The 118,916-nt window shown below is 33.8% G+C and overlaps 18 protein-coding genes and 2 non-coding genes across 36 annotated transcripts; 7 read left to right on the forward strand and 13 right to left on the reverse strand.

Moving 5' to 3' along the window:
• Positions 1-4,676: 4,676 nt before the first annotated feature.
• LOC103852015 lies at positions 4,677-8,675 on the reverse strand. Its single transcript, XM_009128895.3, has 3 exons — positions 6,915-8,675; positions 6,100-6,836; positions 4,677-6,032 (listed from the first exon to the last, which is right to left on the reverse strand). Exons 1-3 carry the CDS (start codon positions 6,993-6,995, stop codon positions 5,702-5,704), a joined length of 1,149 nt encoding a protein of 382 aa, XP_009127143.2. The 5' UTR covers positions 6,996-8,675; the 3' UTR covers positions 4,677-5,701.
• A 217-nt stretch (positions 8,676-8,892) lies between these two features.
• On the reverse strand, positions 8,893-12,692 carry LOC103852016. Its single transcript, XM_009128896.3, has 3 exons — positions 12,130-12,692; positions 11,291-12,033; positions 8,893-11,201 (listed from the first exon to the last, which is right to left on the reverse strand). Exons 1-3 carry the CDS (start codon positions 12,163-12,165, stop codon positions 10,859-10,861), a joined length of 1,122 nt encoding a protein of 373 aa, XP_009127144.1. The 5' UTR covers positions 12,166-12,692; the 3' UTR covers positions 8,893-10,858.
• Positions 12,693-21,129: 8,437 nt separating this feature from the next.
• Positions 21,130-22,611, forward strand: LOC103852018 (NDR1/HIN1-like protein 26). The gene has a single exon (XM_009128898.2). It carries the CDS (start codon positions 21,820-21,822, stop codon positions 22,459-22,461), a length of 642 nt encoding a protein of 213 aa, XP_009127146.1. The 5' UTR covers positions 21,130-21,819; the 3' UTR covers positions 22,462-22,611.
• LOC103852017 (RNA-binding protein 38) lies at positions 22,352-24,032 on the reverse strand. The gene is made up of 4 exons (XM_009128897.3): positions 23,694-24,032; positions 23,475-23,607; positions 23,366-23,393; positions 22,352-23,217 (listed from the first exon to the last, which is right to left on the reverse strand). Exons 1-4 carry the CDS (start codon positions 23,853-23,855, stop codon positions 23,139-23,141), a joined length of 402 nt encoding a protein of 133 aa, XP_009127145.1. The 5' UTR covers positions 23,856-24,032; the 3' UTR covers positions 22,352-23,138.
• Positions 24,033-24,352: 320 nt separating this feature from the next.
• LOC103852019 (growth-regulating factor 7) lies at positions 24,353-30,066 on the reverse strand. Its single transcript, XM_009128899.3, has 2 exons — positions 25,472-30,066; positions 24,353-25,385 (listed from the first exon to the last, which is right to left on the reverse strand). The coding sequence occupies exons 1-2, from the start codon at positions 25,596-25,598 to the stop codon at positions 24,469-24,471; spliced, it is 1,044 nt and encodes a 347-aa protein (XP_009127147.1). The 5' UTR covers positions 25,599-30,066; the 3' UTR covers positions 24,353-24,468.
• A 235-nt stretch (positions 30,067-30,301) lies between these two features.
• On the reverse strand, positions 30,302-31,087 carry LOC103852021. The gene is made up of 2 exons (XM_009128901.3): positions 30,852-31,087; positions 30,302-30,604 (listed from the first exon to the last, which is right to left on the reverse strand). Exons 1-2 carry the CDS (start codon positions 30,972-30,974, stop codon positions 30,506-30,508), a joined length of 222 nt encoding a protein of 73 aa, XP_009127149.1. The 5' UTR covers positions 30,975-31,087; the 3' UTR covers positions 30,302-30,505.
• Positions 31,088-31,319: 232 nt separating this feature from the next.
• Positions 31,320-39,912, forward strand: LOC103852022 (putative FBD-associated F-box protein At5g53635). 2 transcript variants are annotated; one of them, XM_009128902.2, is made up of 4 exons: positions 31,320-32,142; positions 32,441-33,422; positions 33,553-33,693; positions 33,800-39,912. In XM_009128902.2, exons 2-4 carry the CDS (start codon positions 32,469-32,471, stop codon positions 34,079-34,081), a joined length of 1,377 nt encoding a protein of 458 aa, XP_009127150.1. In that variant the 5' UTR covers positions 31,320-32,142; positions 32,441-32,468; the 3' UTR covers positions 34,082-39,912. The 2 variants fall into 2 exon arrangements, with proteins under 2 accessions (XP_009127150.1, XP_033140815.1); XM_033284924.1 differs by having other exon boundaries at positions 31,320-33,422.
• A 2,560-nt stretch (positions 39,913-42,472) lies between these two features.
• Positions 42,473-43,945, reverse strand: LOC103852023 (auxin-responsive protein SAUR32). Its single transcript, XM_009128903.3, has one exon. The coding sequence runs from the start codon at positions 43,072-43,074 to the stop codon at positions 42,688-42,690; it is 387 nt and encodes a 128-aa protein (XP_009127151.1). The 5' UTR covers positions 43,075-43,945; the 3' UTR covers positions 42,473-42,687.
• A 5,125-nt stretch (positions 43,946-49,070) lies between these two features.
• On the reverse strand, positions 49,071-51,019 carry LOC103852255 (peptidyl-prolyl cis-trans isomerase). The gene is made up of 4 exons (XM_009129171.1): positions 50,827-51,019; positions 49,446-49,585; positions 49,203-49,398; positions 49,071-49,138 (listed from the first exon to the last, which is right to left on the reverse strand). The coding sequence occupies exons 1-4, from the start codon at positions 51,017-51,019 to the stop codon at positions 49,071-49,073; spliced, it is 597 nt and encodes a 198-aa protein (XP_009127419.1).
• Positions 51,020-58,086: 7,067 nt separating this feature from the next.
• Positions 58,087-60,641, forward strand: LOC103852024 (GTPase-activating protein GYP7). Of its 5 annotated transcripts, none has more exons than XM_033284921.1 (5): positions 58,087-58,590; positions 58,731-58,863; positions 58,943-58,992; positions 59,074-59,112; positions 59,192-60,641. In XM_033284921.1, exons 1-5 carry the CDS (start codon positions 58,403-58,405, stop codon positions 60,315-60,317), a joined length of 1,536 nt encoding a protein of 511 aa, XP_033140812.1. In that variant the 5' UTR covers positions 58,087-58,402; the 3' UTR covers positions 60,318-60,641. The 5 variants fall into 5 exon arrangements, with proteins under 5 accessions (XP_033140812.1, XP_033140811.1, XP_033140810.1 ...); XM_033284920.1 differs by having other exon boundaries at positions 58,088-58,590; positions 58,725-58,863; XM_033284919.1 differs by having other exon boundaries at positions 58,089-58,590; positions 58,728-58,863; positions 59,059-59,112.
• A 295-nt stretch (positions 60,642-60,936) lies between these two features.
• LOC103852025 (cytochrome b5) lies at positions 60,937-62,267 on the reverse strand. Its single transcript, XM_009128907.3, has 4 exons — positions 62,029-62,267; positions 61,809-61,907; positions 61,534-61,600; positions 60,937-61,450 (listed from the first exon to the last, which is right to left on the reverse strand). Exons 2-4 carry the CDS (start codon positions 61,893-61,895, stop codon positions 61,200-61,202), a joined length of 405 nt encoding a protein of 134 aa, XP_009127155.1. The 5' UTR covers positions 61,896-61,907; positions 62,029-62,267; the 3' UTR covers positions 60,937-61,199.
• A 490-nt stretch (positions 62,268-62,757) lies between these two features.
• Positions 62,758-65,164, forward strand: LOC103852026 (vacuolar protein sorting-associated protein 26A). 4 transcript variants are annotated; one of them, XM_009128908.3, is made up of 12 exons: positions 62,758-62,883; positions 63,127-63,162; positions 63,244-63,318; positions 63,403-63,477; positions 63,545-63,617; positions 63,705-63,749; positions 63,842-63,953; positions 64,032-64,098; positions 64,196-64,240; positions 64,364-64,419; positions 64,509-64,684; positions 64,767-65,164. In XM_009128908.3, exons 2-12 carry the CDS (start codon positions 63,160-63,162, stop codon positions 64,946-64,948), a joined length of 909 nt encoding a protein of 302 aa, XP_009127156.1. In that variant the 5' UTR covers positions 62,758-62,883; positions 63,127-63,159; the 3' UTR covers positions 64,949-65,164. The 4 variants fall into 4 exon arrangements, with proteins under 4 accessions (XP_009127156.1, XP_009127157.1, XP_033140826.1 ...); XM_009128909.3 differs by having other exon boundaries at positions 62,792-62,883; positions 63,058-63,162; XM_033284935.1 differs by having other exon boundaries at positions 62,814-62,883; positions 63,010-63,162.
• On the reverse strand, positions 65,142-71,341 carry LOC103852027 (oligopeptide transporter 8). 2 transcript variants are annotated; one of them, XM_009128911.3, is made up of 6 exons: positions 68,403-71,341; positions 67,716-68,252; positions 67,519-67,616; positions 66,611-67,442; positions 66,357-66,539; positions 65,142-65,914 (listed from the first exon to the last, which is right to left on the reverse strand). In XM_009128911.3, the coding sequence occupies exons 2-6, from the start codon at positions 68,208-68,210 to the stop codon at positions 65,300-65,302; spliced, it is 2,223 nt and encodes a 740-aa protein (XP_009127159.1). In that variant the 5' UTR covers positions 68,211-68,252; positions 68,403-71,341; the 3' UTR covers positions 65,142-65,299. The 2 variants fall into 2 exon arrangements, with proteins under 2 accessions (XP_009127159.1, XP_033140808.1); XM_033284917.1 differs by having other exon boundaries at positions 67,716-71,341.
• Positions 71,342-71,509: 168 nt separating this feature from the next.
• Positions 71,510-86,212, forward strand: LOC103852028 (WD repeat-containing protein 44). Of its 4 annotated transcripts, XM_033284787.1 has the most exons (7): positions 77,529-77,562; positions 77,785-82,583; positions 82,964-83,969; positions 84,039-84,129; positions 84,214-84,503; positions 84,598-84,691; positions 84,767-86,212. In XM_033284787.1, the coding sequence occupies exons 3-7, from the start codon at positions 83,037-83,039 to the stop codon at positions 85,258-85,260; spliced, it is 1,902 nt and encodes a 633-aa protein (XP_033140678.1). In that variant the 5' UTR covers positions 77,529-77,562; positions 77,785-82,583; positions 82,964-83,036; the 3' UTR covers positions 85,261-86,212. The 4 variants fall into 4 exon arrangements, with proteins under 4 accessions (XP_033140679.1, XP_009127162.1, XP_009127163.1 ...); XM_033284788.1 differs by having other exon boundaries at positions 71,510-82,583; positions 82,672-83,969; XM_009128914.3 differs by having other exon boundaries at positions 71,510-82,583.
• On the forward strand, positions 74,141-74,247 carry LOC117132201. Its single transcript, XR_004455761.1, has one exon. It is a non-coding gene; the product is annotated as a U6 spliceosomal RNA (small nuclear RNA).
• Positions 86,213-86,567: 355 nt separating the features above from the next.
• Positions 86,568-86,638, forward strand: TRNAG-CCC. Its single transcript has one exon. It is a non-coding gene; the product is annotated as a tRNA-Gly (tRNA).
• A 496-nt stretch (positions 86,639-87,134) lies between these two features.
• Positions 87,135-88,276, reverse strand: LOC103852029. The gene is made up of 3 exons (XM_009128916.3): positions 88,028-88,276; positions 87,617-87,675; positions 87,135-87,511 (listed from the first exon to the last, which is right to left on the reverse strand). Exons 1-3 carry the CDS (start codon positions 88,092-88,094, stop codon positions 87,383-87,385), a joined length of 255 nt encoding a protein of 84 aa, XP_009127164.1. The 5' UTR covers positions 88,095-88,276; the 3' UTR covers positions 87,135-87,382.
• A 5,470-nt stretch (positions 88,277-93,746) lies between these two features.
• Positions 93,747-95,971, reverse strand: LOC103852030 (acyl-CoA-binding domain-containing protein 1). Its single transcript, XM_009128917.3, has 6 exons — positions 95,363-95,971; positions 94,874-94,976; positions 94,648-94,751; positions 94,399-94,490; positions 94,211-94,308; positions 93,747-94,139 (listed from the first exon to the last, which is right to left on the reverse strand). Exons 1-6 carry the CDS (start codon positions 95,812-95,814, stop codon positions 93,963-93,965), a joined length of 1,026 nt encoding a protein of 341 aa, XP_009127165.2. The 5' UTR covers positions 95,815-95,971; the 3' UTR covers positions 93,747-93,962.
• A 4,697-nt stretch (positions 95,972-100,668) lies between these two features.
• Positions 100,669-102,923, reverse strand: LOC103852031 (zinc finger protein CONSTANS-LIKE 10). 5 transcript variants are annotated; one of them, XM_009128918.3, is made up of 4 exons: positions 102,603-102,923; positions 101,367-101,873; positions 101,143-101,274; positions 100,669-101,053 (listed from the first exon to the last, which is right to left on the reverse strand). In XM_009128918.3, the coding sequence occupies exons 1-4, from the start codon at positions 102,780-102,782 to the stop codon at positions 100,976-100,978; spliced, it is 897 nt and encodes a 298-aa protein (XP_009127166.1). In that variant the 5' UTR covers positions 102,783-102,923; the 3' UTR covers positions 100,669-100,975. The 5 variants fall into 5 exon arrangements, with proteins under 5 accessions (XP_009127166.1, XP_009127167.1, XP_009127169.1 ...); XM_009128919.3 differs by lacking the exon at positions 102,603-102,923 and adding an exon at positions 102,034-102,449; XM_009128921.3 differs by lacking the exon at positions 102,603-102,923 and adding an exon at positions 101,964-102,265.
• Positions 102,924-115,299: 12,376 nt separating this feature from the next.
• On the reverse strand, positions 115,300-116,809 carry LOC103852033 (protein BOBBER 1). Its single transcript, XM_009128923.3, has 6 exons — positions 116,436-116,809; positions 116,183-116,355; positions 116,060-116,108; positions 115,813-115,979; positions 115,638-115,721; positions 115,300-115,546 (listed from the first exon to the last, which is right to left on the reverse strand). The coding sequence occupies exons 1-6, from the start codon at positions 116,758-116,760 to the stop codon at positions 115,508-115,510; spliced, it is 837 nt and encodes a 278-aa protein (XP_009127171.1). The 5' UTR covers positions 116,761-116,809; the 3' UTR covers positions 115,300-115,507.
• Positions 116,810-118,916: the final 2,107 nt, after the last annotated feature.

Here is a 118,916-nt window from a genome sequence, read left to right on the forward strand (position 1 = left end):
AAACAAGACAAGTGTTTCCACAAGCAACTGCATATAGAGCAGACAAAGCTCTTGAGCTTGTCCACGGTGACCTGTGTGGACCAATATCTCCGAGTACAGCATCTGGAATCAGGTATGTCTTTGTACTCATCGACGACCATACTCGTTACATGTGGACAATATTCTTGAAGGAGAAGAGTGATGTGTTTGATAAATTCAAAATCTTCCGAGTAATGGTGGAACAAGACACAGGACACAAGATACACACGTTCAGAACTGATAGAGGAGGAGAATTTGTCTCAACTGAGTTTAACGCATACTGTGAACAAACAGGAATAAGAAGGCATCTCACAGCCCCATACACACCGCAACAAAACGGGGTGGTAGAGAGATGCAATAGAACGATGATGGAGATGACCAGAAGCGTATTGAAACATATGCGAGTTCCTAACTACCTATGGGGAGAGGCAGTGAGACACACGACATATCTTCTGAACAGAGTTGCAACCAGAGTACTCAAGGAAAGAACGCCATACGAAGCGCTACGAGGAAGAAAATCGAACCTCAGTCACATTCGAATTTTTGGCTGTATAGGCTATGCAAAGACAGTAAAACCTCACCTGAAGAAGCTCGAAGACAGGTCTCGAATACTAGTCCATCTAGGGACAGAACCAGGGTCAAAGGCCTATCGAATGCTTGACCCTCAAGATCAAAAGATTATGGTGAGTAGGGACGTCGTCTTTGATGAAACAAAAGGGTGGAATTGGAGTCAAAACCAAACAAATCAACACGAAGCTGGAAGTTTCAGTATAGCTGTTGGAAATTATGGAAACCGTGGGATACACGGCACTGGTGAAAGCGAAGCTGAGATTGATGAAGAGACTGTCGGGAATGAAGAAGCAGAGCACCATGACATCATAAAAACCACCACGATCTCTGATGAAACCGAGGATGATGAGGAAGAGACGGAGACTGAGACCACAATGAGACGATCACAGCGTCAGATCACCAAACCAAGGTACCTTGATGACTATGTGCTATATCTTGCAGAGGAAGAAGGAGAAATACTGCTCATGGTTCTAAACGATGAACCAAGGAATTTCAGTGAAGCGAAAGGATCAAAGGATTGGACTCTAGCTTGTGAGGACGAGATGTGTTCAATCATTGAGAATGGCACTTGGACACTCGCAGATCTGCCTCATGGAGCAAAGGCAATTGGCTTGAAGTGGATTTTTAAACTCAAGCGAAACTCAGATGGAAGTGTTAAGAAACATAAAGCTCGACTGGTCGCTAAAGGGTATGTACAACAACATGGAATAGACTTTGACGAGGTCTTTGCCCCTGTGGCACGTATAGAAACAATCCGACTTCTCTGTAATCTAGCAGCTTCAAATGGATGGATCATTCACCATCTCGACGTTAAGACGGCATTCTTGCACGGAGAGTTAAAGGAGACTGTCTATGTAAGTCAACCGGAGGGTTTCGAGGTTAAAGGTTCTGAGAGCAAGGTTTATAGATTAAACAAAGCTTTATATGGGTTAAGACAAGCTCCACGTGCGTGGAACAACAAGCTTAATGCGATCCTAAACGAGCTTAAGTTTTGCAAGTGTTCGAAAGAGCCTTCAGTCTACAGGAAGAAAGTAAAAGACAAGCTTCTCATTGTTGCGGTTTATGTTGATGACCTGTTTGTGACAGGATCGAATATTGAGCTCATCTTTGAGTTCAAGAGGGAGATGGCAACGAAATTTGAATTGAGTGATCTTGGAGAGCTGACTTATTATCTCGGAATAGAGGTCACTCAGCATAAAGAAGGAATTACCTTGAGTCAGAGAGGCTATGCGATGAAGATTCTTGAGGATGCAGGCATGAAAGATTGCAATCCAGTTCAGACACCAATGGACTCGGGTTCTAAGCTGTCGAAGTCTGAAACAGAGAAATCTATTGATGCAACAGATTACAGAAAGAAAGTTGGCTGCCTGCGTTACTTACTTCACACCCGCTCCGACCTATCCTATTGTGTTGGTGTGTTGTCTAGATATATGCAGGACCCTAAGGAATCACACGGAGTGGCGATGAAGCAATGCTTGCGTTACTTGCAGGGTACGACTTCCTACGGCCTAATCTTCAGAAGCACTTCCTCGAAGGAACCAACAAAGCTCGTAGGCTTCAGCGACAGCAGCCACAATGTGGATCCAGATGATGGTAAGAGCACTACAGGTCACGTCTTCTACCTTGGTGAAAGCCTAATCACGTGGTGCTCTCAAAAACAAGAGACTGTGGCCTTATCGTCTTGCGAGGCAGAGTTCATGGCTGGAACAGAGGCTGCGAGACAGGCAATATGGCTCAAGGACTTGCTTGAGGAGATACACGGAGCTGAGAGTGAGAGGGTCATCGTACGAATAGATAACCAGTCGGCCATTGCTCTTACGAGGAACCCTGTTTTCCATGGCCGCAGTAAACACATACACACTAGGTATCATTTCATCAGAGAGTGTGTTGAGAAAGGATTGATAGAGGTTGAACATGTACCTGGAACTGAGCAGCGAGCGGATATATTAACCAAACCTTTGGGGCGCATCAAGTTCAGGGAAATGAGAGACCTCATTGGAGTGTATGATTTGTCAAAGATGGAGTTCAAGCTTAAGGGGGAGATTGTTGGATTAAGCTTGAAGACAAAAGAAGCTTAGAGATAAACATGAGACCTAATCCTATTGTGATATGGAATTAGAATATATTTAGGAGTTATCTAAATGTATTGTTTAATAGGATTAGGACATAATAAACTCTATATAAAGAGATGTCAAAGTTGTGGCATAATACATAGAGTTTAGGGATTGAGAACTTGAGTTTTGAGATATTTTTTCAGGTTATAATAAGAGAGTCATTCTTGTTTGCGTCCTTGAATTCTATAGACGTTCTTGAAGAAACGCAACAATGCAGATGCTCTATGTTACTATAATGGTACAACTATTATAAAACATAAAAATATAGAAAGTCCACAAATCAAAGCTGACTCCAAAATCGTGAAATCTGGTTGAGAAAAATCCGAAAACTTCAATATGATACTCTAATAACTCTTTCCCTGCAAAGATATTGAACATCAGGTGGAATGTAACACAAGAGTTATGAAGCTGGAATTAGAAAGTGATATCTTGGATGTAAGTCTGCTAAACCATGCACTTCCTGCAACACCGGGATCTTGCTGGTCCAAAAGTTTTCCCAGCAAACCCAATCACCAATCTTGATAGAATTGATGGGATTGTACATGTAGAGGAAGATGATTACCGATCGCCTCTCAATGGTTTGAGTTTCTTTCAAAATCATATTTTATATAATTTTAGGGTGCATTTTCTCATTGAATTGATTCATTTGCTAATCAACAAAAATTGACGATTAAAAGGTTTTAATAAAACAAAATTCTACAACTGGAATGTGATAAATTTGTGTGAAGTGCATCATTCCATCCAGTTTTATTTTATGGGTGTCAAAATATATGTAAAGTTATCAAAATTATAATTACTCACTTATGAGAAAATAGTAATAAAATATATAAATGAACATATTGGAGTCTTGAATCTAGTTTAATGTATGTCAAACCTATAAACTTTAACCAAAACAACTAGAGTAACTCCTTGTCTTAGACTTACAGATTTAATTTTTATAATTTTACATGTGTCGAATGACACCCCTATCTTCAATGTAGGTCCGGCTCTGATTCCATAGAATTCCATTAAATTTTACTAGTTACAATAACAAAAAGAATTTTGTCAAAAAAGAACAAAAGAACTTATCTATTATCCCTTTAGAATCATTTTATGGATTATTGTCTACTTAGAATTAATATTAATGTTAATTCCATTTTAACTCTCTAATTATACAATATTTATATTTTAAATAAACTAATTAGAAACAGATTTTATTATTAATTTTTATTACTAAAAGAGCGCTTCAATCATCATCTCTCTCCGTGCTTCTCCACCAAACCTACTCATCAACCTTCGAATCGACAGTCTCATCAGATCACCAATGCGAAACCCATGAGGAGACGATCATTCGTCTCTGCATCAGCCACCGTTTCCGCCCCTCAACGTGAAACAGATCCAAAGAAACATGTCGTAATCACCAAGTTGATCTTTCTTTGATACCAAGTTGATGCTTATTGCGAGAAACTGCTTTACGGTTAGAGTGGAATCGATTCGATGCGTCCAAATTTCCCACTTGATTCGGTGGCCAGATCCATGGGTTTAGCTCCGAAGGTTACATCAATGATAAGAATGAACGTAAGTGCTAATCTTGGTGGTGATAAGCTTAAAACGGTTCTATATCAGATTGATGAAGTTCAAAACCTTATGATTTATTTGAAGATTATTGAGTATACAGGTTTAATCTTTAAACACCTTTAATCTTTAAACATGAACTTGATTTCTCTCTGATGGATTTAACACATTACTTGTGGTGGGTGTTGTTGTAGATTGATAAGCTTAAAGCTGGAGTACTAGTTGGACTGGTATATTTCGTATTCTATGTCCATTAGATGATTGTGTTTTCTGCTGATTGCAAATTCTAAATCACCATAGATGATAAATTACGTTTAGACCATTTTTAAACTTATTATTCCAAACATCTTTTGAATCCAAAAATAATTTTTTTACATGCACATACGTGTTTACATCACTTTTTATTTTTTTTTCCTTTATTTTTTTTGCATTGTAAAAATATTGATATGATTTTTTATATATAAGAAGGGTAGTAAAGATCTAAAATGACAAAATTTGATTTTGTTCTAAGGAGACAGTATAGTTTAGTTGTTCATTTCCTATAAAAAATTAAAACAATCATACATATTCGAAAAGTCTTTTGTAAAATCCCCCCCCCTGTTCCACATTATAAACGAATGAATAAAATGAATGAAATTCACTATCCCATTACTATTTTCAAAAATTGTATCATATTTCATTCAATATTCTATTTATTATTCCATAATAAATATTCCTTATTCAGCATATTTTGTTTATTCAGCATATTCCTTTTTGGATGATCAGTTGCAGCAAAAAAAAATTGTTTTTTTTATTTCTTCTAATTTGAGCATTTTAGAGATTAAATTGTTTATCTCCTAAATTTGTTATTTCTGAAGAACCTGATAAACGTATGTTAAAAAAAAGTTGGTGAACAGTAAAAATTTATTAGTTCCACTTAGATTTTTTATGTAAGCCAAAAACATGTTAAATATAAAAGATGGCGTGGTACTCGTAATATGAGTTTGTAACTCCTCCAACTTTTGTCTTTTCATGTCGTTTGAACTTTGAGGTAAATGAACAAAACATGTTTTCTTGTTTATAAAACCTTAAAGAACCGGTACGGCATTGGCCAAGTTTTATTTTTATTTTTGAAAACATATTTTTATTATAAACTATATATACTATCTCGTCGGTTACAAGAAAAATATAAATAATATCTCAGAGTGGATATTCTAAAAATGTATCACTTTACCTAACCTAATTTAAAAATCTTCCGATTAATGCCAGAATGTGGACCGATAATTTGTTACAGTCTACTTCGTTAACCACTTGACGTAGTATACGCCAAGTCCAAAAGGTTACCATTAAACTATCACAATCTTATCAAACATCGAAAAAGGGTGTACAAAAAAATGAAGGAAAATGATAGAATATATGAAGGAAAATGATAGAATATATGAAGAGAAAAAACTATCACAATCTTATCAAACATGAGGATTAGATAAGATGGGTAAGAGACAAAGAGGCGAATTGAGAGGCATATATGAAGGAAAATGATAGAATATTCCCGAACCGATATCGTAAACACCAAGGCCATATCCTATGTAATATATTGAGTTAGGGTTAAGTCCATGATACTTGCTTGCCTCCACACAAAACGTTTCATTAGTACCAAAAAATATGCAGAGATCTCCAATGTCTTTAGTGTATCTAGCAGTAATTTCTCCATCTTTCACTTTTTTATCTAGCAGAAACACCATGAATCGCTTGGTTTTCTTGAATATAATCCCGTTGTTGTCATATGTCTCCACATACCTGCACGAAATGTTGTTAGTTATTGTCTTTAATTAGTTAATTTAGTTATTCAAGTTATAAGTAGTACCGTCTCACTATGAAACATTTGCCACAAGGCGCCTCAACCATGTGCTCACTCTTGCAACACAAAGCCAACATCTCCCACTCGGATTGTGGCATCTTTGGCAAATTTCTCAAGTTCAAAATCGTATACCTTCTCTCCATGTTGACATCAAAAGAAAGCAAGTAACTTGCTCCTATTATAACAAGGAACAACATTTGGTTTCTTGGGGAATAAATGACGTCACATAAGTTTACATGGGATCCTTCAATATCCATTTGTGTCCATTGTGAGACCCGATCAGGCCTACAGTAATAGAGGTTACTGCCTAAGAACTTGACGAACACTACATAACCATCATCTTGGTCAGGAGGAGAAGATATAGAGACATTTACGATTGCAGTGGATCGAAGACGCAAAGGATCAGAAAGTGAAGGCAGAGCAATGACTCTAGAAAATGCTAGATTGAACACGTTGCTTAGATAGACAGTTCCATCATGTTTGCTCATAAAAGCTGTCCAGCCACGTGAGCTTCCAATTACTCGTGACCCTTCATACAACAACTTTGGAAATGTCTTGTGTGTAACTTCGATGATCTCTTCCTTTCTCAGATCAAGTAACTTGAAGTTCATAACAATTTTTTCCGCTTCTGAAGAAGACTCTCCTACTTTGTCACCTTCAAGTATCATATAAGGGGTTTGCTTCTGTGGAGATGAAGCGAAGACGAAGCGAGCCTTGTGATCTTCTTCTCCTTCTTCATCAACCTGAAATTAGAGAATTATCACAAGGAAACATAGCAAAACACTTTGGATTCTGTTGATAGTGACTAGTAAAAAGCTTACAAAGAGTTCTACGAATTGATTGAAAAGAAGAGACATTGTTGTCCAAGAAGCAACTCCAAACTCTTCCAGGTTCCAACTCATTGTGATCTTCACATATATATATATATATATATATATATATCAAATAATAGCAAAAGATCTACAGAAAACTTAAATAGTGAAAAAAATCTTTAAAAACAAGTATGTACCGAGAAAGAAGCTATAAAATAAAGTATAACAATTGAAAATAGTTAGATATGATATCTGATAAGTTTTAATACTAAACATTAAGAGTAGTACATATGTGATTTTTCTATATTAATAAGATCAGCGATGGAAAAACATCGAGAATGTTTTATATATAAATGAAAATGTCACACATAAGAAGACAAGTGTACAAGTTATATTAGGAAGTTATATGTGCTGTCTCATGAATTAAGAATGATTTTTTTCTGAATCAATGAAAAAATGATCTGGATAATCAGATGAATAGACAAAAAATATTTTTTATAGAGATTCAAAACATAATACATATTAATCAATAATATTTAATTTAGTTAAAATTGCTATAGCTTTTGTTTGTGGTTTTCAACATTTCCAACATTTGTAGTTTCCAACATTTCTATTTTACTATATTAGAGATGATTAGTTAACAAATATAACAATTCTTTTACATTGATATAAGCTACGTTACATGGAAAAAGAAGCGGGTACGTAGAAGTGGAAACAGAAACGTATGGAATCGCACAAGCAAGATTTTCTAAAAAATTAGGAAGCAGCTACGTGTAGGAAGCGTATATCCATATATACATATATATACATATACATACTAAAATATAAGAAAAAAATAGGAAAAAAAATTATATGATTTAAATTTAAAATAAAATATTTGTTTATTTATAATAATTTTGAAATGATTTCATATTAAAACTGTGAAAATACACATAAACTAAGTTTAAAAGAAATTTTTATATTAATTATTTTTAGTACTTCATAAATAATTGACACAGTATCTTTGAATATATGTTATATCTTTAATAAAAATGTCAATGAATAAAAACAATTTATAGTATTAATTTTAATATTTTAATATTTGAATATTTCTATTTCTTTACTATTAAAATTTGGATTTTATGTAAACCAAAAACTATATATAATTTTCTATCTTTATTTATTTATGACATTTATGTTTTAAAGAAATGGAAGCGTGATTCCAAAACGGAATCGTAAACTTCCAATGTGCTTTTACTGAAAATATTTTGGAAACGTTTTAGAAGCAAGATTCTGTAAGCTTCCACGAGGTTCCGATTTTCGATTTTTGTTCCGAAGCGGGAAGCGGATGTCCGATGAAGCTTTCGTGCAACCTAGGATATAAGCACGTAAGTACATATATCTATATATTGGAAATAAATATCCTATTTTAGAAAATAAAAGATATGTTTGTAGTTTATTTTTTCTATATTACTAGTTGTACAAAGATTTATTGGTTATTTTGTTAATTGCTTTTGGAGATATAATTATCTGTTTCTCATTTTGTATATTCTACAGTATATTTAAATTCCTTAGGTAGTATATATACATTTTATTTTTGTATATATGTCACAATACCATGAAACAAGCACATAGTATTTCAATTCATAGTCCAAGGTTTTCAAAAGTACGTGTTCTAGTTTAAATAGTTCAAGTTCATTTAAAAGGCCTTACATATGTATATGATTCCTCGACCAATTAGTTTCAGTTAATATTCTGTTTGATACACACACAAAAAAAAAAAAATATATATATATATATATATATATATATATATATATATATATATATATATATATACAGTGGGGCTTATAAACAAAGCGTTAAGAGTATAAAATGTCTCTGCTTTTCAACCTAGTCGCAAAACTCTTTGTAAGTTTGGGTAACAACAAAACTCAATAATTTAAGTGGTCTATCTACCTTTCTATCTGTAAGTTTGGCTAACCAACTTAGTTGAAATGTCTCTCTCTTTTTTTTTGTTACAATCATTCACAGGTTCGAAAAGAGGACAAGGCATTTTTCTCCACATGTCCACGAGAAACCCCCTACATGCTGGGTGACCTTAGTTTTAAAGAAGACGAATCTTCAAACGATGAAGAAAACTTATTTACAGATTATTGATTATTTAATTCATGGAGTAAAAAATTTATCAATGTTACTGGCAAGAAATTCTCAAAAGTGTTGTCGGACAGATGCAAACTGCTTGGAACCTCACGTGGCTGGGTAGTGTTCATGAGCCACCCTGATTCCACCATACATCTCACCCAAGTTCTTAATCCTTGGTCCTCAGAGTCATCTCCCAAAACCATTACTCTGCCCCCATTTACTGATCACCTTGTTTTGCATGCCCAAATGGTCGGAAATGTTTCCTTGTCCACTTATCTTCCCAACCAAGACGATGATTATATAGTGAGTTTCACCTTCTTTGGATCCAAACTTTGTTACTATATGCCTAATCGAGATTCAAACTGGACGATTGTCGACATTCTTTTCTCCTACGAAATCAACTTTGGTGTCATTTATTCTCGGAAAGACCAGATATTCTACCTCCTCACTACAGGATGTTCCTACATGGCTGCCTTGGATCTCAAAAAGAATAAGAAGAATCCAAAATTTATGAGGTTTCAGTTTGGGAACTGCCCTCTGATGTGAGAAATCATAGATTAGGATGTGAGAGTAAGGAGAAATAGAGTATAGGCGTGTGTAGTGATGAAGAGAGTAAAGAGATTTGTGTAAGAATCAAAGAAAGAGTAATGGAGAGTAAATGAAGAATAATGTGAAGAACATGAGAGATATATGTTGTTGCAATGAGTAAAGAGAAATGAAGGATTGATTTTCTTAGTTTCATTGTCTACACACACAATGATATTTATAGAAACATAATAGAGAAGTGAGATGGTAATGCTGGATAATAGGATGCTCTTAAGGCTCCGCCAATTCGGCAGTGACACATAAAAACTGCTTGGGAGACATTACCATGACAAACTAGGAAAGGTGGCTATAATTGGAGGTGGGCTTGAGCAGCCCCCCGAGTTGGCCTGGCCAGAGACAATCGCATGCCTATTGGGAAAAAATCTCTCGATCCATCTTCGAAGAAAAGACTGCTTTCCATTGACTTCAAAACACATGCCTCCGACAACACGAAAATGGGACGGATCGATCTGGGAGTTACACAGAAAGTATAGACACAGCGTCACCGAACGTAGCTGTCACTCTACCGCCAATGAGTATAGGAACTGGATATGCTGATGGCCTGCAATTTGCTATTCGGTCCTTGAAGTATAAAATTACAAACAATTCATAAGCTACACGACGACATGTTCCTTTTATTTATTTTTTATCTTCATTTTCGTACAAAATTCGTCATTGTACATACACTTCATCATAAAAGAAATCTCTGGTCCCCCTCTTTCAGTTATAATATCTTGTTATTATGTTGGAACCGATTTCCACCTTCAACAATATTCATGAGAAAACTTCATAGCCTTGGGTACTTGTCTAGAGATTATGGAAGAGCTGATGATCATAGAGTGTGGACTTCTTTTTTTTTTTGGTCAAAAGAGTGTGGACTTCTAAGTTTCTTTTGGTCGTCGGAATTATTACCTAGAGAAATTACTCATCCTCAAGCAAAGAATAAAAGTTTTCAAAAAACAAAAAAAGAATAAAAGTTTTCCTGTAAATCTCTCATTGTGTTGCCATTTCCTCTCCGCATACACTCAGATTGTTCAATCTTTGCCTTTTCAAGTCATGATCCTAAATTTATAATTGCAATGAAACTCTCATCTCCTATGATCTTTAGTTCAATGTAGTATATGAGCATTTAAAACATTGGTAAAGGCTTGAAAAGAAAAATCATACTAAACATCAAACACAATTTTATTATGATAATAATATAGTGACATAACTAGTGTTGGGAGATCACCATTTTATTTTAGCTAATGGAGAGGGGACAGAAATAAAGTTCTTCCTTGAATACAAGGAAAACCATTTAGATCATATTCACGGCTGCTTTTCTTACCAATATCGTAAACACCAAAGCCATAGCGAACATAATATATAGAGTTCGGCCTGAGTCCAGGAAACTTGCTTGCCTCTAAACAGAATGTCTCATTTTCTCCAATGAAAATGCAAAGATCCCCAATGTTTTCTGTGTAGTTAGCAATGATTCTTGTTCCTTGGTATAATTGACCACCGTCATCTTCTATCCTAAACACCATGAATCGCTTGGTACTTTCTTTTAATTTTTCTCTGTTCGAGAGTTTAACTGTCACAACATACCTGCAAAGCATAGTACTATAAACATATTTTTTTTGTTACTTAGCTAAAAAACATATCTAGTTATTACATGGATCATTTTTGGGTGTTACCATTGAACAATGAAACGTTCACCAGAAGACGACTCTGCAATATAACCACTCTGTAAACATGAAGCCAATATCTCCCACTCGTACTGTGGTATCAAAGGGAAGTTCTCAAACTGAAGCCTCATAAATTTGGGCTTCTTCTTATTGTTTTTGAGATCCAAGGCAGCCATGTAGGCACATCCTGTAGCGAGGAGGTAGAACATCTGATCTTTCTGAGAATAAATGACATTGGAGTCAATGTCGTAGGAGAAAGGAATGTCGATGGTGGCCCAGTCCGAATCTCGATTAGGCATACAATAACAAAGTTTAGATCCAAAGATGGTGAAACACACTATATAATCATCGTCCTGGTTGGGAAAATAAGTGGACAGCGAAACATTTCCATTCATTTCGACATGAGGAACAAGGTGATCAGTTAATGGAGGCAGAGTAATAGTTTTGGGAGACGACTCTGTGCACCAAGGATTAAACACTTGGCTGAGATGTATGGTGTAATCAGGGTAGCTCATGAAAATTGCCCAGCCACGTGATCCTCCCAGGAGTAAGCCTCCTCCCGACAACACTTTTGGGAATTTCTTTCCAGTAATATTGATAATTTTTTCACTCCTTGGATTGTATACCCAATAATCTGTAATTTTGTTTTCTTCATCGGTTGACGATTCGTCTTCTCCAACAGTAACATCAACCAGCATGTAGGGGGTTTTTCGTGGACATGTGAAGAAACGGTCCTTGTCCCCTTCTTGAACCTATGAATGATTGTGACAACGAAAAACATAGACATTTCAATTAGGTTGATAGCCAAACTTACAGATTAGAAAGGTTAAAAAAACACTTGAACTTACGAAGAGTTTTTCAACTATGTTGAAAAGCAGAGACATGTTTTACTCTAACGCTTTGTTTACAATCCCCACTGTATATTTTGTTATGTGAAATTCATATAATTGCTTGTAACGTAATTTTCAAAACCATGGACTATGAAATACTATGTGCTTGTTTAATTGTATCGTGACATATATACAGAAATATTTACAAAATATATATACTACATAAGGAATTTAAATATACAGTAGACTACACATCCAAAGAGAAAACTAAATGAGAAACAAATATTATGTAGTATATCCAAAACTTAACAAAATGAGATTTGATAACAAAACTTACCATGGACTATGAAATACTATGTGCTTGTTTAATTGTATTGTGACATATATAAATATTTACAAAATATATATACTACATAAGGAATTTAAATATACAGTAGACTACACATCCAAAGAGAAAACTAAATGAGAAACAAATATTATGTAGTATATCCAAAACTTAACAAAATGAGATTTGATAACAAAACTTACAAAGGGTTTGGCAACTAGTTTGAAAAGCAGAGACATTTCTTAGGGTATGACTGGTTTTCCCGCTACCACCCGCAAACGCAGCTTTTGCGGTTGGTAGCGGTTGCTGGCGTTTTGCAACAATCGCTCAAACCTCTCTAAACCGCTCCAAATCGCTCCAAATCGCTCTGAACCTCATAAATTCAAAAGCTGGTTCCAGCTAGCGTTTGCGGTTGCGGGCGTTTGCGGGAGGATAAAAATTTTTTTTTTTTTCCAAAACAATATAAATACAAAAATAAAAAAATTCAATAAAAAAATTAAATTGAAATTATAAAAATGCTAAAATATATCAATTAAATTTTAATTAATATTATAAAACTTTAAAATAAAAATATTTTCTATATTTTAAAAAAAATTAAACTATAAATTTCTAAATATAAATTTTATATTTATTATAATATTATTATTTTTGATATTTTTATAATTGTATAAAATGTAAATATTGTTAATTTATTATTTAACTGCTGCTGCATTTGGTAGTTAACCAGTCATAAGTATCCCGCAAACGCACAAATTTATAACCGCAGAACCAGTCGTACAAATCTCTTAAAACCGCTAGAAACCGCAACCACCCGCATCCGCAAACTCCCGCAACCGCAACCGCAACCGCTGCGGTTAAACCAGTCAGACCCTTACTCTTAACGCTTTTTTTACACGCCTCATCATATATATTATATATGTTACATAAAAAATAATCGATATAACGTAATTTTAAAATCGTAGGAGTACAAATGTACGAAATACTATATGCTTGTTTAAATGTACTGTGACATACACATAAATACTAAAATAAAATAAAACATATATATTACATAAGGAACTTGAATATACCATAGAATATACATCCAAGAGAAAACAAAATGAGAAACAAATATTTATGCATTCAAAAGCAATTAATAAAATAACTAATAAGATTCATGTACTTGCTTGTGGTGTAATTTAAAAATCTTAGGACTATCAAAGATAAGTATGTGGGTCATTTTTTTGGTTGGTTCGGAATTTAGTTAGTTCACTCGGTCAAAATCTCACACAAGTTAACCGAAAAGAAATTCAGTTTGGTACGGTTCGTTTTTTTATTAGTTAGGTTTCAAAATTTTCTATACAAATTTCTTTTGTTTTAATTAAATTTTAGGTTTAAATTGAAAACATTCAAAATATTTCTTTCGTTCAGTTATTTCGGTTTGTTTAGTTAGTTTGGTTTATAATTTGACTCTGGTTTGAAATTTTGGTTAAAACTGGTATTGTTTGGTAAAATTGTTTATAGAAAACTGAACTAACCTACTCCCAAACCAAACTTAACCAAAAAACCGGTTTTGTTTTATAGAGTGTTAATGGCTTGTATATTTTAATGAAATTTTACATTCAAACCAAATCTAGTGTTATTGGTTTTATGATTTGAAAATCTTTATTCACATCTAGTGTTACTTGTTTTATGATTTTAAAATCCATATTCAAATCTAATGTTATTGTTTTTTTACTTTAAAATAGATTTTGAAATCAAGTGTTATTCAATTGCAAGAATTTGTTTAATATAAAGGTGAATCTTGTTATTTTGATTGGATTTGTATTATTGGTTTATTATCTTCAAATTTCATAAAATAACAGATTACACGTGCACGAGAACAAACATGAACTACATCACCTAGAGCTACAACTTGAATCATCCAGATTTACCGTAACATTACAAATAGAAAGGACCAGAGCATCTTCACACTTTCCTACCACTTGTCACGGAAATTCCTCTCCACCTACTCTATGTTTACACTATCTCGTTATTTTCTTCAGAAACACTTCAATCCAATTCCATAACAATAAAAACAAAAGAAACTCAAATTCTCCTTTGTTTTTAGTGGCGCTCGAGGCTCTCAGCTCACTGAGACTAGATTCTCCGGTTCCCCCTCTGTTCGAAGACTCTTCAAGATTCCATGGCATCGAACGCTGGATCAAAGGTAAAAGATCGAAATGTTCAAGATCCGATTTTCACCATCAGAACCTCACTTAAGAAGAGTATCTCGATTTCTACCTTATGCTCCTAATTTGATAAAATTAATGATTTAAAAATAAATAAAGCTAAAGAACAAAAGATAAAATCCAACCAATTACTTATGATTGTGTGTTGTCTATGTAATTATCTATTATCTATTATACTGCATATAGACTTATAGTGTCCTCTATATTTTTTTTTGATGAAATGTTTAATTTATAGATAATTTAGAAAAGAATGTTTATATACATAAAAATGTTTAATGAAATGAAATAGCTTGCCCGAACTAGGCCTGACCAATATGACCTCCAAACCAACATTGCAGCAACCTCTTCAGCTTCAGTTTCTCAGTATAACCTGTTGGGATTTATTAAATTCATGTCCATCTTTTATTGTTTGATTAGTACGATATTGTCCACTTTGGGCCTTAGACAAGCCCGCATGGATTTACTTTTGGTTTCCTTCCCAAAAGGCCTCGTACTAATTAGAGTTGGACATCTTTTTATATGTTAGACATTCTTTGTCTAATTCTCCAATGTGGGACTTAGTTTTATATCTCACATTCTTCCCCTCAAATTAAGGACCATATTCATCTCGTGTCCCACAACTGACTTTCAAGATCTTCTGACTTGATCTCTACTACATACCTCACAATCCTAACTCGATGGATCTCGTTCCTACTTGAAACGTATTTTAGTTTTCTTGCAGATTTCGTGTCAACTGCTTTGATACCAATTGTTGGGATTTATTAAATTCATGTCCAACTCTATATTGTTTGATTAATAGGATATCGTCCACTTTGGGCCTTAGGCAAGCCCACATGGATTTACTTTTGGTTTCCTTCCCAAAAGGCCTCGTACTAATTAAAGTTGGACATCTTTTTATATATTAGATATTCCTTATCTAATTTTCCAATGTGTGATTTAGTTTGATAACTCACATAACCAGTAGATAAAATTATCTGCCTTATTGTTTTGTCTATGATCCTTGCTAGTTGACCAACCGGACGAGCAGTTTGAGAATGCCTTCTATCATTTCTCTGAGCAGTTTGAGAATGCCTTCCATCATTTCTCTCACGCCATGACATATGTAGTATACTGAAACTTGAAAAGATAGTCTCAGAAGAATTGAGGGTAACAGACCATGAGTGCCTGTCATAATAGCATGAACATTCTCCTCCCAATCTGGGGAAGGAGCAGGCTGCAGCAGAGTGCCTATCACCTGTAACCAAAGAGTATAGGTGTATGGACACTCGAAATATAGTGTCCTGTATTTTCTCTATTGATAAACTTTTCATAACTATAAAATTTGTATTTCTCCAATTTTATATTGAGTTTATGGTTTCGATCAAAAAAAAAAAAAAAAAAAAATATTGAGTTTATGGAACTAACTAAGTCATGATTACTTTATAATTCTTTTAGGTAAATCTAAATTGTGGCACAATCATGATTACTTTATAATTCTTTGGACAGCTATTTGTTGAAAAGATAATGATCAGTGGCACAATCTTAAGATCTCCCAGATGAATTTTGTAGAACAAATTGGTATTTATTACTTGTTCGAGTCAAAACTTTGTTACTTTTATAACACCAGAGTATCTCTTACTGGAGTTGTAAATTTTGTTTTCTTTTTAAATGGTTTTTAAATATATGAAAGTTGTAAGATTTGCCAGAAACTCAAGATTTCAAAATATTAGTGTAGATTATAAAACCTAAAGCAAACATAATACATGGAACTCTTAATTGTGATTGTGACCTTGCATTCCTAGAGGAGACAGTTGGAGAAACCGGGAAAGCCAGAGAATTTACCATCTAATTCACTTCAAACGTAGATGGACCGTTCGGCTTAAATAAATGATTTTCTAACCAATTTTTGTTACAACGTAATGGAGAAATAAAGTTATATAGATGAGCTTTATACAAATGAACGGGCTTTCGTCCATAACCTATATCTGGTAAAAAATCTCGTGGATAACTCCCACATCAGTACATCACTGGTTTAGTTAAGAACCTTTTGTATATAATTCAGAGAAGGCAACGAGAATCACGACCTTACTTGAAAGGATCTGTTCTATAGGCTCAGACCCTAAATCCTGGTGGATGATGATTCATGTCCCTGCGATTAGAGAGTGGTTAACGGCCACGATCATTTCTAGATGTGTCTGGTTCTGTAGAGGATCGTTACTCGGCTCAGTTCTATCCTTGCCGGGGTGGTCGCACAGCGGCCTGATAGATTTCCTTTTTGTGCTGAACGAACAAAAATGAATTGAACATAGCCTGTTCGACGGAATATCCCAGCGAGAATAGTTCATTTATTAATGTACTTACCAACAGTCCTCGAGTGTTGGTTTACGTTCCCGATCAAAGACTACTACCAATATCTTCCGAGAGTTACACTTTTGACTTAAATTTTCTGAATATTTTTAATAGATACTAGTTTCAGTTATGTGAGGGAAGAGCAATCACGCTTGTAAAAAGAGGGAACAATGGATTCAAATGGGAACATTTATGGCCATCACTTTGTTTTCACATAAACGATATGCAGTGACCAAAATATTGTGAGATCAACATGAGAAAAACATGTAATTGTCAGTTCCTACTAAACAAGGTCAATTCTCCTGAAAACATACACAAAAAGTTTTTATCACAAAAATACCAGACAAAAAAAAAGATCAAAATAACATATATTAAAGAGTCAAAAGACTAATTTAATTTTAATACATAATATATTTAATGTACATAAATATTTTACAATATTTATTAAAAATATGATTATTAAAATTATATACTCTAAACACTTAATTATAGGGCTATTCAATCTGGATTTCGGTTTCATTTCGCTATTTATTATACATAAATACATATTAAAATCATATCTATTTTAGTTTGATTTGGTTTACATACTTTTAGTTTTTGGTTTATTCAATTATATACTGAAAATCATAAATAATAGAAATTGAGTTTATATAAATAGAAATTGAGTTTATATAAATAGAAATTGAATTTATTAAAACATATATATTTTTTCAGTATTCTATCTATTATAAAAATATTTTTTTCTAATTATTTAACTATTATTTAGTCATTTCATAAAATTCAAATAATAAAAAGTTAGTAATATCATAATATTATTAAATAACTAAAATTTAGCTTAAATATGTGTCACCAATATATATAATTGAATTAATAAAAATGAAAGAAAAATACTTTTATTTAAGGAAAGATAATAAATTATTAAAATTAGCATTTTAAATATTAAATTATTTCTATAAAATAAATCATATATATATATGCTTATTTTATTCTGTAATTTACATATAACTATACTATTATATTATTTAATTGATTTTGGTTTACTCAGTTTGATCGAGTTATATACTAAGCATATACCGCCAGATTTTAAAAACAACATTTATTCTATTTATTCAGTTACCAAATCCAAACCACTTTTCAATTATGTTTGGTTTTCTCTTTTATTTTGTACCATAGGCTTAGACGATCATATAATGAAGGCTATATACATCCTATGAAGCTTATCATCTTTACATGCATAATGTGAAGATTTGATTTGGGCTATGAAGTACATGAAGACCATACAAATCACATAGGTGTTTTTGTAATAAATTATTCTCAATTGATGGAGATGGTGTCGACACCAGAAGAATGACCAGCTTTTGCTACTCATATGGACGAATTTGGCGATGTAAGAAATTTTTTCTTTAATTTCTCGATCAAGCATATATCAAGAGCAAATAATACAATGACAGACAATCTTGCACGCGGTTTTAAGAGTTATCTTTCTGTTATGCTATATGTTGATTTATTACCTCCGATTTGGTTATCTGAATCGGCGAATATGTCTACTTAGTTGTAGTTATTGTTGTAAAAAAATTCGTTCAGTTTTACTGGATTAAACACCTTACTAAATCTTCACCCCCAAAAATCTAAACTCTAATTTTTTACTTTATGTGCTAGTTTTATGATAAAAACTATTTTATGCTAGTATATGGTATTTCTCTTTAAAATCTCATACGAGATGTACTGTTTGTATTTATATCATTCGATGAGTACTACTGTTTGTTTTATTATCCTAAAAATATCTGTACTTTTTCCTTCTTCCATGAGGAATGGTTTAAGTAGAGCGATGCAATGAAGATTCTAAATCGCACAAACGTTCATTTAGCTTCGCAACATATTCACGCCGTTCACATCATGCTGCCCCATTCAGTTGGCTGCCAAAAGGGCGCATCCACAAATTATTTAAATATGGACAAACGAAACAAATATCTTAAGATTTTAAAACAATTATCGAAATATTTTAGCTAAGTTCAATACCTCAAATATATGACTAGGGCTCGATCGGTGTTTGCCAATATGTAATATTCGACATGCTTAATTGCGATTAGTATGTGTTTCTAATATTATTATTTTTTGATAAATATTCAAATATAGTTTTCCATAAAAAAGGTTGAAGGAGTTGTCACCATAAATTCCTTATATGTTTTGAAGATTAGACACTTCTTTCTTTAGTGTTCTTTCGTTAACTTCAGTTAAAAAAGTGTTCTTTTTCGTAAACTGAAACCTGACGAATAAACAATGTGGAAACGGGCTGGTTATACTGATTTTTGAATGCGCGCAAGACTTACTTTTGTACTTTTGAAAATGTTCAGTTCAACTTGTCCCGGTGTTTAGGTTGCATTTAAGTCTTCTAAACAACCATACAGGAAATAACATTACTCTCATATATTTTTTCAGTTATTTAAAATACAAAAGGTTGAATCTGTGTGGGAAAAATCAACAAAAAGTGACTTTTAAATACCAAACGAAGAAAAAACATAGTCTCTTTTTCCAACTTCATTGTGCTTTTAGCAAAAAAAAAAAAAAAAAACTTCATTGTTTGATTAATTAAACCGTAATACACCAAAAGCTAGGTCCAAAGCAAGAATATCATGATGATAACAATGAGCAATTTTGAGAAAGTATTTCAAAAGAAGTGGAGAAAATTACAAATCGCACACCACCAAAGTCATATGGGGTCATTTCTTATAAGTTTATTTAATTTTTGCACCAAAAAGCATAGTATAATATAACCCGTAGATTGATCAAAAAAAAAAATATAACCCGTAGATCAATTCACACAGTAATCTGAGCTGAGAATTGTCAATATAGATAACAGAAGATGCTAAAATTTAATACTGATTATATTTAGCCACTTAGGGCTAGTATGCATGAGAGAATCCTATATGGTTCCTCGAAGTTCCATTACTTTGAATGAAATATACGTCTCTTCAATTTAGAGCATGATTAATCGGGAAAACCCTATTTAAAGTTTTTAGAGCATAATTTGATACTTTTCTGCTAAGATACATTTCTTATATGTTTTATAAAATTCTTAGTTAAAAAGTAAAAAACATATTTTATATTACATTAAAAACCTCGTTCTAAAAACATGCATCGATCGTGGTCTTAGTTCTACATAGAATTGTAATAACTTGGTGAACAATGTTTTCATAAGTATATGTCTAAGAGAGTAATAGAAACCTTTATTTAAAAACTAAAAGGTAACTGTGACATGACATCTAAAGAAATTTGGATGCATACACGAGTTGCTCTATCTTTCCTTAACGTAAAAGGCACGACTACATAAAGACACAGAAAGCCTCCATGAAATGATTGAGACTGTTTACAAAAAAAAAAAATTAAATGATTGAGATGCTCCCACGGCTTTTATTTCCTTCCTTTTCTCTCTACAAATTAAAACTTTCTTCTCTTAAAAGGCCAATTATATATTTGATTCTTCATGTCGTCTATGACATTAACACATGTAGACAGTTTTTCTACTCTGCTTATCCAGTAGTAGTCTTTTATTACAACTCACAGACCACATTCTCCTAGTTTTTAATTTGAATGATGATACAGATTTATACCACTAAAACTTTGGTTAGTCTCCAATCTTTCACATAATAACCAAAAATATATATTTATAACACTCTATGAAACTTAAACTAAGAAATAAGTAAGGGATATTGTTCAATACATTCCTCTAGTTTGATGCTCTTTTTATTTATATAATAAAAGATGTCCAACTATTATAAAATAAATGTGGAAAAGCTGCTTTTGTGGAAGGAAAACAACTAAGCTTTTCAAAGGATTAAAGTTTATAAAGCAATTTGGAGGTGTTGATTCTTGTAGTCGTACTAGTTTTATAGTATATAAATTTAAAATAAGAAAATAATACGTGGCGCCTGTTTCATGCAAATACTACAAACCGATTGGGCAAACAAAAAAACACTGCAAACCGAGCAGGATAAGTATATAACGGTTTATTCCAAGGAAAGGATCTTCGACGCGGTCATTCACATACTATAAATAAGTAACATAAGGCACGCTCTTCTTATGTGTATATTCATGTGAATAAGAATATTTAATAAAGAGTTCTTGTTTTATTAAATTAAAAAACGTTACTATTGTTTACAATATTGCCATGGAAGTTTGGACCAGATTTCTATAAGATTTCAAGGCGCTTTTTACCGGTTGTGGAGCTAAAGTCTAAATCACATTATTATTGTAGTGTACTGTAATTTTTCTTTTCTCTAAAGAAAGACTAAAACAAAGACATTTTAAAGATAATAAGTCAAATAAAAATAGATTTTATACTTTATGTACAGCTTAGCTAGGTCTTTTGGATTTATTATATATGTTTCTTATTTTTTCACGAGGCTTTTTCTTTTAACTTTGCATGATCTCACAAATTTTACCATTCATATATCCCAAAAAGAAGAAAAAAGTTACCATGCACTCACCCAAGTGTGCAAGAAAAAGAAAACGTTTTAAAGTCACAATGTGTTAGTGTGTTACCTTCATTGATAATTTGCTTGTTTGCCTTAACTAGTCCAGCATGTTTAATAATATAAGTAACTAAAACGTTCACGCAAATATATTAAAAAGGAAAAAGAAAACACAGTCCATTCATCTGTTACTCCAAAGGTTAATATTTTCACACCATCACAGGTCACAAGTAACCTCTCAAGTCAAAAAAGCATTTTAAAGACAAAGATAATTGCGGCTTAAGTGCTATAGCTTTCTATTCCATTACTTCTCTCTTTATTTAACACCTTCACCTCCTCTCTTTCTTTATTCTATCCCTCTCTCCCTCATAAAATGTCTAAAATATCTGAAACTTCTCCAAAACATTGCGCCAAGAAAGGAGGGATTAACATCAACAACCGTCGCAAGAAACTATTCTTCACGTTCTCTACTTTCTTCAGCGGCCTTCTCCTCATCATCTTCCTCATCTGGCTCATCCTCCATCCCGCGAAACCCGAGTTCTCCCTCACGGAAGCCGATATCTACACCCTCAATGTCTCCTCCTCCACCACTCATCCCCTTAACTCCTCAATCCAGCTCACTATCTTCTCCAAAAACCCTAACAAAAAAGTAGGAATATACTACGACAAGCTACTCGTATACGCAGCATATAGAGGACAACAAATAACATCAGAGGCTTCTCTACCGCCTTTCTATCAATCTCATGAGGAAATCAATCTTTTAACAGCGTTTCTCCAAGGGACTGAGCTTCCGGTTGCTCAGTCCTTTGGTTATCAAATGGTTCGTGATCGGTCAGCCGGTAGAGTAATCATCGGTATGAAGATGGACGGGAAGCTAAGGTGGAAGATTGGGACATTTGTCTCTGGCGCATACCGGTTTAATGTGAATTGTGTTGCACTAGTGGCTTTTGGACCGAACATGACCACTTCTCCATTAGGTTCAATACAGGGGACTCGTTGCTCTACAGATATATGAGATCTATATTGAATAATCAACCATAGATATACACTATAGTTTCTTTCACTGTATTTTGATGATATTTTTGTGCTGGTCATTAGTACTACTTGTAAAGATATATTAAACTGTTTATCTATAATTATATAAACTATACTCTTTTGATGAGTACTAACAAAAACAGAGCACATCTTTGGTTGAAATGTAATTGCCCAATTGACCAAGCAATTCACCTGATTAATTTCCCCACTTTTCTTCAATAATGCATGGTGGTTGTATCTTTTTCGAGCTTGACGCATAGTTTTAAATATATCGACTCTACTTTCCCGAAGAATCTAATAAAGCGCTTTTCCCTCTTCTAGTCTATATTTTTTTAACAGATACGAGGAAGCCACGCAATAGATTCATGGATTCATCGAGACTCGAATAAAAGCATATTGCAGTTTAAGGAAGGCGTTCTTTTTTTTTTTTTTGCAACTTAAGGAAGGCGTTCTTGCAAGAATAAATTCTTTTATGCTCTTAAAAGAGTCTTTTTATGGCATAAATTATATTATGTTTCAGCTGAAAAAGAGGAGAAACAATTCTGCAGATGCATAATAAATAAATTTACCAATATAAAGTCAGAAAAATTAAACCAAATTGACTATGATAATGTAACAGAACAAGAAGCTCTATGTATCTCATGGTTGAGATTGCGTTTAATACGGATAGATGCTAAACCAAGGGTAATATTCGTAATACTGCTGATAATACTGCCAGTGGCAATGATACTGGTTCCTGAATATGGAAAAACCATAAACTTATATTAGTTTCATGTTAATACCACACAATATCATGCAAAAAATACACACAAATTCCTGAAATAATGATCAATTTTGGTTGTTAAAAGAACAATTTTGACAGATGAAGAAGAATGAGCAAATACCAGTAGGGTTCTACGCAAATAGCTAGACCTGCGGTTACGAGAACAACAATTATAACGTGAAAGTATCACCGTAAACAATTAATCAAATAGGGGAAAATTGAGACTAAACCGTTTTCGTTTGATTGGTTATTGTGAACCCTAGCACCAAGATAAGCAAGTTTGCAACTGGTCTTTCGTCCGTCTATAGTTGGATTCGGATCCTCGCAAGCTCTATTTGCAGATTCAGCTTCTTTAAATGTGATCTGAGAATATCAACTCAAACTCATGATTAAACAATAATTTCTAACAGTTAAATTACTCTACATGTTACATAATGTTTGATACTTACAAACCCGAAACCCTTTGATCGTTTGGTTGCTCTATCACAAACAACATTAGCATAAACAATTTCTCCAAATTGTTCAAAGTAATTCCGAAGGCTTTCAGTTTTTGTGATCCAAGGCAAACCTGCAACATATATCTTTGTCTCTATATCGTTTGGTAGAGACATGGCTAGAAAAAATAGTGGAGAGTCGTAGAAGAGATTAGAGAATGTGACAAGTTTTTGTAACACAAATCTCTTTATAAAAAGAAATAGGCAAAAATAATGATGCGGATAAGCATGTATGAAGAGATAGCAACATATTGTTAAATTACATGTATACCATACTATAAAATATATAAATATTGAAAAACTAAACTGAATAAGTTTTAAAAGTTTTTTGTTACTAAAATATATAACCTTGTTAGTTAACCAAAAGTCTGAATTTCAGAATAATATAATAGACTTTTGGGATTTATTTATATAGATAAAATAAAGATATATCATGATTATATCTTAATTTGACAGTTAGACAAATAAAACTTAATTTGATAATATAATAATCATAGAATTGTCGATATTAAATTCTTAATTTTATTCTTTTACTCTTTATTCAATAATATGGTAAATTCTAATTAAAAATAGCATTGACCGATTAAAGTCCATCTTTATTTTGGGATTAAAGGTCAAAGAAAGCCCATAATTAATTAAAAGTAACTGCTTGTTACAGTTTACAAGTACAAGATTTAAATAGTAAGAAAGAGGCAAACGAAGACAAAACAAAGTCGTCATCACCAAACTCCTAAATCTTGCTGCTATCATCAGACACTGAACCAGTCACTTTCTTCACCACTCTAGACGGCGACGAGCTCGGAGTAGGAGTCGCCGTCAAGCTATTCCCTTCCATTTCGCCAGAAAACGCTGAACTCGGGTTCGGCCTCAGTATCTCCGCTAATGGTCCCCCGGGCGTGGCGGAAGTGGAAGCAAGCCATCTCGACATCTCATCTAGTGAAGAAGACACGACACCGCCATATGGTCCATACCCGTGAGGATCATCACGACCCGGCCCAATTACTCTTAAGCCCATTTCATCGTGGCCCATTAAGCTGTTTCCTCCCATGGAAAGATCAAGCGAGTAAAGAGAAGGGTTGCCGTTGGGAGAAGAAGAAGCAGGGGTACTCTGTTTCTCAGATGATCTTACTCCATCGGACCAGACATCTATGAAGTTCAGATACTTGTTTTCTTGCTCGTTTGACGCCGATGCAGGAAAGATCTCGAGTCCTCTGTAGTTTGCGAGGGCTGATGAAACCTCCTTTGGCTCGACGACTGTTGTGTCTTTTATAGAACTAAGAACTCTGTTTTTCTCGGAACCACCACCGATGTTGATAGGGCGAGAGTAAGGAAGTTCCACATGCTTTCTTGAACGAGGACGGCCTCTGTGCAAGTGTCTCTCACAGTATTTGTGATTAGAGACGACTTCTTTCGAGCATCTCCATTTCTTCCCGTCTGTTCTCCGACATCTCCCCGGCTCTAAGTCTCCGACAGCGTTTTTATTATTACAGGGAGGTGCATAGGATGATGATGAGACAAGGAGATCGAAAGGAACGGGAATGGATGCGATCATGTACTTGTAGATCATCGCTTGTCTCTCGAGCTCCTTTAGTTGCGCGTTCGTGAAAGGGTAATAATAGTAACATCCCATAACTCCATTTCCTGCATCTGTTACAAATCATGAGATGAACATTCGTTAGTCTATGTTTTGAGAATCAAATCAAATGAAGAGAACAGAGAAGAGAGGTTGTTACGAGGAGTAATGACATGAGGATGAGGATGAGGATGAGGATGAATCTCCATGTGTTGTTGACTCAAACCAAATAGAGAGTTATTTCTATATGGAGTTGTTGTCTTGTCAGAAACTTTGAGAAAGTCCATGAGGATTTGAAGTTTAAAACTATTGTAAAGAGTATGGGAATATTTTCACTTTTCTATCTTGTTGAGAATAGACTGAAGGATCTGAAGGTTGTGAAGATCAGTTTATTTCAACATGTGGCTTTTTTCAAAAGAAAGAAAGTGAAGATTGCAGACTTGCAGGATGTGTGGGATATAAAAATTGGTGAGAAATGGAGATGATGATTAAATGTTCCTTGCCTTTACTCCTTATCATAGTAATGTAACATATATATACATTGAAGAGAGAGGGAGAGAGGGAGAGAGGGAATGGGTTGGATGCAATGGATGAGTAGTGATGGGTTGCCGCCAAGATTGTCCTATAGTATGCCTCCATGCTTCCGACATTTGGATCGATCCTTAAAAGACAGACCCATCTTGAGACCATTATCAATTAGGGGGATGTAACGATCTTACGGTGGAGAAGTTTTCTCTTGAATCTCTAGTATGTAGATGGATAAAAAGTTTAAAGATTAAAAAAGATAATTAAGATCATATAAAAATAATAAATGGTTGGTTATTAGGAACGTTTGGTCTCTAATGGATATGGTGGACTTTTAACTCATTGCATATGCTAAATTCTGAGATGTTGTGGTGGACCAAAACCCTGCGGACTGGTCCGGTCTAGTCTGAAAAAAATCGGTAAATAAATGACCCATCAAGCCAGGCCAAAAAAAACATCATATTTCTCATTTTTTGTGTTTGCATTTGGCTACTAAACGCAAACCAACCTGTAGATCCCATGGTCGACAAAGTTGATTAGTGTACTAGCTAGGGGAGCTCATAATCATGTTCAATATAAAGAGAAGATGAATTTGTCAACATCCTGAGCTTAATAGCGTATACAATATTAATTCTAATATACACTACCCGTCTGTATCAAATTGCTGAACTATCTTTTCTCTTTGTTGTAGTTTCTCAAAAGGAATCATGATACGTTGGATGATAAGAAAAATGGGCTTGAGATTGTGACAAGAGCACAGAAAGTGAAGTTGTTGGGTAGCCAAGTAATGTATTTCCGTTTGTCTCAAGCTTTGAATCCAAAGAAGCACAAAGCCACCAGACAAAATAAGATGGTAAAAGTTGATGTGTACACTCTCTTCTTCAGGACCCATGTCCCCATTTATTGTCTTTTTATTCTGACTTCTCAGTCTTTTCCCATTTCAATATTGATGTTCTGTCCTTTCACATCCAATTAAAAGTTGATCTTTTATTTTAAATGCATATGTTGTTGGCTCTGTGAAAGCAGACTTTTTTAAATAAATTTTTTTTTTGTTAACATGGGGTATTCCGTTTTATGAAAAGGTTCAGACTAATTCTTTAAAAGAGATGCAGCTCACGAATGAATTTTTATCTGGATTTTCAAATGAAGTTCAAAATATGGTCTTATATCCGGGCAGCCACACAAATTTAGTGTCGTAAAAAACTTTCAAACCTAATTCTCTCCAAAACTAGACCATTCCCATCAGAGGCGAACCTATTAGTGAAATGGGATGTCATATAACACGTTTTAAATCTTGAAAAACTGATGTATGCTAGAACAATATGAAATTGGTAGCAGTTTTGGTAACATATACTAAGAACTTATATAGCAACTATTGCTCCATCAAAATAGTTCTTACCATATATTTAAGGTCTTCAAATTCATAATTTCTCATAGTATTTGAAATCAACTTTTAAATATTCCACCATCTATTTTAAAAGGGATTAAATATAATAATAAACAAAAACGGTCCTTTGTAAAATAGAACATATTAATAATATTATTGAAAAAGTAGTAATATAATATATCGTAAGTATTATTTAAAATTTTTCGAACAACCATTTAATTATTTTTTTATAAAACATTTTTATTTTATTTTTGATATATTTTGTAGAAAATTTTATTTTTGATATAACATTCTATATTTTTTATTTCTGATAAAACATTTTTCTTTTGCTATATTTTGATTTTCTGGAAAATCAGTTGGACAATCCGTCATTCATTTTAAGCTACATTGGAATTTATTTAAAATGTAGCTTGAATTTTATATAAAATTATAAATATTCCGTTCAAACCAATTGCTATTGCTACTTAGTTGTGACTCTAACTTTTTCCTATAGTGAAATTTCTTTAGTTCAGTGATTTAACTATTAATAATTGTACACAAAAATCGAGTTTGAATTTTAGATAAAGCGAATGATATAAGATTAATGGATAAATTGTTTACATAAAAAATTGACGTAAAGAATACAGTTAGTAGAGCGATTCAAAATGGTACATATAAACATAAATTTCGTAAAACAGAATAAAAGGTTTTGTTTTTAAAATGGTTTACACAATATTTTGTAATTTATAATAGTACAATTAATTAGTATCAAAACAATATGAAGTGTTCGAATTTTTAATTCGAATCAAATAGATGGGTGCGATCCCAAAGTCTCATCAAACATTTACGTTTTCGATAATGTTTTATTTCAGGAAAATGATGGAACAACAAAACCATCCATCTTGAAGTGTCGTATATATCTGCATGACGAGATGTGTATATAGTTATGAAGAGGAGGTGTCGGGTGATAACGAAGCCACCTTACCACCGCCAAGGAGACAAAGGCATATTGCTCTCTCTCCCATATCATTATTTCTACTTTTCTTGGAATTTGTCACTAAGCCAAACACCATGTGCTCTCGACATGTCCTTCCATTATGATTTATTCGTTATTTTCTTTATTCATTGTGTTTCTTTAATCATGTGAGTGAAACTACTTTTAGTTTCTAAGCTGAATTGGTAATGAACCAAAAGATCTTTGTAATGTAGAAATGGCATTGAATTGAAATATAATTGTTGTTATATTTGCCTTAAGCTCAGTTTTTTTAAATCATCTATTAAATTGATATTATTTTGAATGTTACCTTACACAGAATCGAAAAGGATGAACAACCTTACCGAAACCATAAGCAGACGAGATAAGTTACCACCCGGATTCAAGGACTGGAGCAAACGCTTATCCCCATTAACTAATTTGGACTAAGGAAATAAAGATACATAACCAAAGCCAAAAAACAACAACAAATCCAAGGAAGACAGAGCCTACAGCTTGGTTTTACAATTGCGTTGTACACATATTAGTATTTACATATTTTTCTAAATAAAGCTACAGCCTCAAATGTTGAAAAAAAAATAAACAAACCACAAATTAAACATTTTAGGAAAAAAAAATTTTGTTCAAACATTTTAGGAACTTTGCATTTTGCAAACAATACTTTGAAAGTCATCTTGTTCCTTATGTATAAATGCATAAGTCCTTATGTATAAATGCATAAGTATATATGTAACAAGGTTTCAGATATGTGATTGCGGTACGAAGAGTCTTGGTAATATTTAAGTGTTTTTAACTATTAAATTTACTTATTTTGATCCAAAAAAGACTAATTAATTTATCAAGACTTTTCAAATTTTTTGTTTGGTGCAAAACCAGAAACTTCAAACTAAGTATGGGTATTTGGATCTTCTGGTCGGATTCGGACATGTTTTTTTCGGGTCTGGATCCTTTGGATCCTAAACATTTGGATCCAATAGGTACTTGTAAATTTTCGGTTCGGGTTTGGTTAGTTCCTCTTGGGGCCAGGTCGGTTCAGCTATATAATTAAAATACTTATAAAATACCCATAATTTCGGGTCCATATCAAATCGGATTCGGATATTTAGACCATCTCCAATGGCTTATTCTATTTTTTACTCTAAAATAGAGTAACTCTATAATAGAATTTGATTTTGCTCCAAATGTACTTTATTTTAGAGTAGAAAATAGAGTGATGAACAAAGAAAAAACAAATTACTCTATATTTGGAGTAAACCTATTTTTCACTCTATTATAGAGTGAGAAATAGAATACCATTGGAGCATTTTTTACTCTAAACTCTATTTTAGAGTAAAAAATAGAGTGGGGTTGGAGATGCTCTGATCTAAAGAGAACATGGCATACCTAAACTCCATAAAAATTTAGTCGATATTTGTCATATACTAAAAGTTTACAATTTTTTTTTTTTTGAACACAACAAAATAACTTATATTAAACTATTAATAATTAAAATACAATATTTTTAAACTTTAAACTTCACATTTTAAATCTTCATATTAATTAAAAATATTACAAAATAATAACAAATATTGTAAAAAAAAGATATTTCAATTAAATCATAAAATTATATATATAAAATAGAACACAAATAATTATAGTTTTGGATATACATGTTTTTAAGTCGGGTACAAATCAGTTCTTATTAGGCTAGGTCTATCCGGATCGGTTTTTCGGGTTTAGGTCTATTCGGACCGGTTTCTTCCGGTTCTAGTTCTTTCGGGTAAAAAAATTTAGATCTAAAAAATACTTGTAAATTGTCGGTTCGATTTCGATCGGTTATTTTCGGGTTTTCAGATCCAGGTTAAAATGCGCAAGCCTACTCCAAACGCCATGAGTCTGAGATTGCGGAACTTCTGCTCAGGTTAATTGGGTCTTAACCCACCAAGATACTAGGCTCCTTGGTTCGGCCCATACTTGATTTTTCACGAGATACCAGATCAGTATTCTTATGGTCTTGCTTATTAAGGTACTACGGTACTACCTGTAGATCCAAGCTTAAAGGGTGGCCTCGATCAAATTTGATCTGACCAAAGATCAGGATTCCACCGACTTAAGATCGAAAACAATAAACTGAAACATAATTTTTTATAATGGCAAAAGTATTACAGCAAGTTTCAATCCATTTTGTAGACTACATTAACTTCATTGTTTGATAACAGTAGTCATACAGGAACTTTCAAGTTTATTCATAAACGCGAAAAAGATAAACGCGAAAAAGAGCAACTCAAGTAAACAACATCATCAGCACGACAGAGAGTACGAAACATATACTAATCAGTTGTTGTCTGAGGAAGCTGAGGAGCTTCACTTTGTCTCAAGCTCTCAAGAGTAGAGATCCTTGTATCCAGAGAGTCATGAAAAGCCTTTGCCTGTGAGAAACAGAGATCATATTATGAAACACTCAAGCATGTTCATGTATACAACCAAAAACCCTAATTCCTAATTCATATATGAATATCAAAATTAAGTGATTTACTAAAACAAAAAGAATAAATATATATATATATATATATATGAAACCTGGAAGCTATTGGCAGATAAAATCTAGGGAAGAATAACTTCTACGAAAGAAATGGATCCGAAATGAGGAAACGTAAATCGAATTCGATTGCAAACCTGGTGAGAAATCGATTCGTGAGCGACTTTGTAATCCTTATAGAGAACAGATAGGCCGATCAAAGACGCCGTCGCAGCTCCGGCGAAGAAAGATGCCATTCTCACCCTCAACACGTACCCCATCGGACCTTCTTCGTCTTCTTCTTCCTCCTCCTTTCTCAAATCACACTCCGATTCTACAATTTTAATAAGCGACCAGCCCCGACCCGAAACGACGTCGTTCTATGCACAGGTAAAGATCCCTCAGCTACTACTAAAACGGCATCGTTGAGTCGTTATGATCTTTTTACATTAGTCCTCCATATAAATATGTGGATTAACTACCTTTGGTTAGCTCTATACCAATAATACCAACAAGGTATTGCAGAGACGATCAATCAAACAATTCATCGCCAGACTTACGAGTGTGTATTATGATTACGCTTCACGCATCAGAGTGTAACACAGTTTGGAGTCCAATGCCCAAGTTAGATCTCTTCTATTTGGTCCGTACGATGAAGCAAGTATTATAACTCTCTTCGACTGGTTAAAGCCATTGGCGTAGGCTTCATAAAAAAATAATGTAAAAACGGACGGTTATGAACTTCCATGGCCGTCTCTTACCAGGTCAAACCAAAACATTTATGAAGATTTTCTATGGTGTAAAAACTCATTTGATTTTAGTTTATCGTATCCAGACATAACAAATCTATATCCTCAAAATAACTATTTTTTATTTTTAAAAATTTAAAACTATATCCTCAAAATTTTATTTCTTAACTCTAAACTTTTTGTATAGATTAGTTAACCCTAATAAAAATATATTTTTATATTTTAATAAAATTTATTTTTGTCAATTTCTTCATTGAAGTCTATATATTTTTGTGACAAAATGTTAAAAAAGGCTATCAAAAGGAATTTCTCTAATACATTTGTAAAACATAATTAGATTTTTTAGTTGTCAAAAAAGTTAAGTTTTTTTTCTAACATAATTAGTTTTTATTTTATATAAAACCATGCAATCAATTATATGTTGACTCATAGTTCAATTTTTGTTCAGAGAATATCTCAAAAGTTCTCATTGGATATATTCTACAAACAAAAAATATTCTCTTTCATTCTTTTTCATTTTATTTACTTTTTGAGATATCTTCACAATTTTACCATTGGAATTAATTTATCTTATAAATACAGCCTCAATTACTTTGATTAGCTCTAGTAGCAAAAAGACAATCAATCGCACAGCTTTACGGGTGACGACGAAGTCGATTCGTTCGTGGTAGTCAGATTCCACCCCTTCGGGAAAATCACGGTTAGTTCGTGTTCATCTTTTTTGCTCTTCTTTTACCGTTGGTTTCGTTCTAAATAACCACATCAGAAAACATCGAAAACCCTAGCGTGACTAGTAATTTTCATGTGGTTCTAGTCTTGCTCCTTATTATTATGTATTCAACCGAATGTTTGATGTATGTTATAAGTTTGATCTGGTTCGATGGAGCTTTAAAAACCTCTCTTCACTTGTTAGAGATTTTTTTAATTACGTTAGGTTAGTTAAGTCAAACTAATACTACTCTCTCTGAAACTTGTATTTTCAATATTTTGTCATGCAGAATAGTTTTGTTTAGATCGAGAAAAAACATGGTTCGTAAACTGAAAGCGAGTCAGGCTCGTCCCACGTTGACAAAAGATGCGATAAGCCAATTACCTAATGATTTGACATGCCAGATACTTTCTCTTCTCTCCACAAAGGAAGCTGTTAAGACTAGTGTTTTGTCTACTAGATGGAGACATCTTTGGCTTTCGCTTCCTTGTTTGGAGTTAAAATCCAGGGACTTTTTAGATCTCAAAAACTTTACGAGTTTCGGCGACAGATTCTTCGATTCCACTAGGGTTTCATGCATACAGGAAGTCAAGTTAACGATTCATAAAAAAGACCTTAGTGATGGTTATTTTCTCACGTCATGGTTTGATGCTGCGGTTAAGCGTAAGATCCAACATCTACATGTTGGTTCTTACTCTTACGCAGACCGTAGGTTTAACAAGATGCCGCAGAGAGTTTATAACTGTGAGACACTGGTATGCTTAAAGCTCTTTCAGGTGACCTTGTCTGATGCTGAGTTTGTTTCCTTACCTAGCCTGAAGACTATGCATTTAGAATATATCGAGTTTCCTAATGAGGCAACTTTTGAGACGCTTGTCTTATGCTCCCCCGTGCTGGAATGTTTAAAGATTGTCGTGGCTAGTGACGATGAAAAAGTATTTCGGGTGCACTCTCGGTCATTGAAGAGGCTCACTTTCGAACGAGTTTCTCCTTTCCTGTTTGATTCAGCAGGAGTTGTTATTGATGCTCCTCGTCTATGCTTTTTGAACATCAACGATAACATATCAAAAAGTGTCATAATACACAAATTGGAGTCAAACGCCGTCTTACAAATATCTCTCCTCGGTATCGTCCGTTTGGAAGAATTTGATGATGAGTTTTTCGACGATATTTATGAAGTAATCGTTTCATCGAAGATAAGTAACATCCACAAGTTTCTTCATGGGATCTCGATGGCTAGGAGTATGAAAATATGTAGAGGCACCTTAAAGGTATACACAATTTTTTTTTTGTTACTGAGGTATACACTGATACACATATGTTAAATGTTGGTATAGGACATGTGCATTTTCTATCATGAAATCTTCTCACCCACGTTATTTTTATTCATTTTGGTTCCAGATTATGTGTCACTACTCGAAACTCGAACCGTTTCCTCAGTTTAGTAACATGTCCTACCTGGATATCACTCTTTATCCACGCGATTTTAAATGGTTACCAGCCTTTCTTGAGAGCTTCCCAAACTTGAAGTACCTCGCCTTGGTGATGGTTTGCTAAACCCTATGTTATTTTTTTTGGAGGAAAAATCTCTATAAAACTTGCACATATTTCTTAAGTTTTAACCCTCTCTTTTTTTTTCTCTCTCTAGGTATGCGATGACAGAAAGGGTGGTTTTAGTGAGGACATTGATCAAGTGAGTTTCTCATCTGTGCCTGAGTGTTTGCTATCGTCTCTCGAGTTTGTTGAGTTGATAGCACCAGTCCAGTATGATGTTGAATTGAAGCTGGTGAAGTACTTGTTAAAGAATTCGGCTGTCCTCGAGAAACTCATTCTACGTTTGGCTTCTTATAATTCAAGAAGAGACTATATGTTGAAGAAACTACTCAAAATACCAAGAGTCTCTACCAAATGTAAAGTCGTCATCCTCTGATTTGTAGTGAGAGTATCGTGAGGTTTGTCTCTGACATGGTTATTTTTTAATTTTTTTGAAACATGCTACATGGTTATTCAACCATCAATAAGACACCTAAAGAACATTTGCCAAACAAATTTCTTTTGTATGACAAAGCTTTATGAGTTCTTTTCTTTTGTATTTGTAATTTCTATTTCACTAGACGCATGAGTTCTAATTTATTCTGGTTTTGAGATTGCTTGATTACATAGAGAGGAATACTTTGTAGGTTGTATATGTGGAATACTTTGTAGGTTGTAAGAAAAAAAAAGAGGAAGACCATCTAAAGAGAAGCAGCAACCAGCAAAGAAAGCTGGCAGTTCTGCTCCTAAGAAACCAAAACTCAAGAAATGAGGTAATGATTTCGATTCTGTTTTTTTTTAAACACGTTAAGACAACAATTACATATATGAAACAGAGTAGTTTTGCTTATACGAGTTGGGTAATGTAAGGCCTTTGATAAATAGATTTCAGGATCTCTAGGAAGACACTAAACATGGCCTGGTTACTACTTCCTTCTTCACAGTTATGTATAAACTCTCATTAGAAAATATAAATAGAATAATGATGATTCATGTTGTGCATGATTTGCCTTTAAGCAGTTATGCTGAAACAGAGTAAAATTATAGTCAAGACTGAAGAAGACTGAAGAAGATATCAAACATCAAGACTGAAGAAGAAGAAGAAGTAGAAGCAAGTTCCTTACTCTGTTTTACGTAAATGCGAAAGCATTAAGATCATTAAGATCAAGAACAGAGCAGTAAAATTATAGTCTCTTAACTTTACTAAAGTACCCCCCGTTTCCCCGGGAAACATAATTATCTACTTATCTGCTTCAGAGGTAAAATCGTCACTTTAACAAAAGTGGAGAGGGGCAGGGGGGGTATAGTATAATATGTCCACCAGTCTCTCTTTGATTTATAATCTCATCTCTGAGACTCTGACCAAAAGCGTGTCACATTTCTAACAAAGGTAAAATGTTACCAATATGCGAGCAAGGGTCCAAGTATACTTCATGCAAATGTGTAACCGGACTAGTAAATGCATCCTTAGAAGGAAGAGTGACCAATGGCTTTTTGGAAGTTGGCTCTGGATGATCTACAGTGTAGATTCTACACGAGATGTGGACGAATTTTGCAGCAGCTTAATAATGTCCACCATTGGGATCTCTCGTTTGTGACATGAGGCTCTTTTGTAATAGGAACAGAATCTTGTGCCTGAGGTGGTAATAAGCACCTCTTCTCCTTGTGACCAAGTGCACTTGTGACCAAGTGCACCGTACCTTTCACATGCACTAGGAATCTAAGAGTACTCAACTTCTACCAAATAGATATTAACTTGCTTGTCATCAAGTGCAATGAACTTCGAAAATGGTATATCCAATTCCACCTGAACTAGTATTTTTTGCTTCTCTCATGTTTGTTGGATCTAAACGGGGCTTGTGTGTAAGCATAGGCTCTTCCAAACCCGATGCTATGTGGCTGATTCCTAATCTAAAGAAGCAAGAAGCAAGAATCTTGAATATTCTTTAGAATTTTTTTTTTTTTGAATTGAATGTTAAATTTAATTCAAAAGAAAAAACCTTATTACAACTATGTGTGTCCTTTCCTAATTTTATATACACATTTGGGAATTTAAACAAAAAGAAACTCTTTCTTCAACTCATTCTACCTCCTCCACCATTGTCAACCTTCTCAATTCTACCTAGCTCTCACTCCTACTAGGCAGCCAGCTCTCACTCCTACTGGATAGCCAGCTCTCACTCCTACTGGATAGCTAACTCTTACTGCAGTCCTATCTTGTAGAAAACCAAAATTACATCCCATTTCCAATTACTTTATCTCCCTTCCTCTGTATCAATGTGAGTTTGTTCCTCATATTTTTATCAAGCAATTTGATCAACAATTCTGCTGGCGCAGTAGCCTCCCGATGCCTTTGTCTATTACGCTCTCGCCATAACATATAGACTGTAGCTTGAAACATATATTTTACGAGGAAACTCTGCATCTTACATCCCATTGAGCCTCTCATGAGTCTTTTTATTTCCTCCCATCTCACCGTAAATTGCCCCCTCAAGATACCCTTCATTAGAGCTTCCCATACCCGAGTAGAGTAACTGCACTCAAAGAATAAATGTTCAAGAGTTTCCAATGGCGCATTACACAAGATACAATCCTCCCTTGCACTACACTGCCAAGCTCTCATCCTGTCCCCCGTTGCAAGTCTCCCCCTCATAGCCAACCATAAGATAAATGAGTATTTAGGGGTTGAGTACTTAAACCACACAATATCTGCCCAGTCAATAAGGATCTTCCTTTCTCTAATAAACTCCCAAGTTTCTGTAGAGGAGAAACTTCTCTTGCACACCCCCTTACCATTTAGCCATAGCGAAACATCCTCATCATCAACTCTATTACCTCGACTTTTTTCAATTTCTTCCTCCACTTTGTTTAGGAGCAATTTCTATTATTCTTTAGAATTACCCACACCGGCAGGATTCTAAGGAGTCACAAAGAGTAAACAATCATCAACATGCCACACGCTTCTTTGAATAACCCCTTTACGAGTATTTTCATGGGGATATGGAATAAATATGACGAATTTCCCAACTTTCGGCAGGAAATTTACATTTACGACCCCATAACCTATTCAAAACTGCATGGATAAGACCTCCATGCGGATTTGAACACATATGAAACTGTCCAACTACATATTCTTCTTTGTTCTCCGGTCCTAAACTAAGTACCTTTGCGGGAATTGTGTCACTTGAGGTGTACCGTCCAGACGATAAGTTGGTTCAGTAGCACGGAAAAGGTTTCTAGAAAACTGGTTCATGCATGCAGCCCATGAGAAACGAAGACTACCATCTTCCTTAAGAGCTGGAGGCGGAATTGTTTTTACCGGTATTTAAGGCTTTGCTTGCTCAGGAAACAACATTTGTCCTTTCTTGGTCTTGGGACCATTTACGATAGCCTCACCCATCGTCCAGAGATAATTGAGGCAAGGCCAACTAGGATCTTGAGTCGTAGCTTGTTTTTCATCAGTCAACTACGTTGCGAGAGCTAGGTGGTATGTTTGCATCAACTCTTGTCGTCGAAGCTTCAATGGTCGTCTCCATGGTTGAAACAACTGAGCTTAGAGACGACACAAAAGTTCTGGAGTAGAGCACAGAACTAGCCGGCTATGATATCTCGACGCCGATTGAGATCGGGATATAAATGAAATATTAAAATATTAGCCAATTTCAATTTAAAGTTCATTAAAAAAAAACAGGAGTTGAAGATTATAAACATCGCTTTAGGCCCAAATCACTTGTATATACACACGCAGCTAAGGTTTCAACATTGCAACACCGTGAAAAGTTTTTGGGAGGAGGCAGAGCGATGTTTAACGAGAGGAATATATGGAGTCGACGTCGTCCCAGTACTACTCGGCCTGAAAAGTATAAGAAGCTGCGTGATATGGAGCGCGTGCCCGACAAGCCCGATTTAACAGAAGTTGGAGGAAGGTTATTATTATATACTTTTAATATATTTTCATATAGTATATCTCTGTAAAACGCGATTGAGAAAATTTCGGCTTTTGATTTTGATTCTCAATTACAGAAAAAGTCATCACTTGCTACTACCAATTCCACCATGCCCTGTCTGGATGCTCCTTTGGTGAAGGTTATTTACTTTAGTATTGAGAAATTTATATGTCATCTACGGCTTTTGTTATTCACTGATTTTGATTCTTAAATTATTGTTATTCATTGATTTGATTCTTAATTACAGAAAATGTCATCACTTACTACTACTTCCACCATGCCTGTCTTGATGCTCCTTTGGTAAAGTTTATTTACTTTAGTATTCAGAAAATTTATATGGCATCTTAAAGGCCTTTGTTGTTATTCATGGATTTGACTCTTAATTACAGAAAATGTCATCACCTCACGATGTCACTACTACTACCACCACCATGCCTCGGTCGCCATCAAGGTATATATATATACATATTATGATAAGGAGATGATTAAGCTAATGTAATATATGCTCATGAATGTGAAGATAGTTTCCTTATCCTAATAGTTTGTGGGACTGAGCATCCAAAGATTTACTACAATCTGAGAAACTAATTTTTTTTTACTCTAACTGCAGGTACATCAGGGTTTCATCGGAGTTTCACAGTATCTTGTTGTATTCGTCCAAAGCCATGGACCAGCTTAGAACAGGTGCTCGTGATACATTTGCATTGTATCTTTTTTCCTTTTTGATAACTTTCTTTAAGAAAATATGGTCTTGAATTGCCAAAAATATATAGATTAGGACGCTTTCACATTTACACTAATATAACTACAATATACAAAAAAGTTTTTTTTCTATCTCAGTACAAGGCTCATAAAATACTTGGATTGGGTCTGTCATGGATGGGAGGACGCAGAATGGTTATTCTTCGGGGCTGGGTTTTTATACATTGTTTTCAGAAAAATGTTCATCTATAATCCCGAGATGAGACAAAGCATAACCCTACCCGCCCTCAAATCCAACGTTTTTTTTTGTTCAAGAAGACTACCTTGTTTTGATCAAGAACAAGATCATGTCTCAAAAAGTAAATGCAAAAGTTTCATGCCCGTTTACTGAGGAGATGCCAACCATCACATCTTCTGGAAGGGATGTATAAAGATGGCAATATCTCGCCAAAACAAATGTTCTACTTGTAGGAAAAGGTGACTGCAAAAGAGCTGATTAGAGTATTCCTTCCATCCATCAGATGATCGATACATCAACATTACCAGCCACCTTGTAAGGCTTACTAATGATAGTTCTTTTCATTTACAATTATACAAATGACTAGATACGATTTAGTAAACATGACAATGGTGTAGTCACAGTCTAATGGTTTGTCTGGCTCTATCCTCAAATTCGCGTTGGAACATTGAAGGGACTTCGAGGAATTGGCGTTTTAGTTTGAATATTTCATTTTATTGGAAGAAAAAAACTTCATTGTTCAAGAAGGTCTTATCATTGGTAATGTCAAATTTCGAAGTAACGCTTGGTTTACTTGTTGTTGTCTATGTAATTTAGGTCTCTGCAAACCTCAGTTGATGCCTCTCTCTATATATTACAGATGAAATATATACATATATGGAAACAAGAATTTAGTTACTGAATCTCATCTAAAATGGTGCATCCTGATCTTATTATGTGTATAGCCAATTCTCATCTGCATGCTGATATATATATGCGTTAGGTATGTGTGTGGTGTCAGTATGAGCAAATAGTGGGAACTAGACATGGAGTTTGTTAGAATATTGTGATCTGGAACTAGAGTGTAATGGTATCAGAAGATAGATTACAGAAGCTAATAGACAGGGGCTTCAAGCAAATTGTTGCCTAGGACCTTTAGTGGGCTTCTCAGGTACATACCTCCTTCCTTCAGAGCTGGATAGTAGAATTGCCATTAAACAGTGCAAGAAGGAGCTGCATTTTATAGGCCAACAGTTTTTAAAATTTAGTGTGATGAGAATGTTTTAATCGTAGGTAGGTATTGTTTACAAACATTTCAAAAGCACCACTTACTTATGAGTCCTGTTGATGGTTAGCTTACTTCATTTCCATTGTACCATGTCTTAATTAGAAGAACCGCCTATCTTGCTTTATGTTTTGATTACGATGCAAAATAGCCAACAGATTATATAATGTAATACAAGAAAACGACTTAAATCATGGCAAACGATTTCTCAATATCACTTAGGAAAAGGGTTTACACTACATTTAATTTTTTCAAGTCAAGATAAAGCTCAAAAGTTATGGAATATAATATAGTTTTAAAACATTGGAATATAATATAGTTATACGGACTTAGGTGGTGGATAAAGGCTTTGCGGTTGAGTTGATCATCACGATGCCGCTTATGGAGGAATCACATCTTTAAACTTGATCGGAGCTGAGCTCAGCTACGGTGTGTCAGGTGCAAAAACATTACAGCGTATATATATATGAGCAAGGCAACAATCCACATAACTACTGCTAATTAATTGATATATAAGACGCACAATATTAGAGAGATGATAACATGAATGTATTATTAGGATAAGGAAACTATCTTCACATTCATGAGCATATATTACATTACCTCAATCATCTCCTTATCATAACTTCTGTATATACGCATACCGTAAATACCTCCTCTGTAATTGTATATAACAAGAGCTCTGCTCTATCAATAGAATCATCCAATTCCATAAGTTATCATGGTATCAGAGCACCAACCAATGGCCAATCCGACAATTTGACGTAAACAATGCTTTCTTGCAAGGCAAGCTTGATGAAACAGTCTATACGATGCAGCCACCGGGGTTCATCAATCAAGACAATCCAAAGGCTGTATGTAAGCTCAACAAGGCTATCTATGGACTTAAACAAGCACCAAGGGCTTGGTACACTGAGCTCAAGCGATTCTTGCTTTCTTCTGGATTCAAAAATTCCCTTGCCGATGCCAGTCTCTTCATTTACAATCAAAATGGCACTCTTCTCTACATGCTAGTGTATGTCGATGACATTGTTCTCACCGGGAACAACACACAGCAAATGGAACGCTTCATAAAGGCTCTATCTACACGATTCTCTCTCAAAGACCTTGGCTCTCTCTCTTATTTTTTAGGCATTGAAGCTCATAGAACTTCTCATGGCTTGTTACTGACTCAACATCGTTATATTGCAGATTTACTACAGAGAATCAAGATGGAAGACTGCAACCCAGTTTCCACGCCAATGTGTCCATACAAACCACAGACGCTTGACTCCGGCAAGTCATTGTCTGATCCAACTCAATACCGTGCTACTGTTGGGAGTCTTCAATACTTTTCCCTAACTCGTCCAGACATCTCATTTGCTGTCAACAAGCTATCACAATTTATGCACAAGCCCACTGATGAGCATTGGCATGGAGTTAAACGTGTTCTTCGCTATCTGTCTGGTAGTATGACCACTGGAATTTTTCTTTCTGCGAGCAACACACCTGCCTTACACGCCTTCACAGATGCAGATTGGGCAGGGAACCGCGATGATTACACATCCACAGGTGCCTATATCGTCTACTTTGGGAAGCATCCCATTGCCTGGTCTTCTAAGAAACAAGCCACTGTTGCTCGCTCGTCGACTGAAGCTGAGTATCGGTCTATTGCTTCCACCGCTGCTGAAGTTTGCTGGCTGCTCTCTCTCATCACCGAATTGAACATCAAGACAACTGCACCTCCAACGATCTATTGCGACAACATAGGCGCCACGTACCTTGCAGCAAACCCTGTCTTTCACTCCCGAATGAAGCATCTAGCTCTTGATTATCACTTTGTCCGCAGTCATGTTCAAGCTGGTCATATGCGTGTCACTCACGTTACCTCGGCCGATCAACTCGCTGACGCTTTAACCAAGCCTCTCTCCCGCGCTAAACATCAACAACTATGCTCCAAGATCGGACTAGCACAAGGCGGTCCGTCTTGAGGGGGGATATTAGGATAAGGAAACTATCTTCACATTCATGAGCATATATTACATTAGCTCAATCATCTCCTTATCATAACTTCTGTATATACGCATACCGTAAATACCTCCTCTGTAATTGTATATAACAAGAGCTCTGCTCTATCAATAGAATCATCCAATTCCATAAGTTATCACAAACTTCATGGTTTATAAGTTTTGAGATTGTTTATTACATGGTATCATAGTTTAAATATTTAAATTTCTCGGTTGTAGTCTATCTTTGGATGTTCAGTCCAGTTTATATGTCTAATCATGAAAATGAAGGGTGTATTAAATTTTGACTTCGAAAGTTAAACGCAAATAGCAATAAATAATATATAAGTGTATGTATAAAATCTTCGGCTGTTAAACTAGCTTTTGAGTGTTTAAAATCACTCCCTCTTTATCACTTTAATGATGTTTTAAGAGAAAAAAATTGTTTCAGATGTTTCCAAAATAGTGTCTGCTATTTATTATATTTTGATTTTTGTCAGTTATTATTTTGGGGTCAATAAATGCAAAATCAATATAGATACGCAATTATGTAAGTATCACAATGATTAGCCGTGGTAAGCGCACTAATTAGTTGACTAAATTAAATGTAAATATAATTTATGAGGATCCCAATCAAAGTTACCATACAATGCTTTTTTTTCTTCTAATTCTAGGATTTTGTTGAATTTGTCACTTTTGAAATAATAAAAAAGTAGAATATATTCGGGACACTTGGCGTGGTGGATGTAATCCTAACGAACAAAGCAATTTCTATAAGAAAAAGAACAACAAAAGCAACATGGTCCATGGCCAAACGCGTTAGAATCAATTACATAATTAAAAAATATTCCAAATAATAAATACAAATGGAACGTTATTCCAATCAGGCAATAACACATTGAAATTCCTTATTCCTCACGATTACATTAGTAAAAGATGAGAGAAGCATTCACATTCAATTGCACTCTGTATTTTTCATCATCATCACTAAGCAAACTAAACCAATCTCAAAAGAGAAGTCAAACCAAACCAAACAATTACATGTCAAACCAAACCAAACCAAACCAATGCCAAACACAGAGATCTTCAGAAACATCGCAGATGGTTGTTGTGGTGGTGGTGGCTATGGTTGTTGTGTCCGTTACCGTGACTATGACGGCGATGAATCTCCTCATCGATAATCTCCTGAACATGCTTAAACTTATCGACACGGCAAGGAATCGTAATCGGACCAGCGTGTTTGAAACCGTACTCTTCTTCAGCTTCTTTCAAGAGCCTCAAGAACAGAGGATGGTTCAAGAACATCAACGGAACAATGAATCTGTGTAGACCTTCTGTATCTCCTTCGTGGCCCACCATGATCGCAACACAGCCTTTAGGAACATGATGATGGTTATGATGATGGAGTATGTGGAGATGAGGAAAGTGAAACTTGAACACCATCTGTTTATGCACGTGTTCTTCAAAACCCATCAAAGAGATAGAGTCTCTCTTACCAAAACACTTATCGAGAAACACGAAGATTGATTGAAAAACGATTAACGACGGAGAAGAGCAGCTGGTGTTAAAAGACGGTGATAGAAAAGGGCCAAGGATCGACGGCAGAAGAGATAGTGAGAAGAAATATAGAAAGAGATGAGTCGGTGAGAGATCTAGGGATGTTGCTCATGATAGGCTAAGCATACATGTATATGTTTGATAAAATGTTTTTTGTGAGGAAGTTGCGAGGATAATGGAGATGGAGATGTAAGCTTGTATATATATACATATTACCCATCGGTTTAGGGCTTTGCTTTCACGCGCACGCCGCTAAGGCTTTTTCTCCTATTTTGTTTTTGCTTTTTGTGTGTGTTTTTAATTGATTAATGAGCTGGAAATTGACGTGGTAAAAGTTGCAGCTAGTTAGGAAGGATTAGGGTTTACCGACTAAGCAGGCTTGTTAATTGTTTTAATGGTCAAAAACGTTTTCCTTTTATTTTTTTATCTAGTAAACGATTATCTTGGGTGGAAACATAATATTCATTTTAGTGAGAAATTTAACATTAGAATTGAATGGTGTTTTTTTGATCAACTAGATTTAAACTGAATGATGTTATAAAATAAACAGTATAAAATTTTTTTTTTGAAACACTTTGATGATAAATTATATACTTATAACTTATTTTTGAAATTAAGGTTCTTAATTTACTTTTTATGAAAATGATTAGGTTCATTTATTTTACGATGTGGTGAGATTTGTAATAAATATTAGATTAACATACAAAGTTAAATTGTTTTGTCAAATAACATAATTAACTTATTAGATAAACATAATATTATATGTAAATATTTATTTTCAACCAATCTATGAAAAGAAAACAATCATTTATGTTTGGCGGATGCATCGTAACGTTACTTTATATAGTAACTAGGGTCGGCCCGCCCTACGGGCGGGATATTAGTTAATTTGATATTCATTAAATGCTCGAATTGAAATTTGTTTTAAGATTCAAGAATTTGGTTATCTGTTATATCTTACTTATTAGTATGCGGTGGTATAGTTGTTTGTCGATTATTCTTGTTTTGGTATTGTATCAAATTAACTAATTATCCAACTCATAATTATAGATGTACAAATGTGGATTTGTGATAAAGTTTGATGACAATACTGTTTTTTTTTTTTAATTCTTATTCGTAGTGGAGTGTGCATGTGTCAGAAAGATGCCTATAACAACTTTTATGTTTTTGTGTATGGATTTTAAATATATATTATTTTGTATAATGCATACTTGCTCTATAACATTTGCTTGTAGACTAAAAAAATTGTTTTCTATATTTTTAAAAGAGAAAATATTTAGTCTAGAATATAACATGGACATATGTATTGACTATATATAGAAGTTGGATGTTATTTTAAAATGACATATGTATAGAGATTTTTCAACCATTACTTCACTGGCACAAAACATTTATAACTGTAAATACCTTCTTTTAAAAGCAAAACTAATAAAAGCGTGTACAACAAATGTATTTTGATATATATTATATTCATCAAGTTATAAAGGTTGGAAACATTGCAAAACTGTTTGGAGCAAAGTTTTTAACTTCACGATCTTCATCTTGACGTCAGTTCAGTGTCGGCCCTGGCCACAAGCAGAAGAAGCATGGGCTTCCAGCTGACACGATAATAAGTATTTTCGCGGTCACATATTTATAAAAAGTGACGTTAGCCTAGTGGTTCTAAGAGAAATTACCAGTGCTAGAGGTGCTGGGTTCAATTACCCTTAACTGCATTCATTTATTTTGGCTCTAAATATAAAATGGGACACGTGTCACTCCCAGAACGCACGAATTGATGATGTGGCTTCACGAGATAGAGTCGAACATTTCTTTATATATATAGATAGTAAAGCTATAACTTGGAATATATCTTCAAAAATATTGTAAATATAATTATTCAAAAACAAAATATTGTAAATATAATTTAATGTGTCACATATTCATTGCCCTTAACTTCTAAATAAAATCATTGTTATCTAAGGATTGGGGATAACGATTTTAACATTATTACCTTCTAAGCTAAGTTCAAATCGTAATAATTAATCAAATATTGGTCGCTACTCTAATCTGATCAGTTGGCTCAACAATGCCCTTTTGACACATCAAAAAGCCAACGACCCGGTAGTTTCAATTGATAAAGTAGCATAAACTTCAAAACGAAAATATTTCGGGGTTTTCTCGAACGTTAAGAAAAATCGGAATTGAGATCGAAATTAACTAATGTTTATTTTACTAGTTCATTGCTCTCACCGTGATTGAAGGTAAATGGATAAACATGAATAAATGTCAAACTAATCCGATATTAGTAGCCGATAAAACAACCTTTTCGTTTCCGATGACTACACGCTCTGACGACACAAAAAAGGATAACTACGATCTATCTAAATTCGCTTCCGTCATTCCAAGAGGTGCATGGATGGGAAATTACATCCCTCGTCATCTTTTATGTATACGTAATCATCTTCGTTCCTTTTTGTATAATATATTTGACTTTTAAAAATTTAAGAAGTCATACGGGATCAAACAAAGCACAAACCCGTATACCTAACGTGTTAGATATATATACGATCCGTTATTCTGTTCGAGAATATGCTTATAGATCATTCACATTCTTTTTTTTTTACTCAGATCATTCACATTCACCCAAAATTCATTCGATAGGCAGTTAATATAAATATATATATTTGAAAAGGGTCATGTTTGAGTGACCAATGGGACTATAAAGTGCTTTCGGGCCTGGGGATTAGGGGTTCGGTGACTTCGGTCCGAACCTCCTCATGTAATTCAAAAAGAAAAAAAATATGTATATATGCCATATATAACAATTCTATATATATAACAGTATAAATCATATATATATATATATATATATATATATATTTCGAAAAATAAATTCATATCTAGGATTTATAAACAAAAGTATGGGGTCTGATTATATACTATTTTGTATATAATTGTTATGGTATTATTTTATAGAATCCTAATTAATTAAACAAAAAAATGGAATTATGTTAAAAGAAAAAAAAAATTGATTCCAAGTTTCCATGGCCCTGGAAAATCCTGGCTTGCTTTTAACCACAAGCAAGAAACATGTGGCCTGGAGGTTTGAGATGAGAATGCGAGGTGGAAGGGCAATATTCATTGGAACATGCCCCTCGTGAAAATTTCAAATTCCATCTTAATGGGAGATGTTTGAAGCTTAGTGGTTAAGGACAATGCCACATCAGCAAACATGGGCCCAAGACTATTCATGAACTGGCTGTCATTACACGTCAGCAAAACCCACAGGATGACGCGCAAATGATAAAAATGTCCTTTTGCCCGAGTAAGCGGCGGATGAAACGGCGCCGATCAATCATATGTCCAGTTACTAGATGACACGTGTTGATTACTTGGTTTATTTGGGATCACTTTGGTTTGCCTCTTATCCCGGTTCATTTGGTTTTTATACTATTATAATTAGGTTTAATAAATTTAAACAAGATTTTGTTCAATTTTATCACGGTTTGAGTTTCTTTATACAATTGAAGTGATGATTTTTAATTCAATAAGCCAAAATCTGAGACCGGGTTTGGTATGTTTACGTTTGCTCGGTTTAGTTTGGTTGTGTTTCATTGTAATTGTATTAAGGGTATGACTGGTTTTCCCGCTACCACCCGCAAACGCAGCTTTTGCGGTTGGTAGCGGTTGCTGGCGTTTTGCAACAATCGCTCAAACCGCTCTAAACCGCTCCAAATCGCTCCAAATCGCTCTGAACCTCATAAATTCAAAAGCTGGTTCCAGCTAGCGTTTGCGGTTGCGGGCGTTTGCGGGAGGATAAAAAAAATTATTTTTTTTCCAAAACAATATAAATACAAAATAAAAAAATTCAATAAAAAATTAAACTGAAATTATAAAAATGCTAAAATATATCAATTAAAGTTTAATTAATATTATAAAACTTTAAAATAAAAATATTTTCTATATTTTTAAAAAATTTAAACTATAACTTTCTAAATATAAATTTTATATTTATTATAATATTATTATTTTTGATATTTTTATAATTGTATAAAATGTAAATATTGTTAATTTATTATTTAACTGCTGCTGCATTTGGTAGTTAACCAGTCATAAGTATCCCGCAAACGCACAAATTTCTAACCGCATAACCAGTCGTACAAATCTCTTAAAACCGCTAGAAACCGCAACCACCCGCATCCGCAAACTCCCGCAACCGCAACCGCAACCGCTGCGGTTAAACCAGTCAGGCCCTAAGAAGGTTCGAAAGTTTTGCGGACCAACCATCAATATCATGTCGGCACGATATCATAGAGGACCTTACGGATGACTAAGAGCCGTTGGATTACCAAGAAAGTTGGAATCATGTGCTCTTCTAGTCTGTTTTTCTTAATACAAAAGCGAACGACTTTTTTTCAAAGAGACCATATACGCCAGAGAGGACATAGCTAAATGCAATTTAAAAATCCAAGTATCGTTAGATTTAAGATTATATAAAGACTAGTTTACTTGTTAAATACGGATTGACCTTTGAATAGAATCAAATTTAAATAAAACCGCAGCAATGTTCACAATAAACCAAACCTTTTTTTTGGGGTAAAATGTAATAAACCTAACTTGTCTTGGATTGTAATGAAAACGAACAAAAAAATACATCAAACTGTACTTGATAAAACTGGATTAATATCTCTAATCAAAACCGAATAACAGATTAGCTATCCCTACCTTTATAATAAAAAGGAGGGTGTTTTTGGTTATCATAACAAATCCATATGAATTAGAAAACAAGAGAAAATTGCAAAGGTCGAATCATATTCGTACTGTAGTTAATAGAATATGATCAAAGCGTCCTCAAGGTTTATGGGCCACAGCATCCCACAAGTTTTTAAAATTTGTCCTTCGAGTGGCTCAAAGTGTCAAACTCTCATCCAAACATATATATTCTTAAAGTTAACTGACTCAAAAATCTATGTCAACTAGTTAACTAAATGGCATGTGTATGTTTCTACAAAGAGAGGTTTTCCACTCGTACACTCCAAAGCTTTCTAGTTTCAAGTTTTCACCTACTATGAAAATAGTAAGCGACCAACATTTTATATTTCTGTGCATCCTCGAGTCGCCAATAAAATTTTATATATATACATATATTATTTTCTGAATAGGAACATCTTCTATATATTAAGTTTACAATATGCTAAACCAAGTGGTATTTGTCTACTGGTAAAAAACTTACAACTGTGAGTATTGTCATGGGTTCGATTTCTCTTGGCCATCCCGAGCAGATCATGCATAACTTGTGATGATTAGTATTTGGGCCGAGAAAGTCTTTGGGATCACACCATGGTTATAATAATAATAAAAAAATTAATTACAATATGTTTATACACAAAAAAAAGAAAGTTCACAATATGGAAAGTTGGAAACTCCTTTTTTATGACCTGAAAGTGAAACCTAAATCTAAATCGAATGTAGATAGCGTTTATTAAAGTTCACAATATAACGCATGAGCTCGTCATGTTAAACTTCTGAATTTTTTTTTTATTTTGTTCATACTATGCGTTTTATTTTATTATAACATCCTTTTGACTATGCGTTAAAGTCTTATGGAAAAATAATACACTGTAGTGAAAACGACCAGCACGTAGCTAAACTAACGCAAAAATTAAGCGACGTCGATGGAAATACGAGTGTTATCGGTTTTGACCCACGATCTATGCTTAGCATTATTTAATGGTATCACTTGAAAACTAGAACGCAAACATACAAAACTACGATCCAAAAGGAAAAAAAAAACGAAGAAACGACACAACAAATATTAAAAGCTAGTTAACGTGACGAGGGCTTTGTACTTTAATTTATATGTGCCACCGAGTACTCTGCTACGTAGCCATGGCCAGCGCCTCAGTGCCTCGGCTCTGTCATCTTCACTTTCATATGCAATCTTTTGCTTTGCCTATGCTATCTCCGTCTCCCCCATCTTCAGTTGCGCAGCTCGCAACTGATTCAACAAACTTCTCATAGATTACCCGGATAGAGTCTGAAATGAACCCGGACTAACCTACCATTGTCGACACACACATACTCGGGAAAAGAATCTGACCGCAGACAACGATTGACACTGGCAAAGAAGGGAACAAATTCATTTCCGACCATCCGCTCAACGAGCCTGATCACATCAAACCCACTCACAACTTGTCCGAACGCAAAGTGCGGCGGTTCTTCGTCGTAATCCGGGGCCTCCTTCGTGTGGGGGAGGAACTGAGATCTGTTTGGTTGTTCAACATGATTGCCCATTGAGAGGATACCTGGATCCGGTCGTGCTTCCTCATGCATTCCTCGTCCGGGAACTCATCGCCGTAGATCCATTCGCCTCCAAAACCGTTTCCCTGAGTCATATACCCGCCAAACCAAACGTGATCTGGATCAATGCCGTGGATGATGGATCCTGTAGATGTATGTCATCCAATCTACTGAGAATGCTCAAGTAAATGAAGACTCTCATTCAAAGGGAAGGTTTCACTCAAGCTCATACGACTTTCACGTGAGCTGGATTCTTTGGAAATAAGAAAGTGATGTCAGAAGAGTAATTAACTAGAGGAGCTGAAGATATTTTATCAACATTCGTCATCTTCTTCAACGTAACAACTAACAAGACGTAAGGTCTGTAACAGAATCTGAGAGAGAGAGTGACCTAGCTTGAGACGAAGAGAGAGAGCTCGAGACTGAGATCTCAAAGCAGAGAGTGAGAGAGCTAGTAAGAGAAGGAGATTCTCTGTGTATCTAGGCTCAGTCTCTTGTAGTTTCTTCCTCTATTCCATTTGTATCTTGAGTTGATTGTAACCAAGAGAGGAAGAATGCAAGTATAACCTCCGGTCATTGTAGTCTTCTCAGTTCATCTATTGGAAAGGTTGAGAGACCTAAATCTCTCTGCTTCTCCACATCGTGCGGTGAACACCGGGTTACCAAAATTCTTGTGTCGACAAAACACATGAAACCTAGGCCTTGGGCCCCCATTTTAAAAAAAACTAAGCAGTTAATGTTTTTTTATCACAATTTACAGTTACATACTTACATATAAGGGAAATGTGCAAATGAAGAACCAAAAAAGATAACAACAACACAAAATTAAAATGGGACCTACAATTAATATTAAAAACAAAATTTATTCTTTTAATTTTTTTCATTGACTCTGGCCCTCTTTTTCTTTTTCCATTACTCTTAGGGTCTGACTGGTGACCATTCGGTAAACAAGAGGAACGAATAAAAAAAATATACGGAAATAAAATAGCAGGAATGAAAAAGAATTGTTGTTCCTTATCAAATTTAACAAGAAATAATCTTATTCTTTAATCCTCTACAAAAAGAGGAATGAAAGGGAATGAGAAATGAGAAGAACTATTATTCTTTGTAAATGGTGATTTTTTTTTAAGGAACGTTAGGGAATGCATTATTCCTATCCGTTCTCTGGTCACAATTCTTAAGCTTTTTTTTTTTTAAATCTCCTAAGCATTTTTATGTTCTACAATAATGTGTAGGCCCCCTTTTTTTTTTCTTGCCTATGGTCTCACGTATTACAGGGACGCCTCTGCTTGTGTCGTTTACTCTCTCACTTGATTCGATTCCACACTGAAATTGATTGTTTGCGATTAGATTGCGATTTGAGGTACATTGAAGCTTGCAGGAAACCGATAGAATCCTCAACAGATCCTTTATAGTGGAGTGGTATATCAGACTCCCCTATGCCTTTCTCGCCGGTACAAAGAGCTCGGAAGTTCTCCACCGTCAAAGGGTTCGTGTAGGCGAAGTGTTCTATCACGATCTGACCAACCGCTATAGAGCTAACGGCAATATCGAGGAAAACTCTTGGGTTATTCGCCATCGGAGATTGATCACAGGTTTAGGGTTCTGCTACGATACGACGCGAGGCGTATGGAACCACATTTTTTTATTTTCCACTCGTCGGTATTTATAGTTAACGGCTTAATGTTATGTAATTTGGGCCTTTTTGGGCCGACAAAAATAGTTAAAAATAAACTCGTACCATAACGCTTTGTAGTTTCTTAAAGGCATTCTACTCTTCGTCGGCGACCACTAGCCAAATGAGTTAATATTGTGCAGTAGCATATTCGAATTTTACCAAATTTGTTTGATTTTGTGTTTTGACGATCAAACATAGAAGTGGACTGACTTCTAAGTTGGGATTATAGCCCGAACTTTATGACAACGCACAACAGTCACATAACCCAAATGCTTGATATATTATTTTGTGATTTTAAGATGTTTATTTTTTTTAGTACCTTATTTTTCCTTTTTGGTTAAGTTGCTCAATAAAAAGATGTTTATTGTTTTCCTTTTTGGTTAATGTGTTGTTAAACCTTATTTTACGGACTACTTTGTTGTTCATTGAAGATCAAGTTTTTTTTTTTTCCCTCTCAATGAAGATCAAGTTTTAAAATGACAAAAATGTACGAAATGCTTATCATAAACTGTACATGTCATGGAACTTAGCATAAAGATCTAAAATCATTGTGTTTCTCATGAGTGTTTTTTTTTGGGCCACGCACTGAGAAATGAGGGTTCAGAGCCTTTCTTCTCCACTCTCTTACTATATAATGGTCTTCTTCTACTTAGGATTTTTTTTTTGGCTTTCTATAATGATCTTTTGCAATGCAGCAATTAAATTTGAAACTATAATATTCCTATCTACGTCGATGGATATGGACATCATCGATATTGTTTTGAGGGAAACATGAACAAGGTTATCGGTAGTTGTGTTTTCTGCTCTTTTAATCTCCCTATCCGTATAGTGACCATACTTTTTTTTTTGAACTACAAAATCTGTTGTTTGTCTCTATTATTGCAATTAAAATATGTATTTACGTAGACATAGCTTGTCTTTCAAGCAATCAAATGTTTGTTTGTCCCTAATAATAATGTTATTTTACACCTGCAACTTGCCTATCCACTAGTCTTGCAGTCTTCTCTATTCAACGAACTTAAACACCTCTTTTAAATCTCATTAACTTCTCTTCTTTGTTTAATCCGAATTATTCCAAGAACATGCAAGTATATTTCATAATCATTTAAATAAAATACTACTAGTATACTGTGAGAATAATTCCTTTGCATATGCTTTGTAATTTAATACCAACTATATATTCCATATCTGCTTAATGACATACGCGGCTACAATAACTTTAATCAACATTAACATATCTTCCGCGCCTTTATGCCAGTCAAAAAAGTATAGCTATTTTCTCTTTATTCCGTTCACTTTAGCGACTCACAAGTCACAGCAAAATACACAATAAACATCATATTAGCTTAGATCAAAGGTTTGATTTGACTTGGTCCATAGATATATTTACTAACCAATTTTAACTTGATCCATATTATATGAGAAATATATATATCATATGAAAATTTTGTCTTCTTTAATCGTCAAATGATTTATTTGAGACTGTATTTTAGCTCAAATTTGATGTTAGACAAGTCTGAAGCATCAGCATGTAACAAGGCATATTATTAAGTTAGAGCTAACTTGCTAATTGCTATTATAAAGTTGCGACATATTTTCAACATCCACCAAACAAAAACTATTTAGAAATAGAATATTTTGTATAACACACCACCATACATAGTCATGGTGCTAATCTGAAGATTACGATTTAGTAAACGTAGGTCCTATAGAATCACAATATCGATAAGAAGTTCTTTCTTATTATTCAATCAACCAAGTTCAATATCAAGATCACACAAACACACGCTTATGCATCATCATATGCATTACTATATATAGGACTTAGACATCTCCTAATCCTTATAGTATTATCACAAACCACAATATCCTAATCCTTATAGATAAACACAACTTTAAATAAGGAAAAGGAAACTTGCAACTCAAGCTTATCCAACATTCTCCCCTTTAAGCTTGAACTTGTCTTCACACACATTTTGAACTCCAATAAGTTCTCGCATCTCTTTAAACTTATTTCGACCAAGTGCTTTTGTGAGGATATCCGCTTTTTGCTCACTTCCCGGAATATGTTCAACTTCAACCAACTCATTCTCGACACACTCTCTTATAAAATGAAATCTCCTATGAATGTGCTTGCTTCGTCCATGAAACACCGGATTCTTTGATAGCGCAATTGCTGACTTGTTATCAACTTTAATGATCACACGTTTGCTAGCTTCTCCAATAGCTTCGCTTAGTAATTCCTGCAACCAAATAGCTTGTTTTGCAGCCTCTGTTGCAGCCATAAATTCTGATTCACATGACGAAAGTGCTACCAGCTCTTGCTTTGTTGAGCTCCAGGTTATAGGACTTTCACCGAAGTAAAATATATGTCCTGTTGTACCTTTACCATCATCTAAATCTACATTGCAGGAGCTGTCGCTGAATCCTATCAAGCTAGTACCTTTTCCTCTTTCATAACACAAGCCGAGAGAGACGGTACCTCGAAGATACCTAAGAACTTGTTTCATTGCAGCTCCGTGTGATACTCTAGGATCTTGCATATATCTACTTAAGACTCCAACACTGTAGGCAAGATCCGGTCGCGTGTGCAATAAGTAACGTAAACACCCAACGTTTCGGCGAAACTCTTTCTCATCAGCTTTATCCTCGTCTTTCGCTTTAGAGAACTGTGCGTTCTGTTCCAAAGGCACATGTGTTAGATTACACGAGCTCATGCCACATTCTTCAAGGATCCGTCGTGCATATCTGTCTTGTTTGAGTATGATACCTCCGTCAGACTGCACGACCTCTATTCCCAAATAGTACGTCAACTTCCCAAGATCGCTCATTTCGAATTTAGCTTTCATCTCTTCTTTAAACTCTAGTATGGCTCGTAGAGAAGAACCGGTGACTAGCAGGTCATCAACATAGACCACCACAATGAGAAGCTCCTCTTGATCTTCTTTACGATAAAGAGAAGGCTCTTTGGAGCATCTCTGGAAGTTTAAGCCCCGCAAGATCATGTTAAGCTTTATATTCCATGCTCTTGGAGCTTGCCGTAGACCGTAAAGGGCTTTCTTAAGTCTATAGACTTTGTGTTCTTCTCCAGACACCGTGAAGCCCTCAGGTTGATTCACAAAGACTTCCTCTTTCAACTCACCGTGGAGAAAAGCGGTCTTAACGCCGAGATGATGTATCTCCCAACCATGTGAACTAGCCAGCGCAATAATCAACCGTATAGTCTCAATGCGAGCCACCGGAGCGAACACTTCGTCGTAATCCACTCCATGCCTTTGAACATAACCTTTAGCTACCAGTCGCGCTTTGTATTTACTAATAGTTCCGTCCGCGTTGCGTTTGATCTTGAAGACCCACTTCAAGCCTATTGGCTTTGTACCTTCCGGTAGCTCGACAAGATCCCAAGTATTATTTTTTTCTATAGAGAAGATCTCATCTTTGCAAGCATCAATCCAAACTTTCATCTTCTTAGCTTCATTATAATCCCAAGGCTCATCGTTAATGATCATCAATAGTCGCTCTCCCTCTATCTCAGCGAGGAAGGACGTAATCGTCAAGATATGAAGGTCTGGTGGTGATCCTTGTTGATCGTCTAGGTAGTGGCTCGACTTCGTCTTCTTCGCTGCTGCCATTGTTGCTGTTATCGAGTTCATGTCCGTCCTCATTAGCTTGGAATGTCTGTCCATGATCGTTTGTGTTTTCTATCAAGCGGATAGGTCCACTTCGAGCATTCCAGGATCACCGTTGTCGTCCTTGGTCCACACCCAACTTTTATTTTCTTCGAACACAGCTGACAATAATACGTTTACTCAAGGGATCAAGTAACCGATACGCTTTTGATCCTGGTTCTATTCCGAGATGTACAAGAGTTCTGGATCTGTCGTCGAGTTTCTTTCTTCCTGCCCTTTCCGTTCTCGCATGACAGACACAGCCAAACACTTTAACGTGAGAGCGGTTCGGCTTGCGTGATCTCAAAGCTTCATATGGTGTGGTTCCTTCCAGGGACCTAGTTGCGACCCGGTTGATTAGATAGGTGCAATGCCTTATTGCTTCACCCCAGAGATGGTTAGGGAGATCCATGTGTTTTAGGATACTCCTGGTCATCTCTAGGAGCGTTCTGTTGCGTCGTTCTACCACACCGTTTTGCTGTGGAGAGTAAGGTGCAGTTAACTGTTGTTTAATGCCATTCTTCTCGCAATACTACTGAAATTCTTGTGAACAGAATTCTCCTCCTCTATCTGTCCGTAAATTTTTTAGCTCCGTATGTGTTTCTTGTTCAGCAAGGATTCTGAAGTTTTTAAACTTCCCAAAGGCCTCACTCTTTTCCTTTAGCAATGCCGTCCACATGTAACGAGAACAATCGTCAATAAGAACTAGAACATATCGATTCTTGGCTGGAGTTGATGGTGTGATAGGTCCACATAGGTCGGCATGTACGAGCTCAAGAAGTTCCTTTGCACGATATGATGTTGCTTGTGGGAAGGGCTTCCGAGTTTGTTTTGCTTTCAAGCATGTCACGCAAGTCTCCGAGCATCGGTCAATGTCAGGCATCCCGTCCACTAGTTCCTTACTAACCATGAGACGCATTGTATCCTTGTTAATATGCCCCAGCCGTGCGTGCCATAACGTACTGTCTCCAAATCCTTTCACTTGCAAGCATTGTATAAGGTCAACCTGTAGGGTTACCTTATACAGACGATTCTTCGATCTTGTACTCCTAACCATCATCTGTCCGTCTTTGTCAAATAAGCTTAGACGATCATCTTTCATACGTACTTCACACCCAAATTCTGTAGCTTGTCCTAAGCTGATAATATTACTTCTCAAAGCCGGTATGTAGTATACATTCTTCAAAATTTTCTTCTCTCCTCCTTTGACTATGAAACGGATTGAGCCTTTTCCCATTATATCTATCTTTGAGTTGTCTCCGAACCGTACTTTTCCATTTATTGAGTCGTCTAATTCGAAGAAAAAGAGTCGATTACCACTCATGTGGTTGCTAGCGCCATTGTCAAAATACCACACATCCATTGTGTCAGTTTCAGCCTCAAAATTCTTAGGGTTCACCTTGTTTTCATTAAGGTAAACTACCTCGTTCATCATGAGAGTATCAGCTTCATGAGTGTCGTCTTCTTTTTTTTCGACAGTCTCTTGGAGATTTAAGAGTTTATCGGGACAATCGTTAGCGTAGTGACCAAGCTTATCGCAGTTGAAACAGGTAATGTGAGATGCATCTCCACTACCACCTCGTCCTTGTCGATACGCGTCTCTTTGTTGCTGAAACGAACCTCGCGCGCGACCTCTTCCGCGCCAACCCGATCGACCACCACGCCCACGTCCACGGTTATTGTAATTGTTGCCATAGTTTTCTTGTTTTGAATCTGCATACATCAGCTTACCGGAGTCATCAACAGATTCTTCTTCATCTTCGTTTATTCTTTCTTCATAAGCTTTCAATCTCCCAATGATATCCTCAAAACTTGTTGAGTTTAGATCCAATACTTGCTCAAGTGAAGCAACAATATGAATATACTTCTTTCTTGGCAAGCTTGACAAAAATTTCTTAACAATTTTCGGTTCTTCTATTGTCTCCCCTAAAGATGCCGATTTTGAAGATATTTCAGAAAGTTTTCCCACGAATGTGTCGATTGTATCTGTCTCCTTCATCTTGAGTCTATCAAACTCTGCCATCAGAGTTTGTAGTCTCGCTTCACGTACTCTTTCTGCCCTTATATGGCGCGATTTCACAGCTTCCCAAACAGATTTTGCGTCGTCTAGGTCCCCGACTTGAAGAACCAAAGCTTCAGGTATTGATTGGAACAAAAGGGCAAAGGCCATATTGTTTTTATCTTCTGCTTTGTTCCCGGGATCGATTGTTTCCCAGACTTTGCTAACCTTCAATGCTATCTTCATCCTCATAGCCCAAACTGTATAGTTAGAGGAAGTGAGCATTGGAAGTTTAACAGAGGCGGCTCCGACATCTTTGTTGCTTAGCACGAGATCATCCTTTGCATCAGTCATTGTTTAAGTCGAAGGTTGATCACGTTCCTAGATGGCTCTGATACCAAATATAGAATCACAATATCGATAAGAAGTTCTTTCTTATTATTCAATCAACCAAGTTCAATATCAAGATCACACAAACACACACGCTTATGCATCATCATATGCATTACTATATATAGGACTTAGACATCTCCTAATCCTTATAGTATTATCACAAACCACAATATCCTAATCCTTATAGATAAACACAACTTTAAATAAGGAAAAGGAAACTTGCAACTCAAGCTTATCCAACAGGTCCATCAGGTCAAACATTCTATGATTACATTTGTTTTCAGCAGAGATGGAGATAGATGTTTACTTTGAAGATCTACAAATTACTAATCATGATTATGTTCCATTCAAAGCCGCGGTAAAGCTGAGAGACGCAATGAAATCTTTAGCTTTTGACTTTTCTTTTACAACAGTCGAGACGTGTTCGGTTTTCATTGGTCACGCTCGTAAAAATCCACGAACGAAGACTAAAACGAAAACGACGCCGTTATATCACTTACAAGCACCAACCATAGGGGGTGATTGGTAGTTGCTGTAGGTGCTGTCCACAGCCCTATTTATTTCCACAGCACCAAATTCAGAGCAATCAAGCTTTAAATTTTTTTTTGAAACCACAGCTCTTAAAATATCCTACAGCTGTACAAGTGCTCTGCAGAGCCAAATATCCAAAGCAATTTTTTAGTGCTTCAATAAAATTCTACAGCAATAAAATCTAAACCCACAGCAAAAAGTCTACAGATTTTTTTCTACAGCGAAATATTTAAAGCTACAGCCATTACCAATCGGACCCATAATATCGAGTGAAATTTAAAGCGAACGCGCTAGTCCACGCGCCGAAAGTAAAAAAAAAAGACAAGAACTGAAAAGAAAAAGAAAGATCAAAGTGGTTAAGATGGGCTTCAGTTGTTTTATGCTTTAGCTTTTGTTCTTCTGCTCTTCTTCAGTTTCGGCGTGGTGAAGAAAACGCTCGAGTGATAGATAGATAGAGATCGTTTGGGGGAAACCCGTTAAACTCTCATGCCAGATTCCCACTGCCGTTTCTCACACGGCGGAATCCTTCTTTCCGTTAACCACCGGCGGAGTTACGATTCGCCGTCGCTGATGCTTTGTATTGAAGAATGACGTTCGTAGATCTCTTATGAAAGACGGAGGAGACTATTCGATTTTTGTCTATTTGATTGGTGTTTACGGGATTTAGATTTTAAGCTTTTGTCGGAGAATCAGATGAAGTCGTTACGGCGAAGCCACACTTCAACGTCCTCGGCGAATTCGTCTTCCACTTCGTTACCATCTTCATCTTCTTCTACGACTTCTACTTCACCTCCTTCGTCTTCTTCGTCGTGGATCCATCTCCGATCGGTTCTCTTTGTGGCTAATCCTTCATCTCCATCTTCTGTAACTTCTTCCGATCGGTGAGTGTCCTAAAGCTCTTAGATTTGGAATATGCCAATGGAATCTTTAGATTCTCTTCTTCAGATCAAAAATGTTTGCTATTACCTTGTAAGATCTTTTGATTTTGAGTTCCTACTTTGTCTTTAAATTGTAGAAGCAGCCGACGGAAGTCACCGTGGTCTCGCCGGAAAAGAAAACGGCCCTTGACGCCGCATCAGTGGAGGAGTTTATTTACTACGGAAGGGAAACTTCGTGATGGCGGGGTTAGGTTTCTGAAGAAAGTTAGAAGCAGAGTGAGTCTTTTCGAACGAGCAAGCAACTATGTCTTTGATTCTCACTTCTCTCTTTATGGTTATGACATGCTTCTTGTAGGGTGTTGATCCAAGTATTCGTGGAGAAGTGTGGCTCTTCTTGCTCGGAGTGTGAGTTTCCTTTTTGTTATTGTTTCTTCTTCTTTTTCAACTTGTAACCTCTTATATTTATTGCAGCTATGATTTGAATAGTACTAGTGAAGAACGGGAAGCTGTTAAAACACAAAGAAGGTTAGATATTTATAGTTTGATGTTATATATATGGTCAGTATTTGTATGTAGATGCTGACAAGTATATATCTGAATATAGAAATGAGTATGAGAAACTACAAAGACGGTGCAAGATGCTTCTCAAGCGCGGCGATGGAAGTACCGATGATCTTGAGGAAGAAGCAGACGAGCAATACGTTAGATTCATGGATGATTGCAAGACTACCAAACAAATAATAAACCAAGACGTGGTCTCTGCTGTGAACACTGATTCTTCTGATACTGACTCTTGCGAAGACGACGATGAAGATGTTCAGCTGCTTCCTTCTGATGTATACAGTAATAACTCTGAAGAGAATAATACTTGTCTTTTTGGTGAGATCCAAGTAGAAGACACTGTACACGAAGATTTCTCTACATGGCAACGTATCATCCGTCTCGATGCTTTACGTGCTGATTCAGACTGGGCCACTTACTCCACATCCTCGACCACAATCACAGAAACCAAAGCTCGCGGTCTAGCCGAGTCCGTCGCCTTAAAAGACTACGACCACTTAGAAGCCTGCCGGCTCCACCACGCTGCACGTCTTGTTGCTATCCTCGAAGCCTACGCTCTCTACGACCCCGAGATAGGCTACTGCCAAGGAATGAGCGACCTCTTATCCCCCATCCTCGCCGTCATCTCCGAAGACCACGACGCCTTCTGGTCCTTCGTCGGTTTCATGAAGAAAGCTCGCCACAACTTCAGGCTCGACGAGGCAGGGATCCAGAGACAGCTCCGCATCGTGTCCAAGATCATCAAATCCAAAGACTCTCAGCTCTACAAACACTTGGAGAATCTCCAGGCGGAGGATTGTAGCTTCGTCTACAGGATGGTGCTTGTGATGTTTAGGAGGGAGTTGAGCTTTGAGCAGACGCTTTGTCTGTGGGAAGTCATGTGGGCTGATCAGGCTGCTATTAGAGCTGGCGTTGGGAAGTCGCCGTGGAGCAGGATCAGGCAGCAAGCGCCTCCGACGGATGATCTCTTGCTGTACGCGATCGCGGCGCTGGTGCTGAGGAGGAAGCTGATCATACAGAGGTACAGTAGTATGGATGAGATTGTGGAGGAGTGTAATAGCATGGCGGGTCAGCTTGATGTGTGGAAGCTTCTGGATGATGCGCATCACCTTGTGGTGACGCTTCATGATAAGATTGAAACTCTTTCTTCTCGGTCTCTCAGTGTTTGATGAAAGTGATAAGCCAGAAATGAAGTGTTCTTTACTACACAAAAAGCCCTATTGCACTCTTCTGGCTGCGTTTTGTCAAAAGGTTTGGTTCGTACCGTTTTACTTTGTCCCTCAGGTTTTTCTTTCCTTTTTTGTTTTGCTCATATCACACAAACAAACAACACTATACTATCTATATATATCATGTTTATTATAGTACTAATGAAAGAACAAGACATTATTACCCTGTTGAAGAAACATGTAAGGGATGAGTCTACTGTCTTTTTTCCACAGTTGTATGAATCATATATGTTCGATTATATCAATTCAGTTTCTTATTTCTAAGTAGACACCTGCGAGTTTGGTTTATACATTTAGTTTGGTTAATTCGGTTTGGTTTGATTTAAAATTTCTACCAAAATGAATTGAAATTCTAAATTTTTGATTTGATTCTAGTGTAATTTGGTTAAGCATTCGGGTAATTTTGGTTAAATTCGATTAGTTTGATGCGAAATTTGGATATGGTTTTGGTTTGGTATAAATTGGTATGATTTATTTACAATTTTTCTACCAAACTAAACCGAACCTGAACCTAATTTCCACATGCTTATTCTAAGTTTAGACTTTAGAGTAGCTGAAAAACAGAAGCACCCTTTTTATTTGATCATCAGAGTTGAAAACATCTCAATCAACACAAAGAAAGAAACCAAACATACGATCACAAAGAGACTAGCAAACAAATTGATTATTGGTTCGTAGTAGTTTCAACAAGAATCATTAAAAAGGACATAGATGAAGTCTTAGGACCAACCAACAGTAACTGTTTTTTTTTTTTTGCAAATACAGAGAGAAATCAGAAAGAGTTATCCAGTGGCAAGCAAAAAATGCAAAAGCCTCTGTTTTCTACTCTTTCTTGGTATATTGACGGACAACAAGAGCGAGACCCAAGATCAAGATCGGGACAAGGAACTGCAGAATCTTGATGATGAACTCTGGTGTCTTGTCTTGGTTGTAAGCGGGTTGAGCAGGTGCAACGTATGTCCTTGTTTTTGGAACGCTAGACGAATCGATCTCGCCGATGTAGTACTTCTCCATCATGTCCCTTGCGGTGTCGCTGTGTCCAACGTCTTCAAAGTCATTCGTAGCATCTTTCCCTGTTACAACAACAGAAACATATCACTGGAGGGATTCAACTGGATCAGAGAGAAACTCATTAAGATTAATTTTGTTGAAAAACCTGTTGAGGACAACAAGACTTCATCGCCTCCAGGATGATCATCCATGAATGGGGTCACATCATACACCTAAAGCAATCCACCAGATAAACAATATGCTCAAGTAATTGTAAATATCACTAAACCAATATCTGATTCGCTTATAACAAACCTAAAACACTGAAAGTTGAGATTCTAAACCAGAGTGATGTCATAAAAGCTTCTAAGCTGTAACGACCCTATGTTTATCTAACTCTTCAACTTGTGGATAATCCATCTAGACAGAGATCTAACTAACCTTGCCGGAGATGATAAGCCAACAGTCTTTGGTTTTGTTGTGTTGTGAAACTTCTTCGAAACCTAGAACCTTCTTGTCTGAAGCCATTTCTCCTTAAATCTACAAACAAGAACACATCAGAGCGGATCAAAATCTACGATAATCAAGATTGGTAGATACAAAACAACTATAATAGAATCAAATCGAAGAAATAGACGATGATGATGGTAAAATAGTTTACTTTTAGATTCAGAGTTTCGATAGCTTCGAGGCTCTGTAATCAGCAAAAGACGGAAGAAACTGGTGTTCCTCACCTACTTAATTGTGTTCTACTTCTGACCGTAGTTACTAAACTACCCTTGATTTTTTGCCAAAGGGTTTGGCTTGTAATAGATTTGACCAGGGGTAGTATTAGTCAAGTTCGGCTTTGACTTTTTAAGCAAACCAATTTGGAATTTGATTTTTACTTCTTTGGCGAGATCTTGTTTTACGGTACAGTTTATGACGTGTGGTTTCAGTGCGCCGTTTCCAAAATTTTGACGACAAAAAAGAAATAAAAGTTTTGCGAATTTGAGGAAATGGGGAAACAGATCATAATTTGCCAACAGTAAATATGAAATTTTAATAGAACTTTAAATGAAAAATATATATTTAGTTAAGCTATATGTATATATAATTAATATTTTTATATCCGATACGGTTTTGACTCGGTTCGGTTATTTCAGATATAATTATTAAGGGATATGTAGAAACTGTTTAGATATTTGAAGATTTTGGTTACTTCAGTTTGGTTCTGATTCGGTTCTTCTGTTCCGATTCTTTTGCCTCGATCTATTGAAGGGTTTCTTCTTCTTTTCGTATAAAAATGGCATATTTAGAATAATGTTAACCAGATTGTATTGTTCATATCAATGTCACATCTGGCCTTTGATGGGTAATAATACAACTGGGCTTTCTGGCCCAACGTGAGATAAAAGCCTTTTTTAATAGATTTTTTTTATTTTTTCGTTTTGTTCCGTGACTCTCGTCTGTCTGTCAGTCGTCTTCAACCCCCAAACAACTGTCAGAATCTTCGCCGGCTTGATCGATTCTTAAGGTACGTGATTCCTAAGCTTTCAATCGAATCTAATTTCTTGAATCAAGTCTCGCTCTCATCACTGTAGCATCACATGTGATCTGGTCTTCCTTCCCATTTGATTGCTTTCGTACGAATTGAGATTAGGGATTATCTCTTTCCTTGAATGATCTTAACTTAACCGTGACCCTAAAGCTCGAGCTTCAAAAAGCTAAGCTCTTTCGAGTTTACTCTGTGTGATTGGATTCTTATGCTCCTGAACAGGGTCATTGTGATTGGAATCGAATCCTCTGAATCATGGTTAGTGCTCGTTAATAGTTTTCTCGACCCTTGTTTGATTTCTCTCGCTGTACTCAAGTTTCTTTGGGATTAAAATCACAGAATTATCTTCGTGGAGCTTTCAAGCCTGCTTGTAATATCTCAATCACGTTTACTGATGGCAAAAATCGTAAACAGGTACACACTTCCCTCTTTTTAAGTTTATCTATTTTGCTTCTCTTTTTTTTTTTGTCTTACTTGATCTATCTTGTGCTATTATAGGTTCCGGTTAAGAAAGATAATGGACAAATGGTTATGAATCCACTTTTCCATAGTCAGGAAACTATTGCTGGCAAGGTTAACTTGGTTCTCTTGTCATCAGGATGTTTATGGAATTGGTTTAATCTTGTTTTTTTCTCTTTAGGTTTGTATTGAACCATATCAAGGGAAGAAAGTGGAGCACAATGGTGTTAAAGTTGAGCTTCTTGGTCAAATAGGTCTGCAATTATTCTGTCAGTTATCTCGGTTCTGTTATATGTTTCTAACTTAGTCTGTACTGACGACATTCATATTGTTTTTGACAGAAATGTACTTTGACAGAGGGAACTTCTATGACTTCACTTCCCTGGGTGAGTTACTCTTAGGGTTCTATTATGATATGGTTATGTTATTATGTGAAATAGTCTATTAACTATTAGTAGCTGACTCCTTCTCGTATCAGTGCGTGAGCTTGATGTACCTGGAGAAATATATGAAAACAAGGCGTACCCTTTTGAATTTCCTACCGTTGAGATGCCATATGAGACATACAATGGCGTGAATGTGCGGCTAAGGTATTTAATCATGTTCGTATTTGGCATCATATCAGAAACAATTTTAAATTTTGCATCATTTGTTTTTGTTATCTTCAGGTATGTCCTGAAAGTAACAGTTACTCGTGGTTATGCTGGAAGCATCGTGGAGTACCAGGACTTTGTGGTATGCTTCTTCAAAATTTCTGCTATGTCTTTGACTTGTGACGCATAGTATTTAAGATAAAACTTATAGCTTGTTCTCTCGTATGAATGTGAAACAGGTGCGTAACTATTCCCCATTACCACCAATCAATAACAGCATCAAGGTGAGGTCCAAACTCTCTCAGTTTCCTGGTTCTTTATCGCTGTTCATACTGAATCCATTTGCTCTTAAACCCTTATTAGCATCAGATATGCTTAATTCCTTTGGACCCTTACTCGATGTACAGATGGAAGTTGGAATCGAGGACTGCCTGCATATCGAGTTTGAGTACAATAAAAGCAAGTAAGACAGTCTCATATTCATTTATTTCAAGCTCTACTTATAAGGAAAAAACTTAAAAACAATATTTAATTCCTATGCTATGGATGCAGGTATCACCTGAAAGATGTTATCCTCGGGAAAGTATACTTTCTTCTGGTGAGAATCAAGATAAAGAATATGGATCTTGAGATCAGACGGCGAGAATCAACAGGAGCAGGAGCTAATACTCACGTCGAGACAGAAACATTAGCCAAGTTTGAGTTAATGGATGGTGCTCCCGTTAGAGGTATATGCCTAAATAATTTCCTCACATGTTCTCAAATTCATTGCTAGTTTCATAACCAAGAAAGTGTTGAGTCATTGTGCAGGCGAGTCGATACCTGTAAGACTGTTCTTGACACCTTACGATCTGACGCCAACGCATAAGAACATAAACAACAAATTCAGTGTCAAGTATTATCTGAATCTTGTGCTGGTTGACGAAGAGGATCGCCGTTACTTCAAGCAGCAAGAAATCACCTTGTACAGGCTCAAGGATGAGTCATCTTGATGTTTACAAAAGGAAAGAAAAGAGAGCAATGAGATTTTTTTTCAGAACTTTGTAAAGCCTTTTTCTAACACTTTCTGTATGCAATTGGTTGGGGACTTGGTGGAGTTATGAAGTTAAGTCATGTAAGTTTGTTCATTGACCCATTAATGTTGTTTGGATTCCATGTAAGAAAACTAGCAACTCTTTTCCAATCTATCATCCACAAATAAGCAATTTTATTTATAGAAACAATACAGAAATATAAAAAAACATATAACCAACACTGTAATGGAAAATGTATTAAAAAGAATACTTTAACAAAACATAACCAAATTAAACTTAAGACTGCACTTAAGTACAAACCTAAATGGTCTAGAAAACAGGACACCCATGAACAACCACACCTTTAGCAGTTGGGCATTTAGCAACAGGACAGCCTTCACCAGTGTTTCCCCACCAATCAAGCATTATGTCACTACGCTGCAACGCAAGAAACAAAAGCACAGACATGAACCCAGTCCCTGCATCCATCCCTCCAGACAGAACATAGTTGTACCTCTGCCACCATTCTGTTTTGTACTTGAACAAAAAGTGTCCAAACACAAACGCCATTACTAGCCAGCTTGTAAAGTTAACCGCAGTAGCAGGTGGCATAATAGCAGTGGCTCCAATCAGAACTGGCATGTGAATGCTTGAGATCCATTTCTTGTTTGGGAAGACTCTAGTGGCTAGGTAGACCAGTGTTGGAGCTATTGCACCTCCTAGGAAGAACCAGTTTATGTTTGAATATTCTCCAAGATCACCAAACATTCTTCTTGGTCCTACAAGTCCCCATATTACTGATGCGTCGAAGAAGACTCTATCCGTTGGGCACGTCCATTGACTTTCTGGTGGAAGGAGAGATGTGTCGCAGAGGTTTGGGATCTCGGCCATTAGCCACCATGCTGTCAATGCGTAGACGAACACTGCTACTAAAGTTCCTACAACCTGTGAAACACAACAGCAATAAATTTGTCAAAATGTTATGCTTTTGAGAAAACCAATCCATGGCCTGGACCGTTTGGCCCTGAAATTAATGGGGGCTAGAAACAATACTAATAAATGTTTTTCATTTGACCAAAATAAAATAAAATATATATATGCTTTTCTTAATCATTCCGAGATCTAAAGATATATACATATTAATTACTAATATTTTAGAGGTCATAGGCGAATGTTTTATCTCGCTATGACTACGGCCCCTGCCGTGGGCTAAACTAAACCCACCACTGTACAGACCGTTCGAACTCGTCAGGCCTCGCCACTTTTATTTGGTTAGATTATATTTATACCACAGGTTCGTTTATGGACAAGGCTTAAACCCTAAAGATCAAAAGTGACAGTTCTAGTAAGATTACAACATATTGTATGTTGGAATATTAAAACTAACCTGTGCCATAAACATGGTTCTTGGTGGGATCTTCATGTAAGAACCAAGCTTCAAATCAGCGAGGAACGTCAAAGACTGGGACATGCTGATGTATCCGTAAGTCTTGAAGCATATGTTAGCAACAGGTCTCTCTGGATATGCATACCCAATGATGTATTCAGTAATAATATTCAAACCTGGAGCCTACAACAAAAGAAAAACTCCGGTTTAATATCACCATAACCGGTTGTTAAAAATAAAGATAAAAACCTTACCTGGTTAGTAGTGGCCATGATCACACCAACAAGAGGAGTGAAGAATAAAGCTATCAAACAAGCCAAGAAAGCTCCCCACCAGGGAAGCTGAATCTGTTTCTCATAGAAAACACATATGAAGACAATCACAGCAATATTCACTACGAAAATCGACAGAAACCACCATAGCGGAACCTCCTTGTAGTTTCTCTTCATGATCTTTGTATGTATATCCATTTTCTTGTCCTTACGTAGAGCTCCTTTGGTTTGGTTCCAAAGATCTTTTCCGTAGAAAAGAAAAACATGGACAACACTAGCAGTCAAGGTAGCGAAACCTAACCCGTAGGTAACAGCAAAGAAAGTGCTCATGTGGACTGGTCCTGTCTCCGCGTAAGCCTTGTGATCAAGGCGGAACTCGTCATTGATGATGCTCGTCACGTTGTATTCTTGCCCGTTTGCTACAAAGAGTTTACCTGAGTAGATTGGGAAGGTCTTGGCGTCGAAGAAGTCCAGATAGTAGCATAGAGGTGTGATTACGTACATCACAATAAAGTATCCGACCGCGATGTTTGCTGTGGCAAAGAACGGGCTAGCGAGTGGACTTCCAAGGTAAGAAGCGATGGTTGACCAGTCTAAACCAAAGGAACCGATACCAAGACCAGCTGACCCTGAACCGAGCTGGTTTACTAAAATAGATTTAGGGCTAATCCAACATAACCAAGAGATGGTGGTCAAGAGAGTGAAGAGATAGCCTGGGAGAAGATAGTAGGAGAAGCTGGCGATTAGTGTGATAACGAAGAACTGGTTTCTAGTAACTCCCCATTCTGATCTCTTCTCCTTCTCATGCAAGGCTCTGCATATGATCAAAGTTAAATTCTGATGCTTATATATAAAAGATAGCGTGATTGACAAGGAATCATTATCGCTACCTGAAGAGAGACACTTGAACGAGATTGCTTGGCCACCACATCTCACCAGGTTCAACTAGATGCTTCCTATACAAACCAGCCCAACCAAATCCCAATACCTTGCACGCCAAGAAACATAATAGAATCTCTTAGTTGTTTTTTCTTCAGATCATTAAAATTTATTTAAAACATAGAAATTATTTATTAATTTTTTTTACCTGAGTTGTGATCATAACGAGTAAAGCAGGAATGAAATCAAGCCGTCTCTTATAATAAAGCTTAACAGCACTAAGAATGTGACTGGCGTAAACAGCTCCAGAACCTGAGTTTGCGAACACGGTTATAAGAACATGTTCTTTGGTACTAAACGGACCAGGATTCATTGTGAAAGACCACCGCGTCCCTTCGAAGAATATCCTTGTCGGAAGAACCCTAGCCATGAGATGACCAATGGGAACAACAGCAATCTGAGCTGACACAGATGAGATGGTCAGAGGATTGGTTCTGTACCAAAAGAACTGGTTGAGAAATGACAAGAGGACACAAGCGGTTATGCCCAAAACCCACATCCTGAATGTAACCGTCGGTGAAGTTGGATCGTCGGTTTTAGGCACCGTTAGTTCCACTTGTGGAACTATACTCATCTCATCGTCGCCGTAAGGATCATAGTCCGATTCAGAATCAGATCTCATCTCTGTGATGTTGTCTCTCATTGGTCTTCAAGAACAGAAAAAGTAGTATGCTGGTTTGTCTATCTGCTATGCATAAGATAAGATAAAGCGGAAGTTAAGTGTTTGTGTGATTGTGTTTATTTATGTAACTGTTCTTGAGGTTCTCTTTTAAATATGCAAATACGTACACACACGCTCACATTCATGAATATCATATATACATAGAGGAGATACCTATAAATTAGTTAATGAAACATACTCGCATACAGAAGAGTTGTCTTCCTCAAATTGTGTCTGATTTGAGATCCTAATTGAGTTACAGATTTGTTGGAAATTAATGTTTTGCATTAACTTTGGTATTATATCTTTAGTGACATTTCCACTAAAGGAAGTATGATTCGGAATTAGGATTACATTCCAGTTTGGCCTTTGATTATCATGACTGTAACATAAAATATAAGGAAATATATCCCTGAATTTTCTGAGGGGAAATGTTTAGTTTTGGTTAAAAAATCTTAAATTATATGTTTCATATGTGCCAAATTATAAAATAAGCTGCAGAGATAGACGTATAAAAGCTAGTTTCAGTTCGAAAATTTGTGATGCTCCTAATATTGATTTACATGTAGCTTTCATGGAATCTTAAATATTGATTCATTTTATTGAACTAAATATTTGAATTTTTATCATATTAAATATTTGATTCTTTGTGTAGAATCATAAATGTTTGATTCTTTGTAAGAGAATCTTAAAATTTTGATCCAGTGACTCTTTAGGACAAGTACATGTTTCTAGGAGATGAGGTCTTGGACGAATGTGAGAGCCTGAGGCCCCGAGTCATGCTGATGCATCCGGGAGTATGGCTTATTCGTTTCCGCATTATAGGTCACTGAGAAAATGAATGCACAAACTATATCAACCTAATACCTAGCTAGTACCTACTAAAACATTTATACACTAATAAGTAATCTTTTTTCGAACAACCAGATATATTTTAAATGTGGAAGAGCCGTAATCTACTGGTTAAAGTTTAAAGGCTTCTACACCTATGTTTGGAGTTTGAATTTTAGACTATACAATTTTTTGCAGATGATATAATGTGAAGCTTATCGTAGGTTGCAGAGGCCGTTCGTTGTAGTCATTTGCTGCAAAGAGAGCATGTTCATCGAGGATGTCGTACATACAAGTGTTTCAGGGAGAGCTTCATCGTAGAATCTTTATTTGTGGAGCTGTTCATCAATATCACATATGTTGCAGATAATTGATCATCAACGTGAACACGTAATTAAAGATTATATAATGATGTAGTGTGTTCTTAGTATTAAAGAAAAGAGATATTTAAATATTTTTAACATGCTTTGAACCGAAATGGTGTCAGTTAACAGTGAAATTTACCAATGACATGTTCAGATGGACTGATTAGTTCTTAAAATTATATTTTTCACGTTGTTTTCTATGGACAATTTTTTCAGAAAAAATCATTCACGACGAATTTCTGACAAAAATATTTGTCAATTTTAACAAGTTGGGAAAATTTTTGTCAAGATTTCGTCGGACCATTATACGAACTCCAACTGACACATCCTCTGAAATACCGACGAAAACAGTTGTCGACAATATATTTCAATTAAATTTTGGGAAATTATTTCTACGAACGAAGTGTATGTCAAAAAAATTCCTGACAAACAGTTTTCATTGGTAAAAAATGTTCCGACAGGTAAAACTCGCCAGAAATTTTCCAATGTATATTTAAAAAAAATAGAAATCTAAAATAATTAAAAAAAAAATCTAAACTTGAAATTAATATTATAAATTTAAAATACTACATAAAGTTTTATAAAAGAAAAAAAATATTTAAAAGGTTTAAAAGTTAGAAAAACCTAAAGTTATTTGGAAACAATTGCTTCATCTTGCCCATCATAATCTGGTTCATCTTCCTAATTTTTGACACTTGAACCTGATTTGCCGCCATCTGAACTTGGGCTTCCCATTTAGGGTCTCCAAATCTGCAATCCTCTCATCCTTGTTCCTCAATTACTTCACAATCTTGAGATCAACATACGAAGCTGTGAAGAAGAAGAGTTGGATGGATGGGCTAACCCGACCAAATGACATTTGTTTTTTTGATACCGCCCCACAAAAGTTAATCAAAATGTTAATAAAATTAATAAATTTAAATTTATCCCAAAGACAAGATTGTTAATTCGTTCTTGGATCAAGCTGTTGGAAGCTGAATAATCATCTTCAAACAAAGGCTAGGAAGAAAGAAATGATTCCGTCTGAATTTCTACCAAGTGAATGATCTTTCTCATAAAAGAATCTTTAGTTTCATCTGTTTTTTTCTTGGTATATGGCTATATGCCGCTTTCACCATAATAAGATTATCGATGGTCCATGATGGACATATACAATCATACGTAAATTTTTTACCCAATTTTCCGGGTAAGGGTCGCATATTATTTTATAATTAATAATGTTCACACAACAAGAGAATATATTAATTAATTTATAATTACGTACTAATAACATAATTTGCCTAACTATCTCTAGATAATTTAAAATATTATTTTCTAGTTTGAAAGAATATACATCTTTATAAACAAGTATAAAAACATTAATATAAAGCGGTGGCCAGATAATTAAGCATATCACTTAATATTTTATTAGTTTTATTAAAATGTCGGCAGAGTGTATTACGATACGGTTAATCACCCCTAGACTCATTTCGTTTATAAGATTTTAAAGACAGAAACTCCGAACTACAATTTCATTACATCTTTGATCGCATTAACATTACTCTTCATTCTATATATATTTGCTATGATAAACATATATAGATCTCTATATCTATATCTGCTTGACTATTAGATCATACATCTCATATATATTAATTGAAAAAACATTACAACTTTTTTTGTCACGTGTCATCATTAGGTTAATTCTTAAAATCACTAGAGAAATACATCGGTCCATCTAATTATATAATAAATTTTTTATTAAACTAACCACAAATTCATTATTAATGTTCTTTCTTATTTTTTTAAATAAAAGTTATGAAATTACCTAATATGGTTAAAGTATATATTTTAATTAATAATTTTTAATAATAAATAATTTAATAAAAATTAGTTTATCTTCTATCATATTTGTTTAATTTTATACTATTAAAATAAATTAAACAACCACATTAACCATATAATAAAAATTAGATTTTTCTATATATGTTATATTTTAAATTTTTTAAATCATAATAATTACTAAAACTGTTAAAAGTCTAATTTAATTAATTATTAAGAGTAATATATATATATATATATATATATATATTTTTTAAATTAAACTATATACCATATAAATACATAAATATTTAAATTCTGAAATTTACTTTTTATTTTGTTTTTGATAAAAGCTTTTAACAAACATTGACAACTTAATTTGTAAAAAAAATATAAATTACTAAAACTGTTAATCCCACAATAAACTTTTTGTTATTAGTAATTTAAAATTTTTGTTATAAAAGATACAAATGATCAAAAAACCATTGAATATAAAAAAATTATTTAATAAACATTAATATTAAAAATATACTATGCATGTTAATATCATTTAAATTTAATTATATATCCTATCAAATAAAAATAATTATTGTTTGGATTAATAAAATTAATTTATATGTTTGCACCAATTTAATTATTTGTAATAATTACTGACTTTTAGTTATTGAATATATATTTATTATTTTATAATATGTAAAAATATATAATACATAAAATAATTTTTATATATAATGTTAATCTCGCGCAAGACGCAGATCTTAATCTAGTACACTATGATTCTAGTATCTCTATTAAACGCTGCAATGAAGGTTCATCTGAACTATCAAAATGCCACTTAAAATCACTGACCATTAAATGCCACACTTCCGACAAGTTTTAAATTGTTACTCATTGTACCAAAAGAAAATGAAAAGCATTAAGTTATTACTTAATTCGTTTCAATTTAATTATCATTGTAAATTATGTTTTTCCTTCAAAATAAGTATCGTTCTATATTTTTGATGCAAATTTATTAACTTAATATTTGAACTTATTTTAATATTGGTTAAAATATGGTTATATATATATAGGTAATAATGTTTCTATTTAGAAATATATAAAATTAAATATATATATATATATATTTTTAGTATGTGTGTACAAGTCTAAAACGACAACTAAAATAAAACAGAGGGAGTAGTTACTAGCTACAGTTAAACCACAATGCTATTTTTTCTTGTCTATAAAAACTAAATTTATCACCAACAAAAAATACTTAGACATGATCTTTCTTAGAAATAGAAGACAAATTGGAAACTATATATTGTTTAAAAATTTATTTGAAATACCATAAGTTAGCTATCGCTTTTTAAAAATATTCAATCAAAAAATATAATTTAGATTTAGAGTTTAGTGATTATCGTTTAGGGTTTAATATTTAAAGGGTGGGGTTGGATTATAGACTTTTATAAATGATTATTAAATATTTATAAATGATTTAAAATGTTACTTGAATTTGCTTTCATCACAAATTTATTGTATTTATGAAAATGATTATTTTAAAGGTAAATCTGAAAAAATGATATCAAATTTGTGGTATAATTAGAATTATCCGATATTGTTTTATAAATTACTCACGTTGATAAATCATATGCCATGATCTTAACTAAAAATATTTTAGTCGTTCTAGCGAAATAAATAAAATTTTAAATTGGAAGTGAAACTAATTAGATTAGACAGAACTATGATGAGGTAATAATGAAGCTGGTAAGATTAGGAGAATCTGGTTGGGTTTGACGAACATGTTCGAAAAATATCAACGTTTCAACAACCAAAGCAATGAAGTGCGTCCACTCTATGAAAGCTTTTGGACCAAAAAGAAGAAGAAGATTCTTAACCAAAAAAAAAGATTCTTAACTCGATATACCTATATAAAAGTGTAGTATCATGAGTATATAATTCCTATGATTATAGATGACAAAAAGTCCTATGATTATAAATATAAATATACGATCACTGGTCGTGCGCTATTTACATATAATTTAACCTGTTGTTTTTTTGCAAAAAGAAAAAATAAATATGACTCCTTATTTGCAATTGAATTAATTATTTATAGTATACCTATCTGTCAAGCCACCTCTGCACATTATAGATGCTACATCTTGTTAATTATTACTTTTGATGAAATAGTTATGTTGAAAAACTTCCATTACGGATATCTTAAGAAGTAAAAACAATGGTTTAGAGTATCTCGAAATATATATTTGGTTTGGGCCAGGTTGACGAACCAAACCGCGTCAACAATTGAAATGATGAAAACTAACATGTCAACTATTTAAGATGATACGCCAACATGAACAGGGGCGAAGCCAGAGCTACCACTATGGTGGCACATGCCCCCGTAATTTTATGAATATTAAGTTTTTTGTATGTAAAAGTACAAAGAAATCAGCTAGATAAGATGGTTTAGTTGTCTTGTGCACCCCTTAATGTCTCAAGTTTGAACCTTCCTTACTGCGTTATTAAATTTTGCACCCACAAGGAAATTATTCTGGATTCGCCCCTATTGACCGATCATGCTGCTGTGACGGACTTCGAACCGTCTAGACAATGTTGATCGGTTATCTTGATTTGTTAATGGTGATCGATCTGCTCCACAGCTCATTTGTTCTGGCCAGGTTAAATTCTTGATCTTGGATCACTAATTGGTTCAGATAACCGATCAATATATCTTAATTATCCTCCATATTTGATGCTTCTTTGTTTTCTCATTGGTTCAATCATCGTGCCAACTGCCAGATATCAAGTGCATTCTCTTTCCATGTATGATCTGAAACTCAAAGATGATAGGGACTGTAAAAGACGTCTACTACAACACAATAAAGACTCAACATGAAAAAGAACTACTAGGAAAACAAAACTATTCAAACTACAAAACATATACTATATAATAAGGTACTTGCAACGTGTACGATTACAGAGAAGATTAGCAAAGCCTCTGCTCAAAGATGACACACACAAATTGAGAAATAGTTCAATTTTTCTAAACCCTTTAACAAAAAGGTACTTGCAAGGAAAAATCAATATATATGTTTTAGGTCAGAAATTTTTATTATATTTAATACAGTAATCCCGGAAGAGCTCTGCTTGGGGGACGATGAAGGAGAAAACCAAGTTGCCCATATGGCCCTATATGTGTATTATAATATAATGATGCATGTATAATAACATCATTATTATCAAAAAATCTTGAAGATCTCTTGTTTAACCAAGATAAGTAACAATAACAACAACAACAACAATAATAAAAATAATAACAACAATAATAATAGTTTACCAAAAAAAAAAAAATAATAGTAATAAGAGTTGAAATAAATAATTACAAAATATGTAAACGGGACAACAGACCTGCTTGAACCCAGGTAACCTGCCTTTGCAACTATATAGGTAGTACGTTTCCAAATAAAAAGAAAAACTATATAGGTAGTATTTTATCACAGTACTATTAATTATTGCATTAATACTCATTTCTACTTGTTTGCTTTTGCTTAAACATGAAGACATGCATGCTTTGCTCAGCCATGACGGCCTTCAGTAGCCAATCATGTTGATGATATTACTATAATCTTTTTATTTAATAAAAAGAAAACCTTAATTGAAAACTTAAATATATTTTGGTTAATCTGTAGTACAATTCGTTTCAATCTTGTCGGCCTATAAGATGTTATCCTAGTAAAAAGGTATCCTATAGGATGGATCAACATGTAAGTTGGAGTTTGTTTAGTTCTTCTCTTGAAATTGCGATTATCGGCAGTAGCGGAGCCTGCTCAACTTTTTACAGGGGTTAAATGCATAATAAACATATGTTATACAGGTCAATAAATTAATTTTTCAGTAACTGTTCTGTAAAATACAAGAAAGTTATTATTTTGATATTCATATGGATTATATGACAATCCCCACCAAGCGGTAGCTCCGCCACTGAATATCGGTGCCGGATTCACGAAATTGAAGTCTAAGTATTCTCTTCCATTATTCTCTGTGTTTTTAGGCTTTGTCCGTAATGCGTTGTTTAGTGTTCATTTGTTTTTTTTATCTGTTTGGTTTTGGGAGAAATATGTTCTTTACCGGTTTATGGATTTGGAAGAATTTCAATCCTTGTCGGCTTTTGGTTCTGAAAAGACTATTATGATCATTGCTGGTTTAAGTTAAGTTAAGATCAACCTAAAATTACAGCGACCAGAGTTGTAAAATTTAATAATAAAATAAGATTTATAATTAAACCGTGACCAAAACTCTCTTGTATACCATTTATTTTAATCTTAAATTTCTATGATTACGGCCTGAAGAGTAACAAATATTCCATGTGCGCTGCCAAGCAATCAGAGAGTATTAAAGCCAGATAAAAATAAAAAGATGTGAAAAAGAATATATACTATAAAGCGAATTATTAAGGGATCAAACAACTGGAGATTAAGTAGTTAATGTGACAGATAATTAAGATCAAAGGACTACAGTTCGAATCTGATCAAAGGGAAAGCGAACAGGGAACATGCCGCGTAGTCATCATGCAGGTATGTGGGCTCCAACAAAGCATGTACCACAAATGTTTTTAAACTACAAAATTAAAGAGACATCTACGCATAAAAAATATGATTATTATTATTATTATTATTATTAACATATATCTATATTATTATGATTTTGTTTTTGTTTACTTGTTCTTCATAATTTTTGGTTATTTTACTTATTTATCATGTTATTTTACTTATTTGTCATGTTTATTATTTTTAGAAGTTTATTTGTCATATATTCCATGATGTTAGATTGAGTCATTAGTTTTAATAAATAAAACTTTGAATTGTTAGTTTTTATATTCTCCAAAATTTTATGTTATTTTTCTATTTGCCATGTTATTTACATATTTTCATATTTTATTAATTCTTAGAAACTTATTTGTCACATTCCATGATTTTAGGTTAAATCATTAGTTTTAATAAATAAAATTTTAATTTTTAGTTTTAAAATAATTAGTGATTATTTAATAAATATTGTATTTATATTCATGATAATTATTACCTAAGTTTCATTGTAATAAAAAGACAAATTATATTTTCTGATTAATTTTTGAAATTAATTAAATAACTTAAAATGAAATAAAAATATGTTAAAATTAGAATTGTTTGGATATATTTTAATTCACACAAGGTACAGACTATCATCTAGTTATTATTATTTTGAACGCAACTGATTATTAATTGATTGAAAGTAAAATCAGAAGACGAGGCTGATAGAAAATAAACAATCAGAAGACAAATGTAATTATTTGATGATTTGTATCTCCCCCTCAGTAATCCTGGTGTAAAGAAATAAGAAAAAAAAGTCGATTTCAACCAAAAAAAAGTCGAGTGCAGATGAATACGACTAAAGTTAAGAACAATATGTTGACAACAAAAATAGTTAAGAACAATACATATATCATCATTATCCTTTTTTTTTTTGTATAGCATACAACTTTGTTGTATTTGGTTATAGATAATCTTTACATATATTACAACAACTTCAAATTTCAGTTAATATAAAACATTTTTTTTTTTAAAACCAATTCAAAAACAGAATCTTTATAGTTTCAGGTTAAAATATATTAAAATGATTCGAAATATATTATTTAATATTTAATTATTTATAATATATATACATATATATATAAGTTTAATTAACCGATAAGAAATGAATAGAAATGTGAAAAAAAATATTTTTAAATTTGTAACAGTGATCTTTCAAAAATCCTAGTTAAAACTATTTATTTGAAACATCTAACCTATACTAAAAGGAGAATATCTAAAGCTCTAAGAGTGTCCACGTATGCAAATTAATTCCAGCCAATCAAATCGTTTTAAGATGCCATATCAGCTTTAACACAACCTAACCTAAAGGCTTTCTTCCTTTTTCGTGGCCTTTCCGATTACTCCAGCCAACTTCACCGTTCAGAGTTTCGCTTACATCTTCTCCAATTAATTTTACACATTATTGCCCTTTTCATAACAGTCGCATCCTTTCTCCACTTCCCTCTATCACTCATATAAAGATGGATGCAGAGTGAAAGCATTCCACTCAGATTCTGTGTCAAAAGCAGGTTAGTTCAAAAACTTAATTATGGGTTCTAAAGTTATTATAACCGATTTATTCTGATTGAGTTTCATTGTCGTCATTGCAAAGAGGGGGATTTTATTAAATGGTGAGTTCTTCTGGATGCTTTCACATCGCACTTTCCTCCTGTCTCGATCTTTATATGAAATAAAATTATTTCTTTGCAGCCCCAGATTGTTCTACAACAGAGGATTTCTACGCCACCATAGGTAATCTTGGTTTGGTGATTTTAATCCCAACAGCTTTGGTTTAGATTTGATAATCCATACATTCACCAAGTCTTTTCATTGTAGATTGATAGTTGTTGTTCAAATTAGTTGTTGCTTTCAATTGTTGCCTCAAGATCTCTGATCAAGGGCATCTCTTACCTTTGATTTCAGAATGCTTTCCGCAAATAAAACTCATCAAGATCTCTGTTCTGTATATTTCAGGTCATGGGTTTACTGGAATAGTTAGTTGTCTACACAACATCCCAGACTAAGAGATCAGAAAAGAAGGGTTGGTGAAGAAGCTTCAAGTGAAACACGAGAAGATTCTGAATCTGAGCGAGTGGATGAAGGGTAAAAGACACCACCATCTTTGCATTCTTCCATATAATTCCGCCGCCTCCTGATCCTTCTGACGAGGAAGCTGTTGTTGCGTACAATACTTTGCTCAATTGGTACGGTTTGAGCAATGGAGAATCTGGTTCTGTGTTGGGCAAATGGAAAGATAAGGGGGGATCAGAAGGTGGGGTTGTGGGTAAGAGGAGGAAGAAGCTACGAGTTAGCTTTAGGGATCAGTTAGGAGGAGAGCTTGCTGAGATTGTTGGGATGTCTGATGGAGCAGACGTGGAGACAGAGCCTGGTCTGATTGGTGTCAAAGAAGGGAGCTTGCTTTCCTGAGTGTCATCTTTCTTCTTATATTTATATATGCATCCCACCGTAGTCAAGACAGCATATGTATTTTCATATCTCTGACTTTCTTACACGCTTTTAATTTTGTACATTCATAGATTAACAAATAAAATTTACTTTTTAGCAGGAGAGGTATTCTAAAAGCTAGCTGTGGTAAATGTGGCTCATAAGAAGTTTTCGCTAAAGAACTCTCACAGTTGGCAAGTGGTTGACTTCCTCATATGCCCATGAGCTGGCGGCACTGAGCAATACAGAGGCTGCATCACAGCACATGTTCCATGGCAGGTGCTTCAACACTCCATGTTCTACAAGTTCTAAGCTCACTAACTTCTGTTAGTGATGATAGAAATATTTGGAACCGAATAGAAAGCAGAACACGAGGAACAAAACACTGTGAAAAGACTAAATGCGGTGTTAGACCCCGTGGCAAGAACATAGCCAGTGTATCACATGACTGAGTTGTAGCTGGATCATATTGCAGCTACAACAACCCATATCCAATGGTGATCATGCCGTTGGGGTCTCTCCTTTGTCCCCTCTTTCTCCAGGAACTCAGAGGTTCCTTCCTTTTATTGTGCTTATCTTTGTTCTATGTCAGAAAATTCAAACTCTGTTAATGTTACAGCAGGATCATGCGAATGTGATAGATGGAGAGTCCGCCATAGTTCATCTTCTAAATCCAGCGTAGCTTCTATGGAAAATCGAAGGCTCCTGACATTTGCAAAGTTTGCGGGGAAGCATAGGCAAATTCTGAATTCATTTGATAGGCAAAATCCAAGATTACTAGAGAACCTTTCTGAATCTAAGGCACCAGGTTGAAGGATTTTGAAAACAAGAGAGGTAAAGGTCCCTGCATATAAGTGTTTGCTGAGCTTATGTATTGGAAGATTCATACAACCAGTTACGTATGCGCTCCCCACATGATCTAAAAGGACGTATGAATGTGCAGTTTCAAGTTGAAGAATGTTGCTTGTGGTCTTTCAAGATAATGGTATAAGTTAGTTTCACAATTATATTTGACATACGTAAAGAGTTTTATTCAAATTGTTTCAAATCAAATATAATTTAAAATATGTTTCCATTTCTTGACCGAGAACTTAAAAAATATATTTGATGAACGTATGTAACTATTTCTGGAACTATAAATTAATAAATAATTTTCTGATATTGTATCTTTGTCGTACCTGAATAACATATGATAAACAACATTGATGTGCGTACTGCTATTAGATTACAATCATGAATCATATTTGTTCTCCGGAATATCAAATTGTTTAATTAAAATAGAATATGCTCAAGTGCTGGCTAAAATAGCTTTTACATGCCAAATACGAATTCAGTTATATATAATTTTAATATTTTGAAACTTGACTGATAAGCATTTGAAAACTATCAAATGAGTTTTTCATTCTTTTTCTCATTTTCATTTCGTTTTTTTTTTATTATTGAGATACTTTGATTTTTTATTAGCATTGAAATATTTTATGAGATGTTTACTAAGCTCATCTTCAATGGTTCACTCTATTTTTTCCATCAAAACAGAGTTGTTCTATAATAAAATTGAATACTACTCCAATAATACTAAGTTTTAGAGTGAAAAATAAATTGATGAATAAAAAATAAATGAATTATTTTATTTATAGAGTACACCTTTTTATTTTATTATAGAATAAAAATTAGAGTATAATTGGAGTATTTTTACTCTAAACTCTATTTTAAATAGAAAATAGAGTGTGCTTAGAGATGCTCCAATGTAAATGTCCTTACTTCTCTCCGAAATAAAATTAAAATTATTTGTCTGGGGAAAATGGCTAAATCAGAAAAAACAAAAAACAACTCATGTTCCTATTTTTTAAGAAACTGTTTGATGTTTGTTATTGTCTATATAAATGGTGAAATATTATGAGTACTGTACAGTCAGCAGGTGATCTAATTAATGAATAAAACAGTAAAATCCTCAAAATAAACACAATCAAACAAATGTGATTAACTACTATGCTTATGTTTAGTTGCTTTCAATCACGTTGGGTTTGAAAAAATCATAATAATGGAGATAGTAAAAGTTCTATGCAATGATTTTAATTCCGAATCAAACATTGAACTGGACTATTATTTGGATTACGGGATCAACGATTCGACCGGATGCGTCAATAGTGTAATTACTTTTACCATATAATTATACATAACTATGAAAAATATAGTAAAATATTTAAAATTTATCTTTATTCACATACTAAATATCAAAAGAAAAATTAAAAACTATGGAAATGTCTTTGTAACAAGTTGGGAATTAGAACATATAATAAAAATATAACAAAATCAATATTAAAAATATTTAAATTTATAATGTGAATACAAAAAAAAATTAATAAAAAGTGATCTAGAAGCAAATATGAAAATTGTAATACTGTATATAACAAAAAGTTAATAACAAATCACATTGTTTAGTTTTGGTTATATTCATCTTTATTCACTTCATTTTTAGATGCATAGTGAAATTTTCATCAAAATTTACAGAATCACAAATCAAATAAATTAGGGAATAGTATACATGATTAAAATAAAATATAAAAATCAGTTAATTTAAAAAAAAAACTAAAAAAGTCACTCATCGGTTTAACACGTAGTCGAATCTTAGGTTTTAGCGAATTTCTGCATGTTTTAGCGGGTTTTTTTTACAACAATAAACTAAACTATAAAACTTGCTCTATCGGTTCAGAAAACCAAACTGGAAAAAATCCCAAGCCAAATTACATATCATCACCGTATTTACCGGTTCGATCGTGAATCCGAATTGGGTTATAATAACATATAGTGTGTTTGTAAAGCAATAATAAAAAGGTTTTTTTTTTACCATTTGTATTAACATTAAAAATTGTCTCAATTCTGTATAAAACATTTTTTCTCCACATTTAGCTAACTTTTTTGTTTACCAAATTATCTTTTTAATTTAATGTTTCATTACCTTTCACGTCACTAGAGATGTCCTTCATGTGTGTTGATATTTCAAAGTTAAATATAGTTAAAACTGTTTTAGGCCAATAACAAAGAGACCATTAATACTATCTACATACAAAGAAATTTTTTTAAAAATTAAAATATTTATTAGAATAATCCGCGCGAAGCGCGGACAAAAGCTCTAGTTAGTGTAAAACATCAAAACAAAACTAACTACAGTACATAAGTAATAAAATAAACGTGTTGTTTTATTGTGAATAAGTGATATTATTTTTCGTTCAAAAGAATATAGTTTTATATTTTCAGTGTGATTTTACATATATAATCTTTATTTTATCCTTTTAAATAATCAATAATTTTACTTAATTTATTATTATTTAATTAATCATATATTAAATTATAACATATTAATATATTTTTAATATAACAAAATATATGTGTTTTCAAATACTCTTTTATAGGTATCTCACCAAAATTTGAAAGAAATAATTATAAGAAAAATGAATGAGTACCTCAAATATTGAGAATTCTAACCAAAAATATTTTATTGAAGTATATTTATGAACATTTGAGTACTTATTTATCTTTATATTATTACTTTTTTGTGTAAAGTACTTACATTAGAAAAACTTTCAATGAAGTTGCTATGAGGAAATATATTACTTCCTCCCTTCTAGCTAGTAATTTATGTTTTTGTTAATTAGGAGGTGTTTAAGTTTTCGGCTCAAATAACTTTTAGATTGAAAATATGTTTTTTTTTTAAATGCTGAGACATTGTATAAACTCTCCTCTTATCGAGTTTCAACCAATGCTTATGCTTAAACCACCTGACCTAGCGTGTCCGATTGTAATCTGTTTTCGAATCTGAATGATTCGGTAACTAATTTATTACCCCAAACACGTAAAATAAACGTGCTGTCAAATATATTACTATTATTATTACTACAAAATATGCCCGTGTGGGTTAATAGATTAATTAACGATTAATTAACGGTACGAAAAAGACAGAGAAGTTAAATAAAGGCAAATCAAAATCAAACGGTCACACACAAAGATTCGTGTCTCTCTCTCAAAAACTCTTTTCCCTTCTTCGGACAAATCCATCTTCTTCCTTACTGTCTCTTTCTTTTTTGTAACTTAGGCTTACTGTCTCTTTCTTCGCATAGTTCAATAAAAAAACCTTTGATCCTTCCTTCACATAAATAATTAAATAAATAAATATAATTGTACTTTTTCTCTTTTTCTCTCTGTTCTGGTCTCTTCACCAATCACCATAGAAATACTTCACATGGTCTTTATGTCTACCATCGCTGCTTCTTCTTCGGAGTGTGTTTGTTCCAGTTTCGAAGGAACCTAGTCAAGACGAACCAACCCACGTACGCAATTTTTTTAAATCATTTTTAGTTGCTTCGATCGATGAAGCTCGTGCTGACGCATTTTTCTCGTTGTGGATTTGTTTCTTAGGATCTAAAAATGAGATCTTTCACTTTCCACTGCTTATTCAACTTCTCTGTGTGCTTTTAAAAACTTGTTCTTTTGATGGTTTTGTGGTTTGACTACGTAAGCTGTTTGTTGAAATGCCTAAGAGAGAGAAAGAGAGGAGAGGACTAGATTCAATGGGTTTTGGATTGAGTTTGTTTTTTAGCTCTTTTGATTTATTTCTAAACTCATTTTCTGGAACTCTGTGATTGCCTATTTTATAAAATTCTTTTCTTTATTATTTTATTTCTAAATTTGTGTTGTGTGTATATAAAAGCCATTGCAGGTTTGATTGGTTGGAAGCAAAACTGGCAGGTGAGGATTGAACAAACGTTCAAGGAGAAAACTTGATGGATTACTTGTCTGAAGAGGAAGATTTGCAGTTCTTTGATGCCAAGGAAGAAGAGATGATGATGGCATCGAATCCAAGTGGTTTTGATGTATGGAGTGATTCACCTGGAAGTGTTGTGGAGCGGCGGAGGAAGTTCTTGCAGTGGATGGGAGTCCAAGAAGATCTTTCTCAACCTATCAAGTTTGAGTCTGATGGAGCTTCAGAGAATTGTGTTGAAGCTGAGCAGAGTTCTGGAGGATTCAGCTCTTCTTCTAGTCAGGTCTCTTCCTCTGAGGAATTATCTCTGAGAGTGGACAAAAGTTTTGGTGGATGCGATGTAACGAGAAGGGAAAGCTCTTCAATGGCATCATCTTCTGGTTCCAGGTGTTGCCCATTGAAGGAAACAGAGAAGCAGCGGAATATCAAGAAGGGATGGTTCACCAGGCTGCGCTCTTTTGGATGTTCCGCGGATTATACAAAGATCAGAGCTTCTTCTTCATCTAACTATGGCGATGTGATCTCAAGAGTTAAGGTCAAGCATTGTAAGAAACAGACCAAAGAGCTTTCAGCTCTTTATCAGAGCCAAGACATTAAAGCTCACAACGGTTACATCTCGGCTATGAAATTTAGCAGCGATGGGAAGTATCTCGCAAGCTCTGGTGAAGATGGGATTGTGCGCGTTTGGAAAGTCATTGAGGATAAGAGATCTAGACCACCAAGGGATTGCCTTAACCCTTCTTGTATCTACTTCGAGGTAAACGATCATTCCCAGTTGAAACCTGTTTTGTTAGATGAAGAGAAACCAAACAAGACGACAGAAAGCTTCAAGAAAACATCAGATTCAGCCTGTGTCGTCTTCCCTCCTAAAGCTTTCCGGATAATGGAGAAGCCTTTACATGAGTTCCGCGGCCACACTGGTGAAGTCTTGGACATCTCATGGTCAATGGATAACGTAAGCTTTCAAAAACACTTTGCATTTATCTTTTATTATTAAAGAAACTGAGGCATTTTGTTACTGTAGTGTCTTCTCTCAGCGTCAATGGATAAAACTGTTCGTCTATGGCAAGTTGGTAGCAACGATTGTCTTGGAGTTTTCACTCACAATAGTTATGGTATGCTTCTTCTTCTTGGTGAATACAGAATCTCAGTTAATTACTACATTGATCTGACATTATCTTCTTCTTCTTCTTTTGCAGTGACGTCTGTTCAGTTCAACCCGGTTAATGAGAACTACTTCATGAGTGGTTCAGTTGATGGGAAAGTTCGAATATGGGACATTTCTGGTTGCAGTGTTGTTGATTGGGTTGATCTCAAAGACATTATATCCGCAGTGTGTTATCGTCCGGATGGAAAGGGAGGAATCATTGGTTCTCTGAGTGGAAGCTGCAGATTCTTTAACATGTCTGGAGACTATTTAGAATTGGACTCTCAGATACATTTGCTTAGCAAAAAGAAGTCTTCTAATAAACGTATAACTGGTTTTCAGGTAATGTTCTCTCTTTATTTGTCTTGATGATTTGTTTACTTCTCTTGATGGTTGTGTGGTCTTAACAAATCTATATGCATGTTTGTTTCTCCAGTTTTTACCACAAGATCAGAGCAAAGTCCTGGTTGTTTCTGCAGATTCCAAAGTCAGAATTCTCCAAGGCAACGATGTTGTCAGAAAATACAAAGGTATGTTGTGTACCTTACAACGTTCATGTTCTTTTGAATATCTCTGTGATTGATACTAAATTAATCTCTGTTTAGGTGTTTGCAAGACGAGAAGCCTCACATCAGCGTCTCTTACGTCTGATGGAAAGCACATTGTGTCAGCTTGTGAGGACTCCAATGTATATATATGGAGCAATGGAGATGAATCAGATTCTTCTTCTTCTTCTCAAACCAAAAAGATTCGATCCTTTGAACGTTTCTCCACCAATGCATCAGTTGCAGCAACCTGGTGTGGATTCTCAGACCACAACGCAACTCTCCCGTTTTCTTCACCCTCTTGCTTATCTATCAATGAAGGATTTGTCCCTGGATCAATCCCCAAAGGAAGCGCGACGTGGCCAGAGGAAAACTTACCTGCAAATCCTCTTTCCTCGTCCACAATGAGTGCATCTCACTACAAGTTTCTCAAGTCCTCGTACCAGAGAGCAACGAATAGCTCTCTAGCTTGGGGTATGGTCATTGTCACAGGTGGTTGGGACGGACGGATCAGAACATTTCAGAACTACGGCTTGCCTGTGAATACAGCTTGAGAAAACAAAACCAGATGCCATTGTTCCTTATGCACATGGTTCTGGCAGGTTTTTGGGGGCTATGGTAGGTCCGAAAGAAACCTAGATCCACTTTCTCAGACTTATGCTGTTGCTCAATAGTAAAGAAAGAGATTCAAAAGCAAGTCCCTCCAGATTATGATCCTGTAGAAGATCTTTCAAGAAGGGGTCAGTGGGAGATTTTTCCATCGGTTGATATAGACACATGAGATGACAAGGAACATATGTTTCTTTTTCTTTGGCAGTAAGTGGCGGTTGGAGATGGTTTCAAAGAGTACGGTTCTGTCACACGATTGTGGGGTCCAAAGTAATCATGGTAAAGGAGTGGTTGAAGGTGAAAGATGTTGATGTTACTTCCACAGAAAATATCCTCCTCCATGGAAGAGATATCTCCTTGATATCCTTTTGATATGAAACTTCTAACTGTAGTTAAGGTTTTGTTTGTTACCCATTTGTTGATTCAGTGTATTTAATTCTTGTGAGTAGTTGAGTTTATTTTAGCTTATTACAGATTTGATTAGAGAAGAATTAATTGATTGTTAGCTCCCTCCACCTCGAGAGGCTCAGGTTTTTATATTTGTAAATGATTGTATACACACAACTTCTTTAAAAAGTTAATATGATTTCAACTTTTACCGATTCAGATATTTTCCAAAATGTTCACTACCTAGATATATGGTCTTAGTAATATAAATAATTGAAGAATTATATAAGTATACAAACTAAAATAATTTACAGAATTATACGTCTACTGTAATTTTGATAATCAAAGCTCAGTTGATTTATTTGCATTAAAAATTGTGATGTTGTATAGTTACATAACAGTAAAGGCTTGAATAGTATGTAAACAATGTGAAAGTTTGGAAGAGGAGTCCACAACTCCAAGTCAGTTGGAAAATCACCATCTTATGGACCCTTCAAACTGTAAGTATAACACATATGCTATTCCGAGAGTAGATTCTAATGCTTTCGGTATTTGTGGTTGGATTCTGAAAGACTGTCAGAGGATAATGAAGTGTATATGGAGCTAAGGCTTACTACGAAAGATTTGTAATTAGTAATGACTTATGTAACAAATTTATGTAGAAGCTACTGCTTTGACATAGGCTATGACATGTATTAATATTTTGTCTTATGGAGCAGTCTTTGAGAGGGATGCAGCGGAGCTAGTGAAGAGAGTTCACAAATCAACAAGATTGGTTGTGTATCATCATCATCCATCATAGGCTTTACAAGAAAGATTCTAAGTAAGAAAAATAATATTTAGCAAGGAAATGAATCAATCAAACGCGCATCTGGTGTAGTGGTATCATAGTACCCTCCCACGGTACTGACCAGGGTTCGATTCCCTGGATGCGCATATTTATTTTATTTTGTTATTGATCTGTTCTTTTAGTTTTATGTTTGGTTTTGTGACATAGACAGTACTCACAGCTATTACAATCTTTCTCCATTTTACTGTTAGTACATATATATATATATGTCAATGCGAAGAAATAACATGATAAACAAAATATGTAAAATACGAAAGTCTTATATTACAATTCCGGATTACCTCGCTAATAGCTATTATAGTACTGTGAATATTATTATTATTCCGAAATCCTAATGCATCAGAATAATTAATTAAGAAGTTAAGTAAATTAGTGTCTGTAATTTAGTAAAGCGTTCAATTAATTTGTTAGAAATCCTACTAATCGGCTAGATATCTGAGTGTACATAACATTAAACTAACTCACTTTTAAACATTGTAATTTAGTGAACTTTTGGTTTTACTGGTCATCTCATGGATCACTTCAATAAAATTCCTTTGTGTTTTTAACAAAGCCGCACCAATGTTTAATTAATATCCGATATAACAGAAAATAAGAACCATATATGTCAATAAAATAAGATGATAATCATAATAGTTCATTCATGGTTTATCTATGTAATGAAAACTAGTCCCCCTTTCACGAAGCGTTTCCGAAGGGTATTGTACAACGATCTCATCCAAACAAAATGTCAGAATAGGATACACACACTCATATATATAGATACTAGTGCATGTGTATATAGGCTAATTTATATATAGAGAGCGAGAGAGAATCATGTGTTGAATAATTCAAGGCTTGCCTCCGGGCCTCCTTCTTGGGTCGTGCTTAGGGTTGGCTCCTGCGTCGTCGTAGTCCGTAGTCGAGTGGAACATCAACTTCCTGTGGCTCGAGATCTTCTTCACTTCCATCTCCTCACTCTTTATAAAAATATAAAATATGAGATATATATATGTGTGTGTGTTATTATCAATCTCTGGACACAAAACAGTATTAATAAATATTTGCATATAAAAATACAGCACCTTGTAAAGCATGAAACTCTCATGCATCTTTGCGCCTTCAAGCTGGAGAGAGCCTTTCACTATTGCGAAAAGAAAACTTTGTATCAGCGGACTCCATTCTTATTCAATAATCAAAACAGATTGAGATATTGCAACACAAACAAGTTAAGTAAGATGTGTTTTACTATTCTACATATTCACCACCAATCCAATATAGTAATTTGGTAACGATAGTATTAAGGCTAGTATTCTACAGTAGTTAGGCTTCCGATTCCACAATGAAGAAGGGAGGAAATGTACGACAAGATAATATCAAATGCTGATCTCAGACTAGGCGATGGATTAAATTGAGCCGCAAGGCCGATAAGCATACCTTTACACAAAGTAAAAAGACTAAAAATGGAAGAAAATATGAAATAGGGATACATTTACCTAATGATGAAGAGCAAACAATGAGCATGAGGAAGAGGAAAGATAAGGGTCTGATCCTAAGAGGCATATTATATGGTTAATTACTCTTTGTTCGTTTAGGGGAGAATGTAATTAATTAAATGAAAATGAGGAGAAATGGGTTTTGGTATGGAGAAGAGTGGAGAAGCCTAGTTTCCATTTTATAAACTGTCAGTTTTATGTGGTGGAAACTGTTTTGGTCCATATAGAATATGGTCGTGCTAGTGATGATGATGACCATGACTAAGATGGTTGCTTCTGTGTATGATAATGAAAACATGTAAAGCCCTTATCAAAATTAATAAGTTTATAAAATAAAAGAATATCACGTAAACATCGACATTGTTTATTGTGAAACAACCACACAAAAAGTTGAAAACAGCGGCACACTAACATCAAGATGATGATGACGATATAGTAGCAAGAACTTTTATTTTTTAAAGAAGAGAACAATGACATGAAATCAGATGATATTGGGATAATGCAATGAACCCACAAACCCTAGAAAAGCTAAAGAAAGTCAACTCAGCTGTTGATTGTGTTACGTCTCCTAAAAAGGACACTTAACGCTTGCCTATTTATATGCTTGTGGACAAACAAGCCCCACGTTTTTGCATGACATTGCTCACAATTTCGATGTTTAACATTTAATTATCTTCTAATTGTATGAATTAGACAATACTAAATGTACCGTATAGAAATACTTCGAGGTATACCGGTTATCAACATGGCTTGTTTTATTTTTGATACAGAACATCTATGGACTATGGCCAACAACTCCATCAATAACGTTTGAAATACAATGCATATGAATATGATCTTGCAAGTTGCAACCAAGTGAAATGCGAACATCGATTATTTGAATGTAAGCTGTGCAAAGCCAAACGATAAAAGGTTATTTATTGTGGCTCGAATTCGTAATGAGAAAATGCTATGATTGACGCAAGAAACGTAACATAATTCATCAGTTTAAAGTGGTCTACATTCGAAAATACAAATACAAATACAAATATTCACTCGAAAATACATATATTCACTTCAGTATAAGAAATATATATATACACATTAGTACGTCTTTTCATGTGAATCTCGTGAAAAAAGACAGATTTTTTCATATGCATATTGAAAACATTAACTCAACATCTCTGTCTACAAAAATGAAAATTTGTAAATCAAACAGAATCGTAATGAGTTTGTTTTGTGGTCACTAAACGTTTAGTGATAAAAAAAAGTGATAAAAAACTATTAATAAGCATTTATATTCCAAATAATTTTAGAAACCGCTATAAATGCGCATAGTGTAATGTTATCATAGTACCCTCCCACGGTACAGACCAGGGTTTGAGATCTTGGATGCGCAACTTTCATTTGAAAATAAATTAATATAATAAATTTTTGAAAGCAACTTTCGACGTTTTTGTTCCTACTTCCTCGTAGATTCCTTCCGTCAAAACAGATGTTAATCTTAAGCCGTTCGCAAGTTGGATCTCTTTCAGAAAACTTTTATTTAAAAAAGTTTGAGTATCTCCTTATTTTGATTGTGTTATATCAAATTTCAAGCTATTTAGTATTTACCTCCTCAGTTTTTACTCTCTTCTTTTTGTCAACGTCCTCCTCAGTTTTGACAAATATTAGTTTTCTCTTCTTCTTTTTTAATTTATTTTACCTTTTGAAATTGATTTTGACTAATCAAATAAGTTTCTTCCGTATATCAAAGTGATATTTGTTCTACAGGATATAAACTATTTTAGTCAGAAACAATATCTTTCTCTAAAGGAAACGAGTTAATCATTTGGTATCATCGATTATTACCTATGTTTTTAACTCTTATGCCCACTGCTTTCACCACTTTCTTCCATACAGCTGTATTGTATTTTAGGTTGTGCTCATAAGTCAAGTTCACTTACCAACGCAATTGCATTCTGCTGCTAATTAGATAATTGGGTCCATTATCAAAAAGTAAGATGGGGAATATGGGATCATACCAAACTCGTACGTGATTATTCTTAGTTTTATTGCAGTTGATGATTCATAACGAACGTGAAATTATATACCGAGAGGTACACTACTTTTCAAGTAAAGACCCTACAAGTACTAAAATCTGAACACACTATTAATAAAATAATTTGATTTACATGTTCCTTTATCAATATATAACTGAAAATATTCGCAAATTAAATGATAATGCGAAAATTCAAACTACTTATTAAATCTGTATAGCAGCGAATGTAAATTTTATAATGAATATGTATAAAAATTATTTAGTCAAAAAGTAAAACCGAAAACATATAAACATGGTAGGCAATTGCTAGGCAGAAAAATAAATTGTTTTAAAATTGAATTTAGGTAAGTAATTATGGATTCATAAAATGTTTAGGGGCAGATTAATCCGTGGTACCAAACAATTGATAGTTACATATAAATAAAGAGAATAGTGGAATTAATCCATCCATTTCGGCCTTTACAGCTTTATAAGAAGTCAACTAAGATTGAGACAGACATAGCGAGTGGCCTACAAATGTATAAGAGAAGTGCATCTTTTTAAGTGACCCATTATAGTGAGAGACCACTATCCCCAAAATCTTATTTTTAATTTAAGATCTTGTCTCCATAATACTATGTATTTTGACCTAATATCCACACAGTTCTAAAAAAAATAGTGGGTTGCCCATTTCCCCTGAGAGAGAATGTGAATGCTCCGGTCACCAGCATGAATCGAATCCAGGTGACTTCCGTATTAGGGCCGAAACTTCCTCAAGTAATCATCATTGGGCCAGCGCGCACTGATTTCCACACATTTCTACTCTTTATGCTTGAAAGTTTTAAGATCTAAACATATCTTAAAACTTTTGATTGCCATAAGAAAAACAAACACATAACCATATACGCTTAATGCTTGACTTGCTATGACTAATTGGTTAAACTTGCTCGAGGATATGGGACGGAAGCTGGTCTCCCATGTGTTACCGCACGCGGTTAGCCAAAATCCGAGCTAAGAATGCCATGAGCGTCTTGACATGCGGTGGTGAATCTAATTGGTTAAACTTACAACCAATGTTTTCTTTTTAACCGCCTGGTCAATGTTTGTAATACTTAATAATTCTCTTGACTAGTTATAGCTCTTATGTCCACATCCACACAGATTATGCAACAATTCAAAGGTTATGTATGACTTTACAAATGAAAAAATGAAATTGAAATAAGGGAAAACATGAGTAGGAAATAAAATCAGTGTATAGCCGCGCGGTACGTAGTGATATGTCGGCAAAAATGTTGTGTTTAAATGTAGTGACGAATATTGTCATACGAAAAAGAGAAAACAATGTTCTTATTGAGCTACAGCATCAACGTAAGTGTCTTAAGAGTTAAATCTTACCATCTGCTGTGTCCAATGTCCACTACATATGTTATCATGGTTTAGTGATAAAGTTGGTTTAGACTTCGTTGGAAATCTGACGAAAAGGTCGAGTACAAAATCACAAACATAAATAAACCATTTATCACCGTTTTATTGCCTTTCTGATTGATTATTACAGGCTGACTTTAACATTTTTTGTAACACCGTATCTAAAATTTTCTCAATCACTCAATGCCTCAATGGTGTTATAATATGTCTAATCGCTGATTAAATTCTCTCAGCAATACATTTTTGGTTGCAGAGAGAGAACAGAAGTTGCAGCAATAGTGGAGTTGGTGGGAACAATAACTTGCCACGATTCAGTATGCTGCATGCATACACACTAACCATAACGTAAACGAACACACCCAAAATTAATATTTTCATACATATTCACGACGAATAGTGTCAGTATTTATATACTTTCAAAGTATTTCCCTTTGGAATTTCGGTAAGTTAGTCTCTTAACATAAAGTACAGACGCAGACATTTAAAATTAATTGAGTACGAAAAAAATCGTCGCGGACCACATTAAATGTGTTATAGACTTTGAGTGTGCTGGACAGTGATATTTTTCAACTCCACTTCTATCCTCAGAGTGGCTTGTCCTATTCCTCTCCCATGTTTTAGCTTATTTTCTATGATTTTTATTCAAACTTCCTCTTTTGTTTTTGGTAATGGAAGGAAAGACATGAGTATGCCATCACAATAGCTATTAACGGTAACAACAGATTTGTTCAATGACTGACATTACTTATTAATTATTATAATTATGTTTCTAATTGTTTTAAGAAAAATGTTTTAAAAATAAAAATTTAAAGTTTATATATTTTATCAGTTAATAATGATAAATTACAAATTAAAAAACTTAAGTTGTCAAATTGATACTAGATCTCATCACCAAAAATAATTTTTGTTTAGTATGTATAAGAAATTGAAAGTATGTCATCTGATAATGTATGATGTCAGAGAATGGTTTAGGACATATACTTACAGAAACTCGGTAGAGGATTCTACCAATAATACTAGTAGTTCTGTAAAATATAGAACTTAAACATATTAAAAATGTATGATAATGGGTTCAATCTCGCTGTATCAGTTGAACTTGGTGTTTGTTTGAAAACGTATCATTTCTGATAAGAATACAAATGCAAACAAAAAAATCAAAATCTGTGTATCGTTTACGTTTCAAAGGAGAGTGAGTTGAGACGTTCTTCCCCTTAACTTGGCTCTTTGGTAAAAGAGTAAGGCATGTGATCTTTACATCTGACGGGCCGAAACCCAATAACTAGTTCTCTGGGATCTGACCACCGGTACTAGTCAAACCCAGTTGCTCGCAAGAGAAATTAGATATTCATGTCGTGGTCACATGGATAGTAAATCTGAGTTGGCAAGGATTCGAACCCAAGTCCCTTAGGGTATTTCCATCCCAACTCCATTTTTTCCTCTAAAATGGAGTAAAAGTGGATATGAAGTAAGGAATACTCCAACCCAACTCCATATCTCACTCTATAATGAAATTTACTCCATAAATGGAGTAGTTTATTTTTTGTTTGTTCATCACTCTATAATGGAGTGGGAAATGAAGTAGGGTTGAAGCAATTTTACTCTATTTTCACTTTTACTCCATTTTAGAGGAAAAAATGGAGTTGGAATGGAGATGCCCTTAGGGACACCGTACGCCATGCGCTATCCGACCACCCATGTGGTTACCTTAGAGCAAGAGCATTAGTGAACCCCTCTTTGGGATTCAACTTTTCAATTTTTTATTACTAATTTTTTTCTTTTTTTTTTCGATTTAAAAAAAAAAAAAAAAATTTAGACCAATCGCGGGCCGCCACGTGTCGTGGAGCCCGCGTTACAGTGATGAACTTTAGGAGAGATGGTATCATGGAGAAGAGGCGACAGGAGCTGAGCTCATCGATTTTGCTTTTTTTAATATATTTTTTTTTCGTAAAGCGTGTGATCCCCTTCTCTGAACCTCTAATGCGGATGCTCTTATAGTTTGAGCCAATCAAAATAATTATGTAATCTAAACGAGTAATACAGTTCCCTTATTAAACCGACATGAACCTCTTTTTTTGACCCTAAAGACATTATCACCATATAATATTCCTGTAAACAAAGGGTAAGTTAATAAAACTAACAATGATCATTGCAAAGAAAACGTAATTAAACGCGCATCTGGTGTGGTGGTATCATAGTTCTTTAATTAATAGAGAAGATATAACAGAAATTAACCCAATTATATATGTCAATCAAAAAAGATGATAATAGTGAATTCATGGTTTAGTATACTACAAGGCAAACTAGTCTCTAGCTGGTTTTAACAGCATTTTTGAGCTTTATTGGGATGATGATCTCTCTCTCTGGTTCGATATAGTAACAAACAAAACCGTTACTTCTACGCAAAATGCTTTGAGGTAGCCTAAAACCGTTACAGAAGCAAAGTAGCAAGAAAGGTATACGAAACATCTCTGTTTTAAGACATTGAACACACAGTTCAAAGAGTACAAAATCTCAATCAGAATCCTTCTTCTCTCGCATCCAAGACCACTCTGATTCACAGAGATCAAGAGGCGAGTTCCCATCTTCATCTTTAATGCTTGTATCAGCTTTCTGCTTCACTAGAAACTCTGCAAGAGCCTCTCTTTCGCACACAACAGCGTAGTGCAGAGCGGTTTGGCCTTCATTGTCCTACACAAAAACAAAAGTTAAAGTCATCCAAAGAAACACACAAATCTTATAGTTAAGGGTTTTGAATTTACCTTAGCATTAACATCGGCCTTGTTATCAACTAGAGCTTTAGCAACATTCAAGTGGCCACGGTCTATAGCCCAATGCAGCGGTGTCCGACCTTCACTATCTGAAATTTCACAGACATTTAAAGACATTTAAACTTCAAAGCAAATCGAAAACGTTTGCGAGAATGGTATATAAAGAGAGACTAAGTAACCTCTTGCATTTACTGGTATGCCACTTTCTATGCATTTCAATAGATTCTCCACTTCTCCTTCTCTAGCAAAGGCGTGGACTGCATCAATCTTCCTGTAACATTGACAAAGAAACACAAGAATGAACAGAGATTCCTCTAAAACTAAATGACATTGATGGCTAACTAAATGACTCTTCAACTACAAATGGATACATTCATGTGACTGGTATGATATCAGAATGCGTAAGATAAAATTGCTTAGAACCTTACAACTCATTTTCGGATTCTTCTTCGTAAACCAATGAGCTAAACACTGGTCCCATGGGTGCTCTAGAGCTGGATCCTGCAGCATCACCACTACGATTCCTTCCTTTCTAAACATCAGAACAAAACAAACAATCAAGTTAGTAGAGATTCTAAGAAAAGAAACGAATCATCCTTAAAACAATCCAGAGAAACGAGAAATTAAGAGAAGCGGTAAAAGGAAAATAACTACCGAGCCACCTTCAACCCAAGCTGGGTACAAGTGAGTCACAAGGTCGATGTACTTCTCCATCGCTTCCTCAGCTGGCATTGCACCCATCTTCTGCCATGCTTGCCTAAACCAAGAAAAAACATCATGACAAGTCTCAGTCAAGTCAATCAACTAAACAATCAAGTCTACAGCATCAACCATAACATACTGACAGAGAACGCAACCAAAGCAATCAACATTCGATATTTTCACAATGCAAGATGTGAACTTGGTGCTACAGACAACGTGAAGATACCTCAACTAAACATATGATTAAGCAATCAAGTTTCGATACTCAATGCAAGCTGCTAACTTTGTGATACCCACATGAAGATACCTCAACTATCTCAACTAAACATTAACAAGCAATCATCATCACAGATTCACAGTCAAAAACATCGGAATCAGATTATCAATCATGGCACAGAAACAGAGTAAAGAATCAAGAAAGAGAGAGAGAGAGGCACAAACCACTTAGCACGAGCAGTCATTTTGAGAGCTGAAGGCTGAGGAGCAGTACAAGCTCCTTCGGTAGCAATCTTATACAACCCATAAAGCTGAAGCTGCAACTCGCTCGACACTTTCTGCGAAAGCCTGTCCGAAGCAGCAGCCGCCACAAAAGCCGTCGCGGCACTGAATGCTTCATCAAGCTCCGTGCTTTCCACACCTTCCCAATCGTCTTCATCATCGTCTTCATCGCCTCTCAAGCTTCCTTGCTCCGCCACAAGAGAATCCGTCTCGCCGGCTGAAGAATCGACCTTCCGGTAGTATTCATTCTCCGATTGGGCGGCGTCGTGGCTGCGAGTGAGGGAGAGGTTGTCGTCTTTAAACGCGACGAGGATGGAGATCAGCTTGGCGAGAAGGTAAGCGAAGATCAAACCGAAGATTAGAGACTGAGCGAGCTGAAACCAATCAACACCCATTTCTCTCAAATCGGCGAGAGATTCAGAGTGAAGAAGAAAGACCTAAACTTTTCAGTGAAGGGTCACAAGAACGAATCTCCAGAAACAAAAAGGAACCATCTTTTTTCTTGTTTTCGCCGCTTCACTCAAGACAAGACAGAGGGATATTAGAAAATAGACCAACAAAACCAACACTTTTTCAACGTGGTTTTGTTCAAATCCGGTTTAGATCCAATTTTCTTTATGTCTAGACATATATCAGAACCACCCAAACAATATTTGAAACTAATCAGTATAATCGAATTCAAATATTTTAATTTGGAGTATTTAAATTACTATAATAATTAACTAATATTTTAACTATATATTTTTATTTTGAATATTAATAATTTTTTGATCCGATCGATAATAAAAAAAATTAGGTCTATTTAGATATTATGCTAGATTTAGATCATGTTCGCTTTTGTATTCATACATTGAATCTAGATGCAAATTAATATTCAAAATATTGTTCATTTGGATACTATTGAATCAAGCTAGATATCATATCCGGATTCAAATAATAATTGTAAAACGAAAAATGTCTTAGATATAATATACTCTCTCTGTTCCTAGCCTTTTAACCTTTCAAGACCTGTAAGAACATCCTAAATTCATCCGCGTTCTCAGCAGAGATGGTGAGATCTTTCTCCAGCTTAAAACTTTGAGCAAGTAAGTGATCCGCACGGTAACATGTTCTAGTTTTCATATCCTTGACCGCAAAAATATTGAATTTATCAACATTCCTTGAGAACAATTTCTGGTGTCACACATGAGGATCTAACTTCCGGATATTAATTTATGTTTTATTTTATTTAACTTATGACTTGATTAATTTGTCTAATCTAAACATTCCTCAGTCATAAGTTAATAACTTTTTTCTAGATCAACCATAAATTCTAACCAAGTATTTTTCAGATTTAAATTATCAAGAAGCGATTAGAAAATACAAAAGTTGATCTTTTGCAATGTTACTTTGTTATTGGGCTGGATTGAGCTAAATTTTAGTATTGGTTAAGTATATTAGTAATTTTAACAAACAACTTCTTCTCTTTTAACAAATATATTCTTTTCAATACGAGTTAGACTGAATTTTAGTAAGGTTTAAAGGTATCTTAGTAATTTAACAAGTACTTTCTTCCTTGCATCTTCTTCTTTTTAATGTCGTTATTTCTCGTTTCCATCTCTTAGGAAAAAATGATTTCTTTCGTAAAAAATCTTCTCTCCAAACCTAAGAATGTCCTTGTTGGTGTTGGTGTAGAGAACATACAAGAAAGTCCTTTTATTAAATAATTTTTATTAAGTGAACCAATAGTATAGATATATATGTACAACTCAAGCATGAAGGAATCCTTGTGTGGAATTGTTTAGTCAAATCTACACTCTTTGTTTAGCTAGCAAATGTAGCTAAACCTTATGCACAAGTATTGTTCGAATATTTTTTCCTTTTTCTCTTTAACATCTCCATCTTTCTCTCATTGTTTGTCATCAACAAAAAAACTCTTGATGTTTATAACATCCAAAATTATTATGGTTGTCAGTTTTAAGTTTTTTCTTAAATAACCTTAAACATCCGAGGAAGAGGCTCCGGTGGCGATGAAGAAGAAGGAGGTGGAAGAGGAGGCTCCGGCGGTGGTGACGAAGAAGAAGGAGGTGGAAGAGGAGGCTCCGGCGGTGGTGACGAAGGAGGAAGAGGCTCCGACAGCGACTTCGACGGTGAGTGAGTTAGGCGGTGATTCCGGCGGCGGACAGATAGTCCTTAGACTTTGACGGTGACGAAGGTCTTTTTATTAGTAATTATTAATAAGTGATCGTACAATATGCCGCGTCTCATCAGAGACTGTGTCAGGTGATTTCAGCATTTCCCTTTTTAACTTATTATCTCTCTTTCTTAATTAAGTGTGTTTATTTGCATGGTTTATTTTAATATTTGGTTTAATGTTTGAATACTTATGCTTAAACTTTATATTTGTGTGAGGATTTTATGACTACTTGGTTGCTTCTTCTAAAACTCTATAATAACTTCTTCATTAAACATACTAATAACTTATCTTCTAAAACTCTATAATAAATATTTATTCTTGACTACTCTTAAATGACAAAATCCTTTTTTGTATTTTTTGAGGATATGAATATGCATTTTCTAGTATTTATAAATACTATAATAAATACTGTGCAATCATGACAAAATAGGAGAAGAGAACCGTAGTTTGTTAGTTTGTAACTCAGAAAAAGAAAAGAAAAAATCGAGAGGGAGTAGCTGTTAAAAAATACTGTGCAATCATGACTAATGCATTGTGAGCGAGAGAGAGGCGTTTTGGCAAAGTACTGTACAATCAAATTACCCCTTTGTCAAGATATTGATATTGCTACAAATGATATTGCCCCTGGTGATGTTGTGTGCTTAGAGAATTATGGATTGTTGTCAACGGTAGGCAAAGCATATTCGTAATTATATAAACCAGTAACAACAAGACAAATAAGCTTTCTAGTAAAATAATGAAGCTAACTCTACAGCTTCAAGCACATTATTTTGATCTGTGTATACCTCTGTTTTCACTTTGTGTATCTTCATTGTTGCAACTGCTCTCTTGATAATACTTTATAAAATAATTAGCAGAAAGAGAGATGGTAGCTAGCAAATAGCCAAATAATGTGAAGAAAATGAAATTCTTGTAAATAATTAAAATTATGAAGAATCGAATATTAAGAAAATAAAAAAATATGAAGAGGAGAAAAAGGGTAAATGATCCATTTGCTACCTTCATTGAACTGCATGATGCATAGCAACGTTGCATCTGCTTGCTTTATCTCTGTTTTCTCTTTGTGTCTCTTCAACTCTTAATTGGGTTTTATGGAATAGACTAATCCCGGTGTGTACAAGATTCACTAGTGATGATATTTGACATCTTACACTGATCTCTTGATATAGTTTATAAATAATCAGGGGAAAGAGAGATAAATGGTAGCAATTTTTTCTTCAAGAGAATATCCATATCAATCATACAGAGAGTACTGATGGACAGACACAGAATCCAAAACTAAGACTCGACAATATTTTGAGGTGGAATGTGATAGGTCCCAATCACGGACGGATCCAGAAAATAAATTAACGTGGGGCATAATATATAAATTTATTTTTGTTAAATATAATTTAATAAATTAAATTATAGTTTTTACAAGACATTATTCATTAATTTTTCACAAAATAAATAACATAATTTTTTTTTGCAATTTTAAATATTCATTTTCAACCATATCATAAAATTGTATATACATATAGTAATTTCATTATAAATTTTATTTCTTTTAGTTTTTATTTTTTCTTTAAGTATTGAAAAATAAACTTAATAAAATAATTGTTAAATTTAAATTTTTAATAAATTATGAATTTTATTTTGAAAAAAATAATATTTAAAATTGATTGAAATATAATAAGATTGCTATAATTTAAAAAAATATACTTTCAATAAAAATACTTTAACATTTGAATTTATGTATTATTGTTTAAAGTTTAGTATGTAAAGAAGGGTGGGGTTGAGTTTATTTTTATAAATGATTTAGTAGAGTTAGTTTAGTCATTTTTCATCACATATTTAAGGTTTATGAAATTATTCATCTCTTAAAAATAAATTTAGAAAGTGATTTCAAGTGTGTGGTAAAATTACATTTTTCTCTTTAAAAAAGTAAATAAACGAGTGATAAAAAGAATAGTTTTAGGTAGTAAAATCAACAGAATATATTTTATGAAATATAGTAATTAAAAATGTAGAAAAATTTAAAAGAAGACATGCACCACATGGATTCAAACCTAGAGTGGATGTGGCACGTTCTAAACTTCAGGACCATATTAGCTACACAATGCCCTTTGTACTCAGTTTCATAAGAAATATATGTATAGTAGTATGTGGCAGGTGCCACACTCACTTCCTACGTGGATCCGCCCCTGGCCCCAGTTATAAGAGTATCTATTATTGATCTAGAAACATGTGATTTGATACCAATTAAGGTCACTCTTCAAATCAAAGAGAATTTGCCAAGAACAAACTAAGAACACATGTTTCTTTGGGTAGTTAAGACTACCTCTTTTTGTTGTTTTCATTGATTTAAGTAGAAAAGATACATGAAGCAAACTCCCACAAGACATGAAAGGGAAAGTGGATCACTCTTCTCCTACATAACATGAAGGGAAGTCGTGATCTCTTTATTTGCATAAACATAAGAAATAACTTGAAGACTAAGTCATTATACTATGTCCTTAATTGAACCTTTGGTTTAGCGTAGTCTCATCAGAATGTAGTAAGGCGCAAGGATGTAGAGGCTAAACTCCAGACATCAGAGGAACTCAGTTCGACAAAACCTGTTTCTTCGAAATCTCTGAAATGGACATAGTTAGGGTCCATTCCAGGAAACGAAGTAGCAGGGACACAGAAAGGTTCAGAGTTTGAGAGGAACACGACGAGGTTCCCCATGTCTTGAGTGTAAACAGTGTTCCCTTCATCGTCTAATTTGAACACCATTAAAGCTTTGGTTCTCATTCTAGCAAATACCACCCTTGGCGATCTTGGTTGTCTTCTTGTACTGCTTGACCAAGAAAGTTTCACCGGTGGGTCGTGACTCCACCTAGTGCTCGCACCTGATGCACGAATCCAAAAGATTCTCCAAATCAGTGCACTTAAGTTCATTAATATACAAAACCACATGTTTTTCGGAGATCCGCACCACAACCCCAGCTAGGACGATTTCACAAGGAGGGGTTTGCAACAAAGAAGCTGAGAATCCTTTAGAGAGAAGAAGAAGAAGAATAACAACAACAAGTTGTTATTATTAGCAAAAAAAACATCAATCACTTTTTCATTTCACATATATATATAATAAATATATTTAGAATTTTACACATACATACATTTTTACATATTTCACCTCCATTACATGACACTTCTGTAGCTACATTTCTTTCCATAAAAAGCTTATTCAGAGAAACCATGTATATACAAAAAAAACTAACTAAAGGCTTATAACATTTTAATTCTAAACATATATTAGATATTAAACAAAACTAGTTTCTAATGCAGGAGAGGCTTTATCTCCTTATGTTTTCAAGTTCTTCCTTTTGCCTCAGCCCCATTCATTTGAAACCATTTTACTTCCTCTCCTCTGTTTTCGCAAACCTTCCTCGGATCCTCGGTTGGTTATCTGCAAGAGCTTTCCTACAAGCATACTGAAACCAAACCAAAACAGTCTTTGACTAACTTTGAACCAAAAAGATTACTTCTCAAGTCATCTGTTATAGGGTATTGCGTTGTATACCTTGATTTTACGCCCGAAATTTCGCCTGCTCTTCTTGTTCCTGTATCTAGAAAGCTTCTCACGTCGATCCTCCGAAGTACAGCTCACAATAATCCTATCCAGTGGAGATTGAAAATGACCAGTCCCTAGTTTCTACTCATCAAAAAAACAGAAAACTCTAGTCAGCACTGTTTTTTTCATATTATTGATGATTCAACAAACAAATGTTTCACAAATACTCAAACCTGTATGTCGCCTTCACTAAAGGCTCGTCGCATCCCATAATCAGAACTAAAATCCAAGTGAGAAAAATCAGGAAAATTCTGAACCACAACAGCCTCTTGATGTGCATGTGACCGATCCATAGAGCTCAAGTTCCCCGAGCTTACGGTCTTCTGCGTATCGTGGCTCTCATCGATCCCCGTTGTCACGAGAGAGATGTTCTTTACGTCTAAAACATCAGCGAGTGGAGACTCCATCATAGCTGATTTCATCGTGAGACCTTGCTCGCATTCATAAAAGGCTTTGTCAAGAAGCTGCTGACCACTCTGAAACAACCCAAGATCGAGATCAGGAAGATCACAAAGCCCTTGGGAAGAGTCTTCCCCGCAAGAGATCATCGTTAAGGCAGCTGAGAGTGGATCAACGGTTAAGATTGACTCTTCAAGAATTGAATCAGGAGCTTTGAATAGATCTCCTTCTTCTCCAGTATCATACTCAGGGATGTTTGATGGCCCAGCAAAAGCGTTTCTCTGCAAAAAAAATAAATATCACATGAGAATCAGAGACCACAAACAAAACAGAACATAGTTCGAGACATTTGAGACAATAAAAGTACAGACTACAGATCTTTAAAAATCTTGTTACGAGTAGTCGGGTAGATACGTTCAAGAATCTTTAGTGAAGGATTACTTTGTGAGATGAAAGAACCAATAAAACAAGACAATCCACTAGTAGTGAATAAATGGAAAAAAACAAGTCTTGAAGAACATGGAATCTCATGTGAAAAGAAACGTTTGGCTTTTTTTTCTGAAGTAGAAGATTCTGTTTTATCAAAAAGATTATGTTTTTCTTATAAAAGAAAAAAGAACTATATTTTTTTCCTACTCAACTTTCTCAGCAACCAAAAAACACTTGTGGTCAGGTCAGTGGAACAAAAATATCTCATCAAGTGGCCACTTAAAACAGTTCACACCACTAGTTAATCAACTTCACCAGTAGACAATTTGGCTTTTCTCATCTAAACACTCCCAACCTTTAACTCCATAAACGAAAATAGAGGAAGAAAGAATATTAGTTTCATCAAAAGACAAAAACCCTATCAGAATCTTCCAAGGGAAACCTATAACATAGAAAATCAGTGACCAAAAAAGGAAGAAGAATCATCACAAGTAATTAGAAAAAAAGGAAAAGATGATCTTCAAATATTCAAATGCAGTGAGATAAAGAGTGAAAATGAAAAGAAGAAGAGAAATTCAAACCATTTCATCATCTGAGAGCTTGTATGATTTGAAGAGGTCTTCAAATTGGTGAATATCTGGAGAACAAGTTTGCATGTATCGGAGCATTAACCCTGAATCTGCATACATTTTTTGTTCGTCCTCTTTGTGAGAGAAAAGTTTGGAAGTATGAAATGGAGAAATGGAGGAGAAAGTGGACATAGAAGAAAGAAAACAATAATACAGAGGCCAAGTTGTGAATTTGAGAGGAAAAAGTTTGGTACTTTGCTCCTGCTCTTGCCCTTTTTATGACAGATAGACGCTTTGTTATGTTTATTTATTTATTGGTGCTATTGTGGACACTATAGAGAGAAAAAAGCCATTACTAAAAATTTTATACAAAATATTTAATTTTTCAGTATAATATAAAAAGGGTATTTAATAGTTGTATATTCATATATATATAATGATCAGAACCTTTTGTATTTTAGTGTTGTATCTCAATTACTTTTAAGTTTTAAGTTTTTTTATTATAGAGAATAAGCAATGACTTGGTCAGTAGTAAACAATGGTTTATGTAACGTTTTTATTGCTTTCATCAATATAACAATTTTTTTGGTTCATTTTTATCTTGTGTCTGATGTTTACTGTTTCGAAAAATTCGCAGATTACCACGAATATTTGTTTTACATGTTTTATCTTTATCTTCATCTTCGTCTTCCTCTTCATCTTCATAGATATTTATGTTCTTCAAAATAATGCATACAAATTACAAAGTTGCATAATATCGACTATACTCCTACTTTTGATTAATTAAGAAAAAAAACATACTTGTATAATAAAAATGCAAGACATGAGTAAGAATAAAATGTGTGTACAATTAATCAAATTTGCTATATGTTGATCTTACTTGCATATTTTCTTCCTTTTTAGTCGAAAGAATTTTAATCTGATTTGAATTTTAATAACATAGATGTTTTATAAGGAGTAAAATATATATAAACAATTACAACAGTTAAATCTGTGTCTGAAACTTTGTGGTCAAGTGGTAATGAAAAGGATTTGGAACACTAAATATTATGAATCCTAAATTACTAATATATCCGGTATATTGATAAAATATATAAATTTGTTATGTTGCAAGAAAAAAAATATTTTTTGAAAAATATTTAAATATTATTTATATATTTTCTATGCAGTTTTTATTAGTAATAATAATATATTATAAAATTTAAAAATTCTTTTTAGTAAATTAACATTAGTTTAAAATTGTGAAAATAATCATATAAGATGATGTATTTGTAATTAAAATTTATATATATATATATATTCATATAAATAATAATTATTAGAACACCAAACAATGAAACAGATGAGGTATGGAAGTATATAATTATATTTGAGTAAATTAGCTAAATATACTAACAAAGTTGAGATATCATTGAATGGGGGGAAAATGGTAATGTTGGGGTTGGAGGGATTTAGGGTATAGAGTTCAAATAGGAGAAAAGTGGTGTATAGAGAGTACAAATTCTCATTATACTTTCAAACGCGCTTACATATTTACATGCCAACAACATCAGCTTTTTGAGTTAAGAATTTTGGTAGAAGAGTAAGTCATTGTGGTTACTGGTATATTGGTAACTCAGAATTCAAAATTGACCAAAGTTTTTTTGTTTTCTTTAAAACCATGAAAATAGTTAAAACTGTAGAACTGATTATAAAAAACTAAAAATTCATGGAAATTTTCACTCAGAAAAAGTGATCCATGCAACAAAGAAAGTTTAATTAACTGATATGGAAATAATACGTTAAATTAAGATTATGGTCGTAAATGGCGACATAATTTCCATGTTCCGCAATCATACTTGAAGTTGCCATTCAGAAAAATAAAATAAAATTTTGACAAGAAAATAAAATAAAATCATATGCATTAGAAATAGAAAGAAAACTGCATGCAAAAACACACATGAATTAGTGTCTTTTTTTTTTTATAAAAGGCCTTCACATGAATTAGTGTCTAATATACATTTACTTGCTTTTCATTTTTTAAGAATCAGAAATTTTGAAAAATGGATATACGATATTCTTATTGAATAATACAATTATAAAAATAAAATCCATTGGTTACTCACAGAATTAAAAATAATCAAAATTTTATTAATTTTTACTTTGGGATTATTAGACTTTAAATTGTTTGTTTTGTAAACTAGGTAATAAGAGTAAATTAGACCCCAAAGAAAAGTAATAAGAGTATGATTAAAAATTAGTGTAGCCTATATTGTTATTACGGTGTCGGTGGGACGGCTGCGACTTCCATAACCTGACTGTTACACAATATACAGTTTAGTAGTTTACACATAGCACATGCTTTTGTGAGCCCTACTTAGCTATGTTCTTCAGCCACTTTCTCATTTACTTTTCCACCCTTGAGATTGTTACACGTGAAGAACAATTAGTTTCTCGCCGAAAAAAATATTTTTTCTTTACTTATTAAATAATGGTTTACTAATTGAGTTTTTATAGTAACATTTTCAGTGACAAATTATTTTAGTTGAGTTTGTTACGAACGATTAGCTTCTCGCCGAAAACATATTATTAAATAATGGTTTAATAATTGAATTTTTATAGTAACATTTTCATTGATAAATTATTTTAGGATAATACTGTTTTTTTGAAGCGATAAAGAGTTCACTGCTTTGGAGTTCCATTGATTATTTTATACTGTAAACAAAATCAGCTGTAAAAGAGAATAAAAAGTATTTACAGAGTAATAGAAAAATATAGAAGAGAATGGTAAGAAGGTGATACAAAAAAAAGAAACAGAATAGAACAACTAAGAACTTTGTCCCTTTAAAATCATTTCAACTTTGATAACTTCTAACCAATTAAAAAAAAAACATGATGATAAAAAATGACCATTTTTAAACAACTGAAAATGAGTTTATACACTAAGGGTATGACTGGTTTTCCCGCTACCACCCGCAAACGCAGCTTTTGCGGTTGGTAGCGGTTGCTGGCGTTTTGCAACAATCGCTCAAACCGCTCTAAACCGCTCCAAATCGCTCCAAATCGCTCTGAACCTCATAAATTCAAAAGCTGGTTCCAGCTAGCGTTTGCGGTTGCGGGCGTTTGCGGGAGGATAAAAAAAAATTATTTTTTTTCCAAAACAATATAAATACAAAAATAAAAAAATTCAATAAAAAAATTAAACTGAAATTATAAAAATGCTAAAATATATCAATTAAATTTTAATTAATATTATAAAACTTTAAAATAAAAATATTTTCTATATTTTTAAAAAATTTAAACTATAACTTTCTAAATATAAATTTTATATTTATTATAATATTATTATTTTTGATATTTTTATAATTGTATAAAATGTAAATATTGTTAATTTATTATTTAACTGCTGCTGCATTTGGTAGTTAACCAGTCATAAGTATCCCGCAAACGCACAAATTTCTAACCGCATAACCAGTCGTACAAATCTCTTAAAACCGCTAGAAACCGCAACCACCCGCATCCGCAAACTCCCGCAACCGCAACCGCAACCGCTGCGGTTAAACCAGTCAGGCTATAAATGCACAATTAATCACATATCAAAACAACCGTAATTTAAAACACGCACGTACCCTCACTTTAAAACAGAATATGTTGTTCAACGCAAACAATTTGTCAAATGATGTTAAAAGTCACTAATATAAAATAAAGCAGACTAGGACTATCTATAGGAGTAAAAATAAATTTGCAATTATTTAATTGGATAGGCAGCCACTGTATCAGACTATCAGTGTATCTTCGAATATAGTTACTTTATAGAGTAATTTTTTCAAATAATATTTTTAAGTTTTTATTACAAAAATAATATTCAAGAAAAAAAATGACCAATAACCAGGAGCGGACGTAGGCTTATGGGTACTGAGGCACGTGCCTCCTACTCTTTTTTTATTTTCTTCTAAACAATTTAAGCTAATTTGATTCAAATGTCTTAGCTTAGTGAATAAACAAAATTGTGCCCGCAATTCATAATGTTTTTGCTTTGCTTTTAATTAGTATTGTGCCCCCAACTATAAATGGTTCTAGATCCGCCACTGCCAATAACCCATTTTTATTTTGAAATTTCTAATTTTAATTTTTTATTTTTTAAAATTTGAAACCTTATCCTACAGGTTATTTAATTTTAGAATAAAAATATATTTTTACTTTTTAATAAAACTTATTTTAATTATTTTATTCATTAAAAACTATTTTTTGTGACCATAAGAGCTATCCTATATAATTTTTCTACTATTTATAAGACATAAATCACTGAATATAAATAAAAGATGGCAGAGATATTTTCGTCGTTGTTTTCTAATTTCCCGATGAAGGCCAAATTCGTTTTGTTGTTCTTTCGTCATGATCTTATTCATCACAGCCAAATGTGATGATAATTCACAATCAGTCACTTAAATATTATTTTTGTAAAATTTAAACAATAAAAGATAACTTTAAGGCATGTGCGAGTACGTACATGATGTATAACAATAATGCTAATTATGTATTGTTTCGTTCGTTAAGAAAGTCGTAGTAATCCATATGATTGTAGTTTTGGAGCCTACAGCTTAATGCTATCAGGTTTCAAGGATTGAAAACTGAAAATCTGTTTAACTTATGAGCTATCATTTTAATGATAAAATCCAAATTAACTATATAATTTGATATATACTTCTGTAAGAAAAGACCTTTTCTAATATGCATTCATATGACTTGAAAAGATCTTATGTTTTCGGTGATTAATTAACTTAACCACTAAATTAACTTGGGTTATGAGCATCATTTCTATCTATTAACATGAGTTTTACCAATGATGTAACATTAAGAGACGATGGAAAACTGATAGTCCATTAATTCTTTGAAATAACAAAACGAAATACTTTATCCATTAATCATCCGATATTTTCCACTTTCTAAATCTATCTCAAAATCATTAACAAAAATAGATATTTCAATTTCTAAGACTATTAGTTATAACTTATAACAAAGCTAAAACTCTTTAAAACAAAATATCAATTAACTAATAAGAATAAATATTCATATAACTAATTGATATAAATATTAAAAAAAATTGAAGGTAGTCCTTTCTCGTTGCATTCATTATGTATTAGTCACCCTAGAATTGTAAAATTTGAATTGATATATTTTTTTACATTAATAATTAATTTATGTTTAGTTTAATGAAAAATATAGTATATATCTAGATGGACTAACATATCTTCTAAATATTTTAAGAATCATCGTAATGATGACATATGATATAACTTAAATGTTGTAATGTTTTTAAAATAATATATAATAGATAATCATATATGTATGCTCAAAGAATTTTACACAATTTTGATGTGTGCTTGTGTGTGCGCATTTGTAGGTATCCACGCGCATACACGTTCGCCCAAAAGTAGTTCCTATAATAGATTCGTTCGAAATGGCCTTTACATGTACTTTACAAAATACTAGTATACAGTTAGTCAAGGATATTTTGTTTAGGTAAGTGATGGATTAAAAAATCTAACTAAGCATATATTCAGAGACGGGCATGAGAATTATGACCCCTTTATATATAAACTCAGTTAAAACTAGAAACATATGTTGGATGTGTTTCTACTCAAGGCCAGCTCGGCATATACTCTCTTTGTTTCAAGTTAATAAATATATTTGATTGTGTACATATTTTAAAAAGAAAAAATAAGATTTGATTATAAATTCATTATTGGTTGGATTAGCAATTTTCAATAAAATAGTTGGTACTAAATTAAAAAGAATGCAATTTATATGGGAATCAGTACTACTATATAACAAATTTTACCATAGGCTATATTAGTACTAAAAGCTTTATGGAATCATTTCTGTTCAATATGTGTCTCTAACCAATGCATTTTTTTTTGACAAAGGGCTTCTAACCAATGCAATTACGAGGTAATGGAAGAGAGATCCAATAGCTTTCAGTCAAGGTATGGGGAGAATCTCAACGCTAAAGTTGATTGACTGAAATATTTAACAATCAAAATTTGCAGCTGCAAAGATAAAGTTATCTACCCCTTTTTGCCAGCTCAACAAATTGTTCTTTTAAACGCAAAATATTTAACTTATTTAAACATTTGAATATAAACAAAAAAAAAACAACTTTTTTCTGTTCTTCGCAATCAAGAGATGTCCTAGTTTTACTGCTTCCCTTGGAAAAAAAAGAAAAAACAAATCATAAAAAGCTGAAATTTGGGTTAAGAAAGGTAAAGTGCGCAACACTATAACCTTAACATTCCCTATTCAGGAAATAAAACTATAAAGAATAGAAAATAAACAAGTATCAAACTACTTCCTTCATGCCTAGCCACCCACTTTTCCAGTTTCCAACCTTTTCCGTGTTCATATTGTAAGTATCAAACTGATCTATAGAATATTGATGGTCCAAATTTCTTGAGTGTATTTGTAAAGTGCATTTTATTTCTTTTAGTTAAGTTGCAAGTGGGTGCTTTTTTGTTTCTTTGCTTTTTGGTTTACATATTTTGCCTCATATTTTGAATTTGAGCCCCCATCATGTTGGGGTCTTTTAGCTTCTTCTTAACATCGACACTTTCATCATTTTCCTGCTTCTTTTTATTTATTTATTATATATTTATCGATATCTTGTCTTTTCTTCATCTCATGAAAGTGAAGATTGTTACATTTGGCTTTTCATATACAACCAACCAATGGTTGTTTATTCCACTACCTCCTGTGAGACTAATCAAACCACTCGGTACTTGAATAGTGTTTCTCACTGTGTTTCATGGAAACTCAGTTGAAAGTTTATTTTCGAAAACGTTTTGGAATCGAAATCTCTCGGAAACTCGTGAAAACGAATTAAAAACTCGTTTTTCTAATCTTAGTTTGGAAACTTAATGGAAACTTATGTTTCTATTTTGAAAACTTGCGTTATTTTAAACTTTTTATATGAGTTTGATGTTTAATGATGACTTATTTTATTTTTGTATGATTAAATAAAATTGCTATTTGTTTATTTGTATTCTAAGATATACTAAACATAATAAAAATGAAAATATTAATCAGTTATATATATAGATGTTTTTTAAATGTTTCCAAAGCAAAAAATAGTCAAAAACCATGTTTCTGTGTTTCAAAATATTTTGTTTTTGCATATCTGTTTCTGTTTCCATGCAACTTAGGTTTTGCATCGGTTACATAAGTTAATATTTTTGGTAAGAAAAATGAAAGTCTCTGGAACGGTAGAATTAGAATTTGTGTCACTTCTGTCTAGCGACAAAACAGTATTGTATATATACAAAATTACATAGTAAAGAGCAATTTAAAATATAACCAATCGAGAATGGTTGGATGGTTGAACCGATTATATTTTACGTATAATTTTTAACTATGAAATATTTTGAACTAATTCATTAACTTTTATTCTGATTCAGTTATATTAATATATATTTTTAGAAAATATGTATATTTACAATGAACAACATATTTGTTTTCTTTTACGTTTATTTTATTTTCTATTCGACCACCACAAATGTCACCAAAACAAGAATGCGATAAAGATGTTGTCATTATGTCAAACCACATTGACCAATGTCCTCGTCCGCAATCGTATTTACTAGATTGATGAAAATTGCGAAAACATATTGTAACAAGAACTTTAAAATTAAAAACTATCTGTTAAAGATAAATATTATAGAATAATGCTGATCGACAAAAAAAGGAACGAGATTGACCTATGTACTTAAAAATTGAAAATGTTAATTTCCTAAATATGCATTGAGATTGGTTATTACGAAATTTTGGCATGTCTAGTTGTGCATGTTACATAAGTTTATATGAAGACGCGATCTTTATATTGATAGAACAAATATATTAAGGAAAAATTGTGTTCTAAATTATGTTAGGCAGATAGTGGCATACCATAGACGGGTATATATAATACACAGATACTTATGTGGAGTATATATGGTAAATGTTTTAAAGATATATATATATATATATATATATATATTATATCACAAAAATAGCACTCAAAAACTAAAATGATCAAAATAGCATTTTATCTTTTGAAAAATTTAAGTTTTTTTATTTTTTAAAATTTGAAATCTTATCCCCAAAACCTCACTTCACAACTCTAAACCCTAAAACCTAAACTCTAAACCCTAAACCCTAAATTCTAAACCCTAAACCACATCCCTTGAGTACTATTTTTGTGACTTTTGGTCTTGAGTGTTAGTTTGGGAACAAAAACTTGATTTAGTGCTATTTTGGTCTTTTTCTCTAATCGTAATGTTTCCAATGCCATATTGGTAATAAGTTATGAAAATAGACGACTCAAGAATACATTTTAGTTTTGTTGACCTATTCGAGAGCGATTAGATAGCTACTAATTGACGAAAAAAATAAAGAAAGATTTAGGCGAATACCCATAAATGGAGTCGATATTAGAAAATTACCCATGAGTTGATTTTTTTTTTTTGTCAACAACCCATGAGTTGATTTAAAGGCATATAATTTCATCTTTCATTACTCACCACTCATCTTTGATCTCTCATGTTTTTTTTTCATTCACTATTTGTTTTCCTCTCATTTTTCTTTTTGAACAATCTCCTCTTATTTTCTTAACAATTTTTTTCTCATCTAAATTTTAAAACGATTTTCAGTAAATAAATCAATCACCATAATCATTCTAAATTCAAGTCAATTATATGAGAAATCACATCTTCTACATAAAGCGTAGATCTATGGTAGTGAACTTATGAAAAATAAAAACCTGATAATACTCTTTTCTGGGTTTATGGTATTTTATTAGTTTACTCAAAAAAAAATCATTTTCTGGATTTTCCTATTTCTAAATATATTTCTTAAAAAAAAAAGCTAGAGCTGACACAAAAAAAAGCTAGTTGATTTAATGTATACTAGTCCTGGACCCGCGCGACTGCGCGGGTATTAATTTTCTCTTTTAAAATTTTTGTTTGTACTAAATGAAAGTAAATAGAATCAGCAAAGTTATGATGTCCCTCATATAGTTAGTTGGTTGTCTGAATTCGTTGTGTTTCTTTGACTCTGATATATTTATTTTGTTTGTGTTTGATTCCAGAAAAGTTGTGTGCGAACATAGAGATGAAACAACTATTGTGAGTCATGTTGCTCAACAAAAAAATACGAAGCTAAGCGTCATCACATTCACTGGTTATTTTTTATGTCATATATATATATAACTTGGAAACATGTTTTGTGTCTGATTAGAGTTGAGAGATTTGCAGTTCTTGAGCCACCCTGCTTTAGGTGAAGTTTTGACAGAAGAAGACCAAAAAATTTGTGCAGAAATTAATATATTGTTCAACTGTTTGTTTTGTTACTATTCTTACAATCTTGTATTTGTTTTCGGGAATAATATACTTCAAATACAAAGATCGAGTGTTTCATTCTTCTATGAAGAGCAACTTCACAGGTCTATATAAAAGATAAGTATATATTATTATTTACGTAAATATAATAGCTACCAAAAATTTAGGCTATAGTTTCTATATTTTATAGATATAATAAAGATTTGACATTAATTATAAGTTTGGATAGACTAATAAATTAAAAGATATTCTGTTTTGATTCTGAATTTATTGATTTGCTAGTTTAGAAAGATTAGAAAATCGATTGTATAGATGATTTGAATTTTACATAAAGAAATAAATATGTATATATCTTTGTTATAGGTTACAGTAATATATCTATGACTATGAGAACGTGACTGAACATTAACTTCCGGAAGAATAATTATTAATACATGTATCATAGCAATGACGATTTGAAGTCATGAATTTTAATTTTTTAAAAACTAAAGTTATCCTCCATGTTCATCACCTATAGATGAAGAAGAAGGCTGCAGACTATAGTTAAGAACTATTAAACGATTTCATTTTCCTAAGATTTTTTTACACTGTAGTTTAAATAATAAAGACAGATTACGTTCAAGTCATTGTTTCCCGTTTTTGTTGGCAAAATTAGAAATAGGAAATACATTTATTATTTGTAAAAGACAATCTACTAAAAGAAAGGATCATTTATTACTTCAGTGGCATTGGAGTGTAAATAAAATGAAAAACTAAGGGGTAATTTATATTGGTACTTCTCTTTTAATAATATAGATATATATTAATTAGATTTAGAAATTCGACTTTCTTATTTTTTTAAAAAAATTTATTTTATGCATATTAAATATTTTTCATAGAATTTAGGTGTAGTTTTAGATATAACTTTACTAAATACTATATATATTGAAGTATTAAACAAATATAGAGATAATAAATAAAAAATAATAATACAATGTTATGTTTATACTTATATATATATATGTATATATATATTATTAATTTAATATTTTTATGGGATTATATATTTACAGAGGATTTATAAAAATTATTTTATCGATTTATTTTATATTTGGAATCAGCCCAACTTTAGAACTATATAAATTTATAAATTTATTATGTTTATAATTTTATCGAATATTAATTTAAAGATTTTTTACCATATAGTTCTTATAGAGACCTAGTCTTTCGTGGTCATCTAAATGTCACAGAAATAAATAAAAAATTAAAATTAAAAATGATCTGTAATGAAGTTAAGCCTACTAGTTAGATGAGTTGGATCACTTATGTCAGATTCAAATTCGAATATAGCTCAAGACATGGGAAAAAATTATTTACGTTATATGAAAGTATAAAACCATTACATGCGTTTACACTCAATCCTTTCTGTTCAAAGAGAATAGAGTTTGACGCAAATGGTTGAAATTTTCTATATAAAAAGAAAATTTATTAATGTTTTCGGTATAAGTATGATGTGATTACAGATCGTAACCAACTTGTAAATATATGAAATATGTTTTACTTCGTTTGGTCTCATTGTACATTAGTGTCAACTGTGTCATCATCAATATTGGTGACTGCTAAAATTCACATGGCACATCGACTTTGTCTCTATGCACCCCTTTGGTTATATCTCCAACAAAAGAGTTAAAGGAGATGAAGATTGGATCTAACTAATGGGAGAGTTATAACATATCTGATGGTGAAATTGATAATTAACAACAAGATTCATTTAGTGTATACTGCGTTTGTCTCTTTCAAATAATTGATGAATATCGACAAAACAATATGTAGCCAATCAGCCTCCAGCCCACTAAATTCATGCCTACACTAAAATGATATGAAATGTCTCCCATTTGAACCAGTAGAAAAGTTATATCCACGGTTAAACTTATGAATGGTTTGCGGAAACAAATTGTACATAATAAACGTACCATACTAACAAATGTGATTAGTACGAAACAAATAGGATACAATACATAATAAACACAAGGTTAAAAATACCGAATAATAACTTATCAATAATATAAATAAATTACCAACCGTCAATTAATATTTCAAGTATGACGAATGAGCAAAACACATTTTTCTTATCAATATATTTCATGCTCTAAGCTCATAATATTGTTGGATCAGAGACCAGAGCAAGTAACTTCTTATCAGTATATTTCATGTTGTTTTAAAATATTTAATAGAATTTAATAAGAAATACATATATACAATATTTTATGTAAATAAATGACTACTAAAATTATAAACTGGTAATTTATGTAGTTTTATAAATATTACTAAAATATAATTACAGATTTGTTTTTTATAAATTGAAGTTTATTTTAATATATGTTTCCACAAAATTTATGTTTGAAAAAATCTTTTAGAGAAATATTCAGTTCTTAATAAATCTGAATGAGACAAAAACTAAATTCTTTTAGTTTCATCAATTTTTGTAAAGATTGAAATAAATGTTATGAACTTAATATATAAAGCTAGTACAATCAACTACAAAAGAACCGGAAAGCATTATGAAAATTTGGTAAAAAACTAAGCAAAAATAAAATTTATTAAATGAAAATTAGAAAATGAATTAGAACAAATAATCTTAAAACAGAAAAGTTAGTAAAGTTATAGATTTTAGTTCAATAATTATAATATTATAAATTAATGAAATATCACACTCTTACCATTATTAATTTATCCAAATTTACTGAATTAGTTTTCATCCCAGCAACGAGACCCAAAGCTGATACTTTGAGACACACTTCCTTTGAAAATGTCGGACTGAATTAAAACATTAAGAGAGTAGAGCTGCATATGCTATGAATGAAACAATTTTGTTGTTTTAAGTAGAACTGTTGCAGACAGAAAAATGTTTTTAACCTTTTTCATCAAATGGAAAAAAGAAGTGAACGCAAATTGATTTTATGTTTTTTCAATCATTTTTTTTTTGTTTAATCTAAAAAAGATGGTTACATCGCCCACGAGGACCACAAACACATACTCTTGCGAATAACGGTCTAAGTGAGGTTGCTACGACTGTACCGCTCCAGACAATGAGAGGAGAAAATCATTTGCTTCCAAAGTGAATGTATTTACACAAATGAGCTTGCATTCACGTAAGTAAAATATATGTAATTTATGATTCCTTATGTGAAGTTGAAGAAAGAAAGTTGTAGAGCAGCAACAACACAAGTGTGGACAGTGGACCACATTCCCAACTTAAACCGGACTGGACCACAAAAGTGTCACATGATCCCGGTTTTATCATTTTACCGAAAAGGGCAGCTTCATGACAAATCGTAGAAGCTGCCATGTGTCACAAGATAGATAAGTACAATGATACCAAATTATGCCCAGTTTAAGAGAGAGCTCATATATGAATTAAAAAAAAAACAGATTGTCAAAGTTTATTCAACAAAAACCAACCATAAACCGGATTATCAAACTATTCCTTCAAGTAGACAAAACAAAAGCAAGAACAACAAAGTTTGTAAGGATGCAACTACAAAAACAAGCTGGTGAAGATGCAAAGCTGGCAGACAGACAACACGAGCATCAGTTAATCTTTGCGTTTGAGAAGTCCATCTCTGGATGCTGCGAGTAAACAATCCAAAAGAAGAAAGCCGTTTAAATGTAACAGAAAAAAAAACAATGTAATAAGAATCAAAGATACAGATTTTTTTACCTGAGACATGAATTTCTTGAGGATGTCTTGCTTCTGTAGCTCGTCGCTTGTTGGAAGTCCCATCTGCTTTTGCCTTTGATCAAACTATATAGATAACAAAGAACAAACAAAAGAAAACACTTCAATGTCACAAAATGAAAAAAAGCTCATTGGAGAAACATAAAACGACAAGTACCATCATCTTCTCAACAGTGGAGCGAGTCTCAGGGTCAAGGTCAGCTAATTTACTGTTCTCTGGCTCAACCTTCTGCGTATCGATCTCAGGTTCGCCTTTCACACAGCATTTCCACCACTCCATCTGATCTTGCTTAGTCAACAGAATCGAAATCATCTTTTGGTCCTCTGCAAGAAAAGAATAAACCAACCAAGAAGTTAAAAAAAAATCTCTTGCGCATTTGTTCACTAGAGATTTAGGCATTTACCGATGTTCCAGTAACAGTCATCAGGCTTCACAGATCGGTACAGCTCTCCCTATAACCATTTAAAAGTTTGCAAACTTAGCATATGAATAGTTTATAAGCTACACAACAGAAGAGGGAGCTTACATCGATGATAGGATCCTGGCCTTTGAGACCAAGCTTGAGACGGTTCTTCTTGATCTCGCATACAACAGACCGTGCTTTAGTGCCACTAGGCACAGGAACGTTGACAGTGACCTCCTGTAGAGTCTGGACCCACGAGTAGTTCTCAAGATCATAACCATTTCCTTTGTTAGGAGCTACAAATAAAAACAGACTAACTCAAGATCATAACCAATCCTAAGAGAGCCTAGACCAATCAAAAGATTTGAAATTTTACCAATGGGAGCAGCTTCCTGTTTCTTCTTCTCCTCCTCCACTTCCATGGGCTCTGAGCTTGAAGCAGCCACACTCTCCTTCTCCACAGGCTTCTTCTCAACACTCTTCTTCTCAGCTTTCGTCGACTTCTCCTTCGCCGCCCTAACCGCGGCGGCGATCTCAGCCTCCGCGGAGGGTTTACTGAGAAAATCGCTCTGTTGGGAGAGAAAGTCGAACACTTTCTCCAAGAAACCTAATGGGTTCGAAGAATCAAAGGTAGCCCTAAAGGGCAAGGTCGAGGGTTGGCTGCTGCTGGTTTCCTCTTCAACCTCGGAGATGATCGCCATAAGGGTTTAGCTTTACTTGTCGGAGAGAAGAACAAGGTTTCGAGAGGACTCGAGAAGTAGCTAAAGGGAGAAATGTAAAGTAAGAAAATCATTTTATATTTAGCTATAAAATTTAATCTGAGATGATTTTTTTATTCTTTTACAATATGCATGATTGTATTTGATTTTCGTTATTAAATTTATGAAAATCATTAAAAATATCAAAAATATATAAACTAACCAGATGAACAAAGAATAATTTATATGTATAATGTTTTATATTTGATATCTATTTATATTTGGGCAATTGTCAATAATAACACATTTTAAAGTTTATGTCTCAAAAAGAGCAGTAGAGGAAGAAAGTCACAAAAATGACATTCATTAAAGAGTAAAATATCCCTAATACCTTTGATTTAAAATTAAATAAACAAACAAAAATAAATAAAAATAAATAAAATAAAAATAAATAAATAAAATAAAATAAAAAGAATTTTTTTATATAGTTTCAGATTATATGTTTTCAGATTCGAAATTTTTATAACTTTTTTTGAAATTTTTTTTTTTTCAAAATTTTCTTTTTATAATTTAAAAATACATTTTGAAACTGTTTTTAAAATTTTTTTTTTTATTTTAGTATTTGTTTTTTATAAAATTTTAAACCCTAATTCCAAAACCCCACCCTTTAACTCTAAACCCTAAGGTTTGAATTAATTACTCCAGGAAGTATAAGTGTATATTTACCTCTTTAATGAAACCTATTTTTGTGATTTTGGGCCTTGAGTGCTACTTTGGGAACAAAAACTTGGTTTAGTACTATCCTAATCTTTTTCTCTTTATATTTTGATTATGTATATTTACTAACATTACTTTTAAATTTTATTATTAAAAAATTTATTGAACCATATTATTGAACCAAGTTTGATCTGGTAGAATCATATTGAATCATAATTCAATAATTATCTTGTTCAGTTTTAAAAACATTGTTTATAATATAGTAGAAATGAATAAAGGTTACTAGTTTAGTTTGCATTTTAGCTAAATGTATCGTTAAATTTTTTTCCTTTAACCTCTCGATGAAACAACTTCTCCCAAGTTTCGTATTCGGTTCTCCATCGTCGTCACCACCGACTTTTTTTAAATCTTTTTGGATGTAATATATTATGGTCTCATGACCGATTCTCCTTTCTTGTTATTGGAATTTTCTTTCCCTAGACGAATTTTACTCTTTTGCTGTGTTTATCGGTTTCAAACAGGATTGGTCATCATGATATTTTTTTGTCCCTGCTTTGGATTGATTAATAACCATCTGTTCTTCATGATTGGCAGGGCCGTCTAATAGCACGTGCATGTGGAGCGGTCGAACAGGGTCCGAATATAAAAATAAAATTTTTAAAGAAATTTTCAACAATATATACATAAATTATAGTCTAAAACTTCAAAATTGAAATACAATACTGACTAATTTAGAGTTTATAATTTATAAAAAACGTTAAACATATATAAATAAAACTATTAATTTTTAAAACTATTTCATTATGTTTTAAATATATCGTTAATATTTTTGAACAGGGTCCAAAAAATAATTGAGACGGTCCTGATGATTGGATTATGTTATACTCGCTTTTTACTTTGTGCTTAAATTCATCATGTTGAATACACTACTAAACACCTTTTTCATTCGTTACTCTAATTTTTTATATGAGAACCAGTCTATCTACGTTGTTTATTTTAGTTCTTCATGGCGTTCACGTGGAGCATTTTAACATGAAAAATGAAGAGTTTGATGGTTAACTTGAATCATTTATGAAGTGGATTCAAGAGAGTATGTGTCGTCTCAACAGTCCGATAAATGGTCATACTTTGATTTGATTTCAGTTTCTTTGGAATTTAATTATGGTGGATCGATGCCTCTTTGCTTGAGTGTTTGCAGTTAAAGTGAAAAGCGTGAAAAATTGGTATCGGGTTTGCGATGAGGCTTTAGACGCTACAATGGAGTGGTGAACAGAGGAAGATCGGAAATAGTGAAGATGAAGTTTTCATGGTGGAGAAGATTTCCGGCAGCCAAAATTGTCGTTTTCTCCGTAAAGGACACATGTCATGAAGCTTCTTCAATTGATGTGTGGAGGATGATGTAGTAGGAACCGCTTCGATTTGGACTTTCTTCGATTTGGACT

Source organism: Brassica rapa, chromosome A02 (genome assembly GCF_000309985.2).
Source record: "Brassica rapa cultivar Chiifu-401-42 chromosome A02, CAAS_Brap_v3.01, whole genome shotgun sequence".
In the NCBI taxonomy this organism is placed as follows: domain Eukaryota; kingdom Viridiplantae; phylum Streptophyta; class Magnoliopsida; order Brassicales; family Brassicaceae; genus Brassica; species Brassica rapa.

Coding starts and splice junctions, on each gene's coding strand:
- LOC103852021 (XM_009128901.3), bottom strand. CDS start 30,974: ATGGGGTACGTGTTGAGGGTGAGAATGGCATCTTTCTTCGCCGGAGCT. Junction 30,605..30,851: donor ACGAATCGATTTCTCACCAG/GTTTGCAATCGA, acceptor TGTTTCTCACAG/GCAAAGGCTTTTCATGACTC.
- LOC103852015 (XM_009128895.3), bottom strand. CDS start 6,995: ATGAGTTGGAACCTGGAAGAGTTTGGAGTTGCTTCTTGGACAACAATG. Junction 6,837..6,914: donor ATCAATTCGTAGAACTCTTT/GTAAGCTTTTTA, acceptor CTCTAATTTCAG/GTTGATGAAGAAGGAGAAGA. Junction 6,033..6,099: donor AAATGTTTCATAGTGAGACG/GTACTACTTATA, acceptor CATTTCGTGCAG/GTATGTGGAGACATATGACA.
- LOC103852033 (XM_009128923.3), bottom strand. CDS start 116,760: ATGGCGATCATCTCCGAGGTTGAAGAGGAAACCAGCAGCAGCCAACCC. Junction 116,356..116,435: donor ACAGGAAGCTGCTCCCATTG/GTAAAATTTCAA, acceptor TTTTATTTGTAG/CTCCTAACAAAGGAAATGGT. Junction 116,109..116,182: donor GCCAGGATCCTATCATCGAT/GTAAGCTCCCTC, acceptor AAATGGTTATAG/GGAGAGCTGTACCGATCTGT.
- LOC103852027 (XM_009128911.3), bottom strand. CDS start 68,210: ATGAGAGACAACATCACAGAGATGAGATCTGATTCTGAATCGGACTAT. Junction 67,443..67,518: donor GTTCAAGTGTCTCTCTTCAG/GTAGCGATAATG, acceptor GATCATATGCAG/AGCCTTGCATGAGAAGGAGA. Junction 65,915..66,356: donor GAACCATGTTTATGGCACAG/GTTAGTTTTAAT, acceptor TGTGTTTCACAG/GTTGTAGGAACTTTAGTAGC.
- LOC103852029 (XM_009128916.3), bottom strand. CDS start 88,094: ATGCCTCTTAGGATCAGACCCTTATCTTTCCTCTTCCTCATGCTCATT. Junction 87,676..88,027: donor TGTTTGCTCTTCATCATTAG/GTAAATGTATCC, acceptor TTTTCGCAATAG/TGAAAGGCTCTCTCCAGCTT. Junction 87,512..87,616: donor AGAGTTTCATGCTTTACAAG/GTGCTGTATTTT, acceptor ATTTTTATAAAG/AGTGAGGAGATGGAAGTGAA.
- LOC103852024 (XM_009128905.3), top strand. CDS start 58,403: ATGAAGTCGTTACGGCGAAGCCACACTTCAACGTCCTCGGCGAATTCG. Junction 58,591..58,724: donor TCTGTAACTTCTTCCGATCG/GTGAGTGTCCTA, acceptor TTTAAATTGTAG/AAGCAGCCGACGGAAGTCAC. Junction 58,864..58,942: donor TGAAGAAAGTTAGAAGCAGA/GTGAGTCTTTTC, acceptor TGCTTCTTGTAG/GGTGTTGATCCAAGTATTCG.
- LOC103852016 (XM_009128896.3), bottom strand. CDS start 12,165: ATGTCTCTGCTTTTCAACATAGTTGAAAAACTCTTC. Junction 12,034..12,129: donor ACATAGTTGAAAAACTCTTC/GTAAGTTCAAGT, acceptor AATCATTCATAG/GTTCAAGAAGGGGACAAGGA. Junction 11,202..11,290: donor GAACGTTTCATTGTTCAATG/GTAACACCCAAA, acceptor TATGCTTTGCAG/GTATGTTGTGACAGTTAAAC.
- LOC103852031 (XM_009128918.3), bottom strand. CDS start 102,782: ATGTCCACTTTCTCCTCCATTTCTCCATTTCATACTTCCAAACTTTTC. Junction 101,874..102,602: donor AGCTCTCAGATGATGAAATG/GTTTGAATTTCT, acceptor TTTTTTTTGCAG/AGAAACGCTTTTGCTGGGCC. Junction 101,054..101,142: donor ATTTCGGGCGTAAAATCAAG/GTATACAACGCA, acceptor GTTTGGTTTCAG/TATGCTTGTAGGAAAGCTCT.
- LOC103852255 (XM_009129171.1), bottom strand. CDS start 51,019: ATGGCGAATAACCCAAGAGTTTTCCTCGATATTGCCGTTAGCTCTATA. Junction 49,586..50,826: donor ATCTGTTGAGGATTCTATCG/GTTTCCTGCAAG, acceptor ATACATCTACAG/GATCCATCATCCACGGCATT. Junction 49,139..49,202: donor GTATGTGTGTGTCGACAATG/GTAGGTTAGTCC, acceptor TTGTTGAATCAG/TTGCGAGCTGCGCAACTGAA.
- LOC103852026 (XM_009128908.3), top strand. Junction 63,954..64,031: donor GGCGTGAATGTGCGGCTAAG/GTATTTAATCAT, acceptor TGTTATCTTCAG/GTATGTCCTGAAAGTAACAG. Junction 64,099..64,195: donor TGGAGTACCAGGACTTTGTG/GTATGCTTCTTC, acceptor AATGTGAAACAG/GTGCGTAACTATTCCCCATT.
- LOC103852030 (XM_009128917.3), bottom strand. CDS start 95,814: ATGGGTGTTGATTGGTTTCAGCTCGCTCAGTCTCTAATCTTCGGTTTG. Junction 94,977..95,362: donor ATGACTGCTCGTGCTAAGTG/GTTTGTGCCTCT, acceptor TTCTTGGTTTAG/GCAAGCATGGCAGAAGATGG. Junction 94,752..94,873: donor CTTGGGTTGAAGGTGGCTCG/GTAGTTATTTTC, acceptor TCTGATGTTTAG/AAAGGAAGGAATCGTAGTGG.
- LOC103852017 (XM_009128897.3), bottom strand. CDS start 23,855: ATGTCTCTACCAAACGATATAGAGACAAAGATATATGTTGCAGGTTTG. Junction 23,394..23,474: donor TAACCAATCAAACGAAAACG/GTTTAGTCTCAA, acceptor TCGTAACCGCAG/GTCTAGCTATTTGCGTAGAA. Junction 23,218..23,365: donor ATTTGCGTAGAACCCTACTG/GTATTTGCTCAT, acceptor TTCCATATTCAG/GAACCAGTATCATTGCCACT.
- LOC103852018 (XM_009128898.2), top strand. CDS start 21,820: ATGTCTAAAATATCTGAAACTTCTCCAAAACATTGCGCCAAGAAAGGA.
- LOC103852022 (XM_033284924.1), top strand. CDS start 32,469: ATGGTTCGTAAACTGAAAGCGAGTCAGGCTCGTCCCACGTTGACAAAA. Junction 33,423..33,552: donor TATGTAGAGGCACCTTAAAG/GTATACACAATT, acceptor TTTTGGTTCCAG/ATTATGTGTCACTACTCGAA. Junction 33,694..33,799: donor ACTTGAAGTACCTCGCCTTG/GTGATGGTTTGC, acceptor TTCTCTCTCTAG/GTATGCGATGACAGAAAGGG.
- LOC103852028 (XM_033284788.1), top strand. CDS start 83,037: ATGGATTACTTGTCTGAAGAGGAAGATTTGCAGTTCTTTGATGCCAAG. Junction 84,130..84,213: donor TTTCACTCACAATAGTTATG/GTATGCTTCTTC, acceptor CTTCTTTTGCAG/TGACGTCTGTTCAGTTCAAC. Junction 84,504..84,597: donor AACGTATAACTGGTTTTCAG/GTAATGTTCTCT, acceptor TTGTTTCTCCAG/TTTTTACCACAAGATCAGAG.
- LOC103852025 (XM_009128907.3), bottom strand. CDS start 61,895: ATGGCTTCAGACAAGAAGGTTCTAGGTTTCGAAGAAGTTTCACAACAC. Junction 61,601..61,808: donor GGCTTATCATCTCCGGCAAG/GTTAGTTAGATC, acceptor GGATTGCTTTAG/GTGTATGATGTGACCCCATT. Junction 61,451..61,533: donor AGTCTTGTTGTCCTCAACAG/GTTTTTCAACAA, acceptor TTGTTGTAACAG/GGAAAGATGCTACGAATGAC.
- LOC103852019 (XM_009128899.3), bottom strand. CDS start 25,598: ATGGACTTTCTCAAAGTTTCTGACAAGACAACAACTCCATATAGAAAT. Junction 25,386..25,471: donor TCCTCATGTCATTACTCCTC/GTAACAACCTCT, acceptor GATTTGTAACAG/ATGCAGGAAATGGAGTTATG.
- LOC103852023 (XM_009128903.3), bottom strand. CDS start 43,074: ATGGGTTTTGAAGAACACGTGCATAAACAGATGGTGTTCAAGTTTCAC.